The sequence below is a fragment of the Neovison vison genome, chromosome 1 (assembly GCF_020171115.1).
Source record: "Neovison vison isolate M4711 chromosome 1, ASM_NN_V1, whole genome shotgun sequence".
NCBI lineage: Eukaryota > Metazoa > Chordata > Mammalia > Carnivora > Mustelidae > Neogale > Neogale vison.
The window spans coordinates 157,561,030-157,704,519 of NC_058091.1; the positions used below are offsets into that span (position 1 = coordinate 157,561,030).

General features: G+C 48.5%; 2 protein-coding genes across 2 annotated transcripts; both read right to left on the minus strand.

The window, feature by feature from the left end:
• Nucleotides 1-33,276: 33,276 nt before the first annotated feature.
• Nucleotides 33,277-47,766, minus strand: LOC122912551 (double homeobox protein 4C-like). Its single transcript, XM_044258501.1, has 8 exons — nucleotides 47,760-47,766; nucleotides 46,410-46,549; nucleotides 45,844-45,958; nucleotides 36,834-36,973; nucleotides 36,281-36,382; nucleotides 35,591-35,731; nucleotides 34,096-34,176; nucleotides 33,277-33,372 (listed from the first exon to the last, which is right to left on the minus strand). Exons 1-8 carry the CDS (start codon nucleotides 47,764-47,766, stop codon nucleotides 33,277-33,279), a joined length of 822 nt encoding a protein of 273 aa, XP_044114436.1.
• A 4,661-nt stretch (nucleotides 47,767-52,427) lies between these two features.
• LOC122912607 (double homeobox protein 4C-like) lies at nucleotides 52,428-66,917 on the minus strand. The gene is made up of 8 exons (XM_044258628.1): nucleotides 66,911-66,917; nucleotides 65,561-65,700; nucleotides 64,995-65,109; nucleotides 55,985-56,124; nucleotides 55,432-55,533; nucleotides 54,742-54,882; nucleotides 53,247-53,327; nucleotides 52,428-52,523 (listed from the first exon to the last, which is right to left on the minus strand). Exons 1-8 carry the CDS (start codon nucleotides 66,915-66,917, stop codon nucleotides 52,428-52,430), a joined length of 822 nt encoding a protein of 273 aa, XP_044114563.1.
• Between the last annotated feature and the right edge of the window lie 76,573 nt (nucleotides 66,918-143,490).

The following is a 143,490-nucleotide window of genomic DNA, read 5'->3' on the forward strand; positions in this document are numbered from 1 at the left end:
GGCCCTGGCCTGTCCGTCTGACTTCCAATGCTGGGCATTGAAGAAAGCTTTGCATAACGTTCACTTCGTGTCGGTCTCGTTCCCCTGGCTGGTCAGTCTGACTTCTAATACTCGGCATAGTATAAAGCTTGGCATAGCATTCTCTTTGCCTCATTCTCGTTCCTTTGATAACGCACCCCATCTGGGACTGTCTAGGACTGGACCCGGTGAAGGCTGTTCTACCCTTGTTTCAGATTCTGGCATGTGGGTGTGGAACGCGAGTCCCCTTTGGCTTCCCAAGACGAGCCTCCTAATTAAGTTCCCTTCTATTGCATCGCATGGCTTTCGATCTTTCTTTCCACTGTTTATGTGTACTGTGTCTTTATCGGAACGCCGGTCTTGTTTCATTGGGCAGCTTTCCTTTTCTCCCCTTTTTTTCCATGTTTGCTGATTTTTGTATTACTTGAATAAACAGATTATATGGTAAATGCCCTGGTATCTTCACCTTCCCCCTCCAATTGGGACTGGTCACCCACTTGGCTTGCTGTCTCGGTGCCTTCCACGATTGGGGATTCCGTTTCCAAAGACACCCAGGCAGGTCCCAGGCAGCTCGTGAAGCAACACTTCCCTGTGGATCCAGGCAGGACACTGAGATCAGTCAGCTGAGATCGGAGGCACGGAAGAGAGAGATTTCGAGCCAGCCATCGCCATGTATGTGGAATGGATTGCTCCACAGCCTTAGCTGCTTGTGGGGACAAGGGAACCACAAGTTCGGAGGAAAGGCTTGGGACATGTGAACGTGCAGTGTTTGAGACAAGTGGAGATGCTACCATGTCCTGGTCTAAGGGAATCAACGCTCTCCGCCGTCTGAGAGGGATTCAGGCCTCCCTAGGTTTGCCAGAGAGAAACAGTCTGTGCTATGACGACTCCATGACTTTGGGTTTCCACTGGCTCCACCTGGTGTTCCTATTCTTCACTGCTCTTGGCAGGGCGTAGCCAGAGAGACTTGAGCTCTCAATGGAGCGCCCTACGTAATAATGACCTAGGAGGAGAAGCCAGCTGCAGGAACCTGGGAAGCAGATGGAGAAGTTCAGATCAATTCAAAGCAGAATGGAATCCGGAAGGGCCAAGTTGCCTCTCCTGTGAAGCTGGTCTGTGTTTGTGTGTGTGCGTGTGCGTGTGTGTGGGTGTGTGTGTGTGTGTGTGTATACAAAATACCTAACTCCGCTTACATTGTGGTGATCCCATCTGTGGTCAAAAGGAAGATGAGATGGAATGTGCCATCAGTCGACCGCTTCAGTGGATTCCCAGAGCCGGCCAGTTATTGAATCGGCCAGGCAACTACCAAGCAACCCGACAGCCAACCAGCGGCCCAAAAGGAAATGGTACACAGAGAACCAAATGACGCACCCATTGCCTTTTGGCTCACTCGGCTCTGCAGTTCCATGAGGTGAACCACAGGGAGACAAGTAGAACCCAGTAGAAAGAGGCGGAAAAGGGAGTCATTTTCGCAGGACGTGACGGCAGTCCCAGAGCATTTCCTAATGGTAGGGGTGAGTGTGTGTGCGGGTCAGAGGGTGTGCTCGTGCTTCCGTCCCAGAGGAACCAGTGGCTTTCGGTCAAGAAACGGCATCTGCAGAAACAGAGTAATCGCATCTCCTGGAAGCTCGAGGGGATCTCCCCGGCCAGGTAGTTGGTGGCTCTCCTGGCTGGGCTTTTCCCCATGGTGGCTTGCAGCACGAGGAGACAGGTGGGCAGGGGGCCTCCCCAGAGGGTGCCCTCGAACTTTCTGGGCGCCGTTGTCTGAGCACAGAGGTTTGAGGAATGCGCAAAACCCCCACAATGGTCAAGTGCCGAGTCCTGACTGGAGCCTATCGAGGGCAGCTGACCATCAGCGCAGCTCTCTGTGGCTTTTCCAGACATTGCTGTCCTGACGTTGCAGGTGGCCTCCAGGCACTGCCTGAGGCTGACCCTCAACAAGACGAGGAGCCGTGCTGAAGCCCCGAGACCATGTCCCGCAGACACGTGGATCCTGTTTTTGGCGCCTCATTCTTCCGCTTGGGTGATCTCTATCAGAGGGCGAGACGATCCCTTTGAGGGATCCCAGGGGTGGCACAGCTGGGGGAAGAGGCCCTGACAGATCCGAGGCCCTGGGGCCTTGGCCTCCAAGCCCACGAGTAAGAACCCGCTAACGGGCAGACTTCCTGCAGCTTCCACATGGACACCTCCTCTGCCAAGCTATTTTCCAGAGTGGTGCTGCGTGTTGCACACATGCCAGGGGCTTGAGACCTCGCTGATGTGCATGGCACTGGCCATGCATGGAGAGGACAGGCTCCAGGGCTCATGTCCGTCCTTGAGAATCTGGTGTGGCTGGCCTTGGACCCCAGTGTGGCTGCAGCCCTGTTCTTCCCTCCACATCATGTGTGCAGAAAGGCCAGCCCCAAGAATCCACAGACCTTGGAAACACGGCCAGAGGAGACTGAGGTCCTCCCAACCCCACAAGAGAGCCATTCCACCATGTAGCTTCTCTAGACACAACCCAAACCCCGTCTGTCCCGAGGACACTTTGGCTAGGCACATTCCAGATATCCTAACCCACTCTGTTCGGGGAGGGAGAGACACGAGCTTCCACCCAGCCTACAAAAGCTACAGGTTGATGTATCCCTAGAGCCAACTGAAGAACAAAACACTAGGGCTGGTGAGATGTGGAGGGTTTCCAGCACAAGCTCCATCCACAGAGATATACCCGCGATCCACCTGTGGAACTAGGCACGTAGCCACATGGGGCTACAGATACATTTGTGCAAAAGAGCATGTGGATAGTGAGAGAGATCGAGTTGGCCGGAAGTGACCAAGGTCAGACTTCTTTGGTTCCTTGCAACATGGATCCCATACGTGTTGGCCATGGGTTTAGGGTTGGACTCAAGAAACCAAATACACAGCCTCTCATCTCCCAGGGCACATGGGAACGTGGTAGGGACAGAAGAAAAAACCGAGGAAATAACCCAGTGAAGCCCACCTGAATCCACAAAAGGTTTTGACCACATCCCTTTCCCCGGTGGTTCTGTACCCATACTCTAAGAAGCATAAGCATGATCGTGAGACTGTGTGGACATCTGCAGGTATCCACGTGTGAAAGAAAATGAGATAGAGGAAGAAGGAAAGGTCGACTGAGATCTGAAGAAAGGGAAAGAGAGAAAAGGAGTAAGGGCAGGGGCATAAAGCAAGGTTGGGGGGGGGGCTGTGACTCAATGCCTGCCTTCCATGATGATCCTTACGTGGGAATTTGGCCTCCGCTGAGAAGAGTGGAGTCAGGTACAGTATGCGTGGAAAGACTTCCACTTGTGCTCCACCTTCATCCCTTGGAGGAATGCTTGCACAGAAGGCACCCTCCGGGCAGGCGGAGGGGGATGAATGCTAGGAAGTGTTGGTGCAGCCTCTCGGGCTTGTCTGTGCCAGAAGCTCTGAACTACACGTGGACATGCCGATGGCTTCCACAGTCCATTCCCGGGCCAGAAAGCATCACCAGTCTCTGAGGATGGGCAAGCATGACCGGACGGTTGGGGATCGGAATGAATCATGACCAGACACCATACTGGGGAGCCAAAGATAGGTTTATTAGGTCAATGGAGTGTCCCATGGACCTTGAAAATCCAGGATGGATTTCCTCAAAGTTCCCTTTCGCAAGGGAGAGGAGTGGCCCCGCCAAAGGAAGATCACAAAGATGCTGACAGGGAGTATCTGTCTTCTTCCTGAGAAGCGAGAGAACATTGTATGTAGTGAGCATGCTGATAGACACCAACCAGAGACAGGGAAAAAAAGAAGTGCAAAGGTTCTGGAAAGAGCCACATTGGTCCCCTCATTGCTGGAATGCCTTCTGAGACTGACTGTCATCCCCGGAACTGTCATGCTGTGTCCACTGGAATGGCTCCAGGGCAATAAGCCAGGCAGGCAAATTCCACAGGGCATTCTGGACTTTGGCTGGGACAGGATCTCTGGGCAATGGGGGCCTGCGGTCGTTTCCCGTTTGGCTGGTTCCGAGCCCTCCCAGCCCGGATGGCTTGGCCTCCCTGGGCCCCCTCAGGGGAGACTTGTAGCGTGCTGTCTTGGTCTACACGCTCAGCTTCTGCAGATTGGAAGTTCTGCTTCATCAGGAGGCAACGGCATGGGGGAGGTGTCCTCTGACTTCTCTTCCTTGCTTAGGTTTGCTGCCAGGGCCAGAGTTTCCCTGGCCCCAGAGTCTAGGGCGATGGCAGGGAGGAGGGCCGGTGTGTGTCCTGCCCGTGGTCACTCAGGTGTCAGGGAGGGTATAAAGTGCCCAGTGTCCTTAATGCCTTCAGGTGCCTTGTGGAGATTGATGACCATCGGGAATGCCATGGAGCCCCGTCCACGCGGCAGGGAGGAGCACCCTTCTGTCTTTCCAAGACGCAGATGCTCCTTTGGGGCCTCAGGCTTTCACTGGAGCTTGAGCCTTGTTTCCTGTTCCTCGTCCTTGCTGTCCTGTAAAGGACTGCCTCTCAGAAAAGGACGTCTGAATGAATGGAGAGTGGGGAAGCCGAGGCCTCCCTGGTCCTAGGCGTGAGGCCATGTGGAATCGTGCAGCATGGCCAGCAGGGCCTGAAAGTCTTCCTCACTGAGGGGCGCTTCCAAGGGTCCCGGAGGCTCCTCCTGCCACAGATGCACACTCGGATAAGGCTGTGTGTCTTCCTCCCTCTCTGTGGCTGATAGAAGCTCCTCTAAGAAACTTGAATCTTCTGCAGAAGATGGGTGCTGTGGAACCAGTGCACTAGGGAGCCCAGCAGCAGGGGGTGCCTGCCACCGCCAGCCAGGGTTCCCAGCGTGTGCAGGCTGCCCAGCTGCTGCATCCGGAGCCTGTCCTGTGCTCACGACAATTCCGGACCCCTTGCCCAACCACTGTGGGGCATAGTGGCTACCCAAGGGCCCTGCCTCCTGCACGGGTTGGCAAGGATTGTCATCTGGAGGCAGGGGATAGCCTTGGAAGGGCACGAGTACCAAGCCAGGGAGCTCCTGTTGCCGCTGGCATTCCCCTTGGGTCAGGGGACAAAGACGGGCATGAAGAGCTGAAAGGCACCCTCCCTGAGTCGGTCCCATCAGGGAATGGCTCCTCATGGCTTCAGGAGTGGGAGAGTTGCATCCTCCCTGCCAGGCTTGGGTGGGCGGGGCCGTAGTGGCCTCCACGGCCTGGCTCCCAGGGCCCCCACAGGGAACCAGAGGGGCAAAGCCCATGGAGAGGACAGGAAGGGTCGCTGCAGCAAAAGCCTGCATGCTTCCCAGAGGATTGGAAGGAGCAGGAACCAGAAGCTGAGAGCATCCAGGGACGCCGGGCTGAGAGCATCCTGGGTCCCCTGGGACAGTCAAGTGAGGAGTGGCTTCCTGGTTTGCCGCCCGGTCATTCGCGGAGCCACTTCTGCTCTGCCCTGGGTGCCGAGCTCTTCTGTTCTGGAACCAGACCTGGGACAGAGAAGAGGGGTTGCGGACATGAGAATGAGAAGAAGTGAAAGACACCACCTCGGCCTGCCCCTTCCCCTGCTCGGGATCTCTCAGGGAGAAGGCCAGGTCTGTTGCCCTGACTCTCAGGGCAACTCGGTTCACCCCTTTCACCTGGCTCTTGTGAAGTAGGGGCAAGTCCCAGGCAACTGTGGACACCTGGTCTCGATGGAATTCCCACTTGACTGGATGGAATGGCAGCCGCTCAGCTCTGCTCTGCTGTGCTCTGCTCTGCTGAGCTCCCCTCTGTAGTGCTCTGCGTGGTCCCTGCCTAGCGCTCTCTTTGTTTGCCCATTGCAGCTTCCTGACCAGCCATTCCTTGAGTCTTGGGGCCAAGACTTAGCTGACCACCTGCCCTCCTTTCCCAGCCTACTCCAAGTCCTCCGGGCGTCCCTCAGCATTTGACCCCCAGTGTCCGACTGGATGTGATCCCAATGGCAAACCACCTCCTCTGCCTTGGAGGCCTTCAGCCCAGCTGCGGAACTGGCCTCACATCGACACACTCCGTCTACAGGCACAGGTCTTGAGCCCCCAGGGGAAGTCATGGACCGCCAGGACTCCAAATCAACCACACCCGCGTTGGATTTGCCTCTCTGTATTCCTCCGCTGGCTGGATGAGAAGGGGGTTCTCAGGAACGAGCACCCTGAGCCTCCCCTCTTTCCAGGGACAAGACTTGTCAGGGGCCAGGCCCGTACATGCCTCCTTAAAGCAGGCTCACGGGCTCTGGCCCTAAAGGAGTGCCTTGCGGAGAGTCTACATCCATTGACCATAAAGCTGTTTCACAGGTACTTAACTAGAAACAAGTCTCTCTGGAGCTCGGGGAGAACAAGCCTGCTCAACTGGGCCCCCCCCCCCGGGACCTCTCCCCCACCTGGCCAAGAATCCGAGGGCCGATAATCCTAAATGATTAGGTTATCCAGAAAGGTGTGGCTTGTGAGCAGGATCCATTCTCGCCCTGGGGGTGCTGAGGCCCAGGTCACTGACAAACACTTGGCCACTCACAGGAAGGCAACCCCACTCACACTCAGGAAATCCTGGGGGCCACATGGAGAGCGACCCCAAGCCGTCGAAGCACTGACACTTTGCATGACCTCAAGAGAGGTGGCAACTTTTCCGTTTCCCCACTCCTGTCCACGCACCATTTCTACACACATGGGCACGACCACCTCACCTTCACAGCCTCCCCTAGCATCCCCATTTCGGCTGACACATTCTGCTTTTGTGCAGTCCATCCTTTGCAAGCTCCATGCTCTCCCCCTACTGCCCAGGCACTGGACCCCGTGGATAACCCCGACGAGCCCACGTTTCTCCAGGAATGTCTCAGGGGCCACTCTCCACTGCACATTCAACAGTTCACAGGCACCCTCCGCACATGTACCTGAATGCGGCATTCCGGGAGGCCTGTGAGTCTGGCCAGCTGTTCTCTGGTAGAAATGCTAGGAAATGGGTTCTTCTCAAAGGCTTGAAGGAGGAGACTGGTTTGGGATGGAGAAATGGCTGTCCGTTTTCTCCTGTCCTCCTTTGGGAAACGTTCTGAAAGGAGAACAGAGTTAGAAAGAAGGGTTGGGAGCCAAGGCCCATCCAGCGTGGAAAGAGAAGTTGGTGTCCGTGTGTGCCTGTGTGTGTGTGTGTGAGTGTGTTTGTGTGTGTGTGGGTGTGTGTGTGTGAGTGAGTGTGTGTGTGTGTGTGTGTTTGTGATTTTACATTTTCCTAATAGCTTCTCTTTCCCTGAGTCCATGAGGTCAGCATGGACCCACCCACACAAGCCAGCACTTGCCTCTAGAGCCTGAGGGGACCCAAGAAAAGGACTCTGTCCTTCCTGGCACTTTCAGGACAAGAAGATTCACAGCCTTTCTGTCCCAGAAACAATGCACCTGCCACCGGGGCGGTGTAAACAGAGTGTCCATCGCTGGGAACACGAAAGGCAGCTGCGACAAGGTAACGTGGGTTCCTTTCCTGAGCCCTCTTGCCCAACCCTTGACAAGCCCATGCAGACCCGTTCCTGCGTGAAGGAGAAGCTCCAGAAGAGACTCGTTTGGTAGACTGGGGACTCACCTGGAGTCCAAGCTGGAGGCTGTTCCTGTCCACACGATGGCCCTTCCCCTTGGGAGTTTGCAGACGCCAATCGGCTCTGCCTGAGCTGTCTGGTGCGCTCGTTCTGGAACCACACCTAAGTGGCAAAAGAAGAACCGACGGTCAGGCAGCACTGGTGAACTGGTTCTATCTGTATCTGTATCTGAATGTACATCATCGACCTCTATCTCTATGTCTCTCATCTGGCTACCTCCGTATCTTCCATTCCTTTGTGTCCCTCATACCTAAAGTCTCAGAGAGTTTTGTGTGGGCCACGCGATAAGCCCGGGCAAATGATTTCTAGGGGAAGTCGGCCTGGATATGTTGACCCGTTGGAGTGCCCGGGCCATGCCAAGCAGTGGTCCCCGTGTTCTCAGACAGAATGACTTGGAAAGACTTCAAAGGGCATGGGGTCCCCGGGAATGCCCATACAGGAGCCAAAGCATCTGAGCTCCCAGCTGGGCATGGAGATTGACATGCACTGGCTTCAGCCAGATTGTGTCCACAACTTGTGCCCCAGGGAGAATGAAAGAGAAGCTTAAGCCTACCTGGATCCTGGACTCTGGAATGTCTAGCTCTCGGGCCAGTCGTTCTCTGGTGGTGATGCCAGGGTACCGGTTCTGCTGGAACAACGCTTGCAGAGCCTCTTTCTGCCACGGCCTCAAAAGAAGCCGCCTCCATCGGGATCCTGTTGCAGGGTAAATGGCCACTGGATTAGGAAGACTTGCCTAGCAATGGGAACCGGCTCTGCTGCCTCAGCTCTTCACATTCTGCCCTGTCCACCCATTGCCAGGCCAGAGATTATTGTCCCTTGGCCCCCCACGGATTCACTGGAGAGCCTGCTCGATAGGACCCTGGCAGCCTGCCCTCTGCCCGTGGGAATGGGTGATAGTCCAGGATCTAGGGAGATACCAACCTGTCCCGAGCCATGTGATGGCATGCCAACGAATGAGGAGACCCGCGGGGCGAGTGAGGGAGGAAAGCACCTTAGGAGGAACAAAGAGGACCCAACTGCTCCTAAGAAACATCCAGGAAAAATCCGACAGTACATCCTGCCGAGTGCTGCCGCGTTGGAGGTGAAAGTTCCATTTTTGTCAGTGACACCTGAAAGAGGTGCCGAACCTCGACCCATACTCTGCCCCCAGAGATCTAGCTTGCCTATTTTCCAAAGCGGGACTCTTGTTGGGACTCCTGCCCACCGACTTCAGTTTTGCTTCCGACGGCGGCCACGCGCAAGCCTCTCTCGATCCCCTTCCCCCAATCCTCTGTGGATCAGAACCTTCCAGCCTGTGTCCCGGCTGGCAGGGTGGACCCTCTTAGTGCCCTGAAGCCCGGAAAGTAACCGGGGCCTTTGTGGAAAACAAGCGGGGAGCAGGGCCTCTGAGGGGAACTTACTCCTTGATGTGCTGGTGGGAGCCATGCCGCTGCAGTACCTCGGGTCCCAGAGCACTGGCCGGTCGACTGGGCAGGATCTGGGAGCTTGCGTCTGATCAAAGCCTAGGATGGCCCACCCCCAATCACTTCGACAGCTCCTGTCGAAGTGAAGCCCTGCCTTCAGTGGTTCCGACCTTTGGGAGAAGAGGTGTTCAGCAGGATTTCGGGACCACCTGAGCCGAGAGCTGGACCTGGACAGGTGGATGTGCCCGACCCACCCTCCTCTGCATGGAATGTGCCTCTCCCACTCCTGCAAACTTGTCTCCAGGATGACAGCCCTGACATCGAACGGTGCTGTTGAGACTCTGGGGACTGTTAGGGCCGATTTAATGTTCACACCTGTTTAACTATTAGGGCCTGCTTAGCCCAGAGCCACTCCATATTGCCTAGGTAGCCATACTGTTGTTTACATCCACGGACTGCATTCCGGGAATCAATGCCCCAGTGGTTCCTGGGATCGGTACCGGGCATCGATTCCGGAAGTAAACGCCCTAACCACAGAAGCCACATGCCTTGAGGCCTGCGGTTATGCTCTATACAACCAGCCCGTGAGATCGGGGCCGGGTCGCTCTCTACGGAGGCGGCCCTGGCCTGTCCGTCTGACTTCCAATGCTGGGCATTGAAGAAAGCTTTGCATAACGTTCACTTCGTGTCGGTCTCGTTCCCCTGGCTGGTCAGTCTGACTTCTAATACTCGGCATAGTATAAAGCTTGGCATAGCATTCTCTTTGCCTCATTCTCGTTCCTTTGATAACGCACCCCATCTGGGACTGTCTAGGACTGGACCCGGTGAAGGCTGTTCTACCCTTGTTTCAGATTCTGGCATGTGGGTGTGGAACGCGAGTCCCCTTTGGCTTCCCAAGACGAGCCTCCTAATTAAGTTCCCTTCTATTGCATCGCATGGCTTTCGATCTTTCTTTCCACTGTTTATGTGTACTGTGTCTTTATCGGAACGCCGGTCTTGTTTCATTGGGCAGCTTTCCTTTTCTCCCCTTTTTTTCCATGTTTGCTGATTTTTGTATTACTTGAATAAACAGATTATATGGTAAATGCCCTGGTATCTTCACCTTCCCCCTCCAATTGGGACTGGTCACCCACTTGGCTTGCTGTCTCGGTGCCTTCCACGATTGGGGATTCCGTTTCCAAAGACACCCAGGCAGGTCCCAGGCAGCTCGTGAAGCAACACTTCCCTGTGGATCCAGGCAGGACACTGAGATCAGTCAGCTGAGATCGGAGGCACGGAAGAGAGAGATTTCGAGCCAGCCATCGCCATGTATGTGGAATGGATTGCTCCACAGCCTTAGCTGCTTGTGGGGACAAGGGAACCACAAGTTCGGAGGAAAGGCTTGGGACATGTGAACGTGCAGTGTTTGAGACAAGTGGAGATGCTACCATGTCCTGGTCTAAGGGAATCAACGCTCTCCGCCGTCTGAGAGGGATTCAGGCCTCCCTAGGTTTGCCAGAGAGAAACAGTCTGTGCTATGACGACTCCATGACTTTGGGTTTCCACTGGCTCCACCTGGTGTTCCTATTCTTCACTGCTCTTGGCAGGGCGTAGCCAGAGAGACTTGAGCTCTCAATGGAGCGCCCTACGTAATAATGACCTAGGAGGAGAAGCCAGCTGCAGGAACCTGGGAAGCAGATGGAGAAGTTCAGATCAATTCAAAGCAGAATGGAATCCGGAAGGGCCAAGTTGCCTCTCCTGTGAAGCTGGTCTGTGTTTGTGTGTGTGCGTGTGCGTGTGTGTGGGTGTGTGTGTGTGTGTGTGTGTATACAAAATACCTAACTCCGCTTACATTGTGGTGATCCCATCTGTGGTCAAAAGGAAGATGAGATGGAATGTGCCATCAGTCGACCGCTTCAGTGGATTCCCAGAGCCGGCCAGTTATTGAATCGGCCAGGCAACTACCAAGCAACCCGACAGCCAACCAGCGGCCCAAAAGGAAATGGTACACAGAGAACCAAATGACGCACCCATTGCCTTTTGGCTCACTCGGCTCTGCAGTTCCATGAGGTGAACCACAGGGAGACAAGTAGAACCCAGTAGAAAGAGGCGGAAAAGGGAGTCATTTTCGCAGGACGTGACGGCAGTCCCAGAGCATTTCCTAATGGTAGGGGTGAGTGTGTGTGCGGGTCAGAGGGTGTGCTCGTGCTTCCGTCCCAGAGGAACCAGTGGCTTTCGGTCAAGAAACGGCATCTGCAGAAACAGAGTAATCGCATCTCCTGGAAGCTCGAGGGGATCTCCCCGGCCAGGTAGTTGGTGGCTCTCCTGGCTGGGCTTTTCCCCATGGTGGCTTGCAGCACGAGGAGACAGGAGGGCCCAAGGCCCACCTCCCCAGAGGGTGCCCTCGAACTTTCTGGGCGCCGTTGTCTGAGCACAGAGGTTTGAGGAATGCGCAAAACCCCCACAATGGTCAAGTGCCGAGTCCTGACTGGAGCCTATCGAGGGCAGCTGACCATCAGCGCAGCTCTCTGTGGCTTTTCCAGACATTGCTGTCCTGACGTTGCAGGTGGCCTCCAGGCACTGCCTGAGGCTGACCCTCAACAAGACGAGGAGCCGTGCTGAAGCCCCGAGACCATGTCCCGCAGACACGTGGATCCTGTTTTTGGCGCCTCATTCTTCCGCTTGGGTGATCTCTATCAGAGGGCGAGACGATCCCTTTGAGGGATCCCAGGGGTGGCACAGCTGGGGGAAGAGGCCCTGACAGATCCGAGGCCCTGGGGCCTTGGCCTCCAAGCCCACGAGTAAGAACCCGCTAACGGGCAGACTTCCTGCAGCTTCCACATGGACACCTCCTCTGCCAAGCTATTTTCCAGAGTGGTGCTGCGTGTTGCACACATGCCAGGGGCTTGAGACCTCGCTGATGTGCATGGCACTGGCCATGCATGGAGAGGACAGGCTCCAGGGCTCATGTCCGTCCTTGAGAATCTGGTGTGGCTGGCCTTGGACCCCAGTGTGGCTGCAGCCCTGTTCTTCCCTCCACATCATGTGTGCAGAAAGGCCAGCCCCAAGAATCCACAGACCTTGGAAACACGGCCAGAGGAGACTGAGGTCCTCCCAACCCCACAAGAGAGCCATTCCACCATGTAGCTTCTCTAGACACAACCCAAACCCCGTCTGTCCCGAGGACACTTTGGCTAGGCACATTCCAGATATCCTAACCCACTCTGTTCGGGGAGGGAGAGACACTAGCTTCCACCCAGCCTACAAAAGCTACAGGTTGATGTATCCCTAGAGCCAACTGAAGAACAAAACACTAGGGCTGGTGAGATGTGGAGGGTTTCCAGCACAAGCTCCATCCACAGAGATATACCCGCGATCCACCTGTGGAACTAGGCACGTAGCCACATGGGGCTACAGATACATTTGTGCAAAAGAGCATGTGGATAGTGAGAGAGATCGAGTTGGCCGGAAGTGACCAAGGTCAGACTTCTTTGGTTCCTTGCAACATGGATCCCATACGTGTTGGCCATGGGTTTAGGGTTGGACTCAAGAAACCAAATACACAGCCTCTCATCTCCCAGGGCACATGGGAAAGAGGTAGGGACAGAAGAAAAAACCGAGGAAATAACCCAGTGAAGCCCACCTGAATCTACAAAAGGTTTTGACCACATCCCTTTCCCCGGTGGTTCTGTACCCATACTCTAAGAAGCATAAGCATGATCGTGAGACTGTGTGGACATCTGCAGGTATCCACGTGTGAAAGAAAATGAGATAGAGGAAGAAGGAAAGGTCGACTGAGATCTGAAGAAAGGGAAAGAGAGAAAAGGAGGAAGGGCAGGGGCATAAAGCAAGGTTGGGGGGGGGCTGTGACTCAATGCCTGCCTTCCATGATGATCCTTACGTGGGAATTTGGCCTCCGCTGAGAAGAGTGGAGTCAGGTACAGTATGCGTGGAAAGACTTCCACTTGTGCTCCACCTTCATCCCTTGGAGGAATGCTTGCACAGAAGGCACCCTCCGGGCAGGCGGAGGGGGATGAATGCTAGGAAGTGTTGGTGCAGCCTCTCGGGCTTGTCTGTGCCAGAAGCTCTGAACTACACGTGGACATGCCGATGGCTTCCACAGTCCATTCCCGGGCCAGAAAGCATCACCAGTCTCTGAGGATGGGCAAGCATGACCGGACGGTTGGGGATCGGAATGAATCATGACCAGACACCGTACTGGGGAGCCAAAGATAGGTTTATTAGGTCAATGGAGTGTCCCATGGACCTTGAAAATCCAGGATGGATTTCCTCAAAGTTCCCTTTCGCAAGGGAGAGGAGTGGCCCCGCCAAAGGAAGATCACAAAGATGCTGACAGGGAGTATCTGTCTTCTTCCTGAGAAGCGAGAGAACATTGTATGTAGTGAGCATGCTGATAGACACCAACCAGAGACAGGGAAAAAAAGAAGTGCAAAGGTTCTGGAAAGAGCCACATTGGTCCCCTCATTGCTGGAATGCCTTCTGAGACTGACTGTCATCCCCGGAACTGTCATGCTGTGTCCACTGGAATGGCTCCAGGGCAATAAGCCAGGCAGGCAAAGTCCACAGGGCATTCTGGACTTTGGCTGGGACAGGATCTCTGGGCAATGGGGGCCTGCGGTCGTTTCCCGTTTGGCTGGTTCCGAGCCCTCCCAGCCCGGATGGCTTGGCCTCCCTGGGCCCCCTCAGGGGAGACTTGTAGCGTGCTGTCTTGGTCTACACGCTCAGCTTCTGCAGATTGGAAGTTCTGCTTCATCAGGAGGCAAAGGCATGGGGGAGGTGTCCTCTGACTTCTCTTCCTTGCTTAGGTTTGCTGCCAGGGCCAGAGTTTCCCTGGCCCCAGAGTCTAGGGCGATGGCAGGGAGGAGGGCCGGTGTGTGTCCTGCCCGTGGTCACTCAGGTGTCAGGGAGGGTATAAAGTGCCCAGTGTCCTTAATGCCTTCAGGTGCCTTGTGGAGATTGATGACCATCGGGAATGCCATGGAGCCCCGTCCACGCGGCAGGGAGGAGCACCCTTCTGTCTTTCCAAGACGCAGATGCTCCTTTGTTGCCTCAGGCTTTCACTGGAGCTTGAGCCTTGTTTCCTGTTCCTCGTCCTTGCTGTCCTGTAAAGGACTGCCTCTCAGAAAAGGACGTCTGAATGAATGGAGAGTGGGGAAGCCGAGGCCTCCCTGGTCCTAGGCGTGAGGCCATGTGGAATCGTGCAGCATGGCCAGCAGGGCCTGAAAGTCTTCCTCACTGAGGGGCGCTTCCAAGGGTCCCGGAGGCTCCTCCTGCCACAGATGCACACTCGGATAAGGCTGTGTGTCTTCCTCCCTCTCTGTGGCTGATAGAAGCTCCTCTAAGAAACTTGAATCTTCTGCAGAAGATGGGTGCTGTGGAACCAGTGCACTAGGGAGCCCAGCAGCAGGGGGTGCCTGCCACCGCCAGCCAGGGTTCCCAGCGTGTGCAGGCTGCCCAGCTGCTGCATCCGGAGCCTGTCCTGTGCTCACGACAATTCCGGACCCCTTGCCCAACCACTGTGGGGCATAGTGGCTACCCAAGGGCCCTGCCTCCTGCACGGGTTGGCAAGGATTGTCATCTGGAGGCAGGGGATAGCCTTGGAAGGGCACGAGTACCAAGCCAGGGAGCTCCTGTTGCCGCTGGCATTCCCCTTGGGTCAGGGGACAAAGACGGGCATGAAGAGCTGAAAGGCACCCTCCCTGAGTCGGTCCCATCAGGGAATGGCTCCTCATGGCTTCAGGAGTGGGAGAGTTGCATCCTCCCTGCCAGGCTTGGGTGGGCGGGGCCGTAGTGGCCTCCACGGCCTGGCTCCCAGGGCCCCCACAGGGAACCAGAGGGGCAAAGCCCATGGAGAGGACAGGAAGGGTCGCTGCAGCAAAAGCCTGCATGCTTCCCAGAGGATTGGAAGGAGCAGGAACCAGAAGCTGAGAGCATCCAGGGACGCCGGGCTGAGAGCATCCTGGGTCCCCTGGGACAGTCAAGTGAGGAGTGGCTTCCTGGTTTGCCGCCCGGTCATTCGCGGAGCCACTTCTGCTCTGCCCTGGGTGCCGAGCTCTTCTGTTCTGGAACCAGACCTGGGACAGAGAAGAGGGGTTGCGGACATGAGAATGAGAAGAAGTGAAAGACACCACCTCGGCCTGCCCCTTCCCCTGCTCGGGATCTCTCAGGGAGAAGGCCAGGTCTGTTGCCCTGACTCTCAGGGCAACTCGGTTCACCCCTTTCACCTGGCTCTTGTGAAGTAGGGGCAAGTCCCAGGCAACTGTGGACACCTGGTCTCGATGGAATTCCCACTTGACTGGATGGAATGGCAGCCGCTCAGCTCTGCTCTGCTGTGCTCTGCTCTGCTGAGCTCCCCTCTGTAGTGCTCTGCGTGGTCCCTGCCTAGCGCTCTCTTTGTTTGCCCATTGCAGCTTCCTGACCAGCCATTCCTTGAGTCTTGGGGCCAAGACTTAGCTGACCACCTGCCCTCCTTTCCCAGCCTACTCCAAGTCCTCCGGGCGTCCCTCAGCATTTGACCCCCAGTGTCCGACTGGATGTGATCCCAATGGCAAACCACCTCCTCTGCCTTGGAGGCCTTCAGCCCAGCTGCGGAACTGGCCTCACATCGACACACTCCGTCTACAGGCACAGGTCTTGAGCCCCCAGGGGAAGTCATGGACCGCCAGGACTCCAAATCAACCACACCCGCGTTGGATTTGCCTCTCTGTATTCCTCCGCTGGCTGGATGAGAAGGGGGTTCTCAGGAACGAGCACCCTGAGCCTCCCCTCTTTCCAGGGACAAGACTTGTCAGGGGCCAGGCCCGTACATGCCTCCTTAAAGCAGGCTCACGGGCTCTGGCCCTAAAGGAGTGCCTTGCGGAGAGTCTACATCCATTGACCATAAAGCTGTTTCACAGGTACTTAACTAGAAACAAGTCTCTCTGGAGCTCGGGGAGAACAAGCCTGCTCAACTGGGCCCCCCCCCCCGGGACCTCTCCCCCACCTGGCCAAGAATCCGAGGGCCGATAATCCTAAATGATTAGGTTATCCAGAAAGGTGTGGCTTGTGAGCAGGATCCATTCTCGCCCTGGGGGTGCTGAGGCCCAGGTCACTGACAAACACTTGGCCACTCACAGGAAGGCAACCCCACTCACACTCAGGAAATCCTGGGGGCCACATGGAGAGCGACCCCAAGCCGTCGAAGCACTGACACTTTGCATGACCTCAAGAGAGGTGGCAACTTTTCCGTTTCCCCACTCCTGTCCACGCACCATTTCTACACACATGGGCACGACCACCTCACCTTCACAGCCTCCCCTAGCATCCCCATTTCGGCTGACACATTCTGCTTTTGTGCAGTCCATCCTTTGCAAGCTCCATGCTCTCCCCCTACTGCCCAGGCACTGGACCCCGTGGATAACCCCGACGAGCCCACGTTTCTCCAGGAATGTCTCAGGGGCCACTCTCCACTGCACATTCAACAGTTCACAGGCACCCTCCGCACATGTACCTGAATGCGGCATTCCGGGAGGCCTGTGAGTCTGGCTAGCTGTTCTCTGGTAGAAATGCTAGGAAATGGGTTCTTCTCAAAGGCTTGAAGGAGGAGACTGGTTTGGGATGGAGAAATGGCTGTCCGTTTTCTCCTGTCCTCCTTTGGGAAACGTTCTGAAAGGAGAACAGAGTTAGAAAGAAGGGTTGGGAGCCAAGGCCCATCCAGCGTGGAAAGAGAAGTTGGTGTCCGTGTGTGCCTGTGTGTGTGTGTGTGAGTGTGTTTGTGTGTGTGTGGGTGTGTGTGTGTGAGTGAGTGTGTGTGTGTGTGTTTGTGATTTTACATTTTCCTAATAGCTTCTCTTTCCCTGAGTCCATGAGGTCAGCATGGACCCACCCACACAAGCCAGCACTTGCCTCTAGAGCCTGAGGGGACCCAAGAAAAGGACTCTGTCCTTCCTGGCACTTTCAGGACAAGAAGATTCACAGCCTTTCTGTCCCAGAAACAATGCACCTGCCACCGGGGCGGTGTAAACAGAGTGTCCATCGCTGGGAACACGAAAGGCAGCTGCGACAAGGTAACGTGGGTTCCTTTCCTGAGCCCTCTTGCCCAACCCTTGACAAGCCCATGCAGACCCGTTCCTGCGTGAAGGAGAAGCTCCAGAAGAGACTCGTTTGGTAGACTGGGGACTCACCTGGAGTCCAAGCTGGAGGCTGTTCCTGTCCACACGATGGCCCTTCCCCTTGGGAGTTTGCAGACGCCAATCGGCTCTGCCTGAGCTGTCTGGTGCGCTCGTTCTGGAACCACACCTAAGTGGCAAAAGAAGAACCGACGGTCAGGCAGCACTGGTGAACTGGTTCTATCTGTATCTGTATCTGAATGTACATCATCGACCTCTATCTCTATGTCTCTCATCTGGCTACCTCCGTATCTTCCATTCCTTTGTGTCCCTCATACCTAAAGTCTCAGAGAGTTTTGTGTGGGCCACGCGATAAGCCCGGGCAAATGATTTCTAGGGGAAGTCGGCCTGGATATGTTGACCCGTTGGAGTGCCCGGGCCATGCCAAGCAGTGGTCCCCGTGTTCTCAGACAGAATGACTTGGAAAGACTTCAAAGGGCATGGGGTCCCCGGGAATGCCCATACAGGAGCCAAAGCATCTGAGCTCCCAGCTGGGCATGGAGATTGACATGCACTGGCTTCAGCCAGATTGTGTCCACAACTTGTGCCCCAGGGAGAATGAAAGAGAAGCTTAAGCCTACCTGGATCCTGGACTCTGGAATGTCTAGCTCTCGGGCCAGTCGTTCTCTGGTGGTGATGCCAGGGTACCGGTTCTGCTGGAACAACGCTTGCAGAGCCTCTTTCTGCCACGGCCTCAAAAGAAGCCGCCTCCATCGGGATCCTGTTGCAGGGTAAATGGCCACTGGATTAGGAAGACTTGCCTAGCAATGGGAACCGGCTCTGCTGCCTCAGCTCTTCACATTCTGCCCTGTCCACCCATTGCCAGGCCAGAGATTATTGTCCCTTGGCCCCCCACGGATTCACTGGAGAGCCTGCTCGATAGGACCCTAGCAGCCTGCCCTCTGCCCGTGGGAATGGGTGATAGTCCAGGATCTAGGGAGATACCAACCTGTCCCGAGCCATGTGATGGCATGCCAACGAATGAGGAGACCCGCGGGGCGAGTGAGGGAGGAAAGCACCTTAGGAGGAACAAAGAGGACCCAACTGCTCCTAAGAAACATCCAGGAAAAATCCGACAGTACATCCTGCCGAGTGCTGCCGCGTTGGAGGTGAAAGTTCCATTTTTGTCAGTGACACCTGAAAGAGGTGCCGAACCTCGACCCATACTCTGCCCCCAGAGATCTAGCTTGCCTATTTTCCAAAGCGGGACTCTTGTTGGGACTCCTGCCCACCGACTTCAGTTTTGCTTCCGACGGCGGCCACGCGCAAGCCTCTCTCGATCCCCTTCCCCCAATCCTCTGTGGATCAGAACCTTCCAGCCTGTGTCCCGGCTGGCAGGGTGGACCCTCTTAGTGCCCTGAAGCCCGGAAAGTAACCGGGGCCTTTGTGGAAAACAAGCGGGGAGCAGGGCCTCTGAGGGGAACTTACTCCTTGATGTGCTGGTGGGAGCCATGCCGCTGCAGTACCTCGGGTCCCAGAGCACTGGCCGGTCGACTGGGCAGGATCTGGGAGCTTGCGTCTGATCAAAGCCTAGGATGGCCCACCCCCAATCACTTCGACAGCTCCTGTCGAAGTGAAGCCCTGCCTTCAGTGGTTCCGACCTTTGGGAGAAGAGGTGTTCAGCAGGATTTCGGGACCACATGAGCCGAGAGCTGGACCTGGACAGGTGGATGTGCCCGACCCACCCTCCTCTGCATGGAATGTGCCTCTCCCACTCCTGCAAACTTGTCTCCAGGATGACAGCCCTGACATCGAACGGTGCTGTTGAGACTCTGGGGACTGTTAGGGCCGATTTAATGTTCACACCTGTTTAACTATTAGGGCCTGCTTAGCCCAGAGCCACTCCATATTGCCTAGGTAGCCATACTGTTGTTTACATCCACGGACTGCATTCCGGGAATCAATGCCCCAGTGGTTCCTGGGATCGGTACCGGGCATCGATTCCGGAAGTAAACGCCCTAACCACAGAAGCCACATGCCTTGAGGCCTGCGGTTATGCTCTATACAACCAGCCCGTGAGATCGGGGCCGGGTCGCTCTCTACGGAGGCGGCCCTGGCCTGTCCGTCTGACTTCCAATGCTGGGCATTGAAGAAAGCTTTGCATAACGTTCACTTCGTGTCGGTCTCGTTCCCCTGGCTGGTCAGTCTGACTTCTAATACTCGGCATAGTATAAAGCTTGGCATAGCATTCTCTTTGCCTCATTCTCGTTCCTTTGATAACGCACCCCATCTGGGACTGTCTAGGACTGGACCCGGTGAAGGCTGTTCTACCCTTGTTTCAGATTCTGGCATGTGGGTGTGGAACGCGAGTCCCCTTTGGCTTCCCAAGACGAGCCTCCTAATTAAGTTCCCTTCTATTGCATCGCATGGCTTTCGATCTTTCTTTCCACTGTTTATGTGTACTGTGTCTTTATCGGAACGCCGGTCTTGTTTCATTGGGCAGCTTTCCTTTTCTCCCCTTTTTTTCCATGTTTGCTGATTTTTGTATTACTTGAATAAACAGATTATATGGTAAATGCCCTGGTATCTTCACCTTCCCCCTCCAATTGGGACTGGTCACCCACTTGGCTTGCTGTCTCGGTGCCTTCCACGATTGGGGATTCCGTTTCCAAAGACACCCAGGCAGGTCCCAGGCAGCTCGTGAAGCAACACTTCCCTGTGGATCCAGGCAGGACACTGAGATCAGTCAGCTGAGATCGGAGGCACGGAAGAGAGAGATTTCAAGCCAGCCATCGCCATGTATGTGGAATGGATTGCTCCACAGCCTTAGCTGCTTGTGGGGACAAGGGAACCACAAGTTCGGAGGAAAGGCTTGGGACATGTGAACGTGCAGTGTTTGAGACAAGTGGAGATGCTACCATGTCCTGGTCTAAGGGAATCAACGCTCTCCGCCGTCTGAGAGGGATTCAGGCCTCCCTAGGTTTGCCAGAGAGAAACAGTCTGTGCTATGACGACTCCATGACTTTGGGTTTCCACTGGCTCCACCTGGTGTTCCTATTCTTCACTGCTCTTGGCAGGGCGTAGCCAGAGAGACTTGAGCTCTCAATGGAGCGCCCTACGTAATAATGACCTAGGAGGAGAAGCCAGCTGCAGGAACCTGGGAAGCAGATGGAGAAGTTCAGATCAATTCAAAGCAGAATGGAATCCGGAAGGGCCAAGTTGCCTCTCCTGTGAAGCTGGTCTGTGTTTGTGTGTGTGCGTGTGCGTGTGTGTGGGTGTGTGTGTGTGTGTGTGTATACAAAATACCTAACTCCGCTTACATTGTGGTGATCCCATCTGTGGTCAAAAGGAAGATGAGATGGAATGTGCCATCAGTCGACCGCTTCAGTGGATTCCCAGAGCCGGCCAGTTATTGAATCGGCCAGGCAACTACCAAGCAACCCGACAGCCAACCAGCGGCCCAAAAGGAAATGGTACACAGAGAACCAAATGACGCACCCATTGCCTTTTGGCTCACTCGGCTCTGCAGTTCCATGAGGTGAACCACAGGGAGACAAGTAGAACCCAGTAGAAAGAGGCGGAAAAGGGAGTCATTTTCGCAGGACGTGACGGCAGTCCCAGAGCATTTCCTAATGGTAGGGGTGAGTGTGTGTGCGGGTCAGAGGGTGTGCTCGTGCTTCCGTCCCAGAGGAACCAGTGGCTTTCGGTCAAGAAACGGCATCTGCAGAAACAGAGTAATCGCATCTCCTGGAAGCTCGAGGGGATCTCCCCGGCCAGGTAGTTGGTGGCTCTCCTGGCTGGGCTTTTCCCCATGGTGGCTTGCAGCACGAGGAGACAGGTGGGCAGGGGGCCTCCCCAGAGGGTGCCCTCGAACTTTCTGGGCGCCGTTGTCTGAGCACAGAGGTTTGAGGAATGCGCAAAACCCCCACAATGGTCAAGTGCCGAGTCCTGACTGGAGCCTATCGAGGGCAGCTGACCATCAGCGCAGCTCTCTGTGGCTTTTCCAGACATTGCTGTCCTGACGTTGCAGGTGGCCTCCAGGCACTGCCTGAGGCTGACCCTCAACAAGACGAGGAGCCGTGCTGAAGCCCCGAGACCATGTCCCGCAGACACGTGGATCCTGTTTTTGGCGCCTCATTCTTCCGCTTGGGTGATCTCTATCAGAGGGCGAGACGATCCCTTTGAGGGATCCCAGGGGTGGCACAGCTGGGGGAAGAGGCCCTGACAGATCCGAGGCCCTGGGGCCTTGGCCTCCAAGCCCACGAGTAAGAACCCGCTAACGGGCAGACTTCCTGCAGCTTCCACATGGACACCTCCTCTGCCAAGCTATTTTCCAGAGTGGTGCTGCGTGTTGCACACATGCCAGGGGCTTGAGACCTCGCTGATGTGCATGGCACTGGCCATGCATGGAGAGGACAGGCTCCAGGGCTCATGTCCGTCCTTGAGAATCTGGTGTGGCTGGCCTTGGACCCCAGTGTGGCTGCAGCCCTGTTCTTCCCTCCACATCATGTGTGCAGAAAGGCCAGCCCCAAGAATCCACAGACCTTGGAAACACGGCCAGAGGAGACTGAGGTCCTCCCAACCCCACAAGAGAGCCATTCCACCATGTAGCTTCTCTAGACACAACCCAAACCCCGTCTGTCCCGAGGACACTTTGGCTAGGCACATTCCAGATATCCTAACCCACTCTGTTCGGGGAGGGAGAGACACGAGCTTCCACCCAGCCTACAAAAGCTACAGGTTGATGTATCCCTAGAGCCAACTGAAGAACAAAACACTAGGGCTGGTGAGATGTGGAGGGTTTCCAGCACAAGCTCCATCCACAGAGATATACCCGCGATCCACCTGTGGAACTAGGCACGTAGCCACATGGGGCTACAGATACATTTGTGCAAAAGAGCATGTGGATAGTGAGAGAGATCGAGTTGGCCGGAAGTGACCAAGGTCAGACTTCTTTGGTTCCTTGCAACATGGATCCCATACGTGTTGGCCATGGGTTTAGGGTTGGACTCAAGAAACCAAATACACAGCCTCTCATCTCCCAGGGCACATGGGAAAGTGGTAGGGACAGAAGAAAAAACCGAGGAAATAACCCAGTGAAGCCCACCTGAATCTACAAAAGGTTTTGACCACATCCCTTTCCCCGGTGGTTCTGTACCCATACTCTAAGAAGCATAAGCATGATCGTGAGACTGTGTGGACATCTGCAGGTATCCACGTGTGAAAGAAAATGAGATAGAGGAAGAAGGAAAGGTCGACTGAGATCTGAAGAAAGGGAAAGAGAGAAAAGGAGGAAGGGCAGGGGCATAAAGCAAGGTTGGGGGGGGGCTGTGACTCAATGCCTGCCTTCCATGATGATCCTTACGTGGGAATTTGGCCTCCGCTGAGAAGAGTGGAGTCAGGTACAGTATGCGTGGAAAGACTTCCACTTGTGCTCCACCTTCATCCCTTGGAGGAATGCTTGCACAGAAGGCACCCTCCGGGCAGGCGGAGGGGGATGAATGCTAGGAAGTGTTGGTGCAGCCTCTCGGGCTTGTCTGTGCCAGAAGCTCTGAACTACACGTGGACATGCCGATGGCTTCCACAGTCCATTCCCGGGCCAGAAAGCATCACCAGTCTCTGAGGATGGGCAAGCATGACCGGACGGTTGGGGATCGGAATGAATCATGACCAGACACCATACTGGGGAGCCAAAGATAGGTTTATTAGGTCAATGGAGTGTCCCATGGACCTTGAAAATCCAGGATGTATTTCCTCAAAGTTCCCTTTCGCAAGGGAGAGGAGTGGCCCCGCCAAAGGAAGATCACAAAGATGCTGACAGGGAGTATCTGTCTTCTTCCTGAGAAGCGAGAGAACATTGTATGTAGTGAGCATGCTGATAGACACCAACCAGAGACAGGGAAAAAAAGAAGTGCAAAGGTTCTGGAAAGAGCCACATTGGTCCCCTCATTGCTGGAATGCCTTCTGAGACTGACTGTCATCCCCGGAACTGTCATGCTGTGTCCACTGGAATGACTCCAGGGCAATAAGCCAGGCAGGCAAAGTCCACAGGGCATTCTGGACTTTGGCTGGGACAGGATCTCTGGGCAATGGGGGCCTGCGGTCGTTTCCCGTTTGGCTGGTTCCGAGCCCTCCCAGCCCGGATGGCTTGGCCTCCCTGGGCCCCCTCAGGGGAGACTTGTAGCGTGCTGTCTTGGTCTACACGCTCAGCTTCTGCAGATTGGAAGTTCTGCTTCATCAGGAGGCAAAGGCATGGGGGAGGTGTCCTCTGACTTCTCTTCCTTGCTTAGGTTTGCTGCCAGGGCCAGAGTTTCCCTGGCCCCAGAGTCTAGGGCGATGGCAGGGAGGAGGGCCGGTGTGTGTCCTGCCCGTGGTCACTCAGGTGTCAGGGAGGGTATAAAGTGCCCAGTGTCCTTAATGCCTTCAGGTGCCTTGTGGAGATTGATGACCATCGGGAATGCCATGGAGCCCCGTCCACGCGGCAGGGAGGAGCACCCTTCTGTCTTTCTAAGACGCAGATGCTCCTTTGTTGCCTCAGGCTTTCACTGGAGCTTGAGCCTTGTTTCCTGTTCCTCGTCCTTGCTGTCCTGTAAAGGACTGCCTCTCAGAAAAGGACGTCTGAATGAATGGAGAGTGGGGAAGCCGAGGCCTCCCTGGTCCTAGGCGTGAGGCCATGTGGAATCGTGCAGCATGGCCAGCAGGGCCTGAAAGTCTTCCTCACTGAGGGGCGCTTCCAAGGGTCCCGGAGGCTCCTCCTGCCACAGATGCACACTCGGATAAGGCTGTGTGTCTTCCTCCCTCTCTGTGGCTGATAGAAGCTCCTCTAAGAAACTTGAATCTTCTGCAGAAGATGGGTGCTGTGGAACCAGTGCACTAGGGAGCCCAGCAGCAGGGGGTGCCTGCCACCGCCAGCCAGGGTTCCCAGCGTGTGCAGGCTGCCCAGCTGCTGCATCCGGAGCCTGTCCTGTGCTCACGACAATTCCGGACCCCTTGCCCAACCACTGTGGGGCATAGTGGCTACCCAAGGGCCCTGCCTCCTGCACGGGTTGGCAAGGATTGTCATCTGGAGGCAGGGGATAGCCTTGGAAGGGCACGAGTACCAAGCCAGGGAGCTCCTGTTGCCGCTGGCATTCCCCTTGGGTCAGGGGACAAAGACGGGCATGAAGAGCTGAAAGGCACCCTCCCTGAGTCGGTCCCATCAGGGAATGGCTCCTCATGGCTTCAGGAGTGGGAGAGTTGCATCCTCCCTGCCAGGCTTGGGTGGGCGGGGCCGTAGTGGCCTCCACGGCCTGGCTCCCAGGGCCCCCACAGGGAACCAGAGGGGCAAAGCCCATGGAGAGGACAGGAAGGGTCGCTGCAGCAAAAGCCTGCATGCTTCCCAGAGGATTGGAAGGAGCAGGAACCAGAAGCTGAGAGCATCCAGGGACGCCGGGCTGAGAGCATCCTGGGTCCCCTGGGACAGTCAAGTGAGGAGTGGCTTCCTGGTTTGCCGCCCGGTCATTCGCGGAGCCACTTCTGCTCTGCCCTGGGTGCCGAGCTCTTCTGTTCTGGAACCAGAGCTGGGACAGAGAAGAGGGGTTGCGGACATGAGAATGAGAAGAAGTGAAAGACACCACCTCGGCCTGCCCCTTCCCCTGCTCGGGATCTCTCAGGGAGAAGGCCAGGTCTGTTGCCCTGACTCTCAGGGCAACTCGGTTCACCCCTTTCACCTGGCTCTTGTGAAGTAGGGGCAAGTCCCAGGCAACTGTGGACACCTGGTCTCGATGGAATTCCCACTTGACTGGATGGAATGGCAGCCGCTCAGCTCTGCTCTGCTGTGCTCTGCTCTGCTGAGCTCCCCTCTGTAGTGCTCTGCGTGGTCCCTGCCTAGCGCTCTCTTTGTTTGCCCATTGCAGCTTCCTGACCAGCCATTCCTTGAGTCTTGGGGCCAAGACTTAGCTGACCACCTGCCCTCCTTTCCCAGCCTACTCCAAGTCCTCCGGGCGTCCCTCAGCATTTGACCCCCAGTGTCCGACTGGATGTGATCCCAATGGCAAACCACCTCCTCTGCCTTGGAGGCCTTCAGCCCAGCTGCGGAACTGGCCTCACATCGACACACTCCGTCTACAGGCACAGGTCTTGAGCCCCCAGGGGAAGTCATGGACCGCCAGGACTCCAAATCAACCACACCCGCGTTGGATTTGCCTCTCTGTATTCCTCCGCTGGCTGGATGAGAAGGGGGTTCTCAGGAACGAGCACCCTGAGCCTCCCCTCTTTCCAGGGACAAGACTTGTCAGGGGCCAGGCCCGTACATGCCTCCTTAAAGCAGGCTCACGGGCTCTGGCCCTAAAGGAGTGCCTTGCGGAGAGTCTACATCCATTGACCATAAAGCTGTTTCACAGGTACTTAACTAGAAACAAGTCTCTCTGGAGCTCGGGGAGAACAAGCCTGCTCAACTGGGCCCCCCCCCCGGGACCTCTCCCCCACCTGGCCAAGAATCCGAGGGCCGATAATCCTAAATGATTAGGTTATCCAGAAAGGTGTGGCTTGTGAGCAGGATCCATTCTCGCCCTGGGGGTGCTGAGGCCCAGGTCACTGACAAACACTTGGCCACTCACAGGAAGGCAACCCCACTCACACTCAGGAAATCCTGGGGGCCACATGGAGAGCGACCCCAAGCCGTCGAAGCACTGACACTTTGCATGACCTCAAGAGAGGTGGCAACTTTTCCGTTTCCCCACTCCTGTCCACGCACCATTTCTACACACATGGGCACGACCACCTCACCTTCACAGCCTCCCCTAGCATCCCCATTTCGGCTGACACATTCTGCTTTTGTGCAGTCCATCCTTTGCAAGCTCCATGCTCTCCCCCTACTGCCCAGGCACTGGACCCCGTGGATAACCCCGACGAGCCCACGTTTCTCCAGGAATGTCTCAGGGGCCACTCTCCACTGCACATTCAACAGTTCACAGGCACCCTCCGCACATGTACCTGAATGCGGCATTCCGGGAGGCCTGTGAGTCTGGCTAGCTGTTCTCTGGTAGAAATGCTAGGAAATGGGTTCTTCTCAAAGGCTTGAAGGAGGAGACTGGTTTGGGATGGAGAAATGGCTGTCCGTTTTCTCCTGTCCTCCTTTGGGAAACGTTCTGAAAGGAGAACAGAGTTAGAAAGAAGGGTTGGGAGCCAAGGCCCATCCAGCGTGGAAAGAGAAGTTGGTGTCCGTGTGTGCCTGTGTGTGTGTGTGTGAGTGTGTTTGTGTGTGTGTGGGTGTGTGTGTGTGAGTGAGTGTGTGTGTGTGTGTTTGTGATTTTACATTTTCCTAATAGCTTCTCTTTCCCTGAGTCCATGAGGTCAGCATGGACCCACCCACACAAGCCAGCACTTGCCTCTAGAGCCTGAGGGGACCCAAGAAAAGGACTCTGTCCTTCCTGGCACTTTCAGGACAAGAAGATTCACAGCCTTTCTGTCCCAGAAACAATGCACCTGCCACCGGGGCGGTGTAAACAGAGTGTCCATCGCTGGGAACACGAAAGGCAGCTGCGACAAGGTAACGTGGGTTCCTTTCCTGAGCCCTCTTGCCCAACCCTTGACAAGCCCATGCAGACCCGTTCCTGCGTGAAGGAGAAGCTCCAGAAGAGACTCGTTTGGTAGACTGGGGACTCACCTGGAGTCCAAGCTGGAGGCTGTTCCTGTCCACACGATGGCCCTTCCCCTTGGGAGTTTGCAGACGCCAATCGGCTCTGCCTGAGCTGTCTGGTGCGCTCGTTCTGGAACCACACCTAAGTGGCAAAAGAAGAACCGACGGTCAGGCAGCACTGGTGAACTGGTTCTATCTGTATCTGTATCTGAATGTACATCATCGACCTCTATCTCTATGTCTCTCATCTGGCTACCTCCGTATCTTCCATTCCTTTGTGTCCCTCATACCTAAAGTCTCAGAGAGTTTTGTGTGGGCCACGCGATAAGCCCGGGCAAATGATTTCTAGGGGAAGTCGGCCTGGATATGTTGACCCGTTGGAGTGCCCGGGCCATGCCAAGCAGTGGTCCCCGTGTTCTCAGACAGAATGACTTGGAAAGACTTCAAAGGGCATGGGGTCCCCGGGAATGCCCATACAGGAGCCAAAGCATCTGAGCTCCCAGCTGGGCATGGAGATTGACATGCACTGGCTTCAGCCAGATTGTGTCCACAACTTGTGCCCCAGGGAGAATGAAAGAGAAGCTTAAGCCTACCTGGATCCTGGACTCTGGAATGTCTAGCTCTCGGGCCAGTCGTTCTCTGGTGGTGATGCCAGGGTACCGGTTCTGCTGGAACAACGCTTGCAGAGCCTCTTTCTGCCACGGCCTCAAAAGAAGCCGCCTCCATCGGGATCCTGTTGCAGGGTAAATGGCCACTGGATTAGGAAGACTTGCCTAGCAATGGGAACCGGCTCTGCTGCCTCAGCTCTTCACATTCTGCCCCGTCCACCCATTGCCAGGCCAGAGATTATTGTCCCTTGGCCCCCCACGGATTCACTGGAGAGCCTGCTCGATAGGACCCTGGCAGCCTGCCCTCTGCCCGTGGGAATGGGTGATAGTCCAGGATCTAGGGAGATACCAACCTGTCCCGAGCCATGTGATGGCATGCCAACGAATGAGGAGACCCGCGGGGCGAGTGAGGGAGGAAAGCACCTTAGGAGGAACAAAGAGGACCCAACTGCTCCTAAGAAACATCCAGGAAAAATCCGACAGTACATCCTGCCGAGTGCTGCCGCGTTGGAGGTGAAAGTTCCATTTTTGTCAGTGACACCTGAAAGAGGTGCCGAACCTCGACCCATACTCTGCCCCCAGAGATCTAGCTTGCCTATTTTCCAAAGCGGGACTCTTGTTGGGACTCCTGCCCACCGACTTCAGTTTTGCTTCCGACGGCGGCCACGCGCAAGCCTCTCTCGATCCCCTTCCCCCAATCCTCTGTGGATCAGAACCTTCCAGCCTGTGTCCCGGCTGGCAGGGTGGACCCTCTTAGTGCCCTGAAGCCCGGAAAGTAACCGGGGCCTTTGTGGAAAACAAGCGGGGAGCAGGGCCTCTGAGGGGAACTTACTCCTTGATGTGCTGGTGGGAGCCATGCCGCTGCAGTACCTCGGGTCCCAGAGCACTGGCCGGTCGACTGGGCAGGATCTGGGAGCTTGCGTCTGATCAAAGCCTAGGATGGCCCACCCCCAATCACTTCGACAGCTCCTGTCGAAGTGAAGCCCTGCCTTCAGTGGTTCCGACCTTTGGGAGAAGAGGTGTTCAGCAGGATTTCGGGACCACCTGAGCCGAGAGCTGGACCTGGACAGGTGGATGTGCCCGACCCACCCTCCTCTGCATGGAATGTGCCTCTCCCACTCCTGCAAACTTGTCTCCAGGATGACAGCCCTGACATCGAACGGTGCTGTTGAGACTCTGGGGACTGTTAGGGCCGATTTAGTGTTCACACCTGTTTAACTATTAGGGCCTGCTTAGCCCAGAGCCACTCCATATTGCCTAGGTAGCCATACTGTTGTTTACATCCACGGACTGCATTCCGGGAATCAATGCCCCAGTGGTTCCTGGGATCGGTACCGGGCATCGATTCCGGAAGTAAACGCCCTAACCACAGAAGCCACATGCCTTGAGGCCTGCGGTTATGCTCTATACAACCAGCCCGTGAGATCGGGGCCGGGTCGCTCTCTACGGAGGCGGCCCTGGCCTGTCCGTCTGACTTCCAATGCTGGGCATTGAAGAAAGCTTTGCATAACGTTCACTTCGTGTCGGTCTCGTTCCCCTGGTTGGTCAGTCTGACTTCTAATACTCGGCATAGTATAAAGCTTGGCATAGCATTCTCTTTGCCTCATTCTCGTTCCTTTGATAACGCACCCCATCTGGGACTGTCTAGGACTGGACCCGGTGAAGGCTGTTCTACCCTTGTTTCAGATTCTGGCATGTGGGTGTGGAACGCGAGTCCCCTTTGGCTTCCCAAGACGAGCCTCCTAATTAAGTTCCCTTCTATTGCATCGCATGGCTTTCGATCTTTCTTTCCACTGTTTATGTGTACTGTGTCTTTATCGGAACGCCGGTCTTGTTTCATTGGGCAGCTTTCCTTTTCTCCCCTTTTTTTCCATGTTTGCTGATTTTTGTATTACTTGAATAAACAGATTATATGGTAAATGCCCTGGTATCTTCACCTTCCCCCTCCAATTGGGACTGGTCACCCACTTGGCTTGCTGTCTCGGTGCCTTCCACGATTGGGGATTCCGTTTCCAAAGACACCCAGGCAGGTCCCAGGCAGCTCGTGAAGCAACACTTCCCTGTGGATCCAGGCAGGACACTGAGATCAGTCAGCTGAGATCGGAGGCACGGAAGAGAGAGATTTCGAGCCAGCCATCGCCATGTATGTGGAATGGATTGCTCCACAGCCCTAGCTGCTTGTGGGGACAAGGGAACCACAAGTTCGGAGGAAAGGCTTGGGACATGTGAACGTGCAGTGTTTGAGACAAGTGGAGATGCTACCATGTCCTGTTCTAAGGGAATCAACGCTCTCCGCCGTCTGAGAGGGATTCAGGCCTCCCTAGGTTTGCCAGAGAGAAACAGTCTGTGCTATGACGACTCCATGACTTTGGGTTTCCACTGGCTCCACCTGGTGTTCCTATTCTTCACTGCTCTTGGCAGGGCGTAGCCAGAGAGACTTGAGCTCTCAATGGAGCGCCCTACGTAATAATGACCTAGGAGGAGAAGCCAGCTGCAGGAACCTGGGAAGCAGATGGAGAAGTTCAGATCAATTCAAAGCAGAATGGAATCCGGAAGGGCCAAGTTGCCTCTCCTGTGAAGCTGGTCTGTGTTTGTGTGTGTGCGTGTGCGTGTGTGTGGGTGTGTGTGTGTGTGTGTGTATACAAAATACCTAACTCCGCTTACATTGTGGTGATCCCATCTGTGGTCAAAAGGAAGATGAGATGGAATGTGCCATCAGTCGACCGCTTCAGTGGATTCCCAGAGCCGGCCAGTTATTGAATCGGCCAGGCAACTACCAAGCAACCCGACAGCCAACCAGCGGCCCAAAAGGAAATGGTACACAGAGAACCAAATGACGCACCCATTGCCTTTTGGCTCACTCGGCTCTGCAGTTCCATGAGGTGAACCACAGGGAGACAAGTAGAACCCAGTAGAAAGAGGCGGAAAAGGGAGTCATTTTCGCAGGACGTGACGGCAGTCCCAGAGCATTTCCTAATGGTAGGGGTGAGTGTGTGTGCGGGTCAGAGGGTGTGCTCGTGCTTCCGTCCCAGAGGAACCAGTGGCTTTCGGTCAAGAAACGGCATCTGCAGAAACAGAGTAATCGCATCTCCTGGAAGCTCGAGGGGATCTCCCCGGCCAGGTAGTTGGTGGCTCTCCTGGCTGGGCTTTTCCCCATGGTGGCTTGCAGCACGAGGAGACAGGTGGGCAGGGGGCCTCCCCAGAGGGTGCCCTCGAACTTTCTGGGCGCCGTTGTCTGAGCACAGAGGTTTGAGGAATGCGCAAAACCCCCACAATGGTCAAGTGCCGAGTCCTGACTGGAGCCTATCGAGGGCAGCTGACCATCAGCGCAGCTCTCTGTGGCTTTTCCAGACATTGCTGTCCTGACGTTGCAGGTGGCCTCCAGGCACTGCCTGAGGCTGACCCTCAACAAGACGAGGAGCCGTGCTGAAGCCCCGAGACCATGTCCCGCAGACACGTGGATCCTGTTTTTGGCGCCTCATTCTTCCGCTTGGGTGATCTCTATCAGAGGGCGAGACGATCCCTTTGAGGGATCCCAGGGGTGGCACAGCTGGGGGAAGAGGCCCTGACAGATCCGAGGCCCTGGGGCCTTGGCCTCCAAGCCCACGAGTAAGAACCCGCTAACGGGCAGACTTCCTGCAGCTTCCACATGGACACCTCCTCTGCCAAGCTATTTTCCAGAGTGGTGCTGCGTGTTGCACACATGCCAGGGGCTTGAGACCTCGCTGATGTGCATGGCACTGGCCATGCATGGAGAGGACAGGCTCCAGGGCTCATGTCCGTCCTTGAGAATCTGGTGTGGCTGGCCTTGGACCCCAGTGTGGCTGCAGCCCTGTTCTTCCCTCCACATCATGTGTGCAGAAAGGCCAGCCCCAAGAATCCACAGACCTTGGAAACACGGCCAGAGGAGACTGAGGTCCTCCCAACCCCACAAGAGAGCCATTCCACCATGTAGCTTCTCTAGACACAACCCAAACCCCGTCTGTCCCGAGGACACTTTGGCTAGGCACATTCCAGATATCCTAACCCACTCTGTTCGGGGAGGGAGAGACACGAGCTTCCACCCAGCCTACAAAAGCTACAGGTTGATGTATCCCTAGAGCCAACTGAAGAACAAAACACTAGGGCTGGTGAGATGTGGAGGGTTTCCAGCACAAGCTCCATCCACAGAGATATACCCGCGATCCACCTGTGGAACTAGGCACGTAGCCACATGGGGCTACAGATACATTTGTGCAAAAGAGCATGTGGATAGTGAGAGAGATCGAGTTGGCCGGAAGTGACCAAGGTCAGACTTCTTTGGTTCCTTGCAACATGGATCCCATACGTGTTGGCCATGGGTTTAGGGTTGGACTCAAGAAACCAAATACACAGCCTCTCATCTCCCAGGGCACATGGGAAAGTGGTAGGGACAGAAGAAAAAACCGAGGAAATAACCCAGTGAAGCCCACCTGAATCTACAAAAGGTTTTGACCACATCCCTTTCCCCGGTGGTTCTGTACCCATACTCTAAGAAGCATAAGCATGATCGTGAGACTGTGTGGACATCTGCAGGTATCCACGTGTGAAAGAAAATGAGATAGAGGAAGAAGGAAAGGTCGACTGAGATCTGAAGAAAGGGAAAGAGAGAAAAGGAGGAAGGGCAGGGGCATAAAGCAAGGTTGGGGGGGGGCTGTGACTCAATGCCTGCCTTCCATGATGATCCTTACGTGGGAATTTGGCCTCCGCTGAGAAGAGTGGAGTCAGGTACAGTATGCGTGGAAAGACTTCCACTTGTGCTCCACCTTCATCCCTTGGAGGAATGCTTGCACAGAAGGCACCCTCCGGGCAGGCGGAGGGGGATGAATGCTAGGAAGTGTTGGTGCAGCCTCTCGGGCTTGTCTGTGCCAGAAGCTCTGAACTACACGTGGACATGCCGATGGCTTCCACAGTCCATTCCCGGGCCAGAAAGCATCACCAGTCTCTGAGGATGGGCAAGCATGACCGGACGGTTGGGGATCGGAATGAATCATGACCAGACACCGTACTGGGGAGCCAAAGATAGGTTTATTAGGTCAATGGAGTGTCCCATGGACCTTGAAAATCCAGGATGGATTTCCTCAAAGTTCCCTTTCGCAAGGGAGAGGAGTGGCCCCGCCAAAGGAAGATCACAAAGATGCTGACAGGGAGTATCTGTCTTCTTCCTGAGAAGCGAGAGAACATTGTATGTAGTGAGCATGCTGATAGACACCAACCAGAGACAGGGAAAAAAAGAAGTGCAAAGGTTCTGGAAAGAGCCACATTGGTCCCCTCATTGCTGGAATGCCTTCTGAGACTGACTGTCATCCCCGGAACTGTCATGCTGTGTCCACTGGAATGGCTCCAGGGCAATAAGCCAGGCAGGCAAAGTCCACAGGGCATTCTGGACTTTGGCTGGGACAGGATCTCTGGGCAATGGGGGCCTGCGGTCGTTTCCCGTTTGGCTGGTTCCGAGCCCTCCCAGCCCGGATGGCTTGGCCTCCCTGGGCCCCCTCAGGGGAGACTTGTAGCGTGCTGTCTTGGTCTACACGCTCAGCTTCTGCAGATTGGAAGTTCTGCTTCATCAGGAGGCAAAGGCATGGGGGAGGTGTCCTCTGACTTCTCTTCCTTGCTTAGGTTTGCTGCCAGGGCCAGAGTTTCCCTGGCCCCAGAGTCTAGGGCGATGGCAGGGAGGAGGGCCGGTGTGTGTCCTGCCCGTGGTCACTCAGGTGTCAGGGAGGGTATAAAGTGCCCAGTGTCCTTAATGCCTTCAGGTGCCTTGTGGAGATTGATGACCATCGGGAATGCCATGGAGCCCCGTCCACGCGGCAGGGAGGAGCACCCTTCTGTCTTTCCAAGACGCAGATGCTCCTTTGGGGCCTCAGGCTTTCACTGGAGCTTGAGCCTTGTTTCCTGTTCCTCGTCCTTGCTGTCCTGTAAAGGACTGCCTCTCAGAAAAGGACGTCTGAATGAATGGAGAGTGGGGAAGCCGAGGCCTCCCTGGTCCTAGGCGTGAGGCCATGTGGAATCGTGCAGCATGGCCAGCAGGGCCTGAAAGTCTTCCTCACTGAGGGGCGCTTCCAAGGGTCCCGGAGGCTCCTCCTGCCACAGATGCACACTCGGATAAGGCTGTGTGTCTTCCTCCCTCTCTGTGGCTGATAGAAGCTCCTCTAAGAAACTTGAATCTTCTGCAGAAGATGGGTGCTGTGGAACCAGTGCACTAGGGAGCCCAGCAGCAGGGGGTGCCTGCCACCGCCAGCCAGGGTTCCCAGCGTGTGCAGGCTGCCCAGCTGCTGCATCCGGAGCCTGTCCTGTGCTCACGACAATTCCGGACCCCTTGCCCAACCACTGTGGGGCATAGTGGCTACCCAAGGGCCCTGCCTCCTGCACGGGTTGGCAAGGATTGTCATCTGGAGGCAGGGGATAGCCTTGGAAGGGCACGAGTACCAAGCCAGGGAGCTCCTGTTGCCGCTGGCATTCCCCTTGGGTCAGGGGACAAAGACGGGCATGAAGAGCTGAAAGGCACCCTCCCTGAGTCGGTCCCATCAGGGAATGGCTCCTCATGGCTTCAGGAGTGGGAGAGTTGCATCCTCCCTGCCAGGCTTGGGTGGGCGGGGCCGTAGTGGCCTCCACGGCCTGGCTCCCAGGGCCCCCACAGGGAACCAGAGGGGCAAAGCCCATGGAGAGGACAGGAAGGGTCGCTGCAGCAAAAGCCTGCATGCTTCCCAGAGGATTGGAAGGAGCAGGAACCAGAAGCTGAGAGCATCCAGGGACGCCGGGCTGAGAGCATCCTGGGTCCCCTGGGACAGTCAAGTGAGGACTGGCTTCCTGGTTTGCCGCCCGGTCATTCGCGGAGCCACTTCTGCTCTGCCCTGGGTGCCGAGCTCTTCTGTTCTGGAACCAGACCTGGGACAGAGAAGAGGGGTTGCGGACATGAGAATGAGAAGAAGTGAAAGACACCACCTCGGCCTGCCCCTTCCCCTGCTCGGGATCTCTCAGGGAGAAGGCCAGGTCTGTTGCCCTGACTCTCAGGGCAACTCGGTTCACCCCTTTCACCTGGCTCTTGTGAAGTAGGGGCAAGTCCCAGGCAACTGTGGACACCTGGTCTCGATGGAATTCCCACTTGACTGGATGGAATGGCAGCCGCTCAGCTCTGCTCTGCTGTGCTCTGCTCTGCTGAGCTCCCCTCTGTAGTGCTCTGCGTGGTCCCTGCCTAGCGCTCTCTTTGTTTGCCCATTGCAGCTTCCTGACCAGCCATTCCTTGAGTCTTGGGGCCAAGACTTAGCTGACCACCTGCCCTCCTTTCCCAGCCTACTCCAAGTCCTCCGGGCGTCCCTCAGCATTTGACCCCCAGTGTCCGACTGGATGTGATCCCAATGGCAAACCACCTCCTCTGCCTTGGAGGCCTTCAGCCCAGCTGCGGAACTGGCCTCACATCGACACACTCCGTCTACAGGCACAGGTCTTGAGCCCCCAGGGGAAGTCATGGACCGCCAGGACTCCAAATCAACCACACCCGCGTTGGATTTGCCTCTCTGTATTCCTCCGCTGGCTGGATGAGAAGGGGGTTCTCAGGAACGAGCACCCTGAGCCTCCCCTCTTTCCAGGGACAAGACTTGTCAGGGGCCAGGCCCGTACATGCCTCCTTAAAGCAGGCTCACGGGCTCTGGCCCTAAAGGAGTGCCTTGCGGAGAGTCTACATCCATTGACCATAAAGCTGTTTCACAGGTACTTAACTAGAAACAAGTCTCTCTGGAGCTCGGGGAGAACAAGCCTGCTCAACTGGGCCCCCCCCCCGGGACCTCTCCCCCACCTGGCCAAGAATCCGAGGGCCGATAATCCTAAATGATTAGGTTATCCAGAAAGGTGTGGCTTGTGAGCAGGATCCATTCTCGCCCTGGGGGTGCTGAGGCCCAGGTCACTGACAAACACTTGGCCACTCACAGGAAGGCAACCCCACTCACACTCAGGAAATCCTGGGGGCCACATGGAGAGCGACCCCAAGCCGTCGAAGCACTGACACTTTGCATGACCTCAAGAGAGGTGGCAACTTTTCCGTTTCCCCACTCCTGTCCACGCACCATTTCTACACACATGGGCACGACCACCTCACCTTCACAGCCTCCCCTAGCATCCCCATTTCGGCTGACACATTCTGCTTTTGTGCAGTCCATCCTTTGCAAGCTCCATGCTCTCCCCCTACTGCCCAGGCACTGGACCCCGTGGATAACCCCGACGAGCCCACGTTTCTCCAGGAATGTCTCAGGGGCCACTCTCCACTGCACATTCAACAGTTCACAGGCACCCTCCGCACATGTACCTGAATGCGGCATTCCGGGAGGCCTGTGAGTCTGGCCAGCTGTTCTCTGGTAGAAATGCTAGGAAATGGGTTCTTCTCAAAGGCTTGAAGGAGGAGACTGGTTTTGGATGGAGAAATGGCTGTCCGTTTTCTCCTGTCCTCCTTTGGGAAACGTTCTGAAAGGAGAACAGAGTTAGAAAGAAGGGTTGGGAGCCAAGGCCCATCCAGCGTGGAAAGAGAAGTTGGTGTCCGTGTGTGCCTGTGTGTGTGTGTGTGAGTGTGTTTGTGTGTGTGTGGGTGTGTGTGTGTGAGTGAGTGTGTGTGTGTGTGTGTGTTTGTGATTTTACATTTTCCTAATAGCTTCTCTTTCCCTGAGTCCATGAGGTCAGCATGGACCCACCCACACAAGCCAGCACTTGCCTCTAGAGCCTGAGGGGACCCAAGAAAAGGACTCTGTCCTTCCTGGCACTTTCAGGACAAGAAGATTCACAGCCTTTCTGTCCCAGAAACAATGCACCTGCCACCGGGGCGGTGTAAACAGAGTGTCCATCGCTGGGAACACGAAAGGCAGCTGCGACAAGGTAACGTGGGTTCCTTTCCTGAGCCCTCTTGCCCAACCCTTGACAAGCCCATGCAGACCCGTTCCTGCGTGAAGGAGAAGCTCCAGAAGAGACTCGTTTGGTAGACTGGGGACTCACCTGGAGTCCAAGCTGGAGGCTGTTCCTGTCCACACGATGGCCCTTCCCCTTGGGAGTTTGCAGACGCCAATCGGCTCTGCCTGAGCTGTCTGGTGCGCTCGTTCTGGAACCACACCTAAGTGGCAAAAGAAGAACCGACGGTCAGGCAGCACTGGTGAACTGGTTCTATCTGTATCTGTATCTGAATGTACATCATCGACCTCTATCTCTATGTCTCTCATCTGGCTACCTCCGTATCTTCCATTCCTTTGTGTCCCTCATACCTAAAGTCTCAGAGAGTTTTGTGTGGGCCACGCGATAAGCCCGGGCAAATGATTTCTAGGGGAAGTCGGCCTGGATATGTTGACCCGTTGGAGTGCCCGGGCCATGCCAAGCAGTGGTCCCCGTGTTCTCAGACAGAATGACTTGGAAAGACTTCAAAGGGCATGGGGTCCCCGGGAATGCCCATACAGGAGCCAAAGCATCTGAGCTCCCAGCTGGGCATGGAGATTGACATGCACTGGCTTCAGCCAGATTGTGTCCACAACTTGTGCCCCAGGGAGAATGAAAGAGAAGCTTAAGCCTACCTGGATCCTGGACTCTGGAATGTCTAGCTCTCGGGCCAGTCGTTCTCTGGTGGTGATGCCAGGGTACCGGTTCTGCTGGAACAACGCTTGCAGAGCCTCTTTCTGCCACGGCCTCAAAAGAAGCCGCCTCCATCGGGATCCTGTTGCAGGGTAAATGGCCACTGGATTAGGAAGACTTGCCTAGCAATGGGAACCGGCTCTGCTGCCTCAGCTCTTCACATTCTGCCCCGTCCACCCATTGCCAGGCCAGAGATTATTGTCCCTTGGCCCCCCACGGATTCACTGGAGAGCCTGCTCGATAGGACCCTGGCAGCCTGCCCTCTGCCCGTGGGAATGGGTGATAGTCCAGGATCTAGGGAGATACCAACCTGTCCCGAGCCATGTGATGGCATGCCAACGAATGAGGAGACCCGCGGGGCGAGTGAGGGAGGAAAGCACCTTAGGAGGAACAAAGAGGACCCAACTGCTCCTAAGAAACATCCAGGAAAAATCCGACAGTACATCCTGCCGAGTGCTGCCGCGTTGGAGGTGAAAGTTCCATTTTTGTCAGTGACACCTGAAAGAGGTGCCGAACCTCGACCCATACTCTGCCCCCAGAGATCTAGCTTGCCTATTTTCCAAAGCGGGACTCTTGTTGGGACTCCTGCCCACCGACTTCAGTTTTGCTTCCGACGGCGGCCACGCGCAAGCCTCTCTCGATCCCCTTCCCCCAATCCTCTGTGGATCAGAACCTTCCAGCCTGTGTCCCGGCTGGCAGGGTGGACCCTCTTAGTGCCCTGAAGCCCGGAAAGTAACCGGGGCCTTTGTGGAAAACAAGCGGGGAGCAGGGCCTCTGAGGGGAACTTACTCCTTGATGTGCTGGTGGGAGCCATGCCGCTGCAGTACCTCGGGTCCCAGAGCACTGGCCGGTCGACTGGGCAGGATCTGGGAGCTTGCGTCTGATCAAAGCCTAGGATGGCCCACCCCCAATCACTTCGACAGCTCCTGTCGAAGTGAAGCCCTGCCTTCAGTGGTTCCGACCTTTGGGAGAAGAGGTGTTCAGCAGGATTTCGGGACCACCTGAGCCGAGAGCTGGACCTGGACAGGTGGATGTGCCCGACCCACCCTCCTCTGCATGGAATGTGCCTCTCCCACTCCTGCAAACTTGTCTCCAGGATGACAGCCCTGACATCGAACGGTGCTGTTGAGACTCTGGGGACTGTTAGGGCCGATTTAGTGTTCACACCTGTTTAACTATTAGGGCCTGCTTAGCCCAGAGCCACTCCATATTGCCTAGGTAGCCATACTGTTGTTTACATCCACGGACTGCATTCCGGGAATCAATGCCCCAGTGGTTCCTGGGATCGGTACCGGGCATCGATTCCGGAAGTAAACGCCCTAACCACAGAAGCCACATGCCTTGAGGCCTGCGGTTATGCTCTATACAACCAGCCCGTGAGATCGGGGCCGGGTCGCTCTCTACGGAGGCGGCCCTGGCCTGTCCGTCTGACTTCCAATGCTGGGCATTGAAGAAAGCTTTGCATAACGTTCACTTCGTGTCGGTCTCGTTCCCCTGGCTGGTCAGTCTGACTTCTAATACTCGGCATAGTATAAAGCTTGGCATAGCATTCTCTTTGCCTCATTCTCGTTCCTTTGATAACGCACCCCATCTGGGACTGTCTAGGACTGGACCCGGTGAAGGCTGTTCTACCCTTGTTTCAGATTCTGGCATGTGGGTGTGGAACGCGAGTCCCCTTTGGCTTCCCAAGACGAGCCTCCTAATTAAGTTCCCTTCTATTGCATCGCATGGCTTTCGATCTTTCTTTCCACTGTTTATGTGTACTGTGTCTTTATCGGAACGCCGGTCTTGTTTCATTGGGCAGCTTTCCTTTTCTCCCCTTTTTTTCCATGTTTGCTGATTTTTGTATTACTTGAATAAACAGATTATATGGTAAATGCCCTGGTATCTTCACCTTCCCCCTCCAATTGGGACTGGTCACCCACTTGGCTTGCTGTCTCGGTGCCTTCCACGATTGGGGATTCCGTTTCCAAAGACACCCAGGCAGGTCCCAGGCAGCTCGTGAAGCAACACTTCCCTGTGGATCCAGGCAGGACACTGAGATCAGTCAGCTGAGATCGGAGGCACGGAAGAGAGAGATTTCGAGCCAGCCATCGCCATGTATGTGGAATGGATTGCTCCACAGCCCTAGCTGCTTGTGGGGACAAGGGAACCACAAGTTCGGAGGAAAGGCTTGGGACATGTGAACGTGCAGTGTTTGAGACAAGTGGAGATGCTACCATGTCCTGTTCTAAGGGAATCAACGCTCTCCGCCGTCTGAGAGGGATTCAGGCCTCCCTAGGTTTGCCAGAGAGAAACAGTCTGTGCTATGACGACTCCATGACTTTGGGTTTCCACTGGCTCCACCTGGTGTTCCTATTCTTCACTGCTCTTGGCAGGGCGTAGCCAGAGAGACTTGAGCTCTCAATGGAGCGCCCTACGTAATAATGACCTAGGAGGAGAAGCCAGCTGCAGGAACCTGGGAAGCAGATGGAGAAGTTCAGATCAATTCAAAGCAGAATGGAATCCGGAAGGGCCAAGTTGCCTCTCCTGTGAAGCTGGTCTGTGTTTGTGTGTGTGCGTGTGCGTGTGTGTGGGTGTGTGTGTGTGTGTGTGTATACAAAATACCTAACTCCGCTTACATTGTGGTGATCCCATCTGTGGTCAAAAGGAAGATGAGATGGAATGTGCCATCAGTCGACCGCTTCAGTGGATTCCCAGAGCCGGCCAGTTATTGAATCGGCCAGGCAACTACCAAGCAACCCGACAGCCAACCAGCGGCCCAAAAGGAAATGGTACACAGAGAACCAAATGACGCACCCATTGCCTTTTGGCTCACTCGGCTCTGCAGTTCCATGAGGTGAACCACAGGGAGACAAGTAGAACCCAGTAGAAAGAGGCGGAAAAGGGAGTCATTTTCGCAGGACGTGACGGCAGTCCCAGAGCATTTCCTAATGGTAGGGGTGAGTGTGTGTGCGGGTCAGAGGGTGTGCTCGTGCTTCCGTCCCAGAGGAACCAGTGGCTTTCGGTCAAGAAACGGCATCTGCAGAAACAGAGTAATCGCATCTCCTGGAAGCTCGAGGGGATCTCCCCGGCCAGGTAGTTGGTGGCTCTCCTGGCTGGGCTTTTCCCCATGGTGGCTTGCAGCACGAGGAGACAGGTGGGCAGGGGGCCTCCCCAGAGGGTGCCCTCGAACTTTCTGGGCGCCGTTGTCTGAGCACAGAGGTTTGAGGAATGCGCAAAACCCCCACAATGGTCAAGTGCCGAGTCCTGACTGGAGCCTATCGAGGGCAGCTGACCATCAGCGCAGCTCTCTGTGGCTTTTCCAGACATTGCTGTCCTGACGTTGCAGGTGGCCTCCAGGCACTGCCTGAGGCTGACCCTCAACAAGACGAGGAGCCGTGCTGAAGCCCCGAGACCATGTCCCGCAGACACGTGGATCCTGTTTTTGGCGCCTCATTCTTCCGCTTGGGTGATCTCTATCAGAGGGCGAGACGATCCCTTTGAGGGATCCCAGGGGTGGCACAGCTGGGGGAAGAGGCCCTGACAGATCCGAGGCCCTGGGGCCTTGGCCTCCAAGCCCACGAGTAAGAACCCGCTAACGGGCAGACTTCCTGCAGCTTCCACATGGACACCTCCTCTGCCAAGCTATTTTCCAGAGTGGTGCTGCGTGTTGCACACATGCCAGGGGCTTGAGACCTCGCTGATGTGCATGGCACTGGCCATGCATGGAGAGGACAGGCTCCAGGGCTCATGTCCGTCCTTGAGAATCTGGTGTGGCTGGCCTTGGACCCCAGTGTGGCTGCAGCCCTGTTCTTCCCTCCACATCATGTGTGCAGAAAGGCCAGCCCCAAGAATCCACAGACCTTGGAAACACGGCCAGAGGAGACTGAGGTCCTCCCAACCCCACAAGAGAGCCATTCCACCATGTAGCTTCTCTAGACACAACCCAAACCCCGTCTGTCCCGAGGACACTTTGGCTAGGCACATTCCAGATATCCTAACCCACTCTGTTCGGGGAGGGAGAGACACGAGCTTCCACCCAGCCTACAAAAGCTACAGGTTGATGTATCCCTAGAGCCAACTGAAGAACAAAACACTAGGGCTGGTGAGATGTGGAGGGTTTCCAGCACAAGCTCCATCCACAGAGATATACCCGCGATCCACCTGTGGAACTAGGCACGTAGCCACATGGGGCTACAGATACATTTGTGCAAAAGAGCATGTGGATAGTGAGAGAGATCGAGTTGGCCGGAAGTGACCAAGGTCAGACTTCTTTGGTTCCTTGCAACATGGATCCCATACGTGTTGGCCATGGGTTTAGGGTTGGACTCAAGAAACCAAATACACAGCCTCTCATCTCCCAGGGCACATGGGAAAGTGGTAGGGACAGAAGAAAAAACCGAGGAAATAACCCAGTGAAGCCCACCTGAATCTACAAAAGGTTTTGACCACATCCCTTTCCCCGGTGGTTCTGTACCCATACTCTAAGAAGCATAAGCATGATCGTGAGACTGTGTGGACATCTGCAGGTATCCACGTGTGAAAGAAAATGAGATAGAGGAAGAAGGAAAGGTCGACTGAGATCTGAAGAAAGGGAAAGAGAGAAAAGGAGGAAGGGCAGGGGCATAAAGCAAGGTTGGGGGGGGGCTGTGACTCAATGCCTGCCTTCCATGATGATCCTTACGTGGGAATTTGGCCTCCGCTGAGAAGAGTGGAGTCAGGTACAGTATGCGTGGAAAGACTTCCACTTGTGCTCCACCTTCATCCCTTGGAGGAATGCTTGCACAGAAGGCACCCTCCGGGCAGGCGGAGGGGGATGAATGCTAGGAAGTGTTGGTGCAGCCTCTCGGGCTTGTCTGTGCCAGAAGCTCTGAACTACACGTGGACATGCCGATGGCTTCCACAGTCCATTCCCGGGCCAGAAAGCATCACCAGTCTCTGAGGATGGGCAAGCATGACCGGACGGTTGGGGATCGGAATGAATCATGACCAGACACCGTACTGGGGAGCCAAAGATAGGTTTATTAGGTCAATGGAGTGTCCCATGGACCTTGAAAATCCAGGATGGATTTCCTCAAAGTTCCCTTTCGCAAGGGAGAGGAGTGGCCCCGCCAAAGGAAGATCACAAAGATGCTGACAGGGAGTATCTGTCTTCTTCCTGAGAAGCGAGAGAACATTGTATGTAGTGAGCATGCTGATAGACACCAACCAGAGACAGGGAAAAAAAGAAGTGCAAAGGTTCTGGAAAGAGCCACATTGGTCCCCTCATTGCTGGAATGCCTTCTGAGACTGACTGTCATCCCCGGAACTGTCATGCTGTGTCCACTGGAATGGCTCCAGGGCAATAAGCCAGGCAGGCAAAGTCCACAGGGCATTCTGGACTTTGGCTGGGACAGGATCTCTGGGCAATGGGGGCCTGCGGTCGTTTCCCGTTTGGCTGGTTCCGAGCCCTCCCAGCCCGGATGGCTTGGCCTCCCTGGGCCCCCTCAGGGGAGACTTGTAGCGTGCTGTCTTGGTCTACACGCTCAGCTTCTGCAGATTGGAAGTTCTGCTTCATCAGGAGGCAAAGGCATGGGGGAGGTGTCCTCTGACTTCTCTTCCTTGCTTAGGTTTGCTGCCAGGGCCAGAGTTTCCCTGGCCCCAGAGTCTAGGGCGATGGCAGGGAGGAGGGCCGGTGTGTGTCCTGCCCGTGGTCACTCAGGTGTCAGGGAGGGTATAAAGTGCCCAGTGTCCTTAATGCCTTCAGGTGCCTTGTGGAGATTGATGACCATCGGGAATGCCATGGAGCCCCGTCCACGCGGCAGGGAGGAGCACCCTTCTGTCTTTCCAAGACGCAGATGCTCCTTTGGGGCCTCAGGCTTTCACTGGAGCTTGAGCCTTGTTTCCTGTTCCTCGTCCTTGCTGTCCTGTAAAGGACTGCCTCTCAGAAAAGGACGTCTGAATGAATGGAGAGTGGGGAAGCCGAGGCCTCCCTGGTCCTAGGCGTGAGGCCATGTGGAATCGTGCAGCATGGCCAGCAGGGCCTGAAAGTCTTCCTCACTGAGGGGCGCTTCCAAGGGTCCCGGAGGCTCCTCCTGCCACAGATGCACACTCGGATAAGGCTGTGTGTCTTCCTCCCTCTCTGTGGCTGATAGAAGCTCCTCTAAGAAACTTGAATCTTCTGCAGAAGATGGGTGCTGTGGAACCAGTGCACTAGGGAGCCCAGCAGCAGGGGGTGCCTGCCACCGCCAGCCAGGGTTCCCAGCGTGTGCAGGCTGCCCAGCTGCTGCATCCGGAGCCTGTCCTGTGCTCACGACAATTCCGGACCCCTTGCCCAACCACTGTGGGGCATAGTGGCTACCCAAGGGCCCTGCCTCCTGCACGGGTTGGCAAGGATTGTCATCTGGAGGCAGGGGATAGCCTTGGAAGGGCACGAGTACCAAGCCAGGGAGCTCCTGTTGCCGCTGGCATTCCCCTTGGGTCAGGGGACAAAGACGGGCATGAAGAGCTGAAAGGCACCCTCCCTGAGTCGGTCCCATCAGGGAATGGCTCCTCATGGCTTCAGGAGTGGGAGAGTTGCATCCTCCCTGCCAGGCTTGGGTGGGCGGGGCCGTAGTGGCCTCCACGGCCTGGCTCCCAGGGCCCCCACAGGGAACCAGAGGGGCAAAGCCCATGGAGAGGACAGGAAGGGTCGCTGCAGCAAAAGCCTGCATGCTTCCCAGAGGATTGGAAGGAGCAGGAACCAGAAGCTGAGAGCATCCAGGGACGCCGGGCTGAGAGCATCCTGGGTCCCCTGGGACAGTCAAGTGAGGACTGGCTTCCTGGTTTGCCGCCCGGTCATTCGCGGAGCCACTTCTGCTCTGCCCTGGGTGCCGAGCTCTTCTGTTCTGGAACCAGACCTGGGACAGAGAAGAGGTGTTGCGGACATGAGAATGAGAAGAAGTGAAAGACACCACCTCGGCCTGCCCCTTCCCCTGCTCGGGATCTCTCAGGGAGAAGGCCAGGTCTGTTGCCCTGACTCTCAGGGCAACTCGGTTCACCCCTTTCACCTGGCTCTTGTGAAGTAGGGGCAAGTCCCAGGCAACTGTGGACACCTGGTCTCGATGGAATTCCCACTTGACTGGATGGAATGGCAGCCGCTCAGCTCTGCTCTGCTGTGCTCTGCTCTGCTGAGCTCCCCTCTGTAGTGCTCTGCGTGGTCCCTGCCTAGCGCTCTCTTTGTTTGCCCATTGCAGCTTCCTGACCAGCCATTCCTTGAGTCTTGGGGCCAAGACTTAGCTGACCACCTGCCCTCCTTTCCCAGCCTACTCCAAGTCCTCCGGGCGTCCCTCAGCATTTGACCCCCAGTGTCCGACTGGATGTGATCCCAATGGCAAACCACCTCCTCTGCCTTGGAGGCCTTCAGCCCAGCTGCGGAACTGGCCTCACATCGACACACTCCGTCTACAGGCACAGGTCTTGAGCCCCCAGGGGAAGTCATGGACCGCCAGGACTCCAAATCAACCACACCCGCGTTGGATTTGCCTCTCTGTATTCCTCCGCTGGCTGGATGAGAAGGGGGTTCTCAGGAACGAGCACCCTGAGCCTCCCCTCTTTCCAGGGACAAGACTTGTCAGGGGCCAGGCCCGTACATGCCTCCTTAAAGCAGGCTCACGGGCTCTGGCCCTAAAGGAGTGCCTTGCGGAGAGTCTACATCCATTGACCATAAAGCTGTTTCACAGGTACTTAACTAGAAACAAGTCTCTCTGGAGCTCGGGGAGTACAAGCCTGCTCAACTGGGCCCCCCCCCCCGGGACCTCTCCCCCACCTGGCCAAGAATCCGAGGGCCGATAATCCTAAATGATTAGGTTATCCAGAAAGGTGTGGCTTGTGAGCAGGATCCATTCTCGCCCTGGGGGTGCTGAGGCCCAGGTCACTGACAAACACTTGGCCACTCACAGGAAGGCAACCCCACTCACACTCAGGAAATCCTGGGGGCCACATGGAGAGCGACCCCAAGCCGTCGAAGCACTGACACTTTGCATGACCTCAAGAGAGGTGGCAACTTTTCCGTTTCCCCACTCCTGTCCACGCACCATTTCTACACACATGGGCACGACCACCTCACCTTCACAGCCTCCCCTAGCATCCCCATTTCGGCTGACACATTCTGCTTTTGTGCAGTCCATCCTTTGCAAGCTCCATGCTCTCCCCCTACTGCCCAGGCACTGGACCCCGTGGATAACCCCGACGAGCCCACGTTTCTCCAGGAATGTCTCAGGGGCCACTCTCCACTGCACATTCAACAGTTCACAGGCACCCTCCGCACATGTACCTGAATGCGGCATTCCGGGAGGCCTGTGAGTCTGGCCAGCTGTTCTCTGGTAGAAATGCTAGGAAATGGGTTCTTCTCAAAGGCTTGAAGGAGGAGACTGGTTTTGGATGGAGAAATGGCTGTCCGTTTTCTCCTGTCCTCCTTTGGGAAACGTTCTGAAAGGAGAACAGAGTTAGAAAGAAGGGTTGGGAGCCAAGGCCCATCCAGCGTGGAAAGAGAAGTTGGTGTCCGTGTGTGCCTGTGTGTGTGTGTGTGAGTGTGTTTGTGTGTGTGTGGGTGTGTGTGTGTGAGTGAGTGTGTGTGTGTGTGTGTGTTTGTGATTTTACATTTTCCTAATAGCTTCTCTTTCCCTGAGTCCATGAGGTCAGCATGGACCCACCCACACAAGCCAGCACTTGCCTCTAGAGCCTGAGGGGACCCAAGAAAAGGACTCTGTCCTTCCTGGCACTTTCAGGACAAGAAGATTCACAGCCTTTCTGTCCCAGAAACAATGCACCTGCCACCGGGGCGGTGTAAACAGAGTGTCCATCGCTGGGAACACGAAAGGCAGCTGCGACAAGGTAACGTGGGTTCCTTTCCTGAGCCCTCTTGCCCAACCCTTGACAAGCCCATGCAGACCCGTTCCTGCGTGAAGGAGAAGCTCCAGAAGAGACTCGTTTGGTAGACTGGGGACTCACCTGGAGTCCAAGCTGGAGGCTGTTCCTGTCCACACGATGGCCCTTCCCCTTGGGAGTTTGCAGACGCCAATCGGCTCTGCCTGAGCTGTCTGGTGCGCTCGTTCTGGAACCACACCTAAGTGGCAAAAGAAGAACCGACGGTCAGGCAGCACTGGTGAACTGGTTCTATCTGTATCTGTATCTGAATGTACATCATCGACCTCTATCTCTATGTCTCTCATCTGGCTACCTCCGTATCTTCCATTCCTTTGTGTCCCTCATACCTAAAGTCTCAGAGAGTTTTGTGTGGGCCACGCGATAAGCCCGGGCAAATGATTTCTAGGGGAAGTCGGCCTGGATATGTTGACCCGTTGGAGTGCCCGGGCCATGCCAAGCAGTGGTCCCCGTGTTCTCAGACAGAATGACTTGGAAAGACTTCAAAGGGCATGGGGTCCCCGGGAATGCCCATACAGGAGCCAAAGCATCTGAGCTCCCAGCTGGGCATGGAGATTGACATGCACTGGCTTCAGCCAGATTGTGTCCACAACTTGTGCCCCAGGGAGAATGAAAGAGAAGCTTAAGCCTACCTGGATCCTGGACTCTGGAATGTCTAGCTCTCGGGCCAGTCGTTCTCTGGTGGTGATGCCAGGGTACCGGTTCTGCTGGAACAACGCTTGCAGAGCCTCTTTCTGCCACGGCCTCAAAAGAAGCCGCCTCCATCGGGATCCTGTTGCAGGGTAAATGGCCACTGGATTAGGAAGACTTGCCTAGCAATGGGAACCGGCTCTGCTGCCTCAGCTCTTCACATTCTGCCCCGTCCACCCATTGCCAGGCCAGAGATTATTGTCCCTTGGCCCCCCACGGATTCACTGGAGAGCCTGCTCGATAGGACCCTGGCAGCCTGCCCTCTGCCCGTGGGAATGGGTGATAGTCCAGGATCTAGGGAGATACCAACCTGTCCCGAGCCATGTGATGGCATGCCAACGAATGAGGAGACCCGCGGGGCGAGTGAGGGAGGAAAGCACCTTAGGAGGAACAAAGAGGACCCAACTGCTCCTAAGAAACATCCAGGAAAAATCCGACAGTACATCCTGCCGAGTGCTGCCGCGTTGGAGGTGAAAGTTCCATTTTTGTCAGTGACACCTGAAAGAGGTGCCGAACCTCGACCCATACTCTGCCCCCAGAGATCTAGCTTGCCTATTTTCCAAAGCGGGACTCTTGTTGGGACTCCTGCCCACCGACTTCAGTTTTGCTTCCGACGGCGGCCACGCGCAAGCCTCTCTCGATCCCCTTCCCCCAATCCTCTGTGGATCAGAACCTTCCAGCCTGTGTCCCGGCTGGCAGGGTGGACCCTCTTAGTGCCCTGAAGCCCGGAAAGTAACCGGGGCCTTTGTGGAAAACAAGCGGGGAGCAGGGCCTCTGAGGGGAACTTACTCCTTGATGTGCTGGTGGGAGCCATGCCGCTGCAGTACCTCGGGTCCCAGAGCACTGGCCGGTCGACTGGGCAGGATCTGGGAGCTTGCGTCTGATCAAAGCCTAGGATGGCCCACCCCCAATCACTTCGACAGCTCCTGTCGAAGTGAAGCCCTGCCTTCAGTGGTTCCGACCTTTGGGAGAAGAGGTGTTCAGCAGGATTTCGGGACCACCTGAGCCGAGAGCTGGACCTGGACAGGTGGATGTGCCCGACCCACCCTCCTCTGCATGGAATGTGCCTCTCCCACTCCTGCAAACTTGTCTCCAGGATGACAGCCCTGACATCGAACGGTGCTGTTGAGACTCTGGGGACTGTTAGGGCCGATTTAGTGTTCACACCTGTTTAACTATTAGGGCCTGCTTAGCCCAGAGCCACTCCATATTGCCTAGGTAGCCATACTGTTGTTTACATCCACGGACTGCATTCCGGGAATCAATGCCCCAGTGGTTCCTGGGATCGGTACCGGGCATCGATTCCGGAAGTAAACGCCCTAACCACAGAAGCCACATGCCTTGAGGCCTGCGGTTATGCTCTATACAACCAGCCCGTGAGATCGGGGCCGGGTCGCTCTCTACGGAGGCGGCCCTGGCCTGTCCGTCTGACTTCCAATGCTGGGCATTGAAGAAAGCTTTGCATAACGTTCACTTCGTGTCGGTCTCGTTCCCCTGGCTGGTCAGTCTGACTTCTAATACTCGGCATAGTATAAAGCTTGGCATAGCATTCTCTTTGCCTCATTCTCGTTCCTTTGATAACGCACCCCATCTGGGACTGTCTAGGACTGGACCCGGTGAAGGCTGTTCTACCCTTGTTTCAGATTCTGGCATGTGGGTGTGGAACGCGAGTCCCCTTTGGCTTCCCAAGACGAGCCTCCTAATTAAGTTCCCTTCTATTGCATCGCATGGCTTTCGATCTTTCTTTCCACTGTTTATGTGTACTGTGTCTTTATCGGAACGCCGGTCTTGTTTCATTGGGCAGCTTTCCTTTTCTCCCCTTTTTTTCCATGTTTGCTGATTTTTGTATTACTTGAATAAACAGATTATATGGTAAATGCCCTGGTATCTTCACCTTCCCCCTCCAATTGGGACTGGTCACCCACTTGGCTTGCTGTCTCGGTGCCTTCCACGATTGGGGATTCCGTTTCCAAAGACACCCAGGCAGGTCCCAGGCAGCTCGTGAAGCAACACTTCCCTGTGGATCCAGGCAGGACACTGAGATCAGTCAGCTGAGATCGGAGGCACGGAAGAGAGAGATTTCGAGCCAGCCATCGCCATGTATGTGGAATGGATTGCTCCACAGCCCTAGCTGCTTGTGGGGACAAGGGAACCACAAGTTCGGAGGAAAGGCTTGGGACATGTGAACGTGCAGTGTTTGAGACAAGTGGAGATGCTACCATGTCCTGTTCTAAGGGAATCAACGCTCTCCGCCGTCTGAGAGGGATTCAGGCCTCCCTAGGTTTGCCAGAGAGAAACAGTCTGTGCTATGACGACTCCATGACTTTGGGTTTCCACTGGCTCCACCTGGTGTTCCTATTCTTCACTGCTCTTGGCAGGGCGTAGCCAGAGAGACTTGAGCTCTCAATGGAGCGCCCTACGTAATAATGACCTAGGAGGAGAAGCCAGCTGCAGGAACCTGGGAAGCAGATGGAGAAGTTCAGATCAATTCAAAGCAGAATGGAATCCGGAAGGGCCAAGTTGCCTCTCCTGTGAAGCTGGTCTGTGTTTGTGTGTGTGCGTGTGCGTGTGTGTGGGTGTGTGTGTGTGTGTGTGTATACAAAATACCTAACTCCGCTTACATTGTGGTGATCCCATCTGTGGTCAAAAGGAAGATGAGATGGAATGTGCCATCAGTCGACCGCTTCAGTGGATTCCCAGAGCCGGCCAGTTATTGAATCGGCCAGGCAACTACCAAGCAACCCGACAGCCAACCAGCGGCCCAAAAGGAAATGGTACACAGAGAACCAAATGACGCACCCATTGCCTTTTGGCTCACTCGGCTCTGCAGTTCCATGAGGTGAACCACAGGGAGACAAGTAGAACCCAGTAGAAAGAGGCGGAAAAGGGAGTCATTTTCGCAGGACGTGACGGCAGTCCCAGAGCATTTCCTAATGGTAGGGGTGAGTGTGTGTGCGGGTCAGAGGGTGTGCTCGTGCTTCCGTCCCAGAGGAACCAGTGGCTTTCGGTCAAGAAACGGCATCTGCAGAAACAGAGTAATCGCATCTCCTGGAAGCTCGAGGGGATCTCCCCGGCCAGGTAGTTGGTGGCTCTCCTGGCTGGGCTTTTCCCCATGGTGGCTTGCAGCACGAGGAGACAGGTGGGCAGGGGGCCTCCCCAGAGGGTGCCCTCGAACTTTCTGGGCGCCGTTGTCTGAGCACAGAGGTTTGAGGAATGCGCAAAACCCCCACAATGGTCAAGTGCCGAGTCCTGACTGGAGCCTATCGAGGGCAGCTGACCATCAGCGCAGCTCTCTGTGGCTTTTCCAGACATTGCTGTCCTGACGTTGCAGGTGGCCTCCAGGCACTGCCTGAGGCTGACCCTCAACAAGACGAGGAGCCGTGCTGAAGCCCCGAGACCATGTCCCGCAGACACGTGGATCCTGTTTTTGGCGCCTCATTCTTCCGCTTGGGTGATCTCTATCAGAGGGCGAGACGATCCCTTTGAGGGATCCCAGGGGTGGCACAGCTGGGGGAAGAGGCCCTGACAGATCCGAGGCCCTGGGGCCTTGGCCTCCAAGCCCACGAGTAAGAACCCGCTAACGGGCAGACTTCCTGCAGCTTCCACATGGACACCTCCTCTGCCAAGCTATTTTCCAGAGTGGTGCTGCGTGTTGCACACATGCCAGGGGCTTGAGACCTCGCTGATGTGCATGGCACTGGCCATGCATGGAGAGGACAGGCTCCAGGGCTCATGTCCGTCCTTGAGAATCTGGTGTGGCTGGCCTTGGACCCCAGTGTGGCTGCAGCCCTGTTCTTCCCTCCACATCATGTGTGCAGAAAGGCCAGCCCCAAGAATCCACAGACCTTGGAAACACGGCCAGAGGAGACTGAGGTCCTCCCAACCCCACAAGAGAGCCATTCCACCATGTAGCTTCTCTAGACACAACCCAAACCCCGTCTGTCCCGAGGACACTTTGGCTAGGCACATTCCAGATATCCTAACCCACTCTGTTCGGGGAGGGAGAGACACTAGCTTCCACCCAGCCTACAAAAGCTACAGGTTGATGTATCCCTAGAGCCAACTGAAGAACAAAACACTAGGGCTGGTGAGATGTGGAGGGTTTCCAGCACAAGCTCCATCCACAGAGATATACCCGCGATCCACCTGTGGAACTAGGCACGTAGCCACATGGGGCTACAGATACATTTGTGCAAAAGAGCATGTGGATAGTGAGAGAGATCGAGTTGGCCGGAAGTGACCAAGGTCAGACTTCTTTGGTTCCTTGCAACATGGATCCCATACGTGTTGGCCATGGGTTTAGGGTTGGACTCAAGAAACCAAATACACAGCCTCTCATCTCCCAGGGCACATGGGAAAGTGGTAGGGACAGAAGAAAAAACCGAGGAAATAACCCAGTGAAGCCCACCTGAATCTACAAAAGGTTTTGACCACATCCCTTTCCCCGGTGGTTCTGTACCCATACTCTAAGAAGCATAAGCATGATCGTGAGACTGTGTGGACATCTGCAGGTATCCACGTGTGAAAGAAAATGAGATAGAGGAAGAAGGAAAGGTCGACTGAGATCTGAAGAAAGGGAAAGAGAGAAAAGGAGGAAGGGCAGGGGCATAAAGCAAGGTTGGGGGGGGGCTGTGACTCAATGCCTGCCTTCCATGATGATCCTTACGTGGGAATTTGGCCTCCGCTGAGAAGAGTGGAGTCAGGTACAGTATGCGTGGAAAGACTTCCACTTGTGCTCCACCTTCATCCCTTGGAGGAATGCTTGCACAGAAGGCACCCTCCGGGCAGGCGGAGGGGGATGAATGCTAGGAAGTGTTGGTGCAGCCTCTCGGGCTTGTCTGTGCCAGAAGCTCTGAACTACACGTGGACATGCCGATGGCTTCCACAGTCCATTCCCGGGCCAGAAAGCATCACCAGTCTCTGAGGATGGGCAAGCATGACCGGACGGTTGGGGATCGGAATGAATCATGACCAGACACCGTACTGGGGAGCCAAAGATAGGTTTATTAGGTCAATGGAGTGTCCCATGGACCTTGAAAATCCAGGATGGATTTCCTCAAAGTTCCCTTTCGCAAGGGAGAGGAGTGGCCCCGCCAAAGGAAGATCACAAAGATGCTGACAGGGAGTATCTGTCTTCTTCCTGAGAAGCGAGAGAACATTGTATGTAGTGAGCATGCTGATAGACACCAACCAGAGACAGGGAAAAAAAGAAGTGCAAAGGTTCTGGAAAGAGCCACATTGGTCCCCTCATTGCTGGAATGCCTTCTGAGACTGACTGTCATCCCCGGAACTGTCATGCTGTGTCCACTGGAATGGCTCCAGGGCAATAAGCCAGGCAGGCAAAGTCCACAGGGCATTCTGGACTTTGGCTGGGACAGGATCTCTGGGCAATGGGGGCCTGCGGTCGTTTCCCGTTTGGCTGGTTCCGAGCCCTCCCAGCCCGGATGGCTTGGCCTCCCTGGGCCCCCTCAGGGGAGACTTGTAGCGTGCTGTCTTGGTCTACACGCTCAGCTTCTGCAGATTGGAAGTTCTGCTTCATCAGGAGGCAAAGGCATGGGGGAGGTGTCCTCTGACTTCTCTTCCTTGCTTAGGTTTGCTGCCAGGGCCAGAGTTTCCCTGGCCCCAGAGTCTAGGGCGATGGCAGGGAGGAGGGCCGGTGTGTGTCCTGCCCGTGGTCACTCAGGTGTCAGGGAGGGTATAAAGTGCCCAGTGTCCTTAATGCCTTCAGGTGCCTTGTGGAGATTGATGACCATCGGGAATGCCATGGAGCCCCGTCCACGCGGCAGGGAGGAGCACCCTTCTGTCTTTCCAAGACGCAGATGCTCCTTTGGGGCCTCAGGCTTTCACTGGAGCTTGAGCCTTGTTTCCTGTTCCTCGTCCTTGCTGTCCTGTAAAGGACTGCCTCTCAGAAAAGGACGTCTGAATGAATGGAGAGTGGGGAAGCCGAGGCCTCCCTGGTCCTAGGCGTGAGGCCATGTGGAATCGTGCAGCATGGCCAGCAGGGCCTGAAAGTCTTCCTCACTGAGGGGCGCTTCCAAGGGTCCCGGAGGCTCCTCCTGCCACAGATGCACACTCGGATAAGGCTGTGTGTCTTCCTCCCTCTCTGTGGCTGATAGAAGCTCCTCTAAGAAACTTGAATCTTCTGCAGAAGATGGGTGCTGTGGAACCAGTGCACTAGGGAGCCCAGCAGCAGGGGGTGCCTGCCACCGCCAGCCAGGGTTCCCAGCGTGTGCAGGCTGCCCAGCTGCTGCATCCGGAGCCTGTCCTGTGCTCACGACAATTCCGGACCCCTTGCCCAACCACTGTGGGGCATAGTGGCTACCCAAGGGCCCTGCCTCCTGCACGGGTTGGCAAGGATTGTCATCTGGAGGCAGGGGATAGCCTTGGAAGGGCACGAGTACCAAGCCAGGGAGCTCCTGTTGCCGCTGGCATTCCCCTTGGGTCAGGGGACAAAGACGGGCATGAAGAGCTGAAAGGCACCCTCCCTGAGTCGGTCCCATCAGGGAATGGCTCCTCATGGCTTCAGGAGTGGGAGAGTTGCATCCTCCCTGCCAGGCTTGGGTGGGCGGGGCCGTAGTGGCCTCCACGGCCTGGCTCCCAGGGCCCCCACAGGGAACCAGAGGGGCAAAGCCCATGGAGAGGACAGGAAGGGTCGCTGCAGCAAAAGCCTGCATGCTTCCCAGAGGATTGGAAGGAGCAGGAACCAGAAGCTGAGAGCATCCAGGGACGCCGGGCTGAGAGCATCCTGGGTCCCCTGGGACAGTCAAGTGAGGACTGGCTTCCTGGTTTGCCGCCCGGTCATTCGCGGAGCCACTTCTGCTCTGCCCTGGGTGCCGAGCTCTTCTGTTCTGGAACCAGACCTGGGACAGAGAAGAGGTGTTGCGGACATGAGAATGAGAAGAAGTGAAAGACACCACCTCGGCCTGCCCCTTCCCCTGCTCGGGATCTCTCAGGGAGAAGGCCAGGTCTGTTGCCCTGACTCTCAGGGCAACTCGGTTCACCCCTTTCACCTGGCTCTTGTGAAGTAGGGGCAAGTCCCAGGCAACTGTGGACACCTGGTCTCGATGGAATTCCCACTTGACTGGATGGAATGGCAGCCGCTCAGCTCTGCTCTGCTGTGCTCTGCTCTGCTGAGCTCCCCTCTGTAGTGCTCTGCGTGGTCCCTGCCTAGCGCTCTCTTTGTTTGCCCATTGCAGCTTCCTGACCAGCCATTCCTTGAGTCTTGGGGCCAAGACTTAGCTGACCACCTGCCCTCCTTTCCCAGCCTACTCCAAGTCCTCCGGGCGTCCCTCAGCATTTGACCCCCAGTGTCCGACTGGATGTGATCCCAATGGCAAACCACCTCCTCTGCCTTGGAGGCCTTCAGCCCAGCTGCGGAACTGGCCTCACATCGACACACTCCGTCTACAGGCACAGGTCTTGAGCCCCCAGGGGAAGTCATGGACCGCCAGGACTCCAAATCAACCACACCCGCGTTGGATTTGCCTCTCTGTATTCCTCCGCTGGCTGGATGAGAAGGGGGTTCTCAGGAACGAGCACCCTGAGCCTCCCCTCTTTCCAGGGACAAGACTTGTCAGGGGCCAGGCCCGTACATGCCTCCTTAAAGCAGGCTCACGGGCTCTGGCCCTAAAGGAGTGCCTTGCGGAGAGTCTACATCCATTGACCATAAAGCTGTTTCACAGGTACTTAACTAGAAACAAGTCTCTCTGGAGCTCGGGGAGAACAAGCCTGCTCAACTGGGCCCCCCCCCCGGGACCTCTCCCCCACCTGGCCAAGAATCCGAGGGCCGATAATCCTAAATGATTAGGTTATCCAGAAAGGTGTGGCTTGTGAGCAGGATCCATTCTCGCCCTGGGGGTGCTGAGGCCCAGGTCACTGACAAACACTTGGCCACTCACAGGAAGGCAACCCCACTCACACTCAGGAAATCCTGGGGGCCACATGGAGAGCGACCCCAAGCCGTCGAAGCACTGACACTTTGCATGACCTCAAGAGAGGTGGCAACTTTTCCGTTTCCCCACTCCTGTCCACGCACCATTTCTACACACATGGGCACGACCACCTCACCTTCACAGCCTCCCCTAGCATCCCCATTTCGGCTGACACATTCTGCTTTTGTGCAGTCCATCCTTTGCAAGCTCCATGCTCTCCCCCTACTGCCCAGGCACTGGACCCCGTGGATAACCCCGACGAGCCCACGTTTCTCCAGGAATGTCTCAGGGGCCACTCTCCACTGCACATTCAACAGTTCACAGGCACCCTCCGCACATGTACCTGAATGCGGCATTCCGGGAGGCCTGTGAGTCTGGCCAGCTGTTCTCTGGTAGAAATGCTAGGAAATGGGTTCTTCTCAAAGGCTTGAAGGAGGAGACTGGTTTTGGATGGAGAAATGGCTGTCCGTTTTCTCCTGTCCTCCTTTGGGAAACGTTCTGAAAGGAGAACAGAGTTAGAAAGAAGGGTTGGGAGCCAAGGCCCATCCAGCGTGGAAAGAGAAGTTGGTGTCCGTGTGTGCCTGTGTGTGTGTGTGTGAGTGTGTTTGTGTGTGTGTGGGTGTGTGTGTGTGAGTGAGTGTGTGTGTGTGTGTGTGTTTGTGATTTTACATTTTCCTAATAGCTTCTCTTTCCCTGAGTCCATGAGGTCAGCATGGACCCACCCACACAAGCCAGCACTTGCCTCTAGAGCCTGAGGGGACCCAAGAAAAGGACTCTGTCCTTCCTGGCACTTTCAGGACAAGAAGATTCACAGCCTTTCTGTCCCAGAAACAATGCACCTGCCACCGGGGCGGTGTAAACAGAGTGTCCATCGCTGGGAACACGAAAGGCAGCTGCGACAAGGTAACGTGGGTTCCTTTCCTGAGCCCTCTTGCCCAACCCTTGACAAGCCCATGCAGACCCGTTCCTGCGTGAAGGAGAAGCTCCAGAAGAGACTCGTTTGGTAGACTGGGGACTCACCTGGAGTCCAAGCTGGAGGCTGTTCCTGTCCACACGATGGCCCTTCCCCTTGGGAGTTTGCAGACGCCAATCGGCTCTGCCTGAGCTGTCTGGTGCGCTCGTTCTGGAACCACACCTAAGTGGCAAAAGAAGAACCGACGGTCAGGCAGCACTGGTGAACTGGTTCTATCTGTATCTGTATCTGAATGTACATCATCGACCTCTATCTCTATGTCTCTCATCTGGCTACCTCCGTATCTTCCATTCCTTTGTGTCCCTCATACCTAAAGTCTCAGAGAGTTTTGTGTGGGCCACGCGATAAGCCCGGGCAAATGATTTCTAGGGGAAGTCGGCCTGGATATGTTGACCCGTTGGAGTGCCCGGGCCATGCCAAGCAGTGGTCCCCGTGTTCTCAGACAGAATGACTTGGAAAGACTTCAAAGGGCATGGGGTCCCCGGGAATGCCCATACAGGAGCCAAAGCATCTGAGCTCCCAGCTGGGCATGGAGATTGACATGCACTGGCTTCAGCCAGATTGTGTCCACAACTTGTGCCCCAGGGAGAATGAAAGAGAAGCTTAAGCCTACCTGGATCCTGGACTCTGGAATGTCTAGCTCTCGGGCCAGTCGTTCTCTGGTGGTGATGCCAGGGTACCGGTTCTGCTGGAACAACGCTTGCAGAGCCTCTTTCTGCCACGGCCTCAAAAGAAGCCGCCTCCATCGGGATCCTGTTGCAGGGTAAATGGCCACTGGATTAGGAAGACTTGCCTAGCAATGGGAACCGGCTCTGCTGCCTCAGCTCTTCACATTCTGCCCCGTCCACCCATTGCCAGGCCAGAGATTATTGTCCCTTGGCCCCCCACGGATTCACTGGAGAGCCTGCTCGATAGGACCCTGGCAGCCTGCCCTCTGCCCGTGGGAATGGGTGATAGTCCAGGATCTAGGGAGATACCAACCTGTCCCGAGCCATGTGATGGCATGCCAACGAATGAGGAGACCCGCGGGGCGAGTGAGGGAGGAAAGCACCTTAGGAGGAACAAAGAGGACCCAACTGCTCCTAAGAAACATCCAGGAAAAATCCGACAGTACATCCTGCCGAGTGCTGCCGCGTTGGAGGTGAAAGTTCCATTTTTGTCAGTGACACCTGAAAGAGGTGCCGAACCTCGACCCATACTCTGCCCCCAGAGATCTAGCTTGCCTATTTTCCAAAGCGGGACTCTTGTTGGGACTCCTGCCCACCGACTTCAGTTTTGCTTCCGACGGCGGCCACGCGCAAGCCTCTCTCGATCCCCTTCCCCCAATCCTCTGTGGATCAGAACCTTCCAGCCTGTGTCCCGGCTGGCAGGGTGGACCCTCTTAGTGCCCTGAAGCCCGGAAAGTAACCGGGGCCTTTGTGGAAAACAAGCGGGGAGCAGGGCCTCTGAGGGGAACTTACTCCTTGATGTGCTGGTGGGAGCCATGCCGCTGCAGTACCTCGGGTCCCAGAGCACTGGCCGGTCGACTGGGCAGGATCTGGGAGCTTGCGTCTGATCAAAGCCTAGGATGGCCCACCCCCAATCACTTCGACAGCTCCTGTCGAAGTGAAGCCCTGCCTTCAGTGGTTCCGACCTTTGGGAGAAGAGGTGTTCAGCAGGATTTCGGGACCACCTGAGCCGAGAGCTGGACCTGGACAGGTGGATGTGCCCGACCCACCCTCCTCTGCATGGAATGTGCCTCTCCCACTCCTGCAAACTTGTCTCCAGGATGACAGCCCTGACATCGAACGGTGCTGTTGAGACTCTGGGGACTGTTAGGGCCGATTTAGTGTTCACACCTGTTTAACTATTAGGGCCTGCTTAGCCCAGAGCCACTCCATATTGCCTAGGTAGCCATACTGTTGTTTACATCCACGGACTGCATTCCGGGAATCAATGCCCCAGTGGTTCCTGGGATCGGTACCGGGCATCGATTCCGGAAGTAAACGCCCTAACCACAGAAGCCACATGCCTTGAGGCCTGCGGTTATGCTCTATACAACCAGCCCGTGAGATCGGGGCCGGGTCGCTCTCTACGGAGGCGGCCCTGGCCTGTCCGTCTGACTTCCAATGCTGGGCATTGAAGAAAGCTTTGCATAACGTTCACTTCGTGTCGGTCTCGTTCCCCTGGCTGGTCAGTCTGACTTCTAATACTCGGCATAGTATAAAGCTTGGCATAGCATTCTCTTTGCCTCATTCTCGTTCCTTTGATAACGCACCCCATCTGGGACTGTCTAGGACTGGACCCGGTGAAGGCTGTTCTACCCTTGTTTCAGATTCTGGCATGTGGGTGTGGAACGCGAGTCCCCTTTGGCTTCCCAAGACGAGCCTCCTAATTAAGTTCCCTTCTATTGCATCGCATGGCTTTCGATCTTTCTTTCCACTGTTTATGTGTACTGTGTCTTTATCGGAACGCCGGTCTTGTTTCATTGGGCAGCTTTCCTTTTCTCCCCTTTTTTTCCATGTTTGCTGATTTTTGTATTACTTGAATAAACAGATTATATGGTAAATGCCCTGGTATCTTCACCTTCCCCCTCCAATTGGGACTGGTCACCCACTTGGCTTGCTGTCTCGGTGCCTTCCACGATTGGGGATTCCGTTTCCAAAGACACCCAGGCAGGTCCCAGGCAGCTCGTGAAGCAACACTTCCCTGTGGATCCAGGCAGGACACTGAGATCAGTCAGCTGAGATCGGAGGCACGGAAGAGAGAGATTTCGAGCCAGCCATCGCCATGTATGTGGAATGGATTGCTCCACAGCCCTAGCTGCTTGTGGGGACAAGGGAACCACAAGTTCGGAGGAAAGGCTTGGGACATGTGAACGTGCAGTGTTTGAGACAAGTGGAGATGCTACCATGTCCTGTTCTAAGGGAATCAACGCTCTCCGCCGTCTGAGAGGGATTCAGGCCTCCCTAGGTTTGCCAGAGAGAAACAGTCTGTGCTATGACGACTCCATGACTTTGGGTTTCCACTGGCTCCACCTGGTGTTCCTATTCTTCACTGCTCTTGGCAGGGCGTAGCCAGAGAGACTTGAGCTCTCAATGGAGCGCCCTACGTAATAATGACCTAGGAGGAGAAGCCAGCTGCAGGAACCTGGGAAGCAGATGGAGAAGTTCAGATCAATTCAAAGCAGAATGGAATCCGGAAGGGCCAAGTTGCCTCTCCTGTGAAGCTGGTCTGTGTTTGTGTGTGTGCGTGTGCGTGTGTGTGGGTGTGTGTGTGTGTGTGTGTATACAAAATACCTAACTCCGCTTACATTGTGGTGATCCCATCTGTGGTCAAAAGGAAGATGAGATGGAATGTGCCATCAGTCGACCGCTTCAGTGGATTCCCAGAGCCGGCCAGTTATTGAATCGGCCAGGCAACTACCAAGCAACCCGACAGCCAACCAGCGGCCCAAAAGGAAATGGTACACAGAGAACCAAATGACGCACCCATTGCCTTTTGGCTCACTCGGCTCTGCAGTTCCATGAGGTGAACCACAGGGAGACAAGTAGAACCCAGTAGAAAGAGGCGGAAAAGGGAGTCATTTTCGCAGGACGTGACGGCAGTCCCAGAGCATTTCCTAATGGTAGGGGTGAGTGTGTGTGCGGGTCAGAGGGTGTGCTCGTGCTTCCGTCCCAGAGGAACCAGTGGCTTTCGGTCAAGAAACGGCATCTGCAGAAACAGAGTAATCGCATCTCCTGGAAGCTCGAGGGGATCTCCCCGGCCAGGTAGTTGGTGGCTCTCCTGGCTGGGCTTTTCCCCATGGTGGCTTGCAGCACGAGGAGACAGGTGGGCAGGGGGCCTCCCCAGAGGGTGCCCTCGAACTTTCTGGGCGCCGTTGTCTGAGCACAGAGGTTTGAGGAATGCGCAAAACCCCCACAATGGTCAAGTGCCGAGTCCTGACTGGAGCCTATCGAGGGCAGCTGACCATCAGCGCAGCTCTCTGTGGCTTTTCCAGACATTGCTGTCCTGACGTTGCAGGTGGCCTCCAGGCACTGCCTGAGGCTGACCCTCAACAAGACGAGGAGCCGTGCTGAAGCCCCGAGACCATGTCCCGCAGACACGTGGATCCTGTTTTTGGCGCCTCATTCTTCCGCTTGGGTGATCTCTATCAGAGGGCGAGACGATCCCTTTGAGGGATCCCAGGGGTGGCACAGCTGGGGGAAGAGGCCCTGACAGATCCGAGGCCCTGGGGCCTTGGCCTCCAAGCCCACGAGTAAGAACCCGCTAACGGGCAGACTTCCTGCAGCTTCCACATGGACACCTCCTCTGCCAAGCTATTTTCCAGAGTGGTGCTGCGTGTTGCACACATGCCAGGGGCTTGAGACCTCGCTGATGTGCATGGCACTGGCCATGCATGGAGAGGACAGGCTCCAGGGCTCATGTCCGTCCTTGAGAATCTGGTGTGGCTGGCCTTGGACCCCAGTGTGGCTGCAGCCCTGTTCTTCCCTCCACATCATGTGTGCAGAAAGGCCAGCCCCAAGAATCCACAGACCTTGGAAACACGGCCAGAGGAGACTGAGGTCCTCCCAACCCCACAAGAGAGCCATTCCACCATGTAGCTTCTCTAGACACAACCCAAACCCCGTCTGTCCCGAGGACACTTTGGCTAGGCACATTCCAGATATCCTAACCCACTCTGTTCGGGGAGGGAGAGACACTAGCTTCCACCCAGCCTACAAAAGCTACAGGTTGATGTATCCCTAGAGCCAACTGAAGAACAAAACACTAGGGCTGGTGAGATGTGGAGGGTTTCCAGCACAAGCTCCATCCACAGAGATATACCCGCGATCCACCTGTGGAACTAGGCACGTAGCCACATGGGGCTACAGATACATTTGTGCAAAAGAGCATGTGGATAGTGAGAGAGATCGAGTTGGCCGGAAGTGACCAAGGTCAGACTTCTTTGGTTCCTTGCAACATGGATCCCATACGTGTTGGCCATGGGTTTAGGGTTGGACTCAAGAAACCAAATACACAGCCTCTCATCTCCCAGGGCACATGGGAAAGTGGTAGGGACAGAAGAAAAAACCGAGGAAATAACCCAGTGAAGCCCACCTGAATCTACAAAAGGTTTTGACCACATCCCTTTCCCCGGTGGTTCTGTACCCATACTCTAAGAAGCATAAGCATGATCGTGAGACTGTGTGGACATCTGCAGGTATCCACGTGTGAAAGAAAATGAGATAGAGGAAGAAGGAAAGGTCGACTGAGATCTGAAGAAAGGGAAAGAGAGAAAAGGAGGAAGGGCAGGGGCATAAAGCAAGGTTGGGGGGGGGCTGTGACTCAATGCCTGCCTTCCATGATGATCCTTACGTGGGAATTTGGCCTCCGCTGAGAAGAGTGGAGTCAGGTACAGTATGCGTGGAAAGACTTCCACTTGTGCTCCACCTTCATCCCTTGGAGGAATGCTTGCACAGAAGGCACCCTCCGGGCAGGCGGAGGGGGATGAATGCTAGGAAGTGTTGGTGCAGCCTCTCGGGCTTGTCTGTGCCAGAAGCTCTGAACTACACGTGGACATGCCGATGGCTTCCACAGTCCATTCCCGGGCCAGAAAGCATCACCAGTCTCTGAGGATGGGCAAGCATGACCGGACGGTTGGGGATCGGAATGAATCATGACCAGACACCGTACTGGGGAGCCAAAGATAGGTTTATTAGGTCAATGGAGTGTCCCATGGACCTTGAAAATCCAGGATGGATTTCCTCAAAGTTCCCTTTCGCAAGGGAGAGGAGTGGCCCCGCCAAAGGAAGATCACAAAGATGCTGACAGGGAGTATCTGTCTTCTTCCTGAGAAGCGAGAGAACATTGTATGTAGTGAGCATGCTGATAGACACCAACCAGAGACAGGGAAAAAAAGAAGTGCAAAGGTTCTGGAAAGAGCCACATTGGTCCCCTCATTGCTGGAATGCCTTCTGAGACTGACTGTCATCCCCGGAACTGTCATGCTGTGTCCACTGGAATGGCTCCAGGGCAATAAGCCAGGCAGGCAAAGTCCACAGGGCATTCTGGACTTTGGCTGGGACAGGATCTCTGGGCAATGGGGGCCTGCGGTCGTTTCCCGTTTGGCTGGTTCCGAGCCCTCCCAGCCCGGATGGCTTGGCCTCCCTGGGCCCCCTCAGGGGAGACTTGTAGCGTGCTGTCTTGGTCTACACGCTCAGCTTCTGCAGATTGGAAGTTCTGCTTCATCAGGAGGCAAAGGCATGGGGGAGGTGTCCTCTGACTTCTCTTCCTTGCTTAGGTTTGCTGCCAGGGCCAGAGTTTCCCTGGCCCCAGAGTCTAGGGCGATGGCAGGGAGGAGGGCCGGTGTGTGTCCTGCCCGTGGTCACTCAGGTGTCAGGGAGGGTATAAAGTGCCCAGTGTCCTTAATGCCTTCAGGTGCCTTGTGGAGATTGATGACCATCGGGAATGCCATGGAGCCCCGTCCACGCGGCAGGGAGGAGCACCCTTCTGTCTTTCCAAGACGCAGATGCTCCTTTGGGGCCTCAGGCTTTCACTGGAGCTTGAGCCTTGTTTCCTGTTCCTCGTCCTTGCTGTCCTGTAAAGGACTGCCTCTCAGAAAAGGACGTCTGAATGAATGGAGAGTGGGGAAGCCGAGGCCTCCCTGGTCCTAGGCGTGAGGCCATGTGGAATCGTGCAGCATGGCCAGCAGGGCCTGAAAGTCTTCCTCACTGAGGGGCGCTTCCAAGGGTCCCGGAGGCTCCTCCTGCCACAGATGCACACTCGGATAAGGCTGTGTGTCTTCCTCCCTCTCTGTGGCTGATAGAAGCTCCTCTAAGAAACTTGAATCTTCTGCAGAAGATGGGTGCTGTGGAACCAGTGCACTAGGGAGCCCAGCAGCAGGGGGTGCCTGCCACCGCCAGCCAGGGTTCCCAGCGTGTGCAGGCTGCCCAGCTGCTGCATCCGGAGCCTGTCCTGTGCTCACGACAATTCCGGACCCCTTGCCCAACCACTGTGGGGCATAGTGGCTACCCAAGGGCCCTGCCTCCTGCACGGGTTGGCAAGGATTGTCATCTGGAGGCAGGGGATAGCCTTGGAAGGGCACGAGTACCAAGCCAGGGAGCTCCTGTTGCCGCTGGCATTCCCCTTGGGTCAGGGGACAAAGACGGGCATGAAGAGCTGAAAGGCACCCTCCCTGAGTCGGTCCCATCAGGGAATGGCTCCTCATGGCTTCAGGAGTGGGAGAGTTGCATCCTCCCTGCCAGGCTTGGGTGGGCGGGGCCGTAGTGGCCTCCACGGCCTGGCTCCCAGGGCCCCCACAGGGAACCAGAGGGGCAAAGCCCATGGAGAGGACAGGAAGGGTCGCTGCAGCAAAAGCCTGCATGCTTCCCAGAGGATTGGAAGGAGCAGGAACCAGAAGCTGAGAGCATCCAGGGACGCCGGGCTGAGAGCATCCTGGGTCCCCTGGGACAGTCAAGTGAGGACTGGCTTCCTGGTTTGCCGCCCGGTCATTCGCGGAGCCACTTCTGCTCTGCCCTGGGTGCCGAGCTCTTCTGTTCTGGAACCAGACCTGGGACAGAGAAGAGGTGTTGCGGACATGAGAATGAGAAGAAGTGAAAGACACCACCTCGGCCTGCCCCTTCCCCTGCTCGGGATCTCTCAGGGAGAAGGCCAGGTCTGTTGCCCTGACTCTCAGGGCAACTCGGTTCACCCCTTTCACCTGGCTCTTGTGAAGTAGGGGCAAGTCCCAGGCAACTGTGGACACCTGGTCTCGATGGAATTCCCACTTGACTGGATGGAATGGCAGCCGCTCAGCTCTGCTCTGCTGTGCTCTGCTCTGCTGAGCTCCCCTCTGTAGTGCTCTGCGTGGTCCCTGCCTAGCGCTCTCTTTGTTTGCCCATTGCAGCTTCCTGACCAGCCATTCCTTGAGTCTTGGGGCCAAGACTTAGCTGACCACCTGCCCTCCTTTCCCAGCCTACTCCAAGTCCTCCGGGCGTCCCTCAGCATTTGACCCCCAGTGTCCGACTGGATGTGATCCCAATGGCAAACCACCTCCTCTGCCTTGGAGGCCTTCAGCCCAGCTGCGGAACTGGCCTCACATCGACACACTCCGTCTACAGGCACAGGTCTTGAGCCCCCAGGGGAAGTCATGGACCGCCAGGACTCCAAATCAACCACACCCGCGTTGGATTTGCCTCTCTGTATTCCTCCGCTGGCTGGATGAGAAGGGGGTTCTCAGGAACGAGCACCCTGAGCCTCCCCTCTTTCCAGGGACAAGACTTGTCAGGGGCCAGGCCCGTACATGCCTCCTTAAAGCAGGCTCACGGGCTCTGGCCCTAAAGGAGTGCCTTGCGGAGAGTCTACATCCATTGACCATAAAGCTGTTTCACAGGTACTTAACTAGAAACAAGTCTCTCTGGAGCTCGGGGAGTACAAGCCTGCTCAACTGGGCCCCCCCCCCCGGGACCTCTCCCCCACCTGGCCAAGAATCCGAGGGCCGATAATCCTAAATGATTAGGTTATCCAGAAAGGTGTGGCTTGTGAGCAGGATCCATTCTCGCCCTGGGGGTGCTGAGGCCCAGGTCACTGACAAACACTTGGCCACTCACAGGAAGGCAACCCCACTCACACTCAGGAAATCCTGGGGGCCACATGGAGAGCGACCCCAAGCCGTCGAAGCACTGACACTTTGCATGACCTCAAGAGAGGTGGCAACTTTTCCGTTTCCCCACTCCTGTCCACGCACCATTTCTACACACATGGGCACGACCACCTCACCTTCACAGCCTCCCCTAGCATCCCCATTTCGGCTGACACATTCTGCTTTTGTGCAGTCCATCCTTTGCAAGCTCCATGCTCTCCCCCTACTGCCCAGGCACTGGACCCCGTGGATAACCCCGACGAGCCCACGTTTCTCCAGGAATGTCTCAGGGGCCACTCTCCACTGCACATTCAACAGTTCACAGGCACCCTCCGCACATGTACCTGAATGCGGCATTCCGGGAGGCCTGTGAGTCTGGCCAGCTGTTCTCTGGTAGAAATGCTAGGAAATGGGTTCTTCTCAAAGGCTTGAAGGAGGAGACTGGTTTTGGATGGAGAAATGGCTGTCCGTTTTCTCCTGTCCTCCTTTGGGAAACGTTCTGAAAGGAGAACAGAGTTAGAAAGAAGGGTTGGGAGCCAAGGCCCATCCAGCGTGGAAAGAGAAGTTGGTGTCCGTGTGTGCCTGTGTGTGTGTGTGTGAGTGTGTTTGTGTGTGTGTGGGTGTGTGTGTGTGAGTGAGTGTGTGTGTGTGTGTGTGTTTGTGATTTTACATTTTCCTAATAGCTTCTCTTTCCCTGAGTCCATGAGGTCAGCATGGACCCACCCACACAAGCCAGCACTTGCCTCTAGAGCCTGAGGGGACCCAAGAAAAGGACTCTGTCCTTCCTGGCACTTTCAGGACAAGAAGATTCACAGCCTTTCTGTCCCAGAAACAATGCACCTGCCACCGGGGCGGTGTAAACAGAGTGTCCATCGCTGGGAACACGAAAGGCAGCTGCGACAAGGTAACGTGGGTTCCTTTCCTGAGCCCTCTTGCCCAACCCTTGACAAGCCCATGCAGACCCGTTCCTGCGTGAAGGAGAAGCTCCAGAAGAGACTCGTTTGGTAGACTGGGGACTCACCTGGAGTCCAAGCTGGAGGCTGTTCCTGTCCACACGATGGCCCTTCCCCTTGGGAGTTTGCAGACGCCAATCGGCTCTGCCTGAGCTGTCTGGTGCGCTCGTTCTGGAACCACACCTAAGTGGCAAAAGAAGAACCGACGGTCAGGCAGCACTGGTGAACTGGTTCTATCTGTATCTGTATCTGAATGTACATCATCGACCTCTATCTCTATGTCTCTCATCTGGCTACCTCCGTATCTTCCATTCCTTTGTGTCCCTCATACCTAAAGTCTCAGAGAGTTTTGTGTGGGCCACGCGATAAGCCCGGGCAAATGATTTCTAGGGGAAGTCGGCCTGGATATGTTGACCCGTTGGAGTGCCCGGGCCATGCCAAGCAGTGGTCCCCGTGTTCTCAGACAGAATGACTTGGAAAGACTTCAAAGGGCATGGGGTCCCCGGGAATGCCCATACAGGAGCCAAAGCATCTGAGCTCCCAGCTGGGCATGGAGATTGACATGCACTGGCTTCAGCCAGATTGTGTCCACAACTTGTGCCCCAGGGAGAATGAAAGAGAAGCTTAAGCCTACCTGGATCCTGGACTCTGGAATGTCTAGCTCTCGGGCCAGTCGTTCTCTGGTGGTGATGCCAGGGTACCGGTTCTGCTGGAACAACGCTTGCAGAGCCTCTTTCTGCCACGGCCTCAAAAGAAGCCGCCTCCATCGGGATCCTGTTGCAGGGTAAATGGCCACTGGATTAGGAAGACTTGCCTAGCAATGGGAACCGGCTCTGCTGCCTCAGCTCTTCACATTCTGCCCTGTCCACCCATTGCCAGGCCAGAGATTATTGTCCCTTGGCCCCCCACGGATTCACTGGAGAGCCTGCTCGATAGGACCCTGGCAGCCTGCCCTCTGCCCGTGGGAATGGGTGATAGTCCAGGATCTAGGGAGATACCAACCTGTCCCGAGCCATGTGATGGCATGCCAACGAATGAGGAGACCCGCGGGGCGAGTGAGGGAGGAAAGCACCTTAGGAGGAACAAAGAGGACCCAACTGCTCCTAAGAAACATCCAGGAAAAATCCGACAGTACATCCTGCCGAGTGCTGCCGCGTTGGAGGTGAAAGTTCCATTTTTGTCAGTGACACCTGAAAGAGGTGCCGAACCTCGACCCATACTCTGCCCCCAGAGATCTAGCTTGCCTATTTTCCAAAGCGGGACTCTTGTTGGGACTCCTGCCCACCGACTTCAGTTTTGCTTCCGACGGCGGCCACGCGCAAGCCTCTCTCGATCCCCTTCCCCCAATCCTCTGTGGATCAGAACCTTCCAGCCTGTGTCCCGGCTGGCAGGGTGGACCCTCTTAGTGCCCTGAAGCCCGGAAAGTAACCGGGGCCTTTGTGGAAAACAAGCGGGGAGCAGGGCCTCTGAGGGGAACTTACTCCTTGATGTGCTGGTGGGAGCCATGCCGCTGCAGTACCTCGGGTCCCAGAGCACTGGCCGGTCGACTGGGCAGGATCTGGGAGCTTGCGTCTGATCAAAGCCTAGGATGGCCCACCCCCAATCACTTCGACAGCTCCTGTCGAAGTGAAGCCCTGCCTTCAGTGGTTCCGACCTTTGGGAGAAGAGGTGTTCAGCAGGATTTCGGGACCACCTGAGCCGAGAGCTGGACCTGGACAGGTGGATGTGCCCGACCCACCCTCCTCTGCATGGAATGTGCCTCTCCCACTCCTGCAAACTTGTCTCCAGGATGACAGCCCTGACATCGAACGGTGCTGTTGAGACTCTGGGGACTGTTAGGGCCGATTTAATGTTCACACCTGTTTAACTATTAGGGCCTGCTTAGCCCAGAGCCACTCCATATTGCCTAGGTAGCCATACTGTTGTTTACATCCACGGACTGCATTCCGGGAATCAATGCCCCAGTGGTTCCTGGGATCGGTACCGGGCATCGATTCCGGAAGTAAACGCCCTAACCACAGAAGCCACATGCCTTGAGGCCTGCGGTTATGCTCTATACAACCAGCCCGTGAGATCGGGGCCGGGTCGCTCTCTACGGAGGCGGCCCTGGCCTGTCCGTCTGACTTCCAATGCTGGGCATTGAAGAAAGCTTTGCATAACGTTCACTTCGTGTCGGTCTCGTTCCCCTGGCTGGTCAGTCTGACTTCTAATACTCGGCATAGTATAAAGCTTGGCATAGCATTCTCTTTGCCTCATTCTCGTTCCTTTGATAACGCACCCCATCTGGGACTGTCTAGGACTGGACCCGGTGAAGGCTGTTCTACCCTTGTTTCAGATTCTGGCATGTGGGTGTGGAACGCGAGTCCCCTTTGGCTTCCCAAGACGAGCCTCCTAATTAAGTTCCCTTCTATTGCATCGCATGGCTTTCGATCTTTCTTTCCACTGTTTATGTGTACTGTGTCTTTATCGGAACGCCGGTCTTGTTTCATTGGGCAGCTTTCCTTTTCTCCCCTTTTTTTCCATGTTTGCTGATTTTTGTATTACTTGAATAAACAGATTATATGGTAAATGCCCTGGTATCTTCACCTTCCCCCTCCAATTGGGACTGGTCACCCACTTGGCTTGCTGTCTCGGTGCCTTCCACGATTGGGGATTCCGTTTCCAAAGACACCCAGGCAGGTCCCAGGCAGCTCGTGAAGCAACACTTCCCTGTGGATCCAGGCAGGACACTGAGATCAGTCAGCTGAGATCGGAGGCACGGAAGAGAGAGATTTCGAGCCAGCCATCGCCATGTATGTGGAATGGATTGCTCCACAGCCTTAGCTGCTTGTGGGGACAAGGGAACCACAAGTTCGGAGGAAAGGCTTGGGACATGTGAACGTGCAGTGTTTGAGACAAGTGGAGATGCTACCATGTCCTGTTCTAAGGGAATCAACGCTCTCCGCCGTCTGAGAGGGATTCAGGCCTCCCTAGGTTTGCCAGAGAGAAACAGTCTGTGCTATGACGACTCCATGACTTTGGGTTTCCACTGGCTCCACCTGGTGTTCCTATTCTTCACTGCTCTTGGCAGGGCGTAGCCAGAGAGACTTGAGCTCTCAATGGAGCGCCCTACGTAATAATGACCTAGGAGGAGAAGCCAGCTGCAGGAACCTGGGAAGCAGATGGAGAAGTTCAGATCAATTCAAAGCAGAATGGAATCCGGAAGGGCCAAGTTGCCTCTCCTGTGAAGCTGGTCTGTGTTTGTGTGTGTGCGTGTGCGTGTGTGTGTGTGTGTGTGTGTGTATACAAAATACCTAACTCCGCTTACATTGTGGTGATCCCATCTGTGGTCAAAAGGAAGATGAGATGGAATGTGCCATCAGTCGACCGCTTCAGTGGATTCCCAGAGCCGGCCAGTTATTGAATCGGCCAGGCAACTACCAAGCAACCCGACAGCCAACCAGCGGCCCAAAAGGAAATGGTACACAGAGAACCAAATGACGCACCCATTGCCTTTTGGCTCACTCGGCTCTGCAGTTCCATGAGGTGAACCACAGGGAGACAAGTAGAACCCAGTAGAAAGAGGCGGAAAAGGGAGTCATTTTCGCAGGACGTGACGGCAGTCCCAGAGCATTTCCTAATGGTAGGGGTGAGTGTGTGTGCGGGTCAGAGGGTGTGCTCGTGCTTCCGTCCCAGAGGAACCAGTGGCTTTCGGTCAAGAAACGGCATCTGCAGAAACAGAGTAATCGCATCTCCTGGAAGCTCGAGGGGATCTCCCCGGCCAGGTAGTTGGTGGCTCTCCTGGCTGGGCTTTTCCCCATGGTGGCTTGCAGCACGAGGAGACAGGTGGGCAGGGGGCCTCCCCAGAGGGTGCCCTCGAACTTTCTGGGCGCCGTTGTCTGAGCACAGAGGTTTGAGGAATGCGCAAAACCCCCACAATGGTCAAGTGCCGAGTCCTGACTGGAGCCTATCGAGGGCAGCTGACCATCAGCGCAGCTCTCTGTGGCTTTTCCAGACATTGCTGTCCTGACGTTGCAGGTGGCCTCCAGGCACTGCCTGAGGCTGACCCTCAACAAGACGAGGAGCCGTGCTGAAGCCCCGAGACCATGTCCCGCAGACACGTGGATCCTGTTTTTGGCGCCTCATTCTTCCGCTTGGGTGATCTCTATCAGAGGGCGAGACGATCCCTTTGAGGGATCCCAGGGGTGGCACAGCTGGGGGAAGAGGCCCTGACAGATCCGAGGCCCTGGGGCCTTGGCCTCCAAGCCCACGAGTAAGAACCCGCTAACGGGCAGACTTCCTGCAGCTTCCACATGGACACCTCCTCTGCCAAGCTATTTTCCAGAGTGGTGCTGCGTGTTGCACACATGCCAGGGGCTTGAGACCTCGCTGATGTGCATGGCACTGGCCATGCATGGAGAGGACAGGCTCCAGGGCTCATGTCCGTCCTTGAGAATCTGGTGTGGCTGGCCTTGGACCCCAGTGTGGCTGCAGCCCTGTTCTTCCCTCCACATCATGTGTGCAGAAAGGCCAGCCCCAAGAATCCACAGACCTTGGAAACACGGCCAGAGGAGACTGAGGTCCTCCCAACCCCACAAGAGAGCCATTCCACCATGTAGCTTCTCTAGACACAACCCAAACCCCGTCTGTCCCGAGGACACTTTGGCTAGGCACATTCCAGATATCCTAACCCACTCTGTTCGGGGAGGGAGAGACACGAGCTTCCACCCAGCCTACAAAAGCTACAGGTTGATGTATCCCTAGAGCCAACTGAAGAACAAAACACTAGGGCTGGTGAGATGTGGAGGGTTTCCAGCACAAGCTCCATCCACAGAGATATACCCGCGATCCACCTGTGGAACTAGGCACGTAGCCACATGGGGCTACAGATACATTTGTGCAAAAGAGCATGTGGATAGTGAGAGAGATCGAGTTGGCCGGAAGTGACCAAGGTCAGACTTCTTTGGTTCCTTGCAACATGGATCCCATACGTGTTGGCCATGGGTTTAGGGTTGGACTCAAGAAACCAAATACACAGCCTCTCATCTCCCAGGGCACATGGGAAAGAGGTAGGGACAGAAGAAAAAACCGAGGAAATAACCCAGTGAAGCCCACCTGAATCTACAAAAGGTTTTGACCACATCCCTTTCCCCGGTGGTTCTGTACCCATACTCTAAAAGCATAAGCATGATCGTGAGACTGTGTGGACATCTGCAGGTATCCACGTGTGAAAGAAAATGAGATAGAGGAAGAAGGAAAGGTCGACTGAGATCTGAAGAAAGGGAAAGAGAGAAAAGGAGGAAGGGCAGGGGCATAAAGCAAGGTTGGGGGGGGCTGTGACTCAATGCCTGCCTTCCATGATGATCCTTACGTGGGAATTTGGCCTCCGCTGAGAAGAGTGGAGTCAGGTACAGTATGCGTGGAAAGACTTCCACTTGTGCTCCACCTTCATCCCTTGGAGGAATGCTTGCACAGAAGGCACCCTCCGGGCAGGCGGAGGGGGATGAATGCTAGGAAGTGTTGGTGCAGCCTCTCGGGCTTGTCTGTGCCAGAAGCTCTGAACTACACGTGGACATGCCGATGGCTTCCACAGTCCATTCCCGGGCCAGAAAGCATCACCAGTCTCTGAGGATGGGCAAGCATGACCGGACGGTTGGGGATCGGAATGAATCATGACCAGACACCGTACTGGGGAGCCAAAGATAGGTTTATTAGGTCAATGGAGTGTCCCATGGACCTTGAAAATCCAGGATGGATTTCCTCAAAGTTCCCTTTCGCAAGGGAGAGGAGTGGCCCCGCCAAAGGAAGATCACAAAGATGCTGACAGGGAGTATCTGTCTTCTTCCTGAGAAGCGAGAGAACATTGTATGTAGTGAGCATGCTGATAGACACCAACCGGAGACAGGGAAAAAAAGAAGTGCAAAGGTTCTGGAAAGAGCCACATTGGTCCCCTCATTGCTGGAATGCCTTCTGAGACTGACTGTCATCCCCGGAACTGTCATGCTGTGTCCACTGGAATGGCTCCAGGGCAATAAGCCAGGCAGGCAAAGTCCACAGGGCATTCTGGACTTTGGCTGGGACAGGATCTCGGCAATGGGGGCCTGCGGTCGTTTCCCGTTTGGCTGGTTCCGAGCCCTCCCAGCCCGGATGGCTTGGCCTCCCTGGGCCCCCTCAGGGGAGACTTGTAGCGTGCTGTCTTGGTCTACACGCTCAGCTTCTGCAGATTGGAAGTTCTGCTTCATCAGGAGGCAAAGGCATGGGGGAGGTGTCCTCTGACTTCTCTTCCTTGCTTAGGTTTGCTGCCAGGGCCAGAGTTTCCCTGGCCCCAGAGTCTAGGGCGATGGCAGGGAGGAGGGCCGGTGTGTGTCCTGCCCGTGGTCACTCAGGTGTCAGGGAGGGTATAAAGTGCCCAGTGTCCTTAATGCCTTCAGGTGCCTTGTGGAGATTGATGACCATCGGGAATGCCATGGAGCCCCATCCACGCGGCAGGGAGGAGCACCCTTCTGTCTTTCCAAGACGCAGATGCTCCTTTGGGGCCTCAGGCTTTCACTGGAGCTTGAGCCTTGTTTCCTGTTCCTCGTCCTTGCTGTCCTGTAAAGGACTGCCTCTCAGAAAAGGACGTCTGAATGAATGGAGAGTGGGGAAGCCGAGGCCTCCCTGGTCCTAGGCGTGAGGCCATGTGGAATCGTGCAGCATGGCCAGCAGGGCCTGAAAGTCTTCCTCACTGAGGGGCGCTTCCAAGGGTCCCGGAGGCTCCTCCTGCCACAGATGCACACTCGGATAAGGCTGTGTGTCTTCCTCCCTCTCTGTGGCTGATAGAAGCTCCTCTAAGAAACTTGAATCTTCTGCAGAAGATGGGTGCTGTGGAACCAGTGCACTAGGGAGCCCAGCAGCAGGGGGTGCCTGCCACCGCCAGCCAGGGTTCCCAGCGTGTGCAGGCTGCCCAGCTGCTGCATCCGGAGCCTGTCCTGTGCTCACGACAATTCCGGACCCCTTGCCCAACCACTGTGGGGCATAGTGGCTACCCAAGGGCCCTGCCTCCTGCACGGGTTGGCAAGGATTGTCATCTGGAGGCAGGGGATAGCCTTGGAAGGGCACGAGTACCAAGCCAGGGAGCTCCTGTTGCCGCTGGCATTCCCCTTGGGTCAGGGGACAAAGACGGGCATGAAGAGCTGAAAGGCACCCTCCCTGAGTCGGTCCCATCAGGGAATGGCTCCTCATGGCTTCAGGAGTGGGAGAGTTGCATCCTCCCTGCCAGGCTTGGGTGGGCGGGGCCGTAGTGGCCTCCACGGCCTGGCTCCCAGGGCCCCCACAGGAAACCAGAGGGGCAAAGCCCATGGAGAGGACAGGAAGGGTCGCTGCAGCAAAAGCCTGCATGCTTCCCAGAGGATTGGAAGGAGCAGGAACCAGAAGCTGAGAGCATCCAGGGACGCCGGGCTGAGAGCATCCTGGGTCCCCTGGGACAGTCAAGTGAGGACTGGCTTCCTGGTTTGCCGCCCGGTCATTCGCGGAGCCACTTCTGCTCTGCCCTGGGTGCCGAGCTCTTCTGTTCTGGAACCAGACCTGGGACAGAGAAGAGGGGTTGCGGACATGAGAATGAGAAGAAGTGAAAGACACCACCTCGGCCTGCCCCTTCCCCTGCTCGGGATCTCTCAGGGAGAAGGCCAGGTCTGTTGCCCTGACTCTCAGGGCAACTCGGTTCACCCCTTTCACCTGGCTCTTGTGAAGTAGGGGCAAGTCCCAGGCAACTGTGGACACCTGGTCTCGATGGAATTCCCACTTGACTGGATGGAATGGCAGCCGCTCAGCTCTGCTCTGCTGTGCTCTGCTCTGCTGAGCTCCCCTCTGTAGTGCTCTGCGTGGTCCCTGCCTAGCGCTCTCTTTGTTTGCCCATTGCAGCTTCCTGACCAGCCATTCCTTGAGTCTTGGGGCCAAGACTTAGCTGACCACCTGCCCTCCTTTCCCAGCCTACTCCAAGTCCTCCGGGCGTCCCTCAGCATTTGACCCCCAGTGTCCGACTGGATGTGATCCCAATGGCAAACCACCTCCTCTGCCTTGGAGGCCTTCAGCCCAGCTGCGGAACTGGCCTCACATCGACACACTCCGTCTACAGGCACAGGTCTTGAGCCCCCAGGGGAAGTCATGGACCGCCAGGACTCCAAATCAACCACACCCGCGTTGGATTTGCCTCTCTGTATTCCTCCGCTGGCTGGATGAGAAGGGGGTTCTCAGGAATGAGCACCCTGAGCCTCCCCTCTTTCCAGGGACAAGACTTGTCAGGGTCCAGGCCCGTACATGCCTCCTTAAAGCAGGCTCACGGGCTCTGGCCCTAAAGGAGTGCCTTGCGGAAAGTCTACATCCATTGACCGTAAAGCTGTTTCACAGGTACTTAACTAGAAACAAGTCTCTCTGGAGCTCGGGGAGAACAAGCCTGCTCAACTGGGCCCCCCCCCCGGGACCTCTCCCCCACCTGGCCAAGAATCCGAGGGCCGATAATCCTAAATGATTAGGTTATCCAGAAAAGGTGGGGCTTGTGAGCAGGATCCATTCTCGCCCTGGGGGTGCTGAGGCCCAGGTCACTGACAAACACTTGGCCACTCACAGGAAGGCAACCCCACTCACACTCAGGAAATCCTGGGGGCCACATGGAGAGCGACCCCAAGCCGTCGAAGCACTGACACTTTGCATGACCTCAAGAGAGGTGGCAACTTTTCCGTTTCCCCACTCCTGTCCACGCACCATTTCTACACACATGGGCACGACCACCTCACCTTCACAGCCTCCCCTAGCATCCCCATTTCGGCTGACACATTCTGCTTTTGTGCAGTCCATCCTTTGCAAGCTCCATGCTCTCCCCCTACTGCCCAGGCACTGGACCCCGTGGATAACCCCGACGAGCCCACGTTTCTCCAGGAATGTCTCAGGGGCCACTCTCCCCTGCACATTCAACAGTTCACAGGCACCCTCCGCACATGTACCTGAATGCGGCATTCCGGGAGGCCTGTGAGTCTGGCCAGCTGTTCTCTGGTAGAAATGCTAGGAAATGGGTTCTTCTCAAAGGCTTGAAGGAGGAGACTGGTTTGGGATGGAGAAATGGCTGTCCGTTTTCTCCTGTCCTCCTTTGGGAAACGTTCTGAAAGGAGAGCAGAGTTAGAAAGAAGGGTTGGGAGCCAAGGCCCATCCAGCGTGGAAAGAGAAGTTGGTGTCCGTGTGTGCCTATGTGTGTGTGTGTGATTGTGTTTGTGTGTGTGTGGGTGTGTGTGTGTGAGTGTGTGTGTGTGTGTGTTTGTGATTTTACATTTTCCTAATAGCTTCTCTTTCCCTGAGTCCATGAGGTCAGCATGGACCCACCCACACAAGCCAGCACTTGCCTCTAGAGCCTGAGGGGACCCAAGAAAAGGACTCTGTCCTTCCTGGCACTTTCAGGACAAGAAGATTCATAGCCTTTCTGTCCCAGAAACAATGCACCTGCCACCGGGGCGGTGTAAACAGAGTGTCCATCGCTGGGAACACGAAAGGCAGCTGCGACAAGGTAACGTGGGTTCCTTTCCTGAGCCCTCTTGCCCAACCCTTGACAAGCCCACGCAGACCCGTTCCTGCGTGAAGGAGAAGCTCCAGAAGAGACTCGTTTGGTAGGCTGGGGACTCACCTGGAGTCCAAGCTGGAGGTTGTTCCTGTCCACACGATGGCCCTTCCCCTTGGGAGTTTGCAGACCCCAATCGGCTCTGCCTGAGCTGTCTGGTGCGCTCATTCTGGAACCACACCTAAGTGGCAAAAGAAGAACCAACGGTCAGGCAGCACTGGTGAACTGGATCTATCTGTATCTGTATCTGTATCTGAATGTACATCATCGACCTCTATCTCTATGTCTCTCATCTGGCTACCTCCGTATCTTCCATTCCTTTGTGTCCCTCATACCTAAAGTCTCAGAGAGTTTTGTGTGGGCCACGCGATAAGTCCGGGCAAATGATTTCTAAAGTTGGCCTGGATGTGTTGACCCGTTGGAGTGCCCGGGCCATGCCAAGCAGTGGTCCCCGTGTTCTCAGACAGAATGACCTGTAAAGTCTCAAAGGGCATGGGGTTCTCGGGAATGCCCATACAGGAGCCAAAGCATCTGAGCTCCCAGCTGGGCATGGAGATTGGCATGCACTGGCTTCAGCCAGATTGTGTCCACAACTTGTGCCCCAGGAAGAATGAAAGTGAAGCTCAAGCCTACCTGGATCCTGGACTCTGGGATGTCTAGCTCTCGGGCCATTTGTTCTCTGGAGGTGATGCCAGGGTACCGGTTCTGCTGGAACAACGCTTGCAGAGCCTTTTTCTGCCACGGCCTCAAAAGAAGCCGCCTCCATCGGGATCCTGGCGGGAATGGGCCTTTTGCAGGGTAAAGGGCCACTAGAAGAGGAAGGCTTGTCTAGCAATGCGAACCTGCTGTGCTGCCTCAGCTCTTCACATTCTGCCCTGTCCACTCGTTGCCAGGCCAGAGATTATTGTCCCTTGGCCCCCCACGGATTCACTGGAGAGCCTGCTCGATAGGACCCTGGCAGCCTGCCCTCTGCCCGTGGGAATGGGTGATAGTCCAGGATCTAGGGAGATACCAACCTGTCCCGAGCCATGTGATGGCATGCCAACGAATGAGGAGACCCGCGGGGCGAGTGAGGGAGGAAAGCACCTTAGGAGGAACAAAGAGGACCCAACTGCTCCTAAGAAACATCCAGGAAAAATCCGACAGTACATCCTGCCGAGTGCTGCCGCGTTGGAGGTGAAAGTTCCATTTTTGTCAGTGACACCTGAAAGAGGTGCCGAACCTCGACCCATACTCTGCCCCCTGAGATCTAGCTTTCCTATTTTCCAAAGCGGGACTCTTGTTGGGACTCCTGCCCACCGACTTCAGTTTTGCTTCTGACGGCGGCCATGCGCAAGCCTCTCTTGATCCCCTTCCCCCAATCCTCTGTGGATCAGAATTTTCCAGCCTGTGTCCCGGCTGGCAGGGTGGACCCTCTTAGTGCCCTGAAGCCCGGAAAGTAACCGGGGCCTTTGGGGAAAACAAGCGGGGAGCAGGGCCTCTGAGGGGAACTTACTCCTTGATGTGCTGGTGGGAGCCATGCCGCTGCAGTACCTCGGGTCCCAGAGCACAGGCCGGTCGACTGGGCAGGACCTGGGAGCGTGCGTCTGATCAAAGCCTAGGATGGTCCACCCCCAATCACTTTGACAGCTCCTGTCGAAGTGAAGCCCTGCCTTCAGTGGTTCCGACCTTTGGGAGAAGAGGTGTTCAGCAGGACTTCGGGACCACCTGAGCCGAGAGCTGGACCTGGGCAGGTGGATGTGCCCGACCCACCCTCCTCTGCATGGAATGTGCCTCTCCCACTCCTGCAAGCTTGTCTCCAGGATGACAGCCCTGACATCGAACGGTGCTGTTGAGACTCTGGGGACTGTTAGGGCCGATTTAATGTTCACACCTGTTTAACTATTAGGGCCTGCTTAGCCAGAGCCACTCCATATTGCCTAGGTAGCCATACTGTTGTTTACATCCACGGACTACATTCCGGGAATCAATGCCCCAGTGGTTCCTAGGATCGGTACCGGGCTTCGATTCCGGCATAAACGCCCTAACCACAGAAGCCACGTGTCTTGAGGCCTGTGGTTATGCTCTATACACCCAGCCCGTGCGATCGGTGCCGGGTCGCTCTCTTCGGAGGTGGCCCTGGCCGGTCAGTCTGACTTCCAATGCTGGGCATTGAAGAAAGCTTTGCATAACGTTCACTTCGTGTCGGTCTCGTTCCCCTGGCTGGTCAGTCTGACTTCTAATACTCGGCATAGTATAAAGCTTGGCATAGCATTCTCTTTGCCTCATTCTCGTTCCTTTGATAACGCACCCCATCTGGGACTGTGTCTAGGACTGGACCCGGTGAAGGCCTTTCCACCCTTGTTTCAGATTCTGGCATGTGGTTGTGGAACGCGAATCTCCTTTGGCCACCCAAGATGAGCCTCCTAATTAAGTTCCCTTCTATTGCATCGGATGGCTTTCGGTCTTTCTTTCCACTGTTTATGTGTACTGTGTCTTTATCGGAACGCCGGTCTTGTTTCATTGGACAGCTTTCCTTTTCTCCCCCTTGTTTCCATGTTTGCTGATTTTTGTATTACTTGCATAAACAGATTATATGGTAAATGCCCTGGTATCTTCACCTTCCCCCTCCAATTGGGACTGGTCACCCACTTGGCTTGCTGTCTCGGTGCCCTCCACGATTGGGGATTCCGTTTCCAAGGACACCCAGGCAGGTCCCAGGCAGCTCATGAAGCAACACTTCCCTGTGGATCCAGGCAGGACACTGAGATCAGACAGCTGAGATAGGAGGCACGGAAGAGAGAGATTTCGAGCCAGCCATCGCCATGTATGTGGAATGGATTGCTCCACAGCCTTAGCTGCTTGTGGGGACAAGGGAACCACAAGTTCGAAGGAAATGCTTGGGACGTGTGAACGTGCAGTGTTTGAGACAAGTGGAGATGCTACCATGTCCTGGTCTAAGGGAATCAACTCTCTCCGCTGTCTGAGACGGATTCAGGCCTCCCTAGGTTTGCCAGAGAGAAACAGTCTGTGCTATGACGACTCCATGACTTTGGGTTTCCACTGGCTCCACCTGGTGTTCCTATTCTTCTCTGCTCTTGGCAGGGCCTAGCCAGAGAGACTTGAGCTCTCAATGGAGCGCCCTACGTAATAATGACCTAGGAGGAGAAGCCAGCTGCAGGAACCTGGGAAGCAGATGGAGAAGTTCAGATCAATTCAAAGCAGAATGGAATCCGGAAGGGCCAAGTTGCCTCTCCTGTGAAGCTGGTCTGTGTTTGTGTGTGTGCGTATGTGTGTGTGTGTGTGTGTGGTGTGTGTGTGTATACAAAATACCTAACTCCGCTTACATTGTGGTGGTCCCATCTGTGGTCAAAAGGAAGATGAGATGGAATGTGCCATCAGTCGACCGCTTCAGTGGATTCCCAGAGCCGGCCAGTTATTGAATCGGCCAGGCAACTACCAAGCAACCCGACAGCCAACCAGCGGCCCAAAAGGAAATGGTACACAGAGAAACCAAATGACGCACCCATTGCCTTTTGGCCTACTCGGCTCTGCAGTTCCATGAGGTGAATCACAGGGAGACAAGTAGAACCCAGTAGAAAGAGGCGGAAAAGGGAGTCATTTTCGCAGGACGTGACGGCAGTCCCAGAGCATTTCCTAATGGTAGGGGTGAGTGTGTGTGCGGGTCAGAGGGTGTGCTCGTGCTTCCGTCCCAGAGGAACCAGTGGCTTTCGGTCAAGAAACGGCATCTGCAGAAACAGAGTAATCGCATCTCCTGGAAGCTCGAGGGGATCTCCCCGGCCAGGTAGTTGGTGGCTCTCCTGGCTGGGCTTTTCCCCATGGTGGCTTGCAGCACGAGGAGACAGGTGGGCAGGGGGCCTCCCCAGAGGGTGCCCTCGAACTTTCTGGGCGCCGTTGTCTGAGCACAGAGGTTTGAGGAATGCGCAAAACCCCCACAATGGTCAAGTGCCGAGTCCTGACTGGAGCCTATCGAGGGCAGCTGACCATCAGCGCAGCTCTCTGTGGCTTTTCCAGACATTGCTGTCCTGACGTTGCAGGTGGCCTCCAGGCACTGCCTGAGGCTGACCCTCAACAAGACGAGGAGCCGTGCTGAAGCCCCGAGACCATGTCCCGCAGACACGTGGATCCTGTTTTTGGCGCCTCATTCTTCCGCTTGGGTGATCTCTATCAGAGGGCGAGACGATCCCTTTGAGGGATCCCAGGGGTGGCACAGCTGGGGGAAGAGGCCCTGACAGATCCGAGGCCCTGGGGCCTTGGCCTCCAAGCCCACGAGTAAGAACCCGCTAACGGGCAGACTTCCTGCAGCTTCCACATGGACACCTCCTCTGCCAAGCTATTTTCCAGAGTGGTGCTGCGTGTTGCACACATGCCAGGGGCTTGAGACCTCGCTGATGTGCATGGCACTGGCCATGCATGGAGAGGACAGGCTCCAGGGCTCATGTCCGTCCTTGAGAATCTGGTGTGGCTGGCCTTGGACCCCAGTGTGGCTGCAGCCCTGTTCTTCCCTCCTCATCATGTGTGCAGATAGTTCAGCCCCAATTATCCACAGACCTTGCTATCACGGCCAGAGGTGATCGAAGTCCTCCCAACGCCACAAGAGAGCCATTCCGCCACGTTGCTACTCTAGACACAACCCAAACCACGTTTGTCCCGAGACACTTGGCTAGGCACATTCCAGATATCCTAACCCACTCTGTTCGGGGAGGGAGAGACACTAGCTTCCACCCAGCCTACAAAAGCTATAGGTTGATGTATCCCTAGAGCCAACTGAAGAACAAAACACTAGGGCTGGTGAGATGTAGAGGGTTTCCAGCACAAGCTCCATCCACAGAGATATATCTGCGATCCACCTGTGGAACTAGGCTCATAGCCACATGGGGCTACAGATATATTTGTGCAAAAGAGCATGTGTATAGTGAGAGAAATCGAGTTGGAGTGAAGTGTCCATGATCAGACCTTTTTGCTTCCTTGGAACTTCGAACACATACATGTTGGAGATATTTTTCGTGTTTGAATCAATAATCCACATCCAAAGAGATAAGATGGCGGATAACTCGGAGGATGTGCTCTTTCTATCCTCCCCTAGATTGAGCTTATTACCTGCTAAAGTACTTTGATCACTCATGAAATCTTTCTGAGATTAGAATTATACATGTCTGGAAGTTGATGGGTTCAGCAGACAACAGTGGGCACATCAAGCAGAGTGGGAACGTCGTGCTGATATTGGAAGATAAAGAACGGTGGATGGAGCCACCAGATGTGATCCATTGGAATGTAATACCCCAATAAGAGAGTGTACTTTAACCTGGAACCAGAATTAACTTGGTATGTGGTTGAAAGTATTGAAAAATTTCAAAGTACCATGGGGGGAAATTGTTAGAATCAGGATAGTTGGGGACAGGGGAATAAATCCCTGGACTGAAGATAGGCACCTCTGTTGCTAAGCCAGAGAGAGTGGGTCGATAAAACCAGGTCTTGGTCCCTTAGCCTCAAGAGCAACTAATAGCGCCTGGGTGGTGTCTCTTGTGAGGGGCTGGGATCCTCGCCAGCCAGTAGAAACACAGCATTTTTGCACTCTCCAGGCGAGGATTATGCCATGCTCTCAGAGTCTGATTTGAGCCACACATCCTCCCCTAAGAGTGGTGCGTTCGGGCGCCAACCCATTGCTCATCGACCTGGAAAGTCTGGGTACTCCCAGCTCAGGTTGAAGGAGCAATCTCATTATGCTATTGCTGCTTGGAACTTCTCTGGCAGTCTGGAGCTTCCCAGACATCCACAGCCATTGTGGTTTTGGTTACAAGCAGGAGTTCCTGTGTCCCCAGGGACGACTACTGGGAATGTGCTTTGCCAGCTACCAAGGGGGAATTTATGTGTTCTGCTGCACCCAGATGGAAACAGAGTGAGTCTTCTGTCTGAGAGGGTAGTCTGGCTGCGGTTTGCTTTCCTCTAAACATCTAAAAACCATCAAAAACTGTCAAGGTGAGAGAAAACAAATGAACAAACAAACAAAATAACCTCCAGGGAATAAAAGCCTGGATATCTGCTTTCTTCAGAGTCCACTCCCTTGAGGGGTCAGGAGGACTTAACTCAGGAAACAATGCCTGAAAAACCACACAGCAGGCCCCTCTCCCAGAAAGCCAAAAGGGAAAAAAAAAGACAGAACAGCCACCACTATTTCATGGATACAACTATCATTTTTAATTTGTTCCCACTATTCTGGTTCATTTCCTCATAAATAATTTTTTAACCTATTTAGCATCACAGTGAGATGTCCAGTACATCAAATTCCATAGTAACCTTTTATCCTGAACTTTTTGATGCATATACCTGTGTTTCTCTTTTGCTTTTCTATTTTTAAATTTTTCATTTAAATTTAGTTTAATTTATTCTTTTTTCTTATATTTTTAATATTCACATAGTGTTAAACTCAACGTAATCCCCTTTCCCCAATCAATGCTACCCCTATAGGTAAACCAATTTTTAATCCCCCTTTAGCATAGGAAAGTTGAGTCCTTTAACAAACATTTCAAGGTACACCCAGGAAGAATCAAAATAACCTTCCTCGCCTACACTGAGAATTTATAACCACTTTCCCATCTTTTTCGTCCGCAGTTTTTCTGTGTGTTTTTTTTTTATTTTTTTTTTCTGTGTGTTTTTTGTTTGTCTTGGCAGTATATATATCTTATACTTGGGTTCTTTTTGACAAAGTTCTTTTTTTTGTTTTGCATATACATATATATATTTTTTTTTCTCTTTTCATCTACTTTTATTAGTCTTTTGTTTGTTTGCTTGTTTGTTTTTTGTATATTTCAAAGATCTTACCTTGGGTCCCATTTAGGCTGGACATTCTTTTATTTAATCTTTATTTTTTTTCCTGTCTCTCTTTCCCTCTCTCTTTTTTGTTCTTTTATTTCTCTTTTTTCTTTCATTTGGGTGGGGACTCTTGCTTGCTCAGAAGCATTCCAGGGTACACCTTGACTGCACCACAGTCGATAAAGCCATCTACATCCATCCAGTCACCTCTCACCAAAATGTCTAGGAGGAGGAATGCCCAACAGAAAAAGTATTCAGAGGATGGGCCTTCTTCAAAAGAGCTAATGACTATTGACATAGACAATATGTCGGAAAGGGAATTCAGGCTAACAATTATCCAGGCAATATCTAGGTTGGAGAAAGCCGTGGATGACAATATGGAATTGATTAGGACTGAAATAAAGAAACCAGGGATGATGTTCACAATGTTAGGGCAGAACTGAAAGCTACCAGGGATGATTTTCACAATGCTCTCAATAAGTTCCAATCTAATCTAAATTCCCTAAAAGCTAGGGCAACTTAGACAGAAGACAGAATTAGTGATCTGGAGGACAAACAGATAGACAGGATGAGGAGGAAGCCTAGAAGAAACAGCTTAGAAGACATGAAAACAGAATTAGGGAAATTAATAACGCCATGAAACGTTCCAAAATCAGAATTATTGGAATCCCTGAGGGGGAGGAGAAAGAAAGAAGTCTAGAAGATACAGTGGATCAAATCTTCCATAAAAATTTTCCCTCTTGTGAATAAAGCCAGAATTCATATATTAGAGGCAGAAGGGTCTCTCCTCAAGATTAAAGAATCTCAAAAGTCCTAGAGACACTGGATAGTAAGAATGAGGAATCATAATTGCAGACAGACTCTCTTGAAGGCAGCTAGGACAAAGAAGCTCCCTATGTACAGAGAAGAGCTGATCAGAAAAAAGTCAGAACTGTACACAGAAACGTGGCAAGCCAGAAAAGGCTGGCAAGATATATTCAGGGCACTAAAAGAGAAGAACATGCAGCCAAGAATATTTTATCCAGCAAGACTAATAATCAAAATGGATGGAGAGATAAAGAGTTTTGAAACTGTGCAAGGCTTTAAAGAGTATGCAACCACTAAGCTGACACTGCAGGAAGTATTAAAGGGACAGTTATATAAAAGAGGAAAAATCCTAAGAATATCATTGAACAGAAATAAAGAGACAATCTACAGAAAGAAAGACTTCAAAGGTAACACAATGTCAATAAAAACGTATCTATCAATAATCACTGTCAATGTGAATGGCCTAAATGTGCCCATAAAATGACACAGAGTTGCAGATTGGATAAAACGACAGGACCCATCCATGTGTTGTGCACAAGAGGCCCATGTTGAAACTAGGGATACACCCAGACTAAAAGTGAAGGGATTCAGAAGCATATTTCATACCAATGGGCCTCAAAAGAAGACCAGGGTAGGGGTTCTCATATCAGATAAATTATATTTTAAACTAAAGACTGTAGTCAGAGATACAAAAGGACACTACATCATTCTTAAAGGGACAATCCTCCAAGATGATCTAACAATTTTAAATATCTATGCCCCCAAATTGGAAGCAGCCAATTACATAAGAAAACTTAATCCAGATAAAGAGTCATATTGATATGAAGAAATTAATAGTAGAAGATATTAACATGCTTCTCTCAGTAATAGATCATTCAAGCAGAATCAATAAATAAACAAGAGCATTGAATGACAATGGACCACGAGGACCTCATAGATATAGAGGACCTCATAGATATATACAGAACATTCCACTCTAAAAGAGCAGAATACACATTCTTCTCAAGTGCACAAGGACCCTTCTCCAGAATAGACCATACTGGGTCACAATTCAGGGCTCAACTGATACCAGAAGACTGAGATTATACCCTGCATATTCTCAGATCACAATGCTTTGAAACTGGAACTCAACCCCAAGGAAAAATTTGGAAGGAACTCAAACACCTGGAAGCTAAAGACCATTTTGCCTAAGAATGCTTGGATCAACCAGGAGATCAAAGAAAAACTGAAACAATTCATGGAAACCAATGAGAATGAAGACACTTTGGTCCAAAACCTATGGGATACAGCAAAGGCGGTCCTAAGGGGGAAATATGTAGCCATCCAAGCCTCCCTCAAAAAAAAGGAAAAATCTGGAACACACTAGCTGTCTCTACACTTTAAAGGATTGGAGAATCAATGACAAATTAAACCAACTCCAAACACAAGAAGGGAAAAAATCAAGATTAGAGCAGAGATCAATGAGATAGAAACTAGAAATTCAGTAGAACATATCAATGAAATTAGAAGCTGTTTTTTTTTTAATTTCTTTTTGGCTTAACAGTATTCATTGTTTTTGCACCACACCCAGTGCTCCATTGAAATCGTACCCTCTCGAATACCCACCACCTGGTGTCCCCAACCTCCCAGCCACCACACCTTCAAAACAATCAGGTTGTATTTCAGAGTCCATAATCTCCATGGTTCACTTCCCCTTCCAATTAATCTCAACTACCTTCTCCTCTTTAACTCCCCTTTTCCTCCATCCAATTTGTTATGCTCCACAAATAAGTGAAACCATATGATAATTGACTCTCTCTGCTTGACTTATTTCACTCAGCATAATCTCTTCCACTCCCGTCCATGTTGCTACAAAAGTTGGGTATTCATCCTTTCTGATGGAGGCATAATACTCCGTAGTGTATATGGACCAATCTTCCTTATCCATTATTCTGTTGAAGGACCTCTTGGTTCGTTCCACAGTTTGGCGACCGTGGCCATTGCTGCTATGAACATTGGGGTACGGATGGCCTTTCTTTGCAATACATATGTATCTTTGGAGTAAACACCAAATAGTGCAATTGCTGGGTCATAGGGAAGCTCTATTTTTAATTTCTTGAGGAATTGCCACACTGTTCTCCAAAGAGGCTGCACCAACTTGCATTCCCACCAACAGTGGAAGAGAGCTTCCCTTTCTACACATCCCCTCCAACACATGTTGTTTCCTGTCTTGCTAATTTTGGCCATTGTAAGTGGTGTAAGGTGGTATCTCAATGTGGTTTTAATTTGAATCTCCCTGATCGCTAGTGATGATGAACTTTTTTTCATGTGTCTGATAGCCATTTGTATGTCTTCACTGGAGAAGTGTCTATTCGTGTCTTCTGCCAATTTTTTTTTATATGATTGTCAGTTTTGTGTGTGTTGAGTTTCAGGAGTACTTTACAGATCCTGGATAGCAAACGTTTGTCTGTACTTTCATTTGCAAATATCTTCTCCCATTCAGTGGGTTGCCTCTTTCTTTTGTTGACTGTTTCCTTTGCTGTGCAGAAGCTTTTATTGAAGCTCTTGAGGAAATCCCAAAAGTTCATTTTAACTTCTATTTCCTTTGCCTTTGAAGATATAGCTTGAAAGAAGTTGCTGTGGCTGATATCGAAGAGGTTACTGCCTATGTTATCCTCCAGGATTCTGATGGATTCCTGTCTCATGTTGAGGTCTTTTATCCATTTTGAGGTTATCTTTGTATATGGTGTAAGAGAATGGTCGAGTTTCATTCTTCTACATATACCTGTCCAGTTTTCCCAGCACCATTTATTGAAGAAACTTTTTTCCACTGTATATTTTTTCCTGAATTGTCGAAGATTATTTGACCATAGAGTTGAGGGTACATATCTGGGCTCTCTATTCTGTTCCACAGGTCTATGTGTCTGTTTTTATGCCAGTACCATGCTGTCTTGGTGATCACAGCTTTGTAGTAAAGCTTGAAATCAGGTAATGTGATACACCCAGTTTTATTTTTGTTTTTCAACATTTCCTCAGCGATTCGGGGTCTCTTCTGATTCCATACAAATTTTTGGATTATTTGCTCCAGCTATTTGAAAAATACCCATGGTATTTGGATCAGAATGACATTAAAAGTATAGATGGCTCTAGGCAGTAAAGACATTTTAACAATGTTTATTCTTCCGATGCAAGAGCATGGAATGGTCTTCCATCTATTTGTGTCTTCTTCAATTTCTTTCATGAGTATTCTGCAGTTCATCGAATAGAGTTTCTTTACCTCTTTGGTTAGGTTTATTCCCAGGTATCTTATTGTTCTTGGTCCTATAGTAAATGGAATCGATTCTCTAATTTCCCTTTCTGTATTTTCATTGTTAGTGTATAAGAAAGCCACTGATTTCTGCACATTGACTTTGTATCCTGCCACGTTGCTGAATTGCTGTATGAGTTCTAGTAGTTTGGGGGTGGGCTCTTTTGGGTTTTCCATAGAAAGGATCATGTCATTTGCGAAGAGAGAGAGTTTGACTTCTTAATTGCCCATTTTGATACCTTTTATTTCTCTTTGTTGTCTGATTGCTGTTGCTGGGACTTCTAATACTATGTTGAACAGGAGTGGTGAGAGTGGGCATTCTTGTCATGTTCCTGATCTCAACGGGAAGGCTGCCAGCTTTTTCCCATTGAGGATGATATTTGCTTTGGTCTTTCATAGATAGATTTGATGAAGTTCAGGAATGTTCCCTCTATCCCTATATTTTGAAGCATTTTAATCAGGAAAGGATGCTGGATTTTGTCAAATGCTTTTTCTCCATCAATGAAGAGGACCACGTGGTTCTTCTCTCTTCTCTTATTAATTTGTTCTATCACATTGTTTGATTTGAGAATGTGAACCGTCCTTGTAGCCCAGGGATGAATCTCACGTGGTCATGGTGGATAATCTTTTTAATATGCTGTTGGATCCTGTTTAGTAGGATCTTGTTGAGAATCTTAGCATCCATATTCATCAGTGATATTGGTCTGAAATTCTCCTTTTTGGTGGGGTCTTTGCCTGGTTTGGGGATCAGAGTAATGCTGGCTTCATAGAAAGAGTCTGGAAGTTTTCCTTCTGCTTCAATTTTTTGAAACATCTTCAGGAGATTAGGTATTATTTCTTCTTTGGAAGATTGGTAGAATTCCTCAGGGAATCCGTCAGGTCCTTGGTTCCTGCTTTTTGGGAGGTTTTGATTAATGCTTCCATCTAGTTACTAGATTTCAGTCTATTCAGGTTGTCAATTTCTTCCTGGTTCAAATTTGGGAGTTTATAGTTTTCTAGGAATGCATCTATTTCATCTAGGTTACTTAGCTTATTGGCATATAAGTGTTGATATTAACTTCTGATGATTGTTTCTACTTCCTTGGTGTTCGTTGTGATCTCTCCCTTTTCATTGATAATTTTATGAATTTGAGCTCTCTCTCTTTTCCTTTGTATTAGTGTGCCCAATGGTTTATTCATCTTATTGATTCTTTCAAAAAACCAGATCCTGCTTTAATTGATACATTATACTGTATCTCTGGTGTCTATCTCATTGATCTCTACTCTAATCTTGATGATTTCCCTTCTTATGTTTGTAGCTGGTTTGATTTGTTGTTGGCTCTCCAGTTCCTTAAGGTGCAGAGATAGCTGGTGTATTCTGGATTTTTCAGTTTTTTTTGAGGGAGGCTTGGATGGCTATGTATTTCTTCCTTAGGACCGCCTTTGCTGTATCCCATAGGTTTTGGACTGAAGTGTCCTCATTCTCATTGGTTTCCATGAATTTTTTCAGTTCTTTTTTGATCTCCTGGTTGATCCAAGCATTCTTCAGCCAGGTGGTCTTTTGCTTCCACTTGTTAGAGTTCCTTTGGAACTTTTCCTTGTGATTGAGCTCCATTTTCAAAGCATTGTGATCTGAGAATATGCAGGGAATCATCTTTGTCTTTTGGTATCAGTTGAGTCCTGATTTGTGACCAAGTATGTGGTCTGTTCTTGAGTAGGTTCCATGTGCACTTGAGAAGAATGATTATTCTGTTATTTTAGGTTGGAATGCTGTGTATGTATCTATGAGGACCATCTGGTCCAATGTGTCATTCAATGCTCTTGTTTCTTTTTTTTTTCTTTTTGTTTCCCAATTTATTTATTTTCAGAAAAACAGTATTCATTATTTTTTCACCACACCCAGTGCTCCATGCAAGCTGTGCCCTCTATAATACCCACCACCTGGTACCCCAACCTCCCACCCCCCCGCCACTTCAAACCCCTCAGACTGTTTTTCAGAGTCCATAGCTCTCATGGCTCACCTCCCCTTCCAATTTACCCAAATTCCCTACTTCTCTCTAATGCCCCTTGTCCTCCATGCTATTGGTTATGCTCCACAAATGAGTGAAACCATATGATAATTGACTCTCTCTGCTTGACTTATTTCACTCAGCATAATCTCTTCCAGTCCCGTCCATGTTGCTACAAAAGTTGGATATTCATCCTTTCTGATGGAGGCATAATACTCCATAGTGTATATGGACCACAATGCTCTTGTTTCTTTATTGATTTTCTGGTTTGATGATCTTTTTCTGAGAGAGGCATGTTAAGATGCCCTACTGTTAATGTATTCATATCAATAGGACTCTTTATCTTGATTAACTGTTTTTTTATGCAATTGGCTGATTCCAATTTGGGGGCATATATATTTATAATTGTTAGATCATCTTGGTGGATAATCCCTTTAAGAATGACGTAGTGTCCTCCTGTATCTCTGGCTACAGTCTTTAGTTTAAAATCTAATTTATCTGATATGAGAACCCCTACCCTGTTCTTCTTTTGAGGCCCATTGTAATGAAAGATGCTTCTCTATCCCTTCACTTTCAGTCTGGGTGTATATTTAAGTTCAAAATGGGTCTCTTGTAGACAACATATGGATGGTTCCTGTCATTTTATCCAATCTGTAACCCTGTGTCATTTTATGGCCGCATTTAGGCCATTCACATTGAGAGTGATTATTGATGGATACAATTTGATTGACATTGTGTTACCTTTGAAGTCTTTTTTTTTTCTTCTGTAGATTGTCTCTATATTTCTAATCAATGCAATTCTTGGGAATTCCTCTTTTATAGTACCGCCTCTTAATATTTTCTGCAGTGTCGGCTGGGTAGCTGCATAGTCTTTTAAGCCTTGCTGGTCTTGGTAACTCTTTATCTCTCCATCCATTTTGAATGTCAGTCTTGCTAGATAAAGTATTCTTGGCTGCAGGTTCTTCTCATTTAGTGCACTGAATATATCTTACCAGCCCTTTTTGGCTTTCCAGGTTTCTGTGGACAGGTCTGACGTTATTCTGATGGGCTTTCCTCTATAAGTAAGGAGCCTTTTCATCCTATCAGTTATCAAGAGATTGTATCTACAATTATGATTCCTCAATTTGACTTCAAGGTGCCTTGATGGTTTTCTGGACTCTATAACCTTCGAGGGAGACCATTCGGCCTCTGGTACAGGAACGTTGGTTCCATTAGTGAGATTGGAAAAATTTTCATGACGAACTTTTTCCACTAAGTCTTCTAGACTTCAACCTCTCTCCACCCCTTCAGGGATTCCAATAATTCTGATGTTGGAACGTTTCGTGGCACCATTTAGTTCCATGATTCTGTTTTTGTGGCTTCTAAGCTGTTTGTTCCAGGCTTCCTCCTGATCCTTTCTCTCTATCTGTTTTTCGTCCAGATCACTAATTCTATCTTCTGTCTCAGTTATCCTAGCTTTGAGAGAATTGGATTAGACTGGAACTCATTGAGAGCATTGTGAACCTCATCCCTGGTAGCTTTCAGTTTTGCCCTAACATTGTGAGCATCATCCCTGGTTGCTTTCAGTTCTGCTGTAATCACTTCCATTTGGTCATCCATGGTTTTCTCCAACCTAGCTATTGCCTGGATAATTGATAGTCTGAATTCTCTTTCTGACATATTGTCTATGTTCATAGCCATTAGCTCTGTTGCAGAGGGCCCGTCCTCTGTATTTTTCTCCTTTTGGGCATTCCTCCTCCTAGTCATTTTGGTGAGAGATGACTGAACGGATGTAGCTGGATGTATCCACAAGTGGTGCATTCAAAATGCACCCTGGAACACTTCTGAGCAATCAGGATTCCCCTCTGAAATGAGAGAAAAAAAAAGAAGAACAAGGAAAAAAGAGAGAGAGAGAGAGGAAAAAAATGAAGATAAAATAGAAGGTTCAGCCCAATCAGGCCCCAGGGTAAGATTTATGAAGTATACAAACAAAAACAGACAGAGAAAAATACTGAGAAAAGTATATGACAAGAGATAAATATATATATATATATATATTTGCATATATATATGCAAATAAAGAAAGAACCTCTTCAGAAAGAACATCAACTGTAAGATTATATACTATCAGGACAGACACAAATACACAGAAACACTGGTGGAAGAAAAAGATGGGAGGGTGGTTATAAATTCTCAGTGTGGGCGAGGAAGGTTGTTTTGATTCTTCCTGGATATATCTTGACATCTTTGTTAAAGGACACTACTTTCCTAAGATAAAGGAAGATTAAAAATTGGTTTACCTATAAGGGTAGCATTGATTGGGGAAAAGGGATTACCTTGAGTTTAACTCTATATGAATATTAAATAATAAAAAAAAAGCAATAAACTAAACTAAACTAAAATTAAAAAAATAGAAATACAAAAAAATAGAAATGCATAAGAAAAACACAGGTGTATATATCAAAAATTTCATGTTAGAAGGTTATTATGGAATTTGATGCACTGGACATCTCACTGTGATGGTAAATAGGTTAAAAAATTATCTATATATAGAAAAAAATGAGCCAGAATAGTGGGCACGAGTTAAAAATAAAAGTTGTCCTATGAAGTAGTAGTGGTTGTTCTCTTGCAGTCTTTTTTTTTTTCTTTCCTTGTTGGTTTTCTGGTGGAGGGGCCTGCCACGTGAGATTTCAGTCAATGATGTTCCCTGAGTTAAGTCCTCCCGCCCCCCTCATGGGGGTGGGCTCTGTGGAAACCAGTTTATTTCAGGCTTTTGTTCTCTGGAGTTTTTTATGTTTGTTCACTTTTTTTTTTCTCTCCTTGTCTGCTTTTGATGGTTTTTGAAGGTTTAGAGGAAAAAAAAAAAAACTGTTCCCTGAACTCCCTCTCAGAAAGAAGCCTCAGCCTGGTCTCCTCTGAGTGCTGCAGAGCCCATATAAATTCCCCTTTTGCCACTGGCAGAGCAGGTTCCGAATCGTGGTCCCTGGGGATGCAGGATCTTCTGCTTGTACCCAAAACCACAGCAGTGGTCGCTGTCTGGGTAGTTCTGGACAACCAGAGAGGTTCCAAGCTGTGATCGCACACTGAGATTTTCCCCCTGGCATGGGCTGGGATTGCCTGGTCTTTCTGGGTCTAAGAACGCCAGGCTTGCTCACACCTATCTCAGGGGAGAGTTTGGGGTGCGGGTGCATTTCAGGCTCTGAAACAATGGTGCGGTTCTAAGAGCACCGGCCTGGCTTTCGAGCACCTCTCAGGGGAGAGTGAGGGCTGAGCATGTCTCCGGCTCTGTAGCATGGCTTAGTGCTCTGCCATCTGGCACAGCTCCCAGCCCCTCACAGGAGCCAGACACCACGCAATCTCAGGTGCTTAGGCGACTCTGGGGCCAAGACCTGGTTTCTCTGCTGCACTCTCTCTGGCTCAGCACCAGGGGAGACTGTCCTGGGTCCAGGGACTTAAGCCTTTGTCCCTAGCCTCCCCAATCCCACAATTTTCCCTCTGCAATCCTTTGCTCTTTTTGGGTGCTTTCAAGCAGTCTCCAAGTTAATGCTGGTCCCTAGATGCAGGGGAGTCTCGTATTAGGGGTATTACTTTCCAATTGGTCATCTCTGATGGCTCCTTCCAACTTTTGCATATTTTCCGATATCAGTCCAAAATTCCCGCTCCACTTTACTTGCCCACTGGCATCTTCTGCCCCTGTAGAGATCCAGACGTGTATAATTCTAATCTCAGGCTGATTTAATGGGTGATCAGAGTTCTTTCGTAGGTAATCAGCTCACTTTAGGGTACAGGTTGAAAATGCGCCTCCTCCTACTTCCCCGCCATCTTGTCTCCCCCAAAAGAATCTGTTCAATGCAATTATTAGGATTTTCCTCTTTTATAGAACCCCCCTTCATATTTCTTGCAGTTTCTGCTTGGTGGTCACATAGTCTTTTAAGCCTTGCCAGTCTTGGAAACTCTTTATCTCTCCATCAATTTTGTATGTCAGTCTTTCTGGATAAAGTATTCTTGGCTGCATGTTCTTCTCATTTAGTGCCCGGAATTTATCTTGCCAGCCCTTTCTGGCTTACCAGGTCTTTGAGGACAGGTGTGACTTTATTCTGATGGGCTTTCCTCTGTAAGTAAGGAGCCTTTTTGTCCTAGAGGTTTTCAAGAGATTGTATCTACAATTATGATTTTTCAGTTTGACTATCAGGAGCCTTGATGTTTTTCTGGAATCTATAATCTTGGGTAGAGACTGTTTGGCCTCTAGTATATGAACGCTGGTTCCATTAGCGAGATTGGGAAAATTTCCATAAAGAACTTGTTCCACTATATCTTCTAGACTTCTTTCTTTGTCCTCCCTTCAGGAATTCCAATAATTATGATGTTGGAACATTTCATGGCATCATTTGTTTCCCTGATTCTGTTTTTGTGATTTCTAAGCTGTTTGTTCCAGGCTTCCTCCTGATCCTTTCTCTCTATCTGTTTGTCTTCCATATCACTAATTCTTTCTTCTGTCTCAGTTATCCTAGCTTTGAGAGAATTTAGATTAGATTGGAACTCATTAAGAGCCTTGTGAACCTCATCCGTCATAGCTTTCAGATCTGCCATAACAGTGTGAACATCATCTCTGGTCCATTTCCATTCTTCCCTGATCAATTATGTTTGGTCATCCATGGCTTTCTCCAACCTAGCTATTGCCTGGATAATTGTTAGCCTGAATTCTCTTTATGAAATATTGTCTATGTTGATAGCCATTAGCTTTGTTGCAGAGGGCCCATCCTCTGTATTTTTCTTCTTTTGGGCATTCCTCCAACTAGTCATTTTGGTGAGAGAAGACTGAACGGATGTAGCTGGATGTATCGACAGTGGTGCAGTCAAGGTGCACCCTGGAACGCTTCTGAGCAATCAGGACTCCCCACCCAAATGAGAGAAAAAAGAAAAGAAAAGGAAAAAAGAGAGAGAGAGAGAGAGAGAGAGAGAGGAAAGAAGGGATAGATAAAAGAGAAGGTTCATCCCAAATGGGCCAAGGTAAGATTTAAGAAGTATACAAACAAAAACAGAGAAACAGAAAGATTGATAAAATTATATGACTAGAGAAATATATATATATATATACATATATGTAGAATAAATATATATGTAAACTAGACTAAACTAAACTAAAATTTAAAAAATACAAAAAATTGAAATGCAAAAGAGAAACACTGGTGTATGTATCAAAATGTTCAGGTTAGAAGGTTATTATGGAATTTGATATACTGGACATCTCACTGTGATAGTAAATAGGTTAAAAAATTATCAATAAATTAAAAAAATTGAACCAGAATAGTGGGATCGAGTTAAAAATAAAATTTGTCCTATGGAAAAGGAGGGAGGGAAGGAAGGAAGAGAAGGGGGCGGGCAGGTAGGTGGGCGCATGGATTGGGGACTGAGGCAGTTGAGAGGCGAGATCCCAGCAGATGCTTCTCGCTGTGTTTACTGTGTGGGCTTTTGTAGGGGGCGGCCATTGAGTCAGTCCAGGAGAAGCAGGCACCGGTGGCATTGGTACAGGAGTGGGGGCGGGGGACTGGGGCAGCGAGAAGGTGGGGGTCGCTCTGGTGGTTCTCTCATGTCGTGCTCTCCCTGCCTTTCTCTCCACTTGGTGGGCTGCCTTCCAGCCTGTCACTCGCCTCCGGGGCCCTGCTCCCCACCCCCTGAGTTATGTCTTGATCCCAAGCAGAGGGTTTCATGGGGCTCCTTAGGATTATGATGCCACCCAAGTTGCAGCTGCTGGCCGTGGTGGCCTTCGCAGTGGCGATGCTCTTCTTGGAGAACCAAATCCATAAACAGAGGATTCCTGATCAAAGCTAGAACAAAAAGAGACGGGGAGACAAGATGACGGGGAAGTAGGAGGAGACTCCCTTTCAACCTGTACCCTAAAGTGAGCTGATTGCCTTCCAAAGAACTCCGATCACCCACAAAATCAGCCTAAGATCAGAATTATACACGTCTGGATCTCTACTGGAACAGAAGACACCAGTGGGCAGGTAAAGCAGAGTGGTAAAGTCTGACTGATATCAGAAGATAAACAAAAGGGGGAGGGAGCCACCAGAGGCGACCAGTTGGAAAGTAATATCCCAATACGAGAGTGCCCTGCATCTGGGGACCAGCATTAACTCGGGAGTCTGGTAGAAAGCACTCAAAAAGAGCAAAGGATCACTGGGGGGAAATTGAGGGAATTGGGGTGTTAGGGTCAGGGGCTTAAGTCCCCAGACCCAGGACAGCCAATCCTGGTGCAGAGTCAGAGAGAGTGCAGCAGAGAAACCAGGTCTCAGTTCCTGAACCAGCGGGGCACCTGAGAGCTCATGGCGCCCAGCTCCGGTGAGGGGCTGGGAGCCTCACCAGCCAACAGAAGCACAGCCTTTTTGCAGTCCCCACGCAAGTGCCCTGCCATGCCATCAGAGTCCGAGTTGTTCCCCCTGCCCTCCCCTGGGAGAGGTGCACACAGGGCCAAGCATGGTGTTCTCGGACCCGGAAAGACCAGGCACTCCCAGCCCTGGCCAGTGAGAAAATCTCAGTCTGTGATCGCTGCTTGGCACTTCTCTGGCAGTCTGGAGGTGCCCAGACAGCCGCCACTGTCATGGTTTTGGGTACAAGCAAAAAATCCTGATTCCCCAGGGACCGTGACTGGGAACCTGCTCTGCCAGGGCCAAGGGGGGATTTATTTGGGCTCTGCAACCAGACTGAGGCTTCTCTCTGAGAGGGAGGTCAGGGTGCACTTTGCTTTCCTCTAAACCTGCAAAAACCATCAAAAGCGGCCAAGGCGAGAGAGAAAAACAAAAGTGAACAAATATAAAAACCTCCAGAGAACAAAAGCTTAAAAAACCAGTTTCCTTAGAGCCCACCCCTTTGAGGGGGCTGGAGGACTTAACTCAGAGAACATCATTGACTGAAAACCCACGTGGCAGTCCCCTCCCTCAGAAAACCAAGCAGGAAAAGAAAAAAAAAAAAAAGAGGACAAGAGAACAACCACCACTACTTCATAGGACAATTTTTATTATTAATTCGTTCCCACGATTCTGGCTCATTTTTTTATATAAATGATTTTTTATTATTATATAATTTTTTAACCTATTTCCCATCACAGTGAGCTTTCCAGTACATCAAATTCCATAATAACCTTCTAACCTGAACTTTTTGATATATAACCCTGTGTTTTCCTTTTGCATTTCTATTTTTAAAATTTCTTTTTTTTAATTTTACTTTAGTTTAGTCTATTTTATTCATTTATTAATTTTTATTTTCTCATATTCATATAGACTTAAACTTCAAGGCAATCCCCTTTCCCCAATGAATGCCACCCGTATAGATAAACCAATTCCTAATCCCCCTTTATCTTAGGAAAGTTGAGTCCTTTAACAAAGATATCAAGATACATCCAGGAAGAATCAAAACAATCTTCCTCCCTCACACTGAGAACACTCTCCCATCTTTTTCTTCCACCAGTATTTCTGCGTTTTTGTGTTTGTCCTGATAATATATAAATCTTACTCTTGGGGTTCATTTGACAAGATTCTTCCTTTATTAGCATATATATATATGCAAATATATATGCAAATATAAATATATATATTTTTTCTCTCATCATATACTTTTATCAGTCTTTTTATTTGTCTGTTTTTGTTTGTACACTTCATAAATCTTACCTTGGGGCCCATTTGGGATGAAACCTCTTTTATCTCACCTTTCTTTCCTGTCTCTCTCTCTCTCTCTTTTTATCTCTTCCTTTTCTTTTTTCGCTCATTTGGGTGGGAAACCATGATTACGCAGAAGCACCTTGACTGCACTACTGTAGATACATCCAGCTACACACATTCAGCCATCTATCACCAAAATGACTAGGAGGAGGAATGCACAACAGAAGAAAAATACAGAGGATGGACCTTCTGCAATAAAGCTAATGGCTATCAATATGGACAATATGTCGGAAAGAGAATTCAGGCTAACAATTATCCAGGGAATAGGTAAGTTGGAGAAAGACATGGGTGACAAAAAGGAATTGATTAGGGCCAAACTGAAAACGAGCAGAGATCATGTTTTCAATATTAGGGAAGAGCTGAAAGCTACCAGGGACGAGCACCACAATGCTCTCAATGAGTTCCAATGTAATCTAAATTTTCTCAAAGTTAGGTTAACTGAGACAGGATATAGAATTAGTGATCTGGAGGACAAACAGAGAGAAAGGATCGGGAAGAAGCCTGGAACAAACAGCTTAGAAGCCACGAAAACAGAATCAGGGGAAAAAAAATAATGCCATCAAAACTTCCAACATCAGAATTATTGGAATCCCTGAAAGGGAGGAGAAATAAAGAAGTCTAGAAGATATAGTGGAACAAGTTCTTCATGAAAATTTTCAGAATCTCATTAATGGAACAAGCGTTCATGTACTAGAGGCCAAATGGTTTCCCTCCAAGATTACAGATTCTCGAAAGTCCTCGAGACACCTAATAGTAAGAATAAGGAATTATAATTGTAGGAAGAAACTCTTGAAAGCAGTTAGGACATAGAAGATCCTTACATACAGAGGAAAGCCCATCAGAATAACATTAGACCTGTCCACAGAGACCTGGCAATACAGAAAGGGCTGGCAAGTTATATTCAGGGCACTGAATGAGAAGAACATGCAGCCAAGAATACTTTATCCAGCAAGACTGACATTCAAAATGGATGGAGAGATAAAAACTTTCCAAGACCGGCAAAGCTTAAAAGACTATGCAACCACCAAGCCGACACTGCAGGAAATATTAAGGGGGCATCTATAAAAGAGGAAAAAGCCCAGGAATAGCATTGAACAGAAATATAGAGACAATCTACCGAAAGAAAGACTTCAAACCTAACACGATGTCAATAAAAACGTATCTATCAATAATCACCCTCAATGTGAATGGCCTAAATGGCCTAAACGGCACAAGGTTGCAGATTGGATAAAACAACAGGAACCATCCATATGTTGTCTACAAGAGACCCATTTTGAACCTAAAGATACACCTAGACTGAAAGTAAAGGGATGGAGAAGCATTTTTCATGCCAATGGGCCTCAAAAGAAGGCCAGAGTAGTGATTCTCATATCAGACAAATTAGATGTTAAACTAAAGTCTGTAGTCAGAGATACAGAAGGACACTACATCATTCTTAAAGGGACTATCCACCAAGATGATCAAACAAATGTAAATATATATGCCCCCAATATGGGAGCAGCCAATTACATAAGAAAACTGTTACTCAAGATAAAGAGTCATATTGATATGAATACACTAAACGTTGGAGATCTTAACATGCCTCTCTCAGAAATAGACAGGTCATCGAAGAAGAAAATCAATAAAGAAAGGAGAGCATTGAATGACACATTGGATCAGATGGACCTCATAGATATATACAGAACATTCAACCATAAAACAACAGAATATGCATTATTCTAAAGTGCATATGAACCTTCTCCAGAATAGACCACATATTGGGTCACAAATCAGGACACAAATGACACAAAAAGACTGATATTATTCCCTGCACATTCTCAGATAATAATGCTTTGAAACTGGAGCTTAATCACAAGGAAAAGTTCCAAAGGAACTCTAACATCTGGAAGCTAAAGACCACCTTGCTGAAGAATGCTTGGGTCAACCAGGAGATCAAAGTAGAACTGAAACAATTCATGGAAATCAAAGAGAATGAAGACACTTCTATCCAAAACCTATGGGATACAGCAAAGGTGGTCCTAAGGGGGAAATATATAGCCATCCAAGCATCCCTCTAAAAAAATGAAAAATCCAGAATACACCACTGGTCTCTACAGGTTAAAGAACTGGAGAATCAACAACAAATCAAACCAACTCCACACATAAGAAGGTAAATAATCAAGATGAGAGCTGAGCTCGAAGAGGTAGAAACCAGAGATACAGTAGAACGTATCAATGAAACTAGAAGCTGTTTTTTTGAAACAATCAATAAGATCTATAAACAATTGGTCACACTAATTGAAAAGAAAAGAAAGAAAGCTCAAATTCATAAATTATGAAAGAAAAGGGAGAGATCATAACTAACACCAAGGAAGTAGATACAATCATCAGAAGTTATTATCACAGTTATATGCCAATAAGCTAAGCAACCTAGATGAAATGGATGCATTCCTGGAAAAGTATAAACTCCCAAAAGTGAACCAGGAAGAAATTGAAAACCTGAATAGATTGATTTCTAGTAAGAAGATTGAAGCAGTTATCAAAAACCTCCCAAAAAAGAAGAGCCCAGGACCTGATGGATTCCCTGGGGAATTCTACCAAACCTTCCAAGAAGAAATAACACCTATTCTCCTGAAGCTGTTTCAAAAAATTGAAGCAGAAGGAAAACTTCCAGAGTCTTTCTATGAAGCCACCATTACCCTGATCCCCAAACCAGGCCAGGACCCGACGAAAAAGGAGAATTTCAGACCAATATCACTGATGAAAATGGATGCTAAGATTCTCAACAAGATCCTAGCAAACAGGATCCAACAGCACATTATAAAGATAATCCACCATGACCAGGTGGGATTCATCCCTGGGCTACAAGGATGGTTCAACATTCGCAAATCAATCAAAGTGATAGAGCAAATCAATAAGAGAAGAGAGAAGTACCCATGGTCCGCTCAATTGATGCAGAAAAATCATTTCACAAAATCCAGCATCCATTCCTGATTAAAACGCTTCAAAGTACAATTATCATATGGTTTCACTTATTTGTGGCTTATAACAAATAGCATGGATGACATGGGGGGTTAGAGAGGAGAATGGAGTTGGGGGAAGTTGGAAGAGGAGGTAAACCATGAGAGACTATGGACTCTAAAAAACAATCTGAGGGGTTTGAATTTACAGGTGGGTGGGAGGTTGGGGTACCAGGTTTTGGGTTTTATAGAGGGCACACATTGCATTGAGCAGTGGGTGTGGTGAAAAAATAATGAATACTGTTTTGCTGAAAATAAAGAAAATATAAATTTAATAAAAGAAAAAAATAAATGCATACAAATTTGTTTTAGAAAAAACACATAATAAAGTTAATGAATAAAGAAAAAAAATGCTTCAAAGTATAGGGATAGAGGGAACATTCCTGAACTTCATCAAATCTATCGATGAAAGACCCACAACAAATATCATCCTCAATGAGAAAAAGCTTGCAGCCTTCCCATTGAGATCAGGAGCACAAGGATCCCCACTCTCAACACTCTTGTTCAACATAGTATTAGAAGTCCTAGAAACAGCAATCAGACAACAAAGAGAAATAAAAGGTATCAAAATGGGCAATGAAGAAGTCAAACTCTCTCTCTTTTCAGATGACATGATTCTTTATAGGGAAAACCCAAAAAACTCCACCCCCAAACTACTAGAACCCATACAACAATTCAGCAACGTGGCAGGATACAAAGTCAATGTGCAGAAATCAGTGGCTTTTTTATACACTAACAATGAAAATACAGAAAGGGAAATTAGAGAATCGATTCCTTTAACTATAGCACCAAGAACCATAAGATACCTGGGAATAAACCTAACCAAAGAGTTAAAGGATCTGAACTCAAGGAACAACAGAACACTCATGAAAAAAATTGAATAAGACAAAAAACTATGGAAGACCATTCCATGCTCTTGGATCGGAAGAATAAACATTGTTAAAATCTCTCTACTGACTAGAGCAATCTATACTTTTAATGCCATTCTGATCAAAATTCCACTGGTATTCTTCAAAGGGCTGGAGCAAATAATCCAAAACTTTGTTTGGAATCAGAAGAGACCCCAAATCGCTAAGGAAATGTTGAAAAACAAAAACAAAACTGGTGGCATTACGTTGTCTGATTTAAAGCTTTACTACAAAGCTGTGATCACCAAGATAGCTGTGTCACCAAGACACCAAGTCCACAGACACATAGACCAATGGAACAGAGTATAGAGCACATATATGGACCCTCAACTCTATGGTCAAATAATCTTCGCAAAACAGGAAAAAATATACAGTGGACAAAAGACAGTCTCTTCAATCAATAGTGCTAGGAAAACTGGACAGCTATATGTAGAAAAATGAAACTGGACCCTTCTCTTACACCATTCACAAAGATAAACTCAAAATGGATAAAAGACCTCAATGTGAGATAGGAATCCATCAGAATTCTAGAGGAGAACATAGGCAGTAATCTCTTCGATATCAGCCACAGCAACTTCTTTCAAGATATGTCTACAAAGGCAAAGGAAACAAAAGCGAAAATGAACTTTTCGCATCAAAATCATCAAAATCAAAAGCTTCTGCACAGCAAAGGAAACAGTCAAAAAAAAAAAAAAAACAAAGAGGCAACCCACGGAATGGGAGAAGATATTTGCAAATGACAGTACAGACAAAAGGTAGATATGTAGGATCTATAATGAACTCCTCAAACTCAACACACACAAAACAATCATATCAAAAATTGGGTAGAAGATATGAACAGACACTTCTCCAATGAAGACATACAAATGGCTATCAGACACATGAAAAAATGTTCATCATCACTAGCCATGATGGAGATTAAAAATTAAAACCACATTGAGTACCACATTACACAAGTTAGAATGGCCAAATTTAGCAAGACAGGAAACAACATGTGTTGGAGAGGACATGGAGAAGGGGAACCCTCTTCCACTGTTGGTGGGAATGCATGTTGGTACAGCCTCTTTGGAGAACAGTGTGGAGATTCCTCAAGAAATTAAAAATAGAGCTTCCCTATGACCCTGCAATTGCACTCCTGGGTATTTACCCAAAGACACAGATGTCGTGAAAAGAAGGGCCATCTGTACCCCAATGTTTATAGCAGCAATGGCCATGGTTGCCAAACTATGGAAAGAACCAAGATGCCCTTCAACGGATGAATGGATAAGGAAGATGTGGTCCATATACACTATGGAGTATTATGCCTCCATCAGAAAGGATGAATACCCAACTTTTGTAGCAACATGGACGGGACTGGAAGAGATGATGCTGAGTGAAATAAGTCAAGCAGAGAGAGTCAATTATCATACGGTTTCACTTATTTGTGGAGCATAACAAATATCATGGAGGACAAGGGGTGTTAGAGAGGAGAAGGGAGTTGGGGTAAATTGGAAGGGGAGTTGAACCATGAGAGACTATGGACTCTGAAAAACAATCTGAGGGGTTTGAAGTGGCGGGGGAGTGGGAGGTTGGGGTACCAGGTGGTGGGTATTATAGAGGGCACGGATTGCATGGGGCACTGGGTGTGATGAAAAAATAATGAATACTGTTATGCTTAAAATAAATAAAAATAAATTAAAAAAGAAAAAACACTAAACCTTCCTAAGATAAAGGGGGATTAAAAATTGGTTTACCTATATGGTTAGCATTGATTGGGCAAAGGGGATTACCTTGAAGTTTAAATCTATATGAATATTAGAAAGTAAAAATAAAAAGGGAATAAACCAGAATAACTAAACTAAAAAAAAAATTAAAGAAATAGAAATGCAAATGAAAAACACAGGTGTATGAGTCAAAAAGTTCAGTTTAGAAGGTTATTATGGAATTTGATGTACTGGACAGCTCACTGTGATGGTAAATAGGTTAAAATTATGAATATATTTAAAAATGAACGAGAATAGTGGAAACGAGTTAAAAATAAAAGTTGTCCTATGAAGTAGTGGTGATTGTTCTTTTGTCTTCTTCTTCTTCTTTTTTTTTTTTTTTCTTTCCGGGTTTGTTTTCTAGGGGAGGGGCCTGCCACGTGGGTTTTCAGTCAGTGATGTTCCCTGAGTTAAGTCCTCTCACCACCCTCAAGGTTGTAGGCTCTGAGTAGGCTTTTTGTAGGCTTTTGCTCTCTGGAGGTTTTTATGTTTTTTCACTTTTTTTTTTCCTTGTATTTCCCATTGTGATTTTTTTTTTTTTTTTTTTTTTTTTTTTTTTTTTTTTAGGTTTCGAGGAAAGCAAACTGCTCCCTGACCTCCCTCTGAGAGAGAAGCCTCAGTCTGGCTGCAGAGCCGAAATAAAGTCCCCCTTGGCTGCTAACAGAGTAGGTTCCAAGTCGTGGTCCCTGGGGACAGAGGATCTTCTGTTTGTACCCCAAACCATGGCAGCAGCTGCTCTCTGGGCAGCTCCAGACTGCCAGAGAGGCTCCAAGCAGCGATAGATTTTCCGCTGTCCCGGGCTGAGAGTGCCTGGTTTTTCTGGGTCTAAGCGCACTGGGTTTGCATGCACCTCTCTGGTGGGAGTGTGTGGGTCGCATGCACACACATCTCATGCTCTGGTGGAATGGCCCGAGTCCGAGAGCACCAGCCTGAGCCTTTGCACACCTCTCTCAAGGGTGTGTGTGTCTTTCACACACACCCGTCTCATGCTCTGGTGGGATGGTGTGGGTCTAAGAGCGTGGAGGGGGCAGAGGGGAGAGGGTCTCCATCTCTGTAGCACCTGCCCTCTGGCTCTGGAGCCTCTGCCTTCTGGTAATGCTCCCAGCCCCTCACAGGAGCTGGACCCCACGTGATCTCGACCAAGACCTGGTTTCTCCATTGCACTCTCTCTGGTTCAGTGTCAGGGGAGGTTCTCCGGGGCCCAGGGACTTAAACCCCTGTCCCTAGCTGCCCCGATTCCCGCAATTTCCCCCTGCGATCCTTTGCTCTCTTTGAGTGCTTTCAACCAGACTCCAAGTTAATGCTGGTTCCCAGATGCAGGGCACTCTCAGATTGGGGTATTACTTTCAAATAGGTTGCCTCTGGTTGCTCCCTCCCCCTTTTTTTATCTTCTGATATCAGTCTGAAGTTATCTCTCCGCTTTACCTGCCCACTGGCAGTTTCTGCCCCTGTAGAGATCCAGACGTGTGTAATTCTGATCTCAGGCTGTTTTCATGGGTGATCGGAATTCATTGGTAGGTAATCAGCTCACTTTAGGGTACATGTTGAAAAGGTGCCTCGTCCTACTTCCCAGCCATCTTGTTTCCTACACTATATACTTTAAACTTATGCAATGTCGCATATCAGTTATATTTCAATAAATCTGGAAAAAAGTTTTAAAATTTGTGTAATTTAATTTCTATATGTGTGTCCACATTCTTTCCTCTGTTGAGCTTCAAAATACCAAGTGAAGTTGCCATGAAATGATTGGCACAGTGAGATGAAACACATTTGTTAGGACACTCAGAGCACTTGGGAAAGAACCTAGTTTTCACTCTTCATTTCATAAATGACATTTAATAAAAATGTTAATAGGAAGAAATTAACATAATACAAGTCTATAGTAAAAAACAGTGATGATATTAATCATATATTCAGACTGGAACACCTTTGAAAAGAAGTCGTTTTTGATATTAAACTTTGAACTCTGTACCATTTCTTGCTCAATAGAGGAGCTATTTAAAATTTGATGCATGTATAAAGCAGCTTTCCTTTTCAGATATTCCTCCCTAGAATCTCTCGGAATCTTGAAGAATACAGAAGCAAAACTCATTTGATTTTGAATAGCTTTATTTATTTATTTATTTAATTTTTTCAGTGTTTCAACATTCATTGTTTATTTTTTTTAAATTTTTATTGCCTTATGTTAGTCACTATACATTACATCATTAGTTTTTGATGTAGTGTTCTATGATGCATTGTGTAGCTCCACTGAATAGCTTTATTTTTAACAATGTTTGCAATGATTACATCATTTTGAAGATAAAGAGCAAACACACCATATTAATCAAATTCATATTTTAGGTTGTCCTTTTCTAAGGAGTTAGAGATATTAATTTTGTCCTCATTAAAAGTTTCTACCTGAATAATATCCTTGGTGGTGATACTGTACTTTTGATAGTTAATTTAAATATTATATCTCATTTTATTTGGGATTTTGCATGGTTTTGCCCACTGTATCTTTACCAAAATTCTTGAGAATATATTTTTATAAACTGTATCTTTTTCTGAGATCGTGTTCAAATATCATTCCTTCACGTATTGGGAGTGAAGGCATTTCTGCTTGAGACCATTGTGCATGATGGCTATATTGTTACCTGACACCACATGATCTTTTAAATAATCCAGAATTCAGCAATTCACTTCCTTTTATCATTTTCCACTGGTTTCTTCTCCTTTTTCATGCTATGTGCACTCAGTTGGGGTTCACATGAGCCTTCCCAGGTTCCACCATGATAGATTGATTTTCTCTAGAAGTAGGCTTATAGCAATGCACACACACTTATTATCAAACCCCATCCTGTCTCATGTGACCATAACTATGAAGAAAAACTTATAATATATAAAATATGATGTATAAATATGAATATGAAACTATACAAATCATATAAATTGTGGCTATGTGCATATGCAAATAAAGATAAAATAATATAAACATATTCCTGCATATCTTAACTTGAATAATTTCAAATGATATGAGGTGATAAAGGCCACTATGGCCTTTGTATCTCTCTTTGTAGTGGCCATTTTTAAATATGTGTTCTTTATCTCTGATGAACTAAATTCTTATGTAAGATCTACTTTGTGCAATGTTTTAGACCAGATGGAGGCAGCAAGTAGCATGGTTGGGGTGAATTTATCACATTTTGTAAATAACAAATAAATTGAATATGCTGTTGGAGTCAGATCTCAGAACTGTGCCTGCTCTTTGCACCTAAAATAAGAGGGGAAATGAAAGATGTAATTTCAGTTAAATTTTTAAAATACTATGAACTATCCAAACAAGGAATTGTTTCACTTCAGATTTTATATATCAAATCAAAAAAGATAAGATCATTAAATACATGAAAAATTTCTTATTTTATTTTCAAATCAAACATGTAAAGACAAGAGGACATTAGTAGCTCCTAAAAATAGTGGAAACTTAGAAATTTTTACATAAGAATTTTTCAATATCAACAAGAAGCACTTTCTATTGTAACTGTTATAAAGTTATGTATTTAACTTCTCATGTGCATTGATGAGCCAGTTACATTATAGTCATATTTATGATATCACTAGTAATTAGTTATTTAAGTACGTTATTATATGCTTTTAGGGAGTGCAAGAAGGAGGACATGAAAGGGGAGTGAAATGAGAGTCAATTATAGCATCAAAAATTTTAGTGATGGTTTGATTGATACATATATTTTTCTGCCTGAAACTTATTTGATAATGGAGGATTCAGAATATCTATTCTGTTTTTCACAGGTGAGTTAGTGGTATATGAACAAGAAGAGCCACAACAACAACAAGAACAGAGAACTTCTGTTTGAGAAGAAAAAAAGCATTTGCAGTACTTAGTAGTTTGAATTCAAAGTGTGATGGCTTTGTTCCAATGCGCACATTTCACTAAAACTTCCCTGAGGTGGTTTCTCTAACTTGATAATCACTACGCATCCCAGTGAGTCTATTAAAATGGAGGCAAGTTAAAGTTATAGGAACTGAGTGAATAATTAAATTGTCTCTCAGAACTTGGCAGGGGCAAGGCTGGAAAGCAATTTTGTTTTCTTTACTTAGCAACTGGGGGAGCTGGGATCCCTGCCCCTTAAGCCCCTAACCTGGATGTTCCAAGGGACTTGTTAGAAAGCTACAGTAAAGAATTAAAAGTTGTAATTAAACAGAGGAAATGACAAGCACTGCCTGTGTAGTTTGTATTCCCAGAGAAGATGAGCTTGTTAAACATCCCTTGGGGTTCTAAATCAGCTCTTCCTGGCATTCTGACAATAATGAAGATCCACATTCACTTAAAGTGAAATTGACAACAGTGAAAACAAAGAGAAAGTTTGAGAAAAAAGTTTTAGGGTTCTCCTGAGATCAGATGTATTTCTCAATAGGACTTACAGACCATTTGCTTATCATTAAACACATTGTGTCTGTGATGATAAGAGTATTGGGATTGAGAGGACAATTGTGTATTCATCAGTCTGAGGTCTTAGAAAAGCAACATGAGCTTTCCTTGGTGGCTGTGGGCTCATTTAACCACTATGCAACTGCCTATGAGGCTTTTGGACTTTCAATGAGTAATACCAGAATAAATCAATCATTTCAAGGATAGACTCTTTTCCCTAACAATGCCACTTATTTCAGTATCTTGAAGACAACTGCAGATTCAGATATAACTTATTTTAATAATTTCACTATGTCATAGAAGTTATGGTAAAACTCCCACTGAGCTGAAAATATAAGTGGGTATTTTATTAGGTGTAGAATACATGATAAGCAATTTCCTCACTTTTAAAGAAGCTATTACATAGTTCAGAATTTACTCACAAGTTTCATTTTATAAAATCCAAGAATGGGGATGACAATAATAAAAAAAACTAATAAATTGTATTAATTTCATAAAGATTTCAGTCAACCCAGTGAAAAATTAAAAAAAATCATACAACATACTGAATTGAATTATTTCAGTGAAAGTACTTCAATTTCAGCCCTCATTTAAGGGAAGTATTGATGTCTTGGAGAACTTCCTAGATAAGTCATGTTCCATTAGTTCTCTCTGTTTTCTGCTACTTTGATGACTGTTATCTGGCATAAAGTTAATTTTAGTGTTTTCTGCTTAATGTTTCACCTTACCAGCTTCTTAAATTTATATATTTGTTTTTGAAATTGAAATGTCGTACATCTCCCAAAATCTTCCCATCCCCATGTTCTTCCTTGTTCTTATGTCAGAGTATTTCAATCCTAGGTATTTTTAAGATAATTACAGAATAATTATCATTGATATATAATGACATAACAAATTAAAATAATAATTTAAATACTTAATCATAATTTGGAAAATTGTAAAATTTCCCAGCATGCTCTATGATGTTTAGCCTTTAGGTATCTTATTTAAGATTGTAAAGTCTAGGCTGCAAGCTTTTTCCCATTGAGGATGATATTTGCTGTGGGTCTTTCAGAGATAGATTTGATGAGGTTCAGGAATGTTCCCTCTATCCCTAAACTTTGAAGCATTTTAATCAGGAACAGATGCTGGATTTTGTCAAATGCTTTTTCTGCAACAACTGAGAGGACCATGTGGTTCTTCTCTCTTCTCATATGAATTTGTTGTATCACATTGATTGATTTGCAAATGTTGAACCATCCTTGTAGCCCAGGGATTAATCCCACCTGATCATGGTGGATAATCTTTTTAATGTGCTGTTGGATCCTGTTGGCTAGGAACTTGTTGAGAATCTTAGCATCCATAGTCATCAGTGACATTGGTCTGAAATTCTCCTTCCCATTGAGATCAGGAACAAGACAAGGATACCCACTTTCACCACTTTTGTTCAACATAGTATTAAAAGTCCTAGAAACAGCAATCAGACAACAGAGAGAAATAAAAGGTATCCAAATTGGTAATGAAGAAGTCAAACTCTCTTTCTTCACAGATGACATGATTCTTTATATGGAAAACCCAAAAGACTCCACCCCGAAACTACTAGAACTCATACAGCAATTCAGCAACGTGGCAAGATATAAAGTTAATGTGCAGAAATTAGTGGCTTTCTTATACACTAACAATGAAAATACAGAAAGGGAAATTAGAGAATCGATTCCATTCACTATAGCACCAAGAACTATAAGATACCTGGGAATAAACCTAACCAAAGAGGTAAAGGATCTGTACTTGAGGAACTATAGAACACTCATGAAAGAAATTGAAGAAGACACAAATAGATGGAAGACCATTCCATGCTGTTGGATCGGAAGAATAAACATTGTTAAAATGTCTATACTGCCTAGAGCAATCTATACTTTTAATGCCATTCCAATCAAAATTCCACTGGCATTCTTCAAAGAGCTGGAGCCAATAATCCTAAAATTTGTATGGAATCAGAAGAGACCCCGAATCGCTAAGGAAATGTTGAAAAACAAAAATAAAGCTGGCGGCAACACTTTACCTGATTTCAAGCTTTATTACAAAGCTGTGATCACCAAGACAGTATGGTACTGGCATAAAAACAGACACATAGACTAGTGGAACAGAGTAGAGAGCCCAGATATGGACCCTCAACTCTATGGTCAATTAATTTTTGACAAAACAGGAAAAAATATACAGTGGAAAAAAGACAGTCTCTTCAATAAATGGTGCTGGGAAAACTGGACAGCTATATGTAGAAGAATGAAACTCGACCATTCTCTTACACCGTACACAAAGATAAACTCAAAATGGATAAAAGACCTCAATGTAAGACAGGAATCCATCAGAATCTTAGAGGAGAACATAGGCAGTAATCTCTTTGATATCAGCCACAGCAACTTCTTTTCAAGATATGTCTCCAAAGGTAAAGGAAACAAAAGTGAAAATAAACTTTTGGGACTTCATCAAAATCAAAAGCTTCTGCACAGCAAAGGAAACAGTCAAAAAAACAAAGAGGCAACCCACGGAATGGGAGAAGATATTTGCAAATGACAGTACAGACAAAAGGTTGATATCCAGGATCTATAATGAACTCCTCAAACTCAACCCACACGAAACAGGCAAACACATCAAAAAATGGGCAGAAGATATGAACAGACACTTCTCCAATCAAGACATATAAATGGCTATCAGACACATGAAAAAATGCTCATCATCATTAGCCCTCAGGGAGATTCAAATTAAAACCACATTGAGATATCACCTTACACCAGTTAGAAGGGCCAAAATTAACAGAACAGTAAACAACATGTGTTGGAGAGGATGTGGAGAAAGGGGAACCCTCTTCCACTGTTGGTGGGAATGCAAGTTGGTGCAGCCTCTTTGGAGAACAGTGTGAAGATTCCTCAAGAAATTAAAAACCTATGACCCTGCAATTGCACTCCTGGGTATTTACCCCAAAGACACAGATGTTGTGAAAAGAAGGGCCATCTGTACCCCAATGTTTATAGCAGCAATGGTCACGGTCGCCAAACTATGGAAAGAACCAAGATGCCCTTCAACGGATGAATGGATAAGGAAGATGTGGTCCATATACACTATGGAGTATTCTGCCTCCATTAGAAAGGAGAAAACCCAACTTTTGTAGCAACATGGACGGGACTAGAAGAGATTATGGTGAGTGAAATAAGTCAAGCAGAGAGAGTCAATTATCATATGGTTTCATTTATTTGTGGAGCATAACAAATAGCATGGAGGACAAGGGGCGTTAGAGAGGAGAAGGGAATTTGGGTAAATTGGAAGGGGAGGTGAACCATGAGAGACTATGGACTCTGAAAACAATCTGAGGGGTTTGAAGTGGCAGGGGGGTGGGAGGTTGGGGTACCAGGTGGTGGGTATTATAGAGGGCACTGCTTGCATGGAGCACTGGGTGTGGTGAAAAAATAATGAATAATGTTTTTCTGAAAATAAATAAATTGGAAAAAAAAAGAATACTGGGGAGGGAGGTTCCTGCCTCCTGCCCTGGAGCTCCCTTCCCAAAAAAAATAAAACAAAATAAAATAAATTAAAAACATACCATCATCGCACATATAGGAAATTCACATCAACATTGCATTCAAACCATGATCATCTCTCCCCAACTTCCCTAGAAAGTTACAACATCCTTAATTGTGTTTTAGTCTGTCCCATATTTTTCTTTGTAATTATATCATAAACATTTGTATCTTCAAATATATCTGTGCATCTATTTTGAGCTTTACATTTTTTTGAACATGAATGAAGGAAATCTCATTCAAAATGGTGTCCAGAAGGCATGAGACGGAGTTCTCATGCACTATCACTTATTGTAGGTTGGTTCATTCGTTCATAGTTCAGCAAGAAGGAAGATTTCCTCTTGGTCTTGCAACAGCAAGCTGCCCCTGACCTGCAGACAATGAGGAGTGATACCCTTTTGAATTATCATTTCCCTCCAATATTTTTTTTTTCAGAACAACCTGCTCTATCTTCTTCCTCTCCTCTATAAAACGATGCTCTCCTTTTTTCTCTTGACTTTTCTGTGGCTTGGCATAGTTTGCATGTTCTCAATAGTAATACTTTTGATATTTCTGAGTATACTGACTTGCTACTAAGTAACATTTGCTATTTAAATTTTAAGGTTGACAATTCAAAGTATATACTAATATTGTTATTCTGTCTTTCATTTTTCTCAATTGTTTTTGTCCTGGAGATACATTATTCCAAGCAGTGATGGTTTATAACTGCTAAGTAGGGTTACATTATTTCAACAACATGTTCCTGGGCTTTTGTTTGTTTGGAGATTTTTGATGACTGTTTCAATCTCCTTACTGGTTATAAGTCTGTTCATGTTTTCTATTTCGTCATGGTTCAGTTATGGTAGTTTATGTCTCCAGGAATGCATCCATTTCTTCCAGTTTGTCAAATTTATTGGCATAGAGTTGATGTTGGTTGTGATCTCTCCTCTTTCATTCATGATTTTATTTATTTGGGTCCTTTCTCTTCTTTTTTTTGAGAAGTCTGGCCAGGGGGTTGTCAATCTTATTAATTCTTTCAAATAACCAGCTCCTAGTTTAGTTGATTTGCTCTATCAAATTTTTTGGTTTCTATTTCATTGACTTCTGCTCTGATGTTTAGGATTTCTCTTCTCCTGCTGGGTTTAGGCTTTCTTTATTGTTCTTTCTCCAGATCCTTTAGGTGTAGGGTTAGGTTGTGTATTTGAGTCCTTTCTTGTTTCTTGAGAAAAGGTATATATTTTCCTCTCATGACCGCCTTTGTTGTGTCCCACACATTTTGAACTGTTGTGTTTTCTTTATCATTTTTTTCCATGAATTTTTTCAATTCTTCCTTAATTTTTGGTTGATCCGTTCATTCTTTAGAAGGATGCTGGTTAGTTTCCGTGTATTTGGTTTCATTCCAAATTTCCTCTTGTGATTGAGTTCTAGCTTCAGAGCATTGTTGTCTAAAAATAATGCAGGGAATGATCCCAATAGTTTGATACTGGTTGAGACCTGATTTATGTCCCAGGATGTGATCTATTCTGGAGAATGTTCCATGTGTACTAGAGAAGAATGTGTATTTTGTTGCTTTGGGATGAAATGGTCTGAATATATCTGTGATTTCTATCTGGTCCAGTGTGCATTTAAGGCCTTTATTTCCTTGTTGATCTTTTGCTTGGATGATCTGTCCATTTCAGTGAGGGGAGTGTTAAAGTCCCCTACTATTATTGTATTATTGTCTATGTATTTATTTGATTTTGTTATTAATTGGTTTATATAGTTGGCTTCTCCCACGTTAGGGGCACAGATATTTAAAATTGTTAGATCTTATTGTTGTACAGACCCTTTGAGTATGATATAGTGTCCTTCCTCATCTCTTATTATAGTTTTTGTCTTAAAATCTAATTGATATGATATAAGGATTGCCACCCCAGTCTTTTTCTGATGTCCATTAGCATGGTACATTGTTTTCCACCCCTCATGTTAAATCTGGAGGTGTCTTTGCATCTAAAATGAGTTTCTTGGGCGCCTGGGTGGCTCCGTGGGTTAAGACGCTGACTTCGGCTCAGGTCATGATCTCAGGGTCCTGGGATCGAGGCCCGCATCGGGCTCTCTGCTCAGCAGGGAGCCTGCTTCCTCCTCTCTCTCTGCCTGCCTCTCTGCCTGCTTGTGATCTCTCTCTGTCAAATAAATAAATAAAATCTTTAAAAAAATAAAATAAAATAAAATAAAATGAGTTTCTTGTAGGCAGCATATTGATTTTTTTTTATCCATTCTGATACCCTATGTCTTTTGATTGGGCCATTAGTCCATTAACATTCAGGGTAACTATTGAGAGATATAAATTTAGTGCCATTGTATGGCCTGTAAGGTGACTGTTACTGTATATTGTCTCTGTTTCTATCTGACCTACTACTTTTAGGGCCTCTCTTTGCTTAGAGGACCCCTTTTAATATTTCCTGTAGAGCTGGTTTGGTGTTTGCAAATTCTTTCAGTTTCTGTTAGTCCTGGAAGCTTTTTATCTCTTCTTCTATTTTCAATGATAGCCTAGCTGGATATAGTATTCTTGGCTGCATGTTTTTCTCGTTCAGTGCTCTGATTATATCATGCCAGTTCTTTCTGGCCTGCCAGGTCTCTGTGGATAAGTCTGCTGTCAATCTAATATTTTTACCATTGTATGTTACAGTCCTCTTTTCCCGGGCTGCTTTCAGGATTTTCTTTGTCGCTAAGACTTGTAAATTTTACTATTAGCTAATGCGGTGTGGACCTATTCTTATTGATTTTAAGGGGGGTTCTCTGCACCTCCTGGATTTTGATATTTGTTCCCTTTTCCATATTAGGGAAATTCTATCCAATAATTCTTTCCAATATACCTTCTGCTCCCTTCTCTCATTCTTCTTCTTCTGGAATCCCAATTATTCTAATGTTTCATCTTATGGTGTCATTTATCTCTCAAATTATCGCCTCGTGGTCCAGTATTTGTTTGTCTCTCTTTTGCTCAGCTTTTTTATTCTCTGTCATTTGGTCTTCTATATCACTAATTATTTCTTCTGCCTCATTTATTATAGCAATAAGAGCCTCCATTTTTGATTGCACCTCATTAACAGCTTTTTTTATTTTGACTTGGTTAGATTTTAGTTATTTTATTTCTTTAGAAAGGGCTTTTATAAATCCTGAGAGGGTTTCTCTAATATATTCTATGCCTTTTTCAAGCCTGGCTAGAACCTTGAGAATCATCATTCTGAACTCTAGATCTGACATATTACTAATGTCCGTATTGATTAGATCCCTGGCCTTTCGTATTGCCCCTTGATCTTCTTTTTGTGGTGAGTTTTTCCACCTTGTCATTTTGTCCAGATAAGAGTATATGAAGGACTAAATAAAATACTAAAAGGGTAGCAAAGAACTCAGGAAAATGTACTTTAGCCAAATCAGAAAAGACCTCAAATCATGGGGGGGAGAAAAATGATAAAAAGAAGTTCAGAAAAAAAATTAAAAAAAAACAATTAAAAAATTTAATATAGGGGCGCCTGGGTGGCTCAGTGGGTTAAAGCCTCTGCCTTCGGCTCAGGTCATGATCCCAGGGTCCTGGGATTGAGCCCCGTATCGGGTTATCTGCTCCGTGGAGAGCCTGCTTCCCCCTTTCTCTCTCTGCCTACTTGTGATCTCTCTCTGTCAAATAAATAAAATCTTTAAAATAAAAAAATATATATTTTTTATTTATATATAAATAAATATATAAGATATAAAATATATATAAATATATAATTTTAAATATAAAATATATAATTTTATATTATATTTATACTTTTATAAAAATATATAATTTTTAAAATATAAAAATATAAAATATAATAAATAAATAAAATATATTTATATAAAATATATAAATAAATATATAAAAATAAAATATTTATATATTTTATTTTATATATATATATATGACTGGTGACTAGAACAGGGTCACCCACTTAATTTTGGTCTCTTAGAAGAAACTACCTCCCAAAATTTTAAAGAATGAAAAACATCTATAAGGGTAAACACAATGAAGGGATGGAATATGCCTATAAAGATGAAAAAAAATTAATTTCTTAAAAAGGATTTGGTAAAGCAAGTTGGTTGGGAGAATAAAGAAAAAGAAGGTGGAAAGATTTTGCTTGGGCTGGAGCCTAGAACAAGACCGCAACTAAATTTAGGGCATATTTTGATCTATTAGAAGTTGTACCCCAAATTTTTAGAAGAGAAAATCCTATGTGTATACAAAAAATAAAGTTAGATACAATGAAGGATAAATATGACTGTAATAATGAAGGTTCAAAAAAGATTATTATTATTATTTTTATGAAAGGTATTGTTAGCATAAACTAGTTAAAAAATGTTAAAAGAGGAAAGGGTAAAAGTTAAAAATATGTAGAAGAAAAAAAAATAAAAAAATTATTAAATTAACTGCAAGACTAAGGAATCATGGTGAGAAAGCCATGAATTTCATGCTTTGCTTTCTCCTCCTCTGGGATCCTGCTGTTCTTGGCACATGAACTTGGTCTTGTCTGGATTTCTTGTTGATCTTTTGGGGGAGGGACCTGTTGTAGTGATTCTCAAGTGTCTTTGCCTGAGGCAGAATTGCACTGCCCTTACCAGGGGCCAGGCTAAGTAATCAGCTCAGGTTCACTTTCAGGAACTTTTGTTCCCTGAATGCTTTCCGTAGATTTCCGGAGGATGGGAATCTAAATGGCAACCTCCCAGTCTCTGGCCCGGAGGAGCTGAGAACTCAGGGCACCACTCCTCAGTGCGCCCTCAGAAACAAGCGCTCAATCACTCCTCTGTCCCTGGCCTCTGGCTATGCTTCGAGCTCACCCAACCTGTGACCGGTTCAAGGTAACCCCGAGCTGAGAGCTCACTCCTTGGCTCTGCCTCTGTAGCTGGCTTCCCTGCTCTAATACCTGGAAGCTCTGTGACACTCAGACACCCCTGGTCCTTCTGTGACCCTGCGGGACCTGGGAAAACCCTGACCCCGCGTGGACTTCATCCCAATTTAGCCTCTGGAGCGATGTCGCTCAATGGAGCAGACTTTTAAAAGTCCTGATTCTGTGTGCTCTGTTGCTCCACCACTTGCCGGGAGGAAGCCTCTTCCTCCGTGGTCTATCTTCCTGTCGCTTTGGATTCACTTCTCCGCTAGTCCTACCTTTTAGAAAGTGGTCGATTTTCTGTTTCTAGAATTGTTGCTGTTCTTCTCTTCAGTCTCCTGTTGGATTTGTAGATGTTTTCTATGGATTGGTAAGCTATCTAGCTGATCTCCTGCTACCTGATGTAGTCTCAGCCTACTACTTCTCTGCCATTTTGACCTCAACAGCATATTCCTTTTTGTTCTCCAATTCTGTAGTATTATAAAAACAAGTTCAATGAGTGTATTTGGACAAGTCTTCCTGTGAAAGTAAGAGTTGCTTTAGGATAAACACCCAGGTTAGAAATAAATGGATTTTAGAACCTGGTAATTCCTGATTATTTTCCAAAGTGATTGAGAAAATTTATATTCCTATCTGTAATGCATCAGATTTGTATTTTGCTCCATAACATTATGAAAATCTGGTATATTTGCTCATTTAAATATTTGCCAAGGGGGGAACAAGATGGCGGGGTAGTAGGAAGAGGCATCTTTTCAGCCAGTACCCCAAAGTGAGCTGATTACCTACCAAAGAACTCCGATCACCCATGACATCAGCCTGAGATCAGAATTATGCACGTCTGGATCTCTACAGGGGCAGAAGACGCCAGTGAGCAGGTAAAGCGGAATGGGAACTGCGGACTGATATCGGAAGATAAACAAAAGGGGGAGGGAGCCACCAGTGGCAACCAGTGGGAAAGTAATACCCCAATCCGAGCGAGAGTGCCCTGCGTCTGGGGACCAGCAGTAACTCGGAGACAGGTTGAAAGCACTCCAAAAGAGCAAAGGATCGCGGGGGCAAATTGTGGGAATCGGGGCGTCTAGGGACAGGGGCTTAAGTCCCCAGTCCCAGATGGCCTCCCCGGCGCTGAGGCAGAGAGAGTGCGGCGGAGAAACCAGCTCCTGGTCCCTAAGCCTCCAGCGCGCCCCAGAGCGCATGGGTTCTGGCTCCTGTGAGGGGATGGGAGCCGTGCCGGTCTGCGGAACGCGCGCTAGCCCTACCACAAAGCTTGAGATAGGCGCGCACGCCCCTCACTCTCCCCTGAATTACTGAAGCCCGGCGGGCGCTCCATGACCCGCGCCATTGTTTCAAAGCCTAAGCCGCGCGAACGCGAAACTCTTCCCCAGACAGAGGCGCGCAAAAGCCCAGCCTGGGGCTCACTGACCCGCGCCCCATTCTCAGTGCCCCAGACGCGCGCCCGACCCATAGCCGCCTCTGAAAAGAGGTGCGGGCAAGCCGGGCACTCCCAGCCCAGGCTGGCGGCAAAATCTCAGGGTGGGATCGCTGCTTGGAACCTCTCTGGCGGTCGGGAGCTCCCAGACAGCCGCCACTTCCTTGGCTTTGGGGACGAGCAAAAGATCCTGTGCCCCCAGAGTCTGCACCTTGGAACCTGCACTGCCAGCGGCCAAGGGGGAATTTATTCAGCTTCTGCACCCAGACTGAGGCTTCTCTCTGAGACAGAGATCAGGGTGCGGTTTGATTTCTTCTAATACTACAAAAACCATCAAAGGCGGTCAAGGTGAGAGGGAAAAAAGTGAACAAGCAAAAAAGCCGCCAGAGAACAAAAGCCTGAAAAAAACCAGTTTCCCCAGAGCTCACCCCCTTGAGGGGGGCGGGGGGACTCAACTCAGGAAACATCATTGTCTGACAACCCACGTAGCAGGCCTCTCCCCCAGAAAACAAACCAAGAAAGAAAGAAAAAAAAAAAAACTATAAGAGAACCACCACTACTTCATAGGAAAACTTGTATTATTCACTCGTTTCCACTATTCCGGTTCATATTTTTTTATTTTATTTTTTTTATTTTTTTTACACATAGGTAATTTTTTTAACCTATTTACCATCACAGCGAGCTGTACAGTACATCAAATTCCATAATACCTTTCTAACCTGAACTTTCTGATACATACACCTATGTTTTTCTTTTGCATTTTTATTTTTTGAATTCCCTTTTTACAAAAATTTTGGTTTAGTTTAGTATATTCCTTTTTATTTTTATCCTCTAATATTCATATAGAGTTGACTTCAAAGTAATCCCCTATTCCCAATCAATACTACCCCTAGAGGTAAACCAATTTTTAATCCCCTTTATCTTAGGAAAGTTGAGTCTTTTAACAAAGACATCAAGATACATCCAGGAAGAATCAAAACAACCTTCCTTGCACACACTGAGAATTTATAAGAACTCTCCCATCTTCTTCAACCAGCGTTTCTGTGTTTTTTGTGTTTGTCCTGATAGCATATAAATTTTACACTTGTAGTTCTTTTTGACGACGTTCTTTCTTTATTTGCATATATATATTTTTTCTTTTTTTCTCTTGCCATATAACTGTATCAGCCTTTTTATCTCTTTTTGTTCATCTACTTCATAAATCTTACCTTGGGTCCCATCTGGGCTGAACCTTCTCTTTCATCTTCCCTTTCTTCCCTGTCTCTCTCTCTCTCTTTTTTTTCTTTTTTGTTTTTCTTTTTCTTCTTTTCCTCTTTTTCTTTTCTTTTGTCTCTCGTTTGGGTGGGGAATCCTGATTGCTCAGAAGAGTTCCAGGCTGCACCTTGACTGCACCAGAGTTGATACATATAGCTACATCTGTTCAGTCTTCTCCCACCAAAATGACTAGGAGGAGGAATGCCCAACAGAAGAAAAATACAGAGGATGGACCTTCTGCAACAGAGCTAACGGCTATCAACATAGACAATATGTCGGAAAGAGAATTCAGGCTAATAATTATCCATGCAATAGCTAGGTTGGAGAAAGCCATGGATGACCAAACAGAATTGATTAGGGCCGAACTGAAAGCGACCAGACAGGATGTTCACAATGTTAGGGCGGAGCTTAAAGCTACCAGGGAGGAGGTCCACAATGCTCTCAATGAGTTCCAATCTAATCTAAACTCTCTCAAAGCTAGAGTAACTGAGACAGAAGACAGAATTAGTGATATGGAAGACAAACAGATAGAGAGAAAGGATCAGGAGGAAGCCTGGAACAAAGAGCTTAGGAGCCACGAAAGCAGAATCAGGGAAATAAATGATGCCATGAAGCGTTCCAATGTCAGAATTATTGGAATCACTGAAGGGGAGGAGAAAGAAAGAAGTCTAGAAGATATCGTGGAACAAGTCCTTCATGAAAACTTTCCGAATCTCGCGAATGAAACCAGCGTTCATGTACTAGAGGCTGAACGGTCTCCACCCAAGATTATACATTCCAAAAAAACACCACGACACCTGATAGTCAAATTGAGGAATTATAATTGTAGGTATAATCTCTTGAAAGCCACCAGGGCAAAGAGGCTCCTTATTTACAGAGGGAAGCCCATCAGAATAACATTAGACCTGTCCACAGAGACCTGGTGAGCCAGAAGAAGCTGGCAAGATATATTCAGGGCACTAAATGAGAAGAACATACAGCCAAGAATACTTTATCCAGAAAGACTGACATTCAAAATGGATGGAGAGATAAAGAGTTTCCAAGACAGGCAAGGCTTAAAAGACTATGCAACCACCAAGCCGACACTGCAGGAAATATTAAGGAGGGTTCTATAAAAGAGGAAAAATCCCAAGAATAGCATTGAACAGAAATATAGAGACAGTCTACAGGAAGAAAGACTTCAAAGGTAACTCGATGTCAATAAAAATGTATCTTTCAATAATCACTCTCAATGTGAATGGTCTAAATGCACCCATAAAAGGGCACACGGTTGCAGATTGGATAAAACGACAGGACCCATCCATATGCCGTCTACAAGAGACCCATTTTGAACCTAAAGATACACGCAGACTGAAAGTGAAGGGGTGGAGAAGCATCTTTCATGCCAATGGGACTCAAAAGAAGGCTGGGGTAGCGATTCTCATATCAGATAAATTAGACTTCAAACTAAAGTCTGTAGTCAGAGATACAGAAGGACAATACATAATCCTTAAAGGGACTATCCACCAAGATGATCTAACAATTGTAAATATCTATGCTCCCAATATGGGAGCAGCCAATTACTTAAGAAAACTGTTAATCAAGATAAAGAGTCATAATGATATGAATACACTAATCGTAGGCGATCTTAACACGCCTCTTTCAGAATTAGACAGATCATCGAAGCAGAAAATCAATAAAGAAACAAGAGCATTGAATGACACATTGGACCAGATGGACCTCATAGATATATACAGAACATTCCAACCTAAAACAATAGAATACTCATTCTTCTCAAGTGCACACGGAACCTTCTCCAGAATAGACCACATACTGGGTCACAAATCAGGACTCAACCGATACCAAAAGACTGAGATGATCCCCTGCATATTCTCAGATCACAATGCTTTGAAACAGGTGCTCAATCACAAGGAAAATTTCAGAAGGAACTCAAACACCTGGAAGCTAAAGACCACCTTGCTTAAGAATGCTAGATTCAACCAGGAGATCAAAGAAGAACTGAAACAATTCATGGAAACCAATGAGAATGAAGACACTTCGGTCCAAAACCTATGGGATACAGCAAAGGCGGTCCTAAGGGGAAAATATATAGCCATCCAAGCCTCGCTCAAAAGAATTTAAAAATCCAGAACACAGCAACCTTCTCTACACCTTAAAGAACTGGAGGATCAACAACAAATCAAACCAACTCCACACATAACAAGGGAAATCATCAAGATTAGAGCTGAGATCAATGAGGGAGAAACCAGAGATACAGTAGAACATATCAATGAAACTAGAAGCTGGTTTTTTGAAAGAATCAATAAGATCGATAAGCCGCTGGCTACACTAATCCAAAAGAAAAGAGAGAAAGCCCAAATTCATAAAATTATGAATGAAAAGGGAGAGATCACAACTAACACCAAGGAAGTAGAAACAATCATCAGAAGTTATTATCAACAGTTATATGCCAATAAGCTTAGCAACCTAGATGAAATGGATGCATTCCTGGAAAAATATAAACTGCCAACATTGAACCAGGAAGAAATCGACAACCTGAATAGACCGATATCTAATAACGAGATTGAATCAGTGATCAAAAACCTCCCAAAAAGCAAGAGCCCAGGACCTGACGGATTCCCTGGGGAATTCTACCAAACCTTCCAAGAAGAAATAACACCTATTCTCCTGAAGCTGTTTCAAAAAATTGAAGCAGAAGGAAAACTTCCAGACTCTCTCTACGAAGCCAGCATTACCCTGATCCCCAAAAAAGACAAGGACCCGACCAAAAAGGAAAATTTTAGACCAATATCACTAATGAATATGGATGCTAAGATTCTCAACAAGATCCTAGCTAACAGGATCCAACAGCACATTAAAAAGTATTTCCACCATGATCAGGTGGGATTCATCCCTAGGCTACAAGGATGGTTCAACATTCACAAATCAATCAGTGTGATAAAACAAATTAATATGAGAAGAGAGAAGAACCACATGGTCCTCTCAATTGATGCAGAAAAAGCATTTGACAAAATCCAGCATCCGTTCATGATTAAAACGCTTCAAAGTATAGGGATAGAGGGAACATTCCTGAACCTCATCAAATCTATCTATGAAAGACCCACAGCAAATATCATCCTCAATGGGAAAAAGCTTGCAGCCTTCCCATCGAGATGAGGAACAAGACAAGGATGCCCACTTTCACCACTCTTGTTCAACATAGTATTAGAAGTCCTAGCAACAGCAATCAGACAACAGAGAGAAATAGAAGGTATCCAAATTGGTAATGAAGAAGTCAAACTCTCTCTCTTCGCAGATGACATGATTCTTTATATGGAAAACCCAAAAGACTCCGCCCCCAAACTACTAGAACTCATACAGCAATTCAGCAGCGTGGCAGGATACAAAGTCAATGTGCAGAAATCAGTGGCTTTCTTATGCACTAACAATGAAAATACAGAAAGGGAAATTAGAGAATTGATTCCATTTACTATAGCACCAAGAACCATAAGATACCTGAGTATAAACCTAACTAAAGAGGTAAAGGATCTGTACTTGAGGAACTACAGAACACTCATGAAAGAAATTGAAGAAGACAAAAATAGATGGAAGACCAATCCATGCTCTTGGATCGGAAGAATAAACATTGTTAAAATGTCTATACTGCCTAGAGCTATCTATACTTTTAATGCCATTCCTATCAAAATTCCACCAGCATTCTTCAAAGAGCTGGAGAAAATAATCCTAAAATTTGTATGGAATCAGAAGAGACCCCGAATCGCTAAGGAAATGTTGAAAAACAAAAATAAAGCTGGCGGCATCACCTTACCTGATTTCAAGCTTTATTACAAAGCTGTGATCACCAAGACAGCATGGTACTGGCATAAAAACAGACACATAGACCAGTGGAACCGAGCAGAGAGCCCTGATATGGACCCTCAACTCTATGGTCAATTAATCTTTGACAAAACAGGAAAAAATATACAGTGGAAAAAAGACAGTCTCTTCAATAAATGGTGCTGGGCAAACTGGACAGCTATATGTAGAAGAATGAAACTCGACCATTCTCTTACACTGTACACAAAGAGAAACTCAAAATGGATAAAAGACCTCAACCTGAGACAGGAATCCATCAGAATCTTAGAGGAGAACATAGGCAGAAATCTCTTTGATATCAGCCACAGCAACTTCTTTCAAGATACGTCTCCAAAGGCAAAGGAAACAAAAGCGAAAATAAACTTCTGGGACTTCATCAAAATCAAAAGCTTCTGCACAGCAAAGGAAACAGTCAAAAAAACAAAGAGGCAACCCACGGAATGGGAGAAGATATTTGCAAATGACAGTACAGACAAAAGGTTGATATCCAGGATCTATAATGAACTCCTCAAACTCAACCCACACGAAACAGGCAAACACAACAAAAAATGGGCAGAAGATATGAACAGACACTTCTCCAATCAAGACATACAAATGGCTATCAGACACATGAAAAAATGCTCATCATCATTAGCCCTCCGGGAGATTCAAATTAAAACCACTTTGAGATATCACCTTACACCAGTTAGAATGGCCAAAATTAACATAACGGTGAACAGCATGTGTTGGAGAGGATGTGGAGAAAGGGGAACCCTCTTACACTGTTGGTGGGAATACAAGTTGGTGCAGCTTCTTTGGAGAACAGTGTGGAGATTCCTCAAGAAATTAAAAATAGAGCTTGAAGGTTTGGTAGAATTCCCCATGGAATCCGTCAGGTCCTGGGCTGTTGTTTTTTGGGAGGTTTTTGATCACTGATTCAATTTAGTTTTTAGATATCAGTCTATTCAGGTTGTCGATTTCTTCCTGGCTCAATGTTGGTAGTTTATATTTTTCCAGGAATGCATCCATTTCATCTAGGTTGCTAAGCTTATTGGCATTTAACTGTTGATAACAAATTCTGATGATTGTTTCTACTTCCTTGGTGTTAGTTGTGATCTCTCCCTTTTCATTCATAATTTTATGAATTTGGGCTTTCTCTCTTTTCTTTTGGATTAGTGTGGCCAATGTCTTATCGATCTTAATGATTCTTTAAAAAATCCAGCTTCTAGTTTCATTGATACGTTCTACTGTATCTCTGGTTTCTCCCTCATTGATCTCAGCTCTAATCTTGATGATTTCCCTTCTTATGTGTGGAGTTGATTTGAGTTGTTGTTGATCCTCCAGTTATTTAAGGTGTAGAGACAGCTGGTGTGTTCTGGATTTTTCCATTTTTTTTGAGCGAGGCTTGGATGGCTATATATTTTCCCCTTAGGACTGCCTTTGCTGTATCCCATAGGTTTTGGACCGAAGTGTCTTCATTCTTATTGGTTTCCATGAATTGTTTCAGTTCTTCTTTGATCTCCTGGTTTAATCAAGCATTCTGAAGCAAGGTGGTCTTTAGCTTCCAGGTGTTTGAGTTCCTTCTGAACTTTTCCTTGTGATTGAGCACCAGTTTCAAAGCATTGTGATCTGAGAATATGCAGGGGATCATCTCAGTCTTTTGGTATAAGTTGAGTCCTGATTTGTGACCCAGTATGTGGTCTATTCTGGAGAAGGTTCCGTGTGCACTTGAGAAGAATGAGTATTCTATTGTTTTAGGTTGGAATGTTCTGTATATATCTATGAGGTCCATCTGGTCCAATGTGTCATTCAATGCTCTTGTTTCTCTATTGATTTTATGCTTTGATGATCTGTCTAATACTGAAAGAGGAGTGTTAAGATCACCTACGATTAGTGTATTCATATCAATATGACTCTTTATCTTGATTAACAGTTTTATTAAGTAATTGGCTGCTCCCTTATTGGGAGCATAGATATTTACAATTGTTAGATCATCTTGGTAGATAGTCCCTTTAAGGATTATGTAGTGTCCTTCTGTATCTCTGACTACAGTCTTTAGTTTGAAGTCTAATTTATCTGATATGAGAATCGCTACCCCAGCCTTCTTTTGAGTCCCATTGGCATGAAAGATGCTTCTCCACCCCTTCACTTTCAGTCTGCGTGTATCTTTAGGTTCAAAATGGGTCTCTTGTAGACAGCATATGGATGGGTCCTGTCGTTTTATCCAATCTGCAACCCTGTGCCGTTTTATGGGTGCATTTAGGCCATTCACATTGAGAGTGATTATTGGCAGATACGTTTTTATTGACATCGAGTTACCTTTGAAGTCTTTCTTTCTGTAGACTGTTCTATATTTCTATTCAATGCTATTCTTGGGATTTTTCCTCTTTTATAGAACCCTGCTTAATATTTCCTGCAGTGTCGGCTTGGTGGTTGCATAGTCTTTTAAGCCTTGCCGGTCTTGGAAACTCTTTATCTCTCCATCCATTTTGAATGTCAGTCTTGCTGTATAAAGTATTCTTGGCTGCATGTTCTTCTCATTTAGTGCCCTGAATATATCTTGCCAGCCTCTTCTGGCTTGCCAGGTCTCTGTGGACAGGTCTGACGTTATTCTGATGGGCTTCCCTCTGTAAGTAAGGAGCCTCTTTGCCCTGGTGGCTTTCAAGAGATTATACCTCAATCATAATTCCTCAATTTGACTATCAGGTGTCGTGATGTTTTTTTGGAGTGTATAATCTTGGGTGGAGACTGTTCAGCCTCTAGTACATGAATGTTGGTGTCATTCGGGAGATTCGGAAAATTTTCATGAAGGACTTGTTCCACGATATCTTCTAGAATTCTTTCTTTCTCCTCCCCTTCAGGGATTCCAATAATTCTGACGTTGGAACGATTCATGGCATCATTTATTTCCCTGATTCTGCTTTCGTGGGATCTAAGCTGTTTGTTCCAGGCTTCCTCCTGATCCTTTCTCTCTATCTGTTTGTCTTCCAGATCACTAATTCTATTTCTGTCTCAGTTATCTAGCTTTGAGAGAGTTTAGATTAGATTGGAACTCATCGAGGGAATTGTGGTCCTCCTCCCTGGTAGCTTTAAGCTCCGCCCTAATATTGTGAACATCCTATCTGGTCACTTTCAGTTCGGCCCTAATCAATTCTGTTTGGTCATCCATGGCTTTCTCCAACCTAGCTATTGCATGGATAATTATTAGCCTGAATTCTCTTTCCGACATATTGTCTATGTTGATAGCCGTTAGCTCTGTTGCAGAAGGTCCATCCTCTGTATTTTTCTTCTGTTGGGCATTCCTCCTCCTAGTCATTTTGGTGGCAGAAGACTGAACAGATGTAGCTGGATGTACCAACTCTGGTGCAGTCAAGGTGCACCCTGGAACACTTCTGAGCAATAAGAATTCCCCACCCAAATGAGAGAAAAGAAAAGAAAAAGGAAAAGAAGAAAAAGAAAAAGAAAAAAAGAAGAAAAGAGAGAGAGAGAGAAAGACAGGACAGAAAGGGAAGATGAAAAAGAAGGTTCAGCCCAGATGGGCCCCAAGGTAAGATTTATGAAGTAGATGAACAAAAAGAGATAAAAAGACTGATACAATTATATGGCAAGAGAAATATATATATATATATATATTTATATATATATATATGCAAATAAAGAAAAAACCTCGTCAAGAAGAACCACAATTGTAAAATTTATATGCTATCAGGACAAACTCAAAAAAACACAGAAACACCGGTGGAAGAAGATGGGAGAGTTCTTATAAATTCTCAGTGTGTGCGAGGAAGGTTGTTTTGATTCTTCCTGCATGTATCTTGATATCGTTGTTAAAGGACTCAACTTTCCTAAGATAAAGGGGATTAAAAATTGGTTTACCTATAGGGGTAGTATTGATTGGGGAAAGGGTATTATTTTGAAGTTAACTCTATATGAATATTAGAGGATAAAAATAAAAAGGAATATACTAGACTAAACTAAACTAAAGTTTAAAAAAAAGAATTCATAAAATAAAAATGCAAAAGAAAAACATAGGTGTATGTATCAAAAAGTTCAGGTTAGAAAGGTATTATGGAATTTGATGTACTGTACAGCTTGCTGTGATGGTAAATAGGTTAAAAAAATTACCTATGGGGGGGACAAGATGGCGGGGTACTAGAAAGAGGCGTCTATTCAGCTGGTACCCCAAAGTGAGCTGATTACCTACCAAAGAACTCCGATCACCCATGAAATCAGCCTGAGATCAGAATTATACACGTCTGGATCTCTACAGGGGCAGAAGACGCCAGTGAGCAGGTAAAGCGGAATGGGAACCGCGGACTGATATCCGAAGATAAACAAAAGGGGGAGGAAGCCACCAGAGGCGACTGGTGCAAAAGTAATACCCCGATACGAGCGAGAGTGCCCTGTGTCGGGGAACCAGCATTAACTTGGAGACTGGTTGAAAGCACTGCAAAAGAGCAAAGGATCTCGGGGGAAAATTGTGGGAATCAGGGTGGCTAGGGACAGGGGCTTAAGTCCCCGGTCCCAGACGGCCTCCCCGGTGGGGAGGCAGAGAGAGTGCGGCGGTGAAACTGGCTCCTGGTCCCTAAGCCGCCAGGGCGCCCCAGAGCGCATGGGTTCCAGCTCCTGTGAGGGGATGGGAGCCGCGCCGGTCTGCAGAACGCGCGCTAGCCCTACCACAAAGCTTGAGATGCGCGTGCACGTCGCTCCAGCTCTCCTGGGTTTCTAAGGCCCCGGGGCGCTTCTTGACCCGGGCCATTGTTTCAAAGTCTAAGCCGCGCGCGCGAAACTCTTCCCCGGACAGAGGCGCGCAAAAGCCCAGCCTGCGGCTTACGGACCAGCGCCCCGTTCTCAGTGCCCCAGACGCGCGCCGGACCCACAGCCGCCTCTGAAAAGAGGTGCGCGCAAGCCGGGCACTCCCAGCCCGGGCCGGCGGCAAAATCTCAGTGTGCAATCGCTGCTTGGAACCTCTCTGGCGGTCAGGAGCTCCCAGACAGCCGCCACTGCCTTGGCTTTGGGGACGAGCAAAAGATCCTGCGCCCCCAGGGTCTTTAACTTGGAACCTGCACTGCCAGCGTCCAAGGGGGAATTTATTCAGCTTCTGCACCCAGACTGAGGCTTCTCTCTGAGACGGAGATCAGGAAGTGTTCCAGGGTGCACCTTGACTGCACCAGAGTTGATACATCCAGCTACATCTGTTCAGTCTTCTGCCACCAAAATGACTAGGAGGAGGAATGCCCAACAGAAGAAAAATACAGAGGATGGACCTTCTGCAATAGAGCTAATGGCTATCAACATAGACAATATGTCGGAAAGAGAATTCAGGCTAACAATTATCCAGGCAATAGCTAGGTTGGAGAAATCCATGGATGACCAAACAGAATTGATTAGGGCTGAACTGAAAGCGACCAGACAGGATGTTCACAATGTTAGGGCGGAGCTTAAAGCTAGCAGGGAGGAGGTCCACAATGCTCTCGATGAGTTCCAATCCAATCTAAACTCTCTCAAAGCTAGGGTAACTGAGACAGAAGATAGAATTAGTGATCTGGAAGACAAACAGATAGAGAGAAAGGATCAGGAGGAAGCCTGGAACAAACAGCTTAGATCCCACGAAAGCAGAATTAGGGAAATAAGTGATGCCATGAAGCGTTCCAACGTCAGAATTATTGGAATTCCTGAAGGGGAGGAGAAAGAAAGAAGTCTAGATGATGTCGTGGAACAAGTCCTTCATGAAAACTTCCCGAATCTCGCGAATGAAACCAGCGTTCATGTACTAGAGGCTGAACGGTCTCCACCCAAGATTATACACTCCAAAAAAACATCACGACACCTGATAGTCAAATTGAGAAATTATAATTGTAGGTATAATCTCTTGAAAGCTGCCAGGGCAAAGAGGCTCCTTACTTACAGAGGGAAGCCCATCAGAATAACGTCAGACCTGTCCACAGAGACCTGGCAAGCCAGAAGAGGCTGGCAAGATATATTCAGGGCACTAAATGAGAAGAACATGCAGCCAAGAATACTTTATACAGCAAGACTGACATTCAAAATGGATGGAGAGATAAAGAGTTTCCAAGACCGACAAGGCTTAAAAGACTATGCAACCACCAAGCCGATACTGCAGGAAATATTAAGGGGGGTGCTATAAAAGAGGAAAAATCCAAAGAATAGCATCGAACAGAAATACAGAGACAGTCTACAGAAAGAAAGACTTCAAAGGTAACTCGATATCAATAAAATCGTATCAATCAATAATCACTCTCAATGTGAATGGCCTAAATGCACCCATAAAACGGCACAGGGTTGCAGAGTGGATAAAACGACAGGACCCATCCATATGCTGTCTACAAGAGACCCATTTTGAACCTAAAGATACACGCAGACTGAAAGTGAAGGGGTGGAGAAGCATCTTTCATGCCAATGGGACTCAAAAGAAGGCTGGGGTAGCGATTCTCATATCAGATAAATTAGACTTCAAACTAAAGACTGTAGTCAGAGATACAGAAGGACACTACATAATCCTTAAAGGGACTATCCACCAAGATGATCTAACAATTGTAAATATCTATGCTCCCAATAAGGGAGCAGCCAATTACTTAAGAAAACTGTTAATCAAGATAAAGAGTCATATTGATATGAATACACTAATCGTAGGTGATCTTAACACTCCTCTTTCAGAATTAGACTGATCATCGAAGCAGAAAATCAATAAAGAAACAAGAACATTGAATGACACATTGGACCAGATGGACCTCATAGATATATACAGAACATTCCAACCTAAAACAATAGAATACTCATTCTTCTCAAGTGCACACGGAACCTTCTCCAGAATAGACCACATACTGGGTCACAAATCAGGACTCAGCCGATACCAAAAGACTGAGATTATTCCCTGCATATTATCAGATCACAATGCTTTGAAACTGGAGCTCAATCACAAGGTAAAGTTCCGAAGGAACTCAAACACCTGGAAGCTAAAGACAACCTTGCTTAAGAATGCTTGGATCAACCCGGAGATCAAAGAAGAACTGAAACAATTCATGGAATCCAATGAGAATGAAGACACTTCGGTCCAAAACCTATGGGATACAGCAAAGGCGGTCCTAAGGGGAAAATATATAGCCATCCAAGCCTTGCTTAAAAAAAATTGAAAAATCCAGAACACACCAACTGTCTCTACATCTTAAAGAACTGGAGGATCAACAACAAATCAAACCAACTCCACACATAAGAAGGGAAATCATCAAGATTAGAGCTGAGATCAATGAGGGAGAAACCAGAGATACAGTAGAAAGTATCAATGAAACTAGAAGCTGTTTTTTTGAAAGAATCAATAAGATCAATAAGCCACTGGCTACACTAATCCAAAAGAAAAAAGAGAAATCCCAAATTCATAAAATTATGAATGAAAAGGGAGAGATCACAACTAACGCCAAGGAAGTAGAAACAATCATCAGAAGTTATTACGAACAGTTATATGCCAATAAGCTTAGCAACCTAGATGAAATGGATGCATTCCTGGAAAAATATAAACTACCAAAATTGAACCAGGAAGAAATCAACAACCTGAATAGACCGATATCTAATAACGAGATTGAAGCAGTGATCAAAAATCTCCCAAAAAACAAGAGCCCAGGACCTGACAGATTCCCTGGGGAATTCTACCAAACCTTCCAAGAAGAAATAACACCTATTCTCCTGAAGTTGTTTCAAAAAATTGAAGCAGAAGGAAAACTTCCAGACTCTCTCTACGAAGCCAGCATTACCCTGATCCCCAAACCAGACAAGGACCCGACCAAAAAGGAAAATTTCAGACCAATATCACTGATGAGTATGGATGCTAAGATGCTCAACAAGATCCTAGCCAACAGGATCCAACAACACATTAAAAAGATTATCCACCATGATCAGGTGGGATTCATCCCTGGGCTACAAGGATGGTTCTACATTCGTAAATCAATCATTGTGATAAAACAAATTAATATGAGAAGAGAGAAGAACCACATGGTCCTCTCAATTGATGCAGAAAAAGCATTTGACAAAATCCAACATCCGTTCCTGATTAAAACGCTTCAAAGTATAGGGATAGAGGGAACATTCCTGAACCTCATCAAATCTATCTATGAAAGACCCACAGCAAATATCATCCTCAGTGGGAAAAAGCTTGCAGCCTTCCCGTTGAGATCAGGAACAAGACAAGGATGCCCACTTTCACCACTCTTATTCAACATAGTATTAGAAGTCCTAGCAACAGCAATCAGACAACAGAGAGAAATAAAAGGTATCCAAATTGGTAATGAAGAAGTCAAACTCTCTCTCTTCGCAGATGACATGATTCTTTATATGGAAAACCCAAAAGATTCCACCCCCAAACTACTAGAACTCATACAGCAATTCAGCAGTGTGGCAGGATACAAAGTCAATGTGCAGAAATCAGTGGCTTTCTTATACACTAACAATGAAAATACAGAAAGGGAAATTAGAGAATCGATTCCATTTACTATAGCACCAAGAACCATAAGATACCTGGGAATAAACCTAACTAAAGAGGTAAAGGATCTATACTTGAGGAACTATAGAACACTCATGAAAGAAATTGAAGAAGACACAAAAAGATGGAAGACCATTCCATGCTCTTGGATCGGAAGAATAAACATTGTTAAAATGTCTATACCGCCTAGAGCAATCTATACTTTTAATGCCATTCCGATCAAAATTCCACCGGCATTATTCAAAGAGCTGGAGCAAATAATCCTAAAATTTGTATGGAATCAGAAGAGACCCCGAATCGCTAAGGAAATGTTGAAAAACAAAAATAAAGCTGGCGGCATCACCTTACCTGATTTCAAGCTTTATTACAAAGCTGTGATCACCAAGACAGCATGGTACTGGCATAAAAACAGACACATAGACCAGTGGAACAGAGTAGAGAGCCCTGATATGGACCCTCAAGTCTATGGTCAATTAATCTTCGACAAAACAGGAAAAAATATACAGTGGAAAAAAGACAGTCTCTTCAATAAATGGTGCTGGGAAAACTGGACAGCTATATATAGAAGAATGAAACTCGACCATTCTCTTACACCGTACACAAAGATCAACTCAAAATGGATAAAAGACCTCAACGTGAGACAGGAATCTATCAGAATCTTAGAGGAGAACATAGGCAGAAATCTCTTTGATATCAGCCACAGCAACTTCTTACAAGATACGTCTCCAAAGGCAAAGGAAACAAAAGCGAAAATAAACTTCTGGGACTTCATCAAAATCAAAAGCTTCTGCACAGCAAAGGAAACAGTCAAAAAAACAAAGAGGCAACCCACGGAATGGGAGAAGATATTTGCAAATGACAGTACAGACAAAAGGTTGATATCCAGGATCTATAATGAACTCCTCAAACTCAACCCACACGAAACAGACAAACACATCAAAAAATGGGCAGAAGATATGAACAGACACTTCTCCAATCAAGAAATACAAATGGCTATCAGACACATGAAAAAATGCTCATCATCGTTAGCCCTCAGGGAGATTCAAATTAAAACCACATTGAGATATCACCTTACACCAGTTAGAATGGCCAAAATTAACAAAACAGGAAACAACATGTGTTGGAGGGGATGTGGAGAAAGGGGAACCCTCTTCCACTGTTGGTGGGAATGCAAGTTGGTGCAGCCTCTTTGGAGAACAGTGTGGAGATTCCTCAAGAAATTAAAAATAGAGCTTCCCTACGACCCTGCAATTGCACTCCTGAGTATTTACCCCAAAGATACAGATGTCGTGAAAAGAAGGGCCATCTGTACCCCAATGTTTATAGCAGCAATGGCCACGGTCGCCAAACTATGGAAAGAACCAAGATGCCCTTCAACGGATGAATGGATAAGGAAGATGTGGTCCATATACTCTATGGAGTATTATGCCTCCATCAGAAAGGACGAATAACCAACTTTTGTAGCAACATGGACAGGACTGGAAGAGATTATGCTGAGTGAAATCAGTCAAGCAGAGAGAGTCAATTATCATATGGTTTCACTCATTTGTGGAGCATAACCAATAGCATGGAGGACAAGGGGCGTTAGAGAGGAGTAGTGAATTTGGGTAAATTGGAAGGGGAGGTGTACCATGAGAGACTATGGACTCTGAAAAACAGTCTGAGGGGTTTGAAGTGGCGGGGGGGTGGGAGGTTGGGGTACCAGGTGGTGGGTATTATAGAGGGCACAGCTTGCATGGAGCACTGGGTGTGGTGAAAAAATAATGAATACTGTTTTTCTGAAAATAAATAAATTGGGAGAAAAAAAAACTTAAAAAAAGAAAAAAAATTACCTATGTGTAAAAAAAAAAAAAATATATGAACCGGAATAGTGGAAACGAGTGAATAATACAAGTTTTCCATGAAGTAGCGGTTGTTCCCTTGTAGTCCTTTTTTTTTTTCTTTCTTGGTTTGTTTTCTGGGGGAGGGGCCTGCCACGTGGGTTGTCAGTCAATGATGTTTCCTGAGTTGAGTCCCCCCGCCCCCCTCAAGGGGGTGGGCTCTAGGGAAATTGGTTTTTTTCAGGCTTTTGTTCTCTGGCGCTTTTTTTTTTTTTTTTTTGCTTGTTTGCTTTTTTCCCTCTCACCTTGACCGCCTTTGATGGTTTTTGTAGTATTAGAAGAAATCAAACCTCACCCTGATCTCTGTCTCAGAGAGAAGCCTCAGTCTGGGTGCAGAAGCTAAATAAATTCCCCCTTGGCCGGCAGGCAGTGCAGGTTCAAAGTTGCAGACCCTGGGGGCGCAGGATCTTTTGCTCGTCCCCAAAGCCAAGGCAGTGGCGGTTGTCTGGAATCTTCTGACCGCCAGAGAGGTTCCAAGCAGCGATCCCACACTGAGATTTTGCCGCCAGCCCGTGCTGGGAGTTTCGAGCTTGCCCGCACCTCATTTCAGAGGCGGCTGTGGGTCGGGCGCGCGTCTGGGGCACTGAGAACTGGGCGCTGGTCCGTAAGCCCCAGGCTGGGCTTTTGCGCGCCTCTGTCTGGGGAAGAGTTTCCCGCGCGCGCGACTTAGGCTTTGAAACAATGGCGAGGGTCAAGGAGTGTCCACCGGGCCTCAGTAACCCAGGGGGCAGACCGGCGCAGCTCCCATCCCCTCACAGGAGCCGGAATCCACGCGCTCTGGGGCGCGCTGGCGGCTTAGGGACCAGGAGCTGGTTTCTCCACCGCACTCTCTCTGCCTCCCCGCTGGGGAAGCCGTCTGTGACCGGGGACTTAAGCCCCTGTCTCTTGCCACCCGATTCCCACAATTTCCCCCCGCGATCCTTTGCTCTTTTGGCGTGCTTTCAACCAGTCTCCAAGCTATTGCTGGTCCCCAGACGCAGGACACTCTCGCTCGTATTGGGGTATTACTTTCCCACCGGTCGCCACTGGTGGCTCCCTCCCCCTTTTGTTTATCTTCCGATATCAGTCCAATGTTCACATTCCGCTTTACCTGCTCACTGGCGTCTTCTGCCCCTGTAGAGATCCAGACGTGTGTAATTCTGATCTCAGGCTGATTTCATGGGTGATCGGAGTTCGTTGGTAGGTAATCAGCTCACTTTGCGGTACAAGCTGAAAAGATGCCTCTTCCTACCACCCCGCCATCTTGTCCCCCCCTCTCCATTTCTTTAAGTTGTAGAGACAGCTGGTGTGTTCTAGATTTTTCAATTTTTTGATGGAGGCTTGGATTGCTATGTATTTTCCCCTTAGGACCGCCTTTGCTGTATCCCATAGGTTTTGGACCGAAGTGTCTTCATTCTCATTGGTTTCCATGAATTGTTTCAGTTTTTCTTTGATCTCCTGGTTGATCCAAGCATTCTTAAGCAAAGTGGACTTTAGCTTCCAGGTGTTTGAGTTCCTTCTGAACTTTAGCTTGTGATTGAGCTACAGTTTCAAAGCATTGTGATCTGAGAATATGCCGGGAATCATCTCAGTCTTTTGGTATCGGTTGAGTCCTGATTTGTGACCCAGTATGTGGTCTATTCTGGAGAAGGTTCCATGTGCACTTGAGAAGAATGAGTATTCTGTTGTTTTATGGTGGAATGTTCTGTATATATCTATGAGGTCCATCTGGTCCAACGTGTCATTCAATGCTCTTCTTTCTTTATTGATTTTCTGCTTTGATGATCTAATTCTGAAAGAGGCGTGTTATGATCTCCTACGATTAGTGTATTTATATCAATATGACTCTTTATCTTGATTAACAGTTTTCTTAAGTTATTGGCTGCTCCCTTATTGGGAGCATAGATATTTAAAATTGTTAGATCATCTTGGTGGATAGTCCCTTTAAGGATTATGTAGTGTCCTTCTGTATCTCTCACTACAGACTTTAGTTTGAAGTCTAATTTATCTGATATAATAATCGCTATCCCAGCTTCTTTTGAGGCCCATTGGCATGAAAGATGCTTCCCATCCCTTCACTTTCAGTCTGCGTGTATCTTTTTGTTCAAATGGGTCTCTTGTAGACAACATATGGATGGGTCCTATCATTTTATCCTATCTGCAACCCTGTTGATAGATACGTTTTAATTGACATCGAGTTACCTTTGAAGTCTTTCTTTCTGTAGACTGTCTCTATATTTCTGTTCAATGCTATTCTTGGGATTTTTCCTCTTTTATCGAACCCCCCTTAATATTTCCTGCAGTGTCGGCTTGGTGGTTGCAACGTCTTTTAAGCCTTGCCGTTCTTGAAATCTCTTTATCTCTCCATACATTTTGAATGTCAGTCTTGCTGGATAAAGTATTCTTGGCTGCATGTTCTTCTCATTTAGTGCCCTGAATATATCTTGCCAGCCTCTTCTGGCTTGCCAGGTCTCTGTGGACAGGTCTGACGTTATTCTGATGGGTTTCCCTCTGTAAGTAAGGAGCCTTTTTGCCCTGGCGGCTTTCAAGAGATTATACCTACAATTATAATTCCTCAATTTGACTATCAGGTGTCATAATTTTTTTGGAATGCATAATCTTGGGTGGGGACCGTTCAGCCTCTAGTACATGAACGCTGGTTCCATTCACGAGATTGGGAAAATTTTCATGAAGGACTTATTCCACTGTATCTTCTAGACTTCTTTCTTTCTCCTCCCCTTCAGGGATTCCAATAATTCTGACGTTGGAACGCTTCATGGCATCATTTATTTCCCTGATTCTGTTTTCGTGGTTTCTAAGCTGTTTGTTCCAGGATTCCTCCTGATCCTTTCTCTCTATCTGTTTGTCTTCCAGATCACTAATTTTATCTTCTGTCTCAGTTACCCTAGCTTTGATAGAGTTTAGATTAGAGTGGAACTCATTGAGTGCATTGTGAACCTCCTCCCTGGTAGCTTTGATCTCCGCCCTAACATTGTGAACATCCTGTCTGGTTGCTTTCAGTTTGGCCCTAGTCAATTCTGTTTGGTCATCCATGGCATTCTATAACCTAGCTATGCCTGGGTAATTGTTAGCCTGAATTCTCTTTCTGACATATTGTCTATGTTGATAGCCATTAGCTCTGTTGCAGAAGGTCCATCCTCTGTATTTTTCTTCTGTTGGGCATTCCTCCTCCTAGTCATTTTGGTGGGAGATGAATGAACAGATGTATCTGATTGTATCAACTCTGGTACAGTCAAGGTGCACCCTGGAACACTTCTGAGCAATCAGGATTCCCCACCCAAACGACAGACAAAAGAAAAGAAAAAGAAAAAGAAAAAAAAAGGAAAAGAAGAGAAAGAAAAAGACAAGAGGGAGAGAGAGAAAGAGGGGAAAAAAGGGAAGATGAAAAAGAAGTTTCAGCCCTGATTTGCCCCAAGGTAAGATTTATGAAGTAGACAAACAAAAAGAGATAAAAAGACTGATACAAGTATTTGACAAGAGAAATAGATATATATATATATATGCAAATAAAGAAATATATATATATATGCAAATAAAGAAAGAACCTCGTCAAAAAGAACCACGAGTGTAAAATTTATATGCTATCAGGAAAAACACAAAAAACACAGAAACACTGGTGGAAGAAGATGGCAGAGTTCTTATAAATTCTCAGTGTGTACGAGGAAGGTTGTTTTTTACTTTTTTTTAACGATTTTATTTATTTATTTGACAGAGAGAGATCACAAGTAGGCAGAGGGTTGTTTTGATTCTTCCTGTATGTATCTTGATATCTTTGTTAAAAGACTCAACTTTCCTAAGATAAAGGGGTTTAAAACTTGGTTTACCTATAGGGGTAGTATTGATTGGTGAAAGGGGATTACTTTGAAGTTTAACTCTATATGAATATTAGAGGATAAAAATAAAAAGGATTAAACTAGACTAAACTAAAATTTAAATAAACAGAATTCAAAAAAATAAAAATGCAAAAGAAAAACATAGTTGTATGTATCAAAAAGTTCAGGTTAGAAAGCTATTATGTAATTTGTTGTACTATACAACTCGCTGTTATGGTAAATAGCCGTTAGCTGTGTTGCAGAAGTTCCATCCTCTGTACTTTTCTTCTGTTGGGCATTCCTCCTCCTTGTCATTTTTGTGAGAGATGACTAAAAAGATGTAGCTGTATGTATTGACTATGGTGCAGTCAAGGTCCACCCTGGAACACTTCTGAGCAATCAGGATTACCCACTCAAACGACAAAATAAAAAAAGATTGAGAGAGAGGCAGGGAAAAAAAAGGGAAGATAAAAGAGAAGGTTCAGCCCAAATGGGCCCCAAAGTAAGACTGATGAAGTATACAAACAAAAATAGACAAACAGGGCGCTTTGGTGGCTCAGTGGGTTAAGCCACTGCCTTTAGCTCAAGTCATGATCACAGGGTCCTGGGATCGAGTCCCACATTGGGCTCTCTGCTCAGCAGGGAGCCTGCTTCCCTCTCCCCCTCTCTCTCTGCCTGACTCTCTGCCTGCTTGTGGTCTTTGTCTGTCAAATAAATAAATAAAATATTTAAAAAATAGACAAACAAAAAGACTGATAAAAGTATATGACAAGAGGAAAAAAAATATATATATATATATAACAAGAGGAAAAAAATATATATATTTTCCTCTTGTCATATACTTTTGTCAGTTTTTGTTTATATATTTAAGATATATAAACAAAAAGATATATATATATATATATATATATATATATATATCTAAAATATTTAAGCAAATACAGGAAGAACCTCGTGCAAAAGAACCCCAAATATAAGATTTATATACTATCAGGACAAACTCAAAAACACAGAAACACTGGTGGAAGAAAAAGATGGGAGAGTGGTTATAAATTCTCAGTGTGTGCGAGGAAGGTTGTTTTGATTCTTCCTGAATGTATTTTGATATCTTTGTTAAAGGACTCAAATTTCCTAAGATAAAAGTGGGTTAAAAATTGGTTTACCTATAGGGGTAGCATTGATTGAGGAAAGGGGATTACCTTGAAGTTTAACTCTATATGAATATTAGAAAATAAAAATAAAAGGAATAAACTAGACTAAACTAAACTAAAATTTCAAAAAAAGAAATTTAAGAAATAGAAATGCAAAGGAAAAACATAGGTGTATGTATCAAAAAGTTCAGGTTAGAAGGTTATTATGGAATTTGATGTGCTGGACATCTCACTGTGATGGTAAATAGATTTAAAATTATCTAGATAGTAAAAATAAATAAGCCAGAATAGTGTGAATGAGTTAAAAATAAAAGTTGTCCTATGCAGTAGTTGTGCTTGTTCTCTTGTAGTCTTTTTTTTTTTCTGTCCTGTTCGGTTTTCTGGGGGAGGGGCCTGCCACGTGGGTTTTCATTCAATGATATTCCCTGAGTTATGTCCTCCCGCCCCTCTCTGAGGAAACTGTTTTTTTTTCCAGGATTTTGTTCTCTGGAGGTTTTTATGTTTGTTCACTTTTTTTCTCTTGCCTTGACCGCTTTTGATGGTTTTTCTAGGTTTAGAGGAAAGCAAACTGTACCCTGACCTACCTCTCAGAGAGAAGCCTCAGTATGCTCTCCTGTGGGTGCTGCAGAGCCCATTTAAATTCCCCCTTGCCCACTGGCTGAGCAGCTTCTGGGTCGCAGTCCCTGGGGACACAGGATTTTCTGCTTGTACCCAAAACCACAGCAGCGGCAGCTGTCTGGGCATCTCAAGACCGCCAGATAGGTTCCAAGCAGCGATCACACACTGAGATTTTCCTGCTGTCCAGGGCTGGGAGTGCCTTGTCTTTCTGGGTCTAAGAGCTTTGGGCTTGGGCACACCTCTCTCAGGGGAGGGTGTGGGTCGTGCATGCTTTTCAGGCTCTGATAGCAGAGTTCGGGTCTGACAGCACCAGGCTGGGCCTTAGCGCATCTCTCTCAGGGGAGGGTTTGGGGCGTGTGGTGTCTTAGGCTCTGATCCAATGGCGCAGTTCTAAGAGCACCAGGCTCGGCCTTTGGGCACCTCTCTTCAGGGGATGGTGAGGAGTGCACATGTCTCAGGCTCTGTAGAATGGCTGGGCGTTCAGCCGCCTGGCGAGGCTCCCAGGCCCTCACAGGCCCGGACCCCATGCATTCTCCGGTGTACTGGTGGATCAGGGACCAAGACCTGGTTTCTCCGCCACACTCTATCTGGCTCAGTGACAGGGGAGTCTGTCCTGGGTACGGGGATTTAAGCCCCTGTCCCTAGCCGCCCTGATTCCCACAATTTCCACCCCCACCCCACTATCCTTTGCTATTTTGGAGTGCTTTCAACCAGTCTCCAAGTTAATGCTGCTCCCCAGATGCAGGGCACTCTCGTATTAGTGGTATTACTTTCTAATAGGTCACCTCTGGTGGCTCCCTCCCCTTTTGTTTATCTTCCAATATCAGTCCAATGTTCCCCTCTGCTTTACCTGCCCACTGGCATCTGTGGAGATCCAGACGTGTATCATTCTTATCTCCACTCTGATTTCATGGGTCATCTGAGTTCTTTGGAAGGTAATCAGCTCACTTTAGGGTACAGGTTGAAATGGTGCCTCCTCCTACTTCCCCGCCATCCTGTTCCATTCCCTAAGTTTATTCTTGATATCTTATTTTTTTGGTGCAGTTGTAAAGAGATTGTTTTCTTAATTTTTCTTTCTGCTACTCTATCATTGGTGTGTAGAAATACAACAGATTTCTGTATATTATCTTTATATCCTGTGACTTTGCTGAATTAATTTATCATTTCTATTAGATTTTTGGTGGATTTTTATTATTATGTTTAATTAACCAGTATATTTTATGTTTAATTAACCAGCATCATTGATTTTTTAAGTAGTCCTTACTGATTCATTAGCTACATATAACACCCAGTGTTCATAATCATATCATACCCAGTTACAAAATCCCACACACCCTTCCATTCTGTAACTCTGTTTGGTTCTTGGAGTGTAGACACGCTCATGGTTTGTCTCCTTATCTGATTTATTCCCATTTAGTTTTCCCTCCCTTCCCCTGTGGTCCTCCCCGCTATTCCTTATGCTCATATATGACTGAATTATGATAATTGTCTTTCTCTGCTTGACTTATTTCACTTAGCATAATACCTTCCAGTTATCCATGCCAATGCAAATGGTAGATGTCCATCCTTTCTGATGGCTGGGTAGTATTCTTTTGTATATATGAAACACATACATGTTTATTTACTCATCTGTTGAAGGGCATCTCAGCTCCTTCTGCAATTTGGCTATCATTAGCATTGCTAGTATGTACATTGGGGTGCAGGTATGCCTTCTTTTCACTATGTATGTATCTTTAGGGTGAATACCTTGTAGTGCTATTTCTGGGTCATTAGGTAGCTCTATTTTTAACTTTTTTGTGGAACTTTCTATACTGTTTTCGAGTAGCTGTACCGATTGCATTCCCACTAAAAGTGTAAAAGGTTTCTCTTTCTCCACATCCTCATCATTTATTATTTCCAGACTTGTTAATTTTTGGCATTCTAAGTGGTGTAACGTAATATCTCATTGTAGGTTTGGATTATATTTCCCTGATACTCTAGTTATGTTGAACATTTTTCCATGTGTCTTTTAGCCATTTGGGTGTTTTTGGTGGATTCTTTAGGGTTTTCTATATATAGTATCATGCCATCTTCACATAGTGAATGTTTTGATTTTTCCTTATTAGTTTGGATGTCTTTTATTTTTGTTGTTGTCTAATTGTTGTATCTAGAACTTCCAGTAGTATGTTGAATAAGAATGATAGGATGGGAAATTCTTGTCTTTTTCTTGACCTTAAGGGAAATTTTCTTAGTTTTTCTCCATTGATTTATGGTGTTAGTTATAGGGTTTTCATATAAGGCCTTTATTGTGTCAAATTATGTTCCCTCTATACATACTTTGTTGAGAATTTTTATCATCCAATGAATGTTGTACTTGGTCTAATATTTTTTCTTGGATTTATTTAAATGGTAATTTTTAAAAATACTTTCTGTTATTGATATGATATGTCATCTTAAATTATTATTATTATTTTAAAGATTTTATTTATTTATTTGACAGACAGAGATCACAAGTGGGCAGAGAGGCAGGCAGAGAGAGAAGGAGGAAGCAGGCTCCCTGCCAAGCAGAGAGCCCGATGCGGGGCTCGATCCCAGGACCCCGAGATCATGACCCAAGCTGAAAGCTCTAAGCCTTTCTCACTGAGCCACTCATATGCCCCATATTAAATTATTTGAAATTATTAAACAGGGAATGGATGTCAATTTATCCTGGTGAATATTTTTTTTATGTATTGTTGGTTTGGTTTGCTAATATTTAATTGTGGATTTTTATTTATCTCTTCATCAGGAAAATTGGAGTGTAGGTCTCCTTTTTCGTGGTGTTTTTGTCTGGTTTTGGTATCAGGGTAATGCTGATTTCATAGAATGGTTTAAAAAGTTTTATTTTCCTTCTCTATTTTTTTGGAATAATTTGAAAACAATAAATGTTAACTCTTCTATGAATGTTTGGTAAAATTCCTCTGAGAAACTCTATGGTCCTTGACTTCCATTTGTTGGGAATTTTTGTTTTGTTTTGTTTCTGATTTAGTTTTATTGGTGATAATTGGTCTTTTCAAATTTTCTGTTTCTTCCTGGTTTAGTTTTGATAGTTCATTTTTTGGAGATTTATCCATTCATTCTAAGTTGGCCAATTTGTTGGCAAATTTTTCAAACATTCTTTTAGAATTGTTTGTATTTCTGGGATGTTGGTTGTTATGTTTCTTCTAGCCTTTCTGATTTTGTTCATTTGAGTCCTGGTTAGAGTTTTATCAACTTTGTTTATCTTTCCATGGAACCCGCCCCTGGTTTTGTTGATCTGTTCTATTGTTTCTCATATTTTCTATACCATTTATTTCTGGAAATACTCTTATTTCCTTCCTCTCCTGATTCTCTTTTTGTTGGCTCTTCTTTATCTAGCTCCTTTAGGATTGAGGTTAGGTATTTGTGTGTTTCTTTCTTCTTGAGTTAGGCCTGTATTGTAGGAAAACTCTCTATCTTTTTTAAAGATTTCATTTATTTATTTGACAGAGAAAGATCACAAGTAGGCAGGCAGAGAGAGAGGAGAAAGCAGGCTCCCTTTTGAGCAGAGAGCTCGATGTGGGGCTCGATCCCAGGACCCTGAGATCATGACCTGAGCTGAAAGCAGAGGCCCAACCCACTGAACAACCCAGGCGCCCTGTAGAATTCCCTCTTAAAAGTGCCTTTGTTTACATCCCAAATGTTTGGGACATTTTTTTTCCAGTTTCATTTGCTTCTGTATAACTTGTTTTTAATTTCTTCTTTGATTTGTTGGTTGTTTAGTAGTATGTCACTTAACTGCCACATTTGTCATACTTCCAGAATTTTCTTCTTGATTGATTTATAGTGTCATAATGTTCTGTATAGAAAAGATGCATGGTATGATTTTGATTTTTTTAAATTTGTTGCGGGCTGATTTGTGACCCATCTTTTCTGGAGAATATCCCATGTGATCTTGGAAAGAATGTGCATTCTTCTGCTTTAGGATAGAATGTTTTGAATACACCTTTTAAATCTATCTTTTCTGGTGTGTCATTCGAAGTCACTATTTCCTTGTTGATTTTCTATTTGGGCGCTCTGTCCATTTGTGTATGTGGGATGTTAAATTCCCTTACTATAACTCCATTACTATCAATTAGTTACTTTATGTCTGTTTTTAACTATCTGATTTTATTTTTTAATATTTTTAATTTCTTTAAGATGATGATGATGATGATGATGATGATGATGATGATGATGATTTACCATAGAGAGCATGAGCAGGGGAGTAGCATGCAGAGGGAGAACTAGATACCTTGTTCAGGAAGGTGTTCAATTCAATACTTAATCCCAGGGCCCTGGGATCACCACCTGAGCCAAAAGCAGATGCTTAACAGACTGAGCCACACAGTCATCCAGTTACAATTTTATGTATTTGGGTGCTCCTATATTGAGTGCATAAAAATTTACAATTGTTATATCTTTTTGTTGGATCATTGCCTTTATTATTATATAGTGTTTCTCTTTGTCTCTTTTTACAATATTTAACTGTTTTGTCTAACATAAGTAGTGCTCCTTTGGCTTTCTTTTGACCTGCATTTGTATGATAAATCTTTCTCTAGTCCCTCACTTCTCACTTTCAATCTGCTGGTTTCTTTATGTCTGAAATGGCATATAGATGAGTCTTGATTTCTTGCTGGTTTTTAAAAAAATATATATCCTGTCATCCTATGTCTTTTGATTGTAATGTTAGTCCTTTTACATTCAAAATAGTTTTTATATGTGTGTATTTATTACCATTTTGTTATTTGTTTTGTTGTTGTTTTTGTAGTTATTCTCTGATCCTTTCTTTTCTTACTCTATTTCATGATTTGCAAACCTTATTTAGAGATACACTTGGATTTATTTCTCCTCTGTGCATATGTATTACTGTTTTGGATTTGTGGTTACCATTTGGTTTGTATATACCTTCATCTGTGTATAGCAGCCTATATTAAGATGATGGTTGCTTAAGCTTGAAACTACTTACTTCTGTCTAACTCTTTCCCACATTTTAGATGCATGGTGCCATATTTTACATCTTTTTATTTTGTGAACCCCTTGACTGATGCTTATAGAAATATATATATTGCTTTTGTGCTTCTTAATTTTCATATTGTTTTTCTTTTTTTAAAAGATTTTATTTATTTATTTGACAGAAATCACAAGAAGGCAGAGAGGCAAGGGGAGAGAGAGGAGGAAGCAGGCTCCCTGCTGAGCAGAGAGCCTGATGCAGAGCTCGATTCCAGGATTCTGGGATCATGACCTGAGCTGAAGGCAGAGGCTTTAACCCACTGAGCCACCCTGGTGCCCCTTCATATTATTTCTTGATGCCTTCCATTTCTTTTTTTTTTTAAAGATTTTATTTATTTATTTGACAGAGAGAAATCACAAGTAGACGGAGAGGCAGGCAGAGAGAAAGAGAGGGAAGCAGTCTCCCTGCTGAGCAGAGAGCCGGAAGTGGGACTCGATCCTAGGACCCTAAGATAATGACCTGAGCTGAAGGCAGCGGCTTAACCCACTGAACCACCCAGGCACCATAAGCTAAGCTTTTAATTTGTGAGTGCCAGTGTTTTTCACTGCGAGATGAGGGTATTTTTTTTCCCCAATTTATTTATTTTCAGAAAAACAGTATTCATTATTTTTTCACCACACCCAGTGCTCCATGCAAGCTGTGCCCTCTATAATACCCACCACCTGGTACCCCATCCTCCCACCCCCCCGCCACTTCAAACCCCTCAGACTGTTTTTCAGAGTCCATAGTCTCTCATGGTTCACCTCCCCTTCCAATTTACCCAAATTCCCTACTCCTCTCTAACGCCCCTTGTCCTCCATGCTATTGGTTATGCTCCACAAATGAGTGAAACCATATGATAATTGACTCTCTCTGCTTGACTGATTTCACTCAGCATAATCTCTTCCAGTCCCGTCCATGTTGCTACAAAAGTTGGATATTCGTCCTTTCTGATGGAGGCATAATACTCCATAGTGTATATGGACCACATCTTCCTTATCCACTCATCCGTTGAAGGGCATCTTGGTTCTTTCCATAGTTTGGCGACTGTGGCCATTGCTGCTATAAACATTGGGGTACAGATGGCCCTTCTTTTCACGACATCTGTATCTTTGGGGTAAATACCCAGGAGTGCAATTGCAGGGTCATAGGGAAGCTCTATTTTTAATTTATTGAGGAATCTCCACACTGTTCTCCAAAGAGGCTGCACCAACTTGCATTCCCACCAACAGTGGAAGAGGGTTCCCCTTTCTCCACATCCTCTCCAACACATGTTGTTTCCTGTTTTGTTAATTTTGGCCATTCTAACTGGTGTAAGGTGATATCTCAATGTGGTTTTAATTTGAATCTCCCTGAGGGCTAATGATGATGAGCATTTTTTCATGTGTCTGATAGCCATTTGTATTTCTTGATTGGAGAAGTGTCTGTTCATATCTTCTGCCCATTTTTTGATGTGTTTGTCTGTTTCATGTGGGTTGAGTTTGAGGAGTTCATTATAGATCCTGGATGTCAACCTTTTGTCTGTACTGTCATTTGCAAATATCTTCTCCCATTCCGTGGGTTGCCTCTTTGTTTTTTTGACTGTTTCCTTTGCTGTGCAGAAGCTTTTGATTTTGATGAAGTCCCAGAAGTTTATTTTCGCTTTTGTTTCCTTTGCCTTTGGAGACGTATCTTGTAAGAAGTTGCTGTGGCTGATATCAAAGAGATTACTGCCTATGTTCTCCTCTAAGATTCTGATAGATTCCTGTCTCACGTTGAGGTCTTTTATCCATTTTGAGTTGATCTTTGTGTACGGTGTAAGAGAATGGTCGAGTTTCATTCTTCTACATATAGCTGTCCAGTTTTCCCAGCACCATTTATTGAAGAGACTGTCTTTTTTCCACTGTATATTTTTTCCTGTTTTGTCGAAGATTAATTGACCATAGAGTTGAGGGTCCATATCAGGGCTCTCTACTCTGTTCCACTGGTCTATGTGTCTGTTTTTATGCCAGTACCATGCTGTCTTGGTGATCACAGCTTTGTAATAAAGCTTGAAATCAGGTAAGGTGATGCCGCCAGCTTTATTTTTGTTTTTCAACATTTCCTTAGCGATTCGGGGTCTCTTCTGATTCCATACAAATTTTAGGATTATTTGCTCCAGCTCTTTGAAGAATGCCGGTGGAATTTTGATCGGAATGGCATTAAAAGTATAGATTGCACTAGGCGGTATAGACATTTTAACAATGTTTATTCTTCCGATCCAAGAGCATGGAATTGTCTTCCATCTTTTTGTGTCTTCTTCAATTTCTTTCATGAGTGTTCTATAGTTCCTCAAGTATAGATCCTTTACCTCTTTAGTTAGGTTTATTCCCAGGTATCTTATGGTTCTTGGTGCTTTAGTAAATGGAATCGATTCTCCAATTTCCCTTTCTGTATTTTCATTGTTAGTGTATAA

Coding starts and splice junctions, on each gene's coding strand:
- LOC122912551 (XM_044258501.1), bottom strand. Junction 45,959..46,409: donor TTCCAGAGTCCAGGATCCAG/GTAGGCTTAAGC, acceptor TTTGCCACTTAG/GTGTGGTTCCAGAACGAGCG. Junction 34,177..35,590: donor TCCCGGAATGCCGCATTCAG/GTACATGTGCGG, acceptor TCTCTGTCCCAG/GTCTGGTTCCAGAACAGAAG.
- LOC122912607 (XM_044258628.1), bottom strand. Junction 54,883..55,431: donor GTGGACAGGAACAGCCTCCA/GCTTGGACTCCA, acceptor CGTTTCCCAAAG/GAGGACAGGAGAAAACGGAC. Junction 52,524..53,246: donor ACCGGGCGGCAAACCAGGAA/GCCAGTCCTCAC, acceptor CATCTGTGGCAG/GAGGAGCCTCCGGGACCCTT.